Below are 104463 nucleotides of genomic sequence, written 5' to 3' on the forward strand. Positions count from 1 at the left end.
TGTTTTCAGTGAGCATAGCCGCAGTGTACGACTCATAAAATACCAACAGGTAAAGGTGGAGATTCGTATCCCTCCTGTCTGTGTAAACTTTCCTTTTTTAATGACGTGGGGCTGTGCTTTGCCTCAGACACGGGTGAATATTGGTGGGTTAAGTGATAACCCTTGGCTTCCTATGCTCGAACCAGATTAATAATAAAAATATATAATAGCAAAGAAAACTAAAGGACTGAGAGCTGGCCGGTCCCTTCCTCTCTCTGCCGGCACACCATTTGTCAGTAAAATTTCCTCTGATTGTTGCCATTCAGAATAATCATGTTGATGCCAGAACCTGCTGCTACAACTTCACAAACAGCCTGTCATGTAGGGTTCTCCTTTGTCCTCTGATTTTCTTATAAGAGATTAAGAGAGGCTCCATACAGACCATATTGTATACCTTTCAGCAGGAGTAGGAAACAGTCTTTCGTTATTCAACCCTGGCAGCCATTTGATAGGTGAATTCAGATCACATGCCAGTAACAGCATCCCTAAAGCAACCAACATCTCCCTTTAGAATCCCCCTCCTGTTTTAATTTACACCCCCCCCCCTTTTGTTTTGCTGAAACAATCCAGCAGAACCCCAAGACACCTTCTGTAAGTCCTGCCTGCACCCCCTATGACACATTCAGGTCATGGAGCACTGCGTACCCAAATCTCCAGACTCTATACATCTGCCGGAAAAGGGCTGCTGGTTCATGGACGTTCTCCAGAGGTGAAGGTGGCTGTTTTGGCAACCTAGATGATCCAGGTTAGACCTGGACAGAAGAGGGGAAAAATGGGCAGAAAAAACTGGAAATACTGTATCAAGCACTTCCAGTACAAGACAAGGACGATCCCATAATCTTATAACTGCAATGCCAGACCCCTGTGCCACTGGTGAAGGAGGTCAGTGTGTTGCTGGTTAATCATTGTGGGTCTGGAGATAATTTACAAATCAGGGTGCAGTATTGAAACACTGCAGGTGCAGATAAGCCATGGATAATGTACAGTGTTTGGCCCAGACTGCAAACCTGAATAAGGAATCAATACAACTGACTATCAACTGACGATCTGATATTATCACAATGTAAATGGGAATGAGGGACTATGCAGTCCACGGAGGGAGACAGCACGTGGGGATATGATTCTAAGTAATATTCCTAAAAATGGGAGATGATGTCTCTGAATAGAAATGATAATTTCGCCAGCACACTAAGAATGAGGCCACGTGAATCTGCCGCCCCAATCTTACCCTTATGCCCCCCCCCCCCCCCCTCAAGCCTTACATTCGCACGCGCAGACCAACGCGCTGATGTGGGTTTTTTGCGAATCTATTCAGCTTTCTATTATTGAGTCATCGGGCTCTTTGTCTACTACGCGAACCAGTCTACATCATCTTTTCATGAACAGCATGGGACAGTGAGGGGAAAAAAAACGAAAAAACTGAACAATCATGATCATGAACTGTAAAGTGAAAGAAAATATATGTCCCCCAAAACATCAAATCCTATTTTAATCGTGTTATTGTTAATAAATAGCATGCAAGCAATAAAACATATATTAACTCTACATTGATTTTCACGCCTTCTGGACTCTTTCGCGAAGTAATACCGTCTTAATGCATAGCCTGCCCACTGAAACCATTCATTAGCTGAAAATTGTGGTTAAGCCTACTACTGGGAGACATGGGAGCGCCTTTAATATGCTTCGGTCGGGTGGTAGGACATAAGTTTCAGGAGAGGAAGGGTGGTGGCGTGAGTGAAAGGCAGAGGCGGGGTAGCTCGGACAATTACATCACCCTCTTTTAAATAAATCTCGGTCCTCGCTGCGATTGGTGGACGAATGAAGAAATTGGAAGTTTTTTCTGTCTTTCTGTTCTTTCGGTTTCATGCCTGCGCCGCGCATCACGTCCCTGGGCGCCTCTCGCTGAAATAAGCCGAGTGTCCGGATGAAAGGGCGCAGAACGGCGCTGCGTCGCCTGCTTGAGCACCACCACCACTGCGGCGGTTTAACGCCAGAACCGGCCCGGGAAACTCGCCTCTTGGCAGCTTTACATTAAAATAGGGGGAAAGGGGGAGATCCTTTTCGTCCTTTATTGGGTTTTTTTTAATTTACGGCATCATCCTTCGCGAGGGAAGGAAAGCGGTTTCATCCGAGCTTCATTGTAACAGAAGCCAAGAGCACGTCGGTGCACTGACGGTAAGGCGATTTGGTCTAAATGCAACCCTGCATGTAACATTTAGCCGAAATGATTAGATCATCTTGCTTATTTGAGCAGCATGTGCGTTAGGTTGTTATCCAGGCAACAAGCTACAGGTCAGTATTTGATTCTGGGTACCTCTCGGTCAGTATTGCAACGTGGCTGATACATGCTGTCCACTTTGTCCTTCTGGATAAAGGAGCCGCGGGTTTCAGGCGTGTCGGATAGAAGCAGCTCTGTCACGCAGCTCCATCCTTACAGGGCTCCGTAGCGTCTTTCTCCAGGTACCAAACGAGGTAATGCGAGTCTACAGTGAGAAATAAGGATTAGGTTTAAGCTGAGCGATTGCATGTGTACCCTGTTCCTCCGTATCGCTGTAATTACTTAAAGTCCTGCGTGAATCACCGGTTAAGTATAGACGATTTTTCAAATTATATTCCAGACTACGACGAAATCCCATGCTATCTGACTTTGTTAGCCGATTAGTCGACCGGATGGTTTTTTGGAAATTTCGGTTATACATCTGGCGTGGTTTTGTGGGGTAGGTACAGGAATCAGACTAGTAACCCTGATCTTGAAGCCCTTTTATCAGTAACAGCATGGCCATGTCCTGACCGGGGAGCCGGATAATGGGGCGGTGGCTCCGTACTGTCCGAGGACACAGAGCTGGAAAATGCCTTTACCTGCTCGGAAGCTTTAGCCGTAACTCGCCAGCATCAATGGATGTTAAATAACGTGTTGCTTTCCTTTGCACGGCTGCTTTTGATCTTCATTGCTTTCGTGTGTTTTATCACGACTGCGACTCCCATTGTTCCCCGGAAAGGCCCTCGGCTGAATAGCGGACTCCATTCCCGGTTGGCTAGATGTATAATTTACTCGCCACAATTTAGCATTAAACCTCATTTTAAAATGCTATCATGACTTGTTTGGCTCGGATGTTTCAATTCATTTGAATTTTTTTAACAATACATCCGCAGCGATACTTATTTTACTTTTTTTATTTTTTTGCCAAACCCTTGAAGCTGTGTAGTAATGTGTGTTTTCAAGTGTAATATCGAGCTGGTTATTAAACTGTCCGTGGGAATCGCATTGAGTGATTTATCGCCTCATATTCTATGGCATGAAAGCGTCATGGTTTTCTGTGGAATATTTGGGGATTGATTGCATTGTACTATATATCTAGTTACCACAGTTCAGATACCTAATGTTTATATTGGTGCGGGGGGGGGGGTGCAGTAGCAAGTCCTTAATGCATGTAAAACCGAACGAGAGTCAATAAATCTATGGCAGTCATTTTCGTCTTGCGATGAGTCCTGCTTTTAGAATGAATGCGGTTTGGCTTATTACTGGACGACTGTTATTACTGGAATGGCCGGTTTTTTTTCCCAACGCAGCCGTTAATACCTGTAAGCTTTCCGGGGCAGGTGGAGTTAAGCAGCCCCGGGAGAGATCTGCGATCGTCAGGATCTTGCACCTCATGTCTCCAGATCGATAGATTACAATGTCGTACCTGGCAATCGACACATCTGTGTAAATTCTTGCACGGAGGCATAATGTTCATGCGCGGAGATCAGAAGCGCGGATGCGGGTGCGGCCGCTGGAAGCTGCCTTCGTCCGCCTGTGGTGCCTGGTGTAGCGCCGTGACGCCGCTGAGATCCACTTTACAGTCTGGCCACTGTGTGCCTCTGGCATTTTAAATCCCTAAGTCATCCTGTGAATCTCTTAGAAGGGAGTCTGACTTTGTTTTCGCACTTCGACTTCAGACGAGTCCCCATCGGGCACCATGGTCTGGATATTTATTTTCTGAGGGCTGCAGGGCTGGGAGTTCGTGGTGGGGGTTCTGAAGTCAATTATTTTGGTGGCGGCTGCTGTTGGAGTGGTCCCGATCTTCGTCTACGTCTGACCTGGTTGTTGGCCCTGCTCTTAGGGGCCAGTGGCTGCTGCCTCTTCGTCCAATAAGGACATAGAAGTGCTTGGAATTTCCTCCGCGCTCTCAGCAGCCTGCCCTGTTTGCAGGGGCCGCTGTAGACGCGGTGACCTCATCTTGCCTCTGTCGGCTGGCGCGTGTTTCCTCGGTGCTGCCGTGACTGCTGTGCTTCTCCATCTGGGTTAATGGTTCGAGTGCGATGATGTTGATCGGTACTGATGACTGCAGGCGGTGTCATACCTGCATCGCCTTATAGGAACCATGGATGGACATTTTTGCATTTCTGTGTGGACTCTTACCTGGAGGTTTTTCAAATCTATTGTCACTTGACTATTAGACAGCACTAACGTGCACTACAGTGTACCAGCCGTGCTTGGTAGCTTTTTGTTTTCGTTGTGTTTTCACTTGCTTTGAAGGTCCCTTTACCTCTCGTCTGCTTTCTAACCACCTTTAATTCTCTTCATGTACATACAGTGTATGTGCACACCCCTTTTAATTGGGGAAATTGGCTAATTAAACCGCACCCATTTCTGAGACGGGTGTATAGAACAGACATTTGCATGAGAATGTGTTGGTGGTTTTCCGAGTGGCTCCATCTTTCCCACAAGTTAGTTTGCCGCATTTCTGCCTTGCTACGGCTGTCCTGGTGAACTGCAGGTGACCTGATTTGTGAGGATCAGAACATCTGGGACTGGTTCAGTAGTGAATCACTGGTCCACACAAGCTCGCAGAATGGGACTTGATAACCCAACATCGATACCCAACCTGAACGGCAGCAGGCGCCAACAGGAATGTTCTAACTAATGGATAGCTTTTCTGGAAGAGTATTGGCTGTTATAGCGGCAATTGGCCAACTTCAGCACACCCGCTGCTGCAGAACGAGATGCCGGAGAAGCTGGTGCCCACGTAGTTTTTGGTGAAATAGTGCAGATTCCATCTTAACGATGTGTTCAGGGAAGGAGTTCTGGGCCTGATCAGTCTCTCTGAGCTTTTCTGCCTGACCTGTTGGCTCACTACCCAGGAAATTGATCTGCTTTGGGGGAAGTCGCAGTTCCTACTGATTTTTTGCCTTTTTATGTAAGAGCTGGGTGTGTGTTGCCTCCCAGATGATGTCAGCTGTCTCCTTCCACGCCCGGTATGGTTTCACCGGTCCCTCTCGCTTTGGAACTTCTGTATCCCAGCTGATAACTCTCCAAAATAACTGGTTGAACCTGTACCGCCCATAAGCTTTGCGCCTCTTCCTGGTGCCACCGGAGGCTCCTGGAATTTTGTGCCTCTTGGCTGTTTGTGTGCTTGTACCCTTGGTTTTCATTTCCAACAGTTGATCATGTCATGTGGCTGATTACAGTATCAGCTGCTGAAACTCTTTAGTGTCCCCAGGACACACATTAGCTGCAAAGACTTCTGTTTACTGAAGAAGTGCTAGGGTGTGGCCAAAGGCTCCGTTAGGTCCGTTGGGATTTTCTGGTGCCGCCTGTAATGCATAACGTTGAGTTTGGATTGCTTTGACCTTTGGCTAAAGATTGACGGCTAATCTAGAAAACTCGGTGTACTAGTATAGTATCAGAATTGAGGTTTGCGGACCAGCTGTTTGCCGGCAAAGGCCGTCTAGGTGCTCGAGAGCCCTGTCAGCAGAAACACTTAGAGGTGTCGTCAGTATTGAAGTTGACTTGTGATGGGGTCTCTTGTCTGCCTAGCTGTCCGCTAGAGTTAATCTCCTTTTCTTCTCCTGCTCTCCCCATGCCAGCAAGGTTTGTTCTCGTGTTGAGGGTACCGCAGGCAAACATCTGTTTGTGCTTTTGATTTGTGTTTTTGATGGTTACACAAGGTCTTGAAAAGGGTACCTCTGCTGAGTGAGGGACGAGAGCGGTCTCTTCGTGAATATATGTCTCCCATGCGAGAGTCAACGGTCATTTGCTTGGTGGGGGGGGGGGGTGTAGTGCATCGAGGCTTAGCTTTGAAAATTTCTCGCTGGCGTAGTTTTTGTAGTAGAAAACAATGTTGGGTCGCACAGGAACCGTCATCCTTTTGGATTGGTTAAGTTGTAATATTTATGGGTTTCCACGCGTTCGAGTTTTCCGAGGTCCCTGCTTGTTGCTGGGCGTCGGCGGCTGTGAGAGAATGTCGACCTTCTCACCCTGTCCCTCCTCCACTGTGTCCCGAGAGGAATCCGGTAGAGCGGGCCCACTCCGCATGCCGCTGTTTTTGTTATTTGTGCCGGAACGGGTGGTTTCCTGCATCGAGTGGAGGGTGTTGAGGCGAGATCACGATCTTAATGGCACCCCTGGGGTGGAGCCTTCCAGCTCGCTCGGTGAGATGCCAGTGCTTTCCTGCCTCTGCCTTTCAGCTGCAGGGTGCTGCGATTTTTGTTGAGGTGAAGATCCTCCTGCAGTTGTGTCCTGGGTGAGACTGGACCAAAGTGTCCTCATAAGTTCAGGGTGAAGGAAAGACGGTGGAAGGCAGTAGTATCCAGAGGACGTGACAGTTCTGTGCTATTTTGTGCATAAAGTAAACTGTCCTTGGTGCAGTTTCCCTGAGGAATTTTTCTAGTAGCACAACATCACTGGAAGATCGAGTCTCTGTGACTGAACTTGGTCCATTGAGAGTCTCAAATTGTGCTGAGATGATTGTGTCTGTCCTGCAGCTGAAAGCCTGGATAAGGCTTCAGTGAGAACTAGATTAGATAAGAACTTTGGGGGGGATACTGACTTAATGCCACAGAACCATGTGTTCTGCTAAAAAGCCACCGTTTCATGTTCAGCAACTTTTAAAGTTTTTAAAGGCGTTTGAGGAGCTCTGCAGTGACTCAAGGCGTTGGGAGAAGTTGATGTGAAGCAGAGAACTGTAGTCATGGACAAGCTTACCATGGAAACGATGCGAGACATCAGCCAGGCGCTTGGCGTCCCGCAGTGCTGTTTGTGTTTGGAGTTCCCATGCCATTTAGCTAATGGCTGCTTTCGGCCATGACTTCTGCGGGGCTTTGCTCCAGTTGTCCATACTGATGTCTGGATGTGACCCTTTCGACGTTTGTCTGTAGTCCTGAGAAAAGCTCTGCCTTTTATTCTGAGCAGGAGATTCAGGCTTCTGGTCTCTCGCTCTTTCTGTCTCGTTCCTGTCTCTCTCTCCCTTCATCCCTCCCTGTCTGTCTCTGTCCTGTCTCTCTCTCCTCTTTCTTTTCTCTTTCTTTTGCCCCCGTTTACAGCCTAGTCTGGGGTTGTGATGCAGCATGAAGCAAGCAGTACTACCTTGTATGGTCACATCTCCTTGCTTTGCCCACTACCCATCTCCCCCCCCCCCCCCAAACAGTTCATTCACCTCCTCCTCTCCCTCCTAACTCTCCCACAGCAGCAGCTGTGTCCCCCCCCCCCTTTGAGGGCCTTTTGAGCAAAACACTCTGCGATATGTGTTTTTTCTGACCCCGGAGACACTGACGGCAGGGGGGGGGGGGGGGACTGCATAGTCATAATGTTACTGGGCAGGGGGTATGAATCTGAGGCCCTGGGTATGTGGATACTAGTCTTTTACACACATTTTAGCCCTCTGGGGTTAGGCTTCCCTGAGGTATTAGGCTGGGTCTCTCTGCACTGTCTTTCTGCTTGCAGTGCTGCTATTCCAGCACTGTACCTGTGGCTGCAAAATGGCAGCAGCAACTGCACTGAAGGATGGGTGGTCAGCCAGTGACAGGTGCATGGTGAGATTACAGACGCCCTTTTGGTGAGCCGTGCCTCACTTAGTCGTGCTCCTCATTTTATTTATTTTCCTTTGGGGGGCGGGGCTTGTGTCCCTGGGTTGTCTGGGTGGGCTTTGCTTATTGTCTGCTGTGCCCAGTAACACAGGTGACAGTGATGAACCTCTCCCAGTTTGTAGCTTTGCAGTTGCCTTCCTGGCCCCTGCCTTTAAGGGGGGATTGCACGCTCGCTTGCTGCATGCAAACTGAGCCTGGCACTGGCCCACCCTCCCCCGCCCCCGTGTTCAGCCCCTTGAACAAACTCGTTTCCAGTAGATCACAGCACTGATAACCCCTGCATGACTCCGGGAGGCTGTGACCCATTTTCCTGTGACTGGAGATCAGCTTAGATGCCATCACTGGCTCTCCCATCTGATCTTGACGATTTTGGCAATTCCCAGACTGCCTGGGAAAGGGAGGGGCCGCGGTGTCAGTCTCCTGCCCGTCTGGACACCTTTCCGTCTGTCTGTAAACACTCATCAGCTGTGTGGTTTCCTGGACGGTGGGCGTCAGGTGTTCGTGGTGTGGCCGCCTGCCGAAGCAGTTTGGTGTGAGATCAGCTCTTGCCACTTCCTGAAGACCAGCTGGCAGTTTTAATGTTGACGGGCTTTTTGTTTGAATCGAGTGCTTGTGAGCCGTGGATCCTGGTGCCGTCATTGTCGTTGTTCAGAGCTGGTGCTCAGCTGGGCCTCAGCATCAGGCTTAGGAAGATGGTCGAATTCCTCTTTTTACTGAAAGAAGTTGTCTGGTTGAAATCTTGGTTTCCCTTTTATGGATTTGAGTTGACGGCCTGTTCTGATGGGACGTAATGAAGCGTCGCAAGAAGCAAAAGGGATTCAACTACAGAAATACCAAGATGTTCAAAACCGGCGCTGTTTACTGATTGTCCATGCAGAATTTGTGCTAATATCAGCTCTTCAGTCATTTTTAATTTTGCAAGAATTCCCCCCCCCCACACACACACTCATATCTTTGAAATTCTCTCACCCCCCCCCCCCCCCCGCTTCAGCACAGTGTGTACAACTTGTTGGGTTGTCAAGACCTCTGTGGTGGCTTCTGGGAACAAAGCTTCTATCAGAAGTAACAGAAATAATTCATGAGCGCGCTCAAACGGAATGGCATTTTTAGGCCAGCCTGAATGTTAGCGGCGCCTGGAATGCGGGTTATTTATTTCTGTACATTGTCGCAGTCTGCAGTTGGGGGGGGGACGTAAGCCGCTACCAGTCGGTGGCAGTTTGACAGGATGCCGCAGGAATGTGGCGGGTGTGTGGATCTCCCATGCCGTCGGGCATCCAACAGACGGAACCTGGAACTGGTCCACCCTCCCCCCACCCCCCCCAAAGGATTATTTCATATCTGAGTTCAAATGTAGAGCTGATTTGCCTGCTGCACAGATTTGAGATCCGTCTTTATCTGTGTGTAATTTCTCCCCCGTCTAACACGTGCGTGCGGGAAGACTGATTCTATAGCAGTGATTTGCATGGGAAGCGGTTGCCTGCACTTCCTGCCGGTTTGATGTTTTTAATTTTAGAATTTTCAGGGAACTATGAAATGTAATTAATTTGTCTACCTTTCGGCCTTTCACACGCGTCTGTCACCCTGCCCTGGGTGGGCCGCTTCCAGGTGCTGACGTGGGTGTGGACTTGTCCAGTGACGGGCGATGGAACCCTGAGAAAATGGGGGAATGGGCTGGGTCCCTTTGCTTTATGTAAAGGTGCCTGGAGCACTGAGAGAGGGGAGGTGGGGGCCTTGTTCCTTATTCGAGTCGGAAATGCAGCTCGCCTTTCAATTTGAAAGGGCTGTGGCTCTGGGGGTGGGGTTATCTTTTACTAGGCGTATACCAATTTAACCGGTTTGTCAAGCCCTCTGCAGCTGGTCCATTTGTACACAGAGTGTCTTTGTGAGGTTGACCCAACAGACAGAGCACCCCCCCCCCCCAGCGATTCTCAAATGTCCCAAAGTTCGGAAATCCCCTGGTCTCCATTTCCGGTGATGTCACCGTGAAGTCGACCTCCAGGCCAGTCAGGGCTGGTGGGTTGATGTGCCGGGATCTGTTTGCGGGGTCAGTGTGGCACTGTCCCACCACTGGATCAGGCCCCCGCCACTGGATCGGGCCCCATTCACCGTGTCCCCCTCCCTTGGCTGCCCTTGTTTGTTCAGCCCACAGAATGGCTCAGCTGCTTGGACCATCTGCATGAGTGACTGGGAACAGAACTTGGGGGGGGGGGGTATGGGAGCAGCTGGAGAAGCGCAGGAGTGAGACGGAGTCCGTGTAGAAAGCAGGAAGGGGGGGGTGAAAATGGAGTGCAGTGTGGGGGCAGGGTGGGGGTACAGAAGTGGTTCCGTTTTGGGTTCACAAGAAAAACCGGGAATAAGAATCGGGATTAAGCTTTTGTTGTTGCCAGTGGGGGGGGGGGGGGGGGGGCGGTCTTTGTCCCATATCCCTAAATGGAGGGAGGGCCGGGCCCGTCTGGGGGCTCTTTCAGCTGTATGCGTCACTGGGATGGAAACGCAGCCTGGGTGAGTCTGTTGGACCCGGACCCGCCTCCATCACAGCAGCATGGCTGCCTGCCTGTTGCTTGCCCCCCCCACCCCGACGAAACGGAAAGTAAACTAACGTGCCATCATCTTTCATAGTGATTTGTGCTTTTTATTTCAGTCGGGAAACTGGGGTTTGAGGCGCTGCTGAAATTTTCCTTAAGGTTTCCCTCGTCTGACAGAGAAGAGAATTATGTCCCAAACTGAGCCATGTGTTCCCACTTTGGCTGTCTGCTTTTATCCGAGCCCGTGACACGTGTGGCCCATTTGCATGCTTGTTTCTGCTCCACCGCAGTTTGTAATTAAGTTTGATCGTCCAGGCTGCCACCGACCACTTTGCCGCTCAGTTTACTGGCCTTTTGGACAGCAGAGATGAGGCGTGTCCTTTGTAGGCGCACACACACACACACACACACACACACACACACACTCCTCACATGTTTTCTGTCACGTGCTCCTTGAGTTTGGTTCCTTGTCCTTGAGAAACTTGATTCTTGTTCAGCTCAGCTTGTCACTTCCTGTTTTTCTTTCTGCTCCTGCTCTCATGACTGGTTTCTTGGCTTACAGTTGTAGGGAGAAACTATTTCTATAAAACATCGTTCACAGCTGACTTTTTCCAGACGATCTTCATGCATGAACTGCTATGTTTAATACGGAAAGTTTAAGAATAAATTTGTGCATTTGTGTCATTTCTTGCAGAAGTGAGTACAATACAGACCGGTCTACTTGAATCTGCTGCAAGCTGGGAATAAAATCGTTACGCTAACTGGGGAGATGAAACCGGATGGGGTTGACACGGCAGCTATGGAGCCTATGGAAGCAAGAGGAGCAGAGCCCCTGGTGGAGGGAACAGCCACAGAGGAGGATCCGCAGCAAGACCCTTTACAGTCGCACTCTGACGAAGCGGAGAAGCAGCAGCAACCCGAAATGCCAGCAGCGCCACCTGCTGTCCAGGAGGGGAACAGCAAGCCAGCGGACACCAAAACAAAGGCGAAGGGCCCAGCCAAAACGAAACCCGGCGCCGCTGCTCTGAAGAGCACAACAGCTGGGCCCGGTTCCCGACCCGGCACGGCGCAGAACCGCTCCGTCAACGGTGTCCAAAAACCCCTGTCAAACGGAGTGCAGAAAAAGGTCAATGCCGCCGGCCCTGAGAAGAAGCCCGGCACGACTGGCACCATGACCACCGCGGCGTCCAAAAGGCCGGCCACTACAGCCGCCGCCGGGTCAGCCAAGGTGCCCGCCAGGAGGTCTGGGGGAAGCAGTACCGGGGGGCCGGGCACCGCCGTCTCACCACAGCCCAACAAGAAGGGCCCTGCCGGGGGTCCAACCGATGGCGGCAAAGCAAAACCCAAAATGGCTGGTAAGTAACTGCCTTGTATTTCATCCATCCATCAGTCCTGTCAGCGTAACAGGCACCTAACTGCTGACCTTAGCTTGCTAGACTGTCGACATCAATAAAATATGTATTATGCTATTGAAAAATTTAAGTTCTGCCTGCCTATTACATGGGTTTGCTCAGGCATAGCCTCGGCCTGCCAAGTTTATTCTTTTTTGAGGAGTAGTGTGGCAGGTCTGGGTGGTTTTATTTAATCTGGCCCAAAAAATTCGTCTTGGTCATATAAGCATTTATGGATCGTTAATGTCTGGGTAGGTGATTAGCCGGGGTGGTCTGGAACAGGGCCGGATCCGCACGCCCCCGGTCGGCGTTTTGTCGCGCCAGCAGTCGCGTCACCGTGAGACGTTTTGAATCCGGTGGTTTTCCTTTGAGAGGCGCGGAGTATGTGGCTTCCTGTTTCGGAGGAGGCCGATTTTCTGCATTCGCGCACAAATGGCGCCCCCCCCTCTCCCACGCTTAGGATTTTGGCTTCAAGATGCATGAGGAGCTTTCTGGTGACCCAGCTACAACTTTTGGAGTGACTTCTTCACTTCTACATCCGACACCCACACAGTCTTCCTGTTCACACGGTAGAGCTCTCTTCCCAGGCTGTGTCACAGGACCCCTGCTTCAGCTCTGCAAAATCGCATGTCTTACTCTGGCTTTCTTACGGCGTCTATGCAGCCTGCTTCACATCTGAGCCCTTTTTTTTTTTTTTTTTTTTTTTTTTTTTTTACGTTGATGCGTTCGGACTCAAGCTGTTCCACTCTTTCCTGTCTGCCTGGAAGACGGATGAGGGCTTAATGACTGTTGTATATGCAAATGATGCTTGTAATTCTCACTATTTGAATTTGTATGGTTTTTGGGTCAGACCAGGTCAAAACGTGAGGGGTGTTCAGATGTGGAGAGAATGCAGACCTTTGGAATCAGATACCGTTTGTTGTTCTTTGTATTTCTTATGTCATTGATTTGATCTTTGTCAATATTTTATCAACTGTCATTTTTCTTTAAGGAACACTCACTGCAGTATGTATCCATTTAATTTTTTTTGTCTAATACCTTTCCTTCTTGCCCCTGTTCATCTCTCCTTCTCTCTCCTCCACTTCCACCCATCCTTCTTCCTCTCCCTCCTCCTCCAGCCTCCAAACCCGCTGCTGCCAAACCCGACAAGGCCGCCGTTTCCAAAGCAACCAGGTAAGGCAGCCAATCGTGTTCCAGCAGTCAAATAGATTATTTATTTACATTTTAATAATGCAAAGCAGCCTTATGCCATAATCTTTCCGCACGTGGTTGTCCAGTGAGGTGCTCTTGTTGTAGAGTGCAGTTCAGACCCTTTGTTCTGTGCTGCGCCACACGCCGCAGTTCGGATGCGATGCCTGAGGCATGCTGGGTAGAGCTGTATCTCTGGGGTTCCGTCGTCCCCACGCCTGTGCAGCACGTGGAATGCCGGCCCATGACCTGTTTCTTCATAGACAAACCAGCAGGACAAGCTCTGCAGGAATAGAATCTCCAGGTGTTGGGTGTGAGAAGTTAGTTTACTGCTGTACCAGCTTTCCAATCTCATTGGGGGAGGGGGGGGATTGCTGTTCCTGAGATTTAGTTTACAGTCTGTGTTGTGGTTTTGAGCCGCTCCCTCCCATTCAGGCAGCCCAGAGGAGCCCTGCTCTTCTCCCAGGAATCTTTGGGGGGGTGCCATCATGTTTTTGCTCTCCGCACCAGCTGTGGTTCCCCCATTGGATGAGTGTGCTGTGACCCGGCACTGTCTGCTTGTGGACCTTGCCTCCAGTTTGCGGCCAGCTCGCTCTCACCTACAGTGAGGAAGGGGGGGTGGGGAGGTGTAAAGAGAACTCTGAAGTATCTATCTATCCATCCGTTTTCTGAAACGGCTCATCCCAGTCAGGGCCATGACGGGGGGGGCTATGGGGGCGAGGCGGGGAGCAGCCCAAGATGGGGTGCAGAGCAGTCTATTATTACTCTGGCCCAAACGCTGTGGGTGAGGGCGTGGTTCGTGTTGTGCACATGCGCGTGTCCCTGCCCGCGTGCCCTGTAGAGGTCACTGTGTAGGCGACCGCAGGGAGTGGCCCAGATTTGGCAGTATGGCTTCAGTCCACCGCAGTGTCCTGGGTAGAGGGATGCAGCCAAAGTGCACCTGTATCCAGATGGAACAGCGGTGGGGGGGGCTGACACAGCATGTGAATGAGAGTTTGAGTCTTGCTGTGCCGGTGGGGGGGGGGTGGCGGCGTGTAGGAAGGTGTATGGAGGATGGAGAACTGTGTGTGTGTGTGTGTGTGTGTGTGTGTGTGTGTGTGTGTGTGTGTGTGTGTGTGTGTGTGTGTGTGTGTGTGTGTGTGTGTGTGTGTGTGTGTGTGTGTGTGTGTGTGTGTGTGTGTGTGTGTGTGTGTGTCCCACCCCCAGTTGGGTAATTCCCTTAATGCACACCTCCGTGTCGTTCTTTGGGGGAATAAGCAGCACTAATCACTAACGGGAGCTGACGTGTGACCCCCCCCCCCCCCCCCAAAATTCCGGCGAGACTGGGGTGTGGCTCCTGCATCCTCCCGCTTCTTTGTCTGTGGCTGACGCCCTCTTTCTGTCACGTCCCCCCCTCGTCACTGCAGGCGCGCTCTGCCGTAGTGGGCCGTGAGCCAGCCAGCCCCCCCATCCCCCATCTGTCACCTCCCCCCCCCCCCCCCCCCCCCCCCCCCTTTCCCAGACACCGCCCTGAGCAGCCAGGCCGTGCTTTGAATTGCCGCGGCTTCCCATCAAGACGAATCCACCTGATTTATGCCCCCGCGTTCTCCTGCTCGGAAGGCAGGCAAACGCTCACGTTTTTCACCTTTTTTATTTATCCGTCACCCGCCGCTCTGCCGTTCGTAGCGTTCGTGAACCCTGGTGACCCCGCCCCGCTTTGACAGCTCACTTTGTCCGCCTTGGTCTTAAACGATGCCGGTCGTGTCAAAGCCAGTTAGATCCTGTTCCAGTCTGTCTGGGTTATCATGGGAAGTCTGGTCTACATGCATGAAGGGGGAGACTAAGCCCTTTCTGGCCTGGAGGATGCCCCCGGCAGCACCTGCAGCCAGTCAGTGCTCCATGCCTGGCTCTCCCTGAAGGGAGGGGGGTCCTTATCGTTTGTGTGGCTCATACGTGTCCATCAAGCATCAAGGTACCAAAGCCTGAATTCATATGCCGGTCTGCATATCTGATGAGCTTCAGGTCAGTCTGGCTCATACAGATGTTGCACTCCTGGGGTTTCTGCCGCTGCCCTTAGTGAGGGTGGGTCACCGGAGATCGAAAACGGCCGCTTGGAGCCCTGGGTGGGATTCCCCAGTGGTGCCCACCCCCGGCAAGCTTTGCCGGCCAATTTGTCTCGGGCAGCACAATCTACACGCTCTTTGTACCGGCAGTGGGTGTTGGGGGTGAAGATTGCCAAGGGCGGGGGCAGTCACCTTTAGCCTAGTGGGATAACCAGCACTGAATTCACACTTGAGCAGTTTACACTGTATAGTGTTATTCGAATTGGGTCTGCTTGCTTTGAGAGACTTTTCTGAATGAAGGTTTTTCCCTATTAGGGTTGCAGTCAGGCACAGCTGTCAGTGGCTGTTTCCCCGCCGCTGCCCTCTGCTGCTCTAAGCGCCGTAATGAAGTGAGACTGAAAGGGGGAAATCTGAGCCGCGTCGCCGATCGTGTCGGGTGGAGGATCCCAGCCCCCACCCCCCCAGCGCGGTCTGGTTCCTTCATCACGCGCATGCCAGCATTCCTGTGTAGACATCGGATGAGTGTTTGTTTGTATCCCGCTGGGTGGTGTGGTGGGAGGGAGGGTTTGGAGCCTATCGCTGCAGGGCCTGGCTCCAGTAAAGATGCTACACATGTGACTGGGGGTGTGGACAGTGGGGGGGTTTGTCACATGGAAACCAGCAGGGCCGTCTCCCCCGTGCCATGGAAGGTGCCGGAGACACCTACAGGGGGTGCTGCTGAAACGAGCAGATGTGTCTGAATTACAGGGCGCCCCCCCCCCCCCCGTCTGAGAGAGAAATGGTATTTCTTTGCTGCTCAGATGGATCGATTGAGTTTTACTTGTTCTGCATGTCCTTTTATTCAACGGGGTCTCGTCTCAACCGTCATCCATTATTAAGTAGGGTGCCCCCCCCCCCCCCCCCCCCCCAATCCATGTCAGGGGGACAGTTTTTAGAGCCCCTCCCAGTATTGCAAACCAAATCTGAGGCTCCCATACTTTGGTAAATTAGTTCAGTACTTGTGGTTTTACTGGTTCGTTTCCTTGACCGAAAGACTCATTCAGCTGTTTCACGTTAAAATTAGTGACACGTGCGTGATTATAGGAGACTGACCAATCAGCACACAGCAAGAACTTCCACGGCAGTGAAATCCCGGACTTTTATATTGAAATGAGAGCTTGTAAACCCTGTCCTAGCTCAGTGTCCCCTCTGACTGTCACCCAATGGTACAGGCTGATATAAGATTATCTCATTTATATGCAATGGGTGATATGTCTGCCTCAGGCCTGATCCTGCAGCTAGTGCGGTGCTACCGAATGGGAAAGATCCCTCGCTCTCCCCAGAGAAATGCTGCAGTTGCTGGTCTGTAATTAGCACCCGTCTAAACTCTTAATTCCTAGCTAGTTTTAGGTTACTTCTTCCTCCAAGCCTCTTACTGTCACCGGCGTCTGTCAGGAGCAGGTGTAGGTGTCTCGTTACAGTGCCGTGTCATGACGTGATGGAGTGGTGCAGGAGGGAGAGACCCGGGGTCTCGCATGCTCAGTTACAGGAAGTCGCACCCGTGCCAGGAATGTTCCGCCATGACTGGCATACACGTTTTATGACCCCATTTATTTGGTGAAATATGAGATTTAATAGCCTGTACCTGCAGGATTGGCATCACTCTTTCGATCTTCACATAATTGAGCCATCTTTTCCGATTCACCACCGTCTGCCATTTAGGAGATTTACGAGAATCTGCTCTGGTTCTAATTGCTCCTGCTGCCCTGTGAGACTCCCCTCTGGTTCTACTCGCTCCCGCCGCCCTGTGACTCTCCCCTCCGGTTCTACTCGCTCCCTATGCCGTGTCCCATGACACCCCGTGCCCACTTGGCATTTGCTGCAACATAACAGGAAGGATAAACCTAAATAATACAAACATGTCCTGTAAAGTCACAGGTTTCCAAACAAATTGCATTTTAAAGTGAACCTTATCAAGACCACAGAGCATCTGGTGTCTGTGTCTGGAGAGAGCACATAAATCTGGTCTGTCTGGGGGTCCCCAAGGACCAGGTTAGGGGGGGGTGTCTGCAGTTGATCAGTACAGGAAGTCATGTTAAGATGATGAGGGACCCCCTCTGTTTGCCCCCCCCTCATATTTCTTCAAGTGCTGTGGCTTACTGCGATTACCATGTAGAGTCCGCACTCAGGCTAGCACTATCCTGCCTTTATGAAGCTCAGCAGGCCTCTGACAGGGAGCAGGGTGGCTGCTCTCCAAAATCCAAATGGAAACAACCGGCCATGGTGGAGCTTGGCTTCAGAGTCACATGGGGGCTCTTTTTAATTACTTTCATTGCAATTTTTGCTTTTATTGTAACTTTCGATTTGGAAGAACAAATGCAGTGTCAGCGGTAGATGTGGCGACCTAATTTCAGTTGTCCCCACCTCTCCCTTTTGTTTTCTCATTATTCTTCAAGCCCCCCCCCCCCCCCCCCCCACTTTGTGGCTGCAGTGACTAATTGGTGCCTTGTGTGAATGCCCTTCATTGAACCAGTTTCTTCGTTCCCGCTGTGATTGCCTCGTCGCGCTACACGCCCAGGGATTGATGACCCTCTAACTGGTGGATTTGAGTCAAGGAGATCCGAAGGAGTATTTTTCATAAGTGGTTCCGAAAGATCAAGCCTAGATAACCCTATACGTCATTGTAGGCTGTACATCCTGAATCTTTCTTTTTCATGGTTGAGATTTCACATACTTTCCCTGACTTTTGGTTTTTCTGACATTACTGCTTTTCTCTCCCCCACCCAGGCCTGCTGGTGGTCCTCGTCCTACTTCCACGACAACGGCGGGAAAGCCGGTCGTCAACTCCACCACCACCTCCCGACCTGCCACTTCACGACCTACGGCTCCACCTGCTGGCCGTAACACTGCAGTGCAACCCACTAAACCCACACCTTCTGCAAAGAAAGGTAGCGAAGGGAGAATCTGCTTTAGTGATTTATTTTTTTCTCCCTGCTGCTGGAGAAGAGAAATAAAAACATAATTGTAAGTGGTTGTATAAGAACCAAGGCTAATCACAGCTTATTTGGTCCACAAATACCTTCCTTAAACAGTATTACAAAAACTGCATTGGTACTAATGGGACGTTTTTACACTGCAGTGTTTGAATGTGTGATTCTTTTAGTCGTCAGCATTATAACGGTTTACATTTTCTCACTTGCAGATGTCAATAAACCGACTACAGTTCCAGTGAAAAAACCAGCTGCAGCCCCTACCCGCCCCCCCCCCAGCCAAGACTGCAAAATCCGACGCCCCCAAAACGAGCGCAGCTGCCAGGCCGGAGCCCGCTGCCAAGAGGGCGCTTTCTGCCAACAAGCCGGCAGATGCCAAAACTAGCCGGCCCAAACCGCAGGACGGCAAGCCCACGGCGACACGGGTTGGGACCCCCAGCCCCCGCAGCTCTGGTTCGAAGCCCGGCCTCGGCAAGACGGCCACCACCAGCCCCAAGAAACCGGAGGGCGGAGGTTCGCCGATGCCGGTGAGTAAGTCCTCCAAACCCAAGCGGCCGGCACCGCCCCTGTCTGCCAGTGGGGAGCCGCCAAAGGAAGAGGAGCCGCAGAAGCCTGCGGACGGCGCAAAGGGTGCCGCTGTCGCCGTTGCCGCATCCGTAGCAGCAGCCGCCGAGGCAACACCCACGGAGCCCCAACTCGCGGCAGAGCAAGAGCCGGTTTCAGTCGGCCCACGAGAGGAGCATCTCGAGCCTGAGCTGGATCTGCAGCCAACGTCTACGACGGAGGTTGAGCCAGTCGTGGAAACCCTAGCTCAAGAAGTACACCAGGCTCCCCCTAGTGTTGATGTGCTGTTACCGCCATCCTCACCTCCAGGTCCAACTGAAAGACGGTCTTCACTAGATGATCAAAGTCTGCTATCACCTAAGATTAGTGTGGCTCCTAAAAATTTGTCCCCGGAGATGGGGGAACAAGAAGACGGTGTAGAGAAGGTTTGTAAACCAGTAATGGAGGAGGATTTGTTGGTTCCTAAGAATGTACATGCAGAACTTGTTGATTTGGTGGTACAGCCTGAGCTCACCACTGTGGTACCAGCTGAGGGTTTCACAGCTGAAACGCTAGTCCTCCTGGCTCATGAGCCTGGGCAGCCGGTTGAAAAGGCAGATGAAGAGATCAATGAAGATAATGACTATGGTGGTGATGTTGAAGAGGAGGAGAAGGAGGTTAGTCAGCAGATATCGGTGTCTGAGATGAGTGGGACTCAGCCTACTGAGGACTCCCGGCCTGGTTCTGCAGGACTCACTGGGTCCATGTGGCGGGGTGGTGCCCTGGTGTCAGAGCTGGACTCTGAGGATGTTAGTTGCAGCCAACAGGGGGCATCAGAGCTGAGTGCACCAGGTGTGCTGGAAGGCACAGAGAGTCTGGATGACCTAGGCGAAGCCAGCCTCAAAGGTGCTGATGGTGAAGGAGCATCTGCGGGTTCTCCTGACCTCGAGATTGTGCCAGACATTCCGGCTAATGAGGAGGATGAAGATGAGGAAGACGAAGAGGACCGTGTGTGTGACATGGAGGTAGGCTCCGAGAGGGCGGAGGACCCTCGTAGGGCACGACAGGAGGGTGAGGATGAAGAAGAGGACGAAGATGTCGAGATGGCGAGCGAAGGTGTGACTGAGAGTGGACTGGAAAGCTATGGTAATGCAGATGAGGACGATTTTGCTGAGGATGATAGGCTAGACAACCTGAACCGTGCACAGCCCCCCCTCCTGTTCTCAACAGCCCCAGCTCCACATTGGGTCCAGGCCAACCCATTGGGTGAATCCTGTACACAGCCCCCACCGCTAGCTGCCTCTGCACTGCTTGTGAGCCCTTCCTCTGACCCCTGGCAAGCAGACCCAGATACACCCATTCAAACTCCTGCTGAACCTTGGATGGTGCTTGGTGCTCCAGTCATTCCCCAAGTTCAGGAGCCAGTCTTCCACCTCCAGGTTACTCCAGAGCCACGAAGTGATGTCCAGCTGCCTCCTGTGGCACCTGCCGTGGAGGAGAACCTGATGTCCGTGGAGCCCACAGGCCTGCCTGTACCTGCCCGGGGCATGTCCCAGTCGAGCACTCTCAGTGGGACGGAGCTGGCTGCCCAGAGCAGCAGCGACACCAGCACGCCCGAGGAGCTGCGTGAGTACAACAGTAGCTCTGGAGTGGAGTCTGACGACAAACTGAAGACTCCAGTGCCCCAGCAGCAGGCTGATGTCGAGCAGGACACGAGCATCCCCCTGGAAAGGGGTGAGGGAGAGGAGGAGGAGGCAGAGACCCTCCCAGCCGACGAGGTCCTTGGAGGTCCGGCAACCGCACCGACATCGGATCCCTCCTCTCCCTCGGCCTCAGGAGACGAGGCGAGCGACACTGAGGGAGAGATGCTGGTCCACGACCCCGGCACACTGGGTTCCCAGACCTTGCCAGCTACAGAAGAGCGTGAGGAGGCTGGGCAGCTGCCCTACGGGGAGGGCGAGGATGGTGGAGACACGCCCCAGTCTGCCAACTCTGTAGCATCCTATGGTTTCGACTGCACTACGTCCAACTCTAACGCCCACTCCACCCAGAGCCCCGGCATCTTCTCCCTGGAGAACGAGGACCCGCTGCTTGAAGAGACCAAGGACCCGACCATCAAAGAGCTCACTCTGGGGGCCGCTACGGCAGAGCCGCCCCTGGGGGCCCCCGTAGACCTCCTGCCTCTCAGCGCCCTCGGGGAGATTCAGTCCAACCCAGAGGAGCAAGAGTATATGCTGTGTGGAAAGCTGGTGGCAGAGCTGCCCGAGCAGAGTCCTGTAGGGGAGACTGCCCCCCCCAAGGCCGGCCTCCCCCTCACTCCCCAGGAGGCCAGGGAAGGCACCAACGGCCAGCCTGCATACTACTCCGCTATTTGTGAAAAGACTGATAGCGTTCTTGCAGGTAACGTATAGTCTCGCATTTGTGATTGCCCCCCCCCCCCCCCCCCCCTCGTGTTTGTTGTGGATTTTCACTCCAGTTGGAAAGCAGGGAGGGCAAATGAGAGAAAGTATAAAATAAAATATAAAAACACCTAGATAGTGCCACTTCCCTCTATATTGCATTATGATTATAATATTAATATATGGCTTAAACTCCTGTATGTGCAATAGCTACTATTTACCATAAAATTGTTTTTTTTTTTTTAATCCAATAAGCCTGAAGGTTTGACTGGTGGTTTGTTGTGAAGACAAAAGATGTGTACAATGAACTTGACCTTGTGTATTTGTCCTGCTCTTTTTACTGAACAAATGTTACTGAATTTATTTGCATTTTTTTTCTCCTCCCATTGAGTCAATCCCCCTCCCCCCCCCCCACCCCACCCCTAAATGCCCATTTTCCTGCACTTTACAGTCAGATCCCCTTTGTTACTTTTGAGTATTTACCATTTTAGCTTTAAATAAAGATTAGATATTTAACATTATTTATGCATTTCCCAGTCGGTCTTTTCACTGTGGGGTGCTGGATTGTTGTATTAATGTCTGGGGGTGGGATGGGGCTGGACTACCTTTGGTTTTTGGACCATCTTTCACTTTGTTCTAAGCTTAGGCCAGTATGTTTTTATTATGTGCATTTAATTCACACCGATTTTTAGTGCCAGTGAGACTCAGTTTCCGGCTCAACTATAAGAGCCTGTGTTTTACGTTCTTCCCAATTATACACACATTTTATCGCCTACATGCAGGTTCCTAGGGCGTAGTGGCCTTGTGAATGTATATATTAGTGGTTCTTTGAACACATGAAAATCTTTTCTGTCTTTCGTAATTTAATCAGCAACCTGCCCCCCCCAATCAAATTTTAATGTGTGTAAACTTTTTATTTTCAAAGAAATGGTCAAAATACAACTCTGCAAGTATGTTTGCAGAGGTCGGCATGCAACGTGACTGCGACCGTCCCTAATAAAAATGGACATACTGGAGTATTCTCTGGAATGGTGTGTTTAAAAAAAAAAAAAAAATGAATCCTTTGTTTCTCAGTCTTAAGCACATGCCAACCCTTTCTACATTTGACAAGACTTGCATCTCTCGCCTTGCACACACACATGCAGCACACCTCTCATTACTAATACCGAGGGACCTGTCCTTCAGCAAGCCTCCTTTTCTGGCCAGCGGGAAGTCGATCCTACAGATGTGAAGATGTAGAAGATCGAGGACGGAAATTCACAGCATTCATCTCCTACAAAGAATCCAACTGGATCCAGCTCTGTCTTCCCCTTTCTTGCTCTGCATTTTAGCTTTATGGGGGAAGAGTGTTGGATTGTTCCCTGGACCCCAGATTTCAGACCCTGTAGCTTCTCCGCCTGACTTCTGTCGTCTCTCCGCTGCCGATGGAGCCCTTTCTCCAGTGTAACCTATCCCCAGGTCACAGTCTTTACTGGCTCCTGTTCTGCGGCGCTGAATGGACTGTCAAGCTCCGGCAGGTGATTTCGAGGCGTGTGCAGACTGACAGGGAACACCACACTGTCCTCTCCCCTGCATTGCTGGAATCAGACTGACACCACGCATGCCTGACACGTCATTTCAGTCTTGTTGCTGGTTCAGCCATGAGGTTTATTTACTTTTTTTCTTGCATGGCAGAATTTATCCACCAGATGCTTTGAGTATTTGACCATTTACCTTAGCCTGCTGCTTTTGTTTTATAAATCTACCCCCCTTTTCCACTCTTCTGCTGCCTTGTTTATTTGTGAAGTGTTGCACTGTATTTATCTGCATGGTGAAAAGTTGCTCTTTTGCATGTATTCTCAATTAACGAGCCGGACTCGAACTTTAAAAAAAAAAAAAAAAAACTTTCCCCTACATGGTTCTTACTGGTTACTGCATATACAGGATGTGGCCGCTTTATAGCATACAACTTGGTCCAAATTAGTCATTTGGAAGGTTGAATAAATGCATTTGTAAGCACTGCTTAAACTAACTCTCTAGCCCATACCCTCTTTCCAACTTCCATTAAGTAAGGTTTTGGTCGTGTAAATACTTTAAATAATGCTTTTAGCAAAGTTAAGCTAGCCTGAGGTTGATATAACTTTACCGTAGAGAGAGTTGATACAGTTACCGGTTCCCTCCCACCTCCTCCAAAAGTGAAAGGTTTTAGGGCATTATTGTCCACATTTTCTTCGAAATCTGCAGGTAGGACAACGTTGTTGGGTGAATATAGCGATTTACTCTGCAACAGAGCGTCTGTTGATTCGTGACGTCAGATTTGCATCTTGATTCTGTAATGTAAAAATCCGTTCGTTCCACGTCAAAAGTGAAACAGAAAAAGGTACAAGGACCTCCGAACAGTTAAAATAATGACACTTCCCTTTGTTTTTCAGTAATTAGACGAACCTATAGTTAATTAATGTAGGCCTATAAATCGGAGTTTGACTTTCACGTGTATTGACTGAAAGTACAGTATAACCATTTTGCATCCGGAGTTACTCAGAAGTCCGTTTAATAGAGTAATTTCGCTGCAGTCATTGAGTCACTGCAAATGCGAACTGCAAGACGGTTGTCAGCAATCGAGAATGTAACCATACTTTAAAATAATTTAAGATCCGCCTCAATTACTCGTTGTACAATGGAAAACGTTTTCTTTCGAATAGCCTTAAAGTGTTCCGAGTACTAAAGACCGCTATAGCGGGGTGACTACCTACTGACTGCTATAGCGAGATAATGCTTGCGCCGAATATAAATATGATCGAATGTATTTCTATAGTCGAATATTAAGTACCTCCGTAATAATGGAAGTAATACGATTGTATTTATGCTGTATTTAAATATTTTAAAATGAAAGCCCGTGTCCAATATTAAGATTACCACGAATCAGTAAAAAGTTTCGCAGTAGATTCGCGATTCCTTTAACTGTTACTTTATTTAACCGCACTTAATGGCTGAAATGAATTATTGCATTTTGATTTTTGCAAATTACACATCATAGCAAGGTTCTAACCATGATGCCATTTTCCACATGCCCTGCTCTGTTGCATTTCTTGCCAGTGTCCGTGCATAATGTCTTGTAAGTCTATTCACTGCTTCTTGGTACTAAGCATTGAGTTGAATACAAACCTATTTTGTAGCTTTTATGAGATCTTATGAGAAAGTACACCACTCCAATGATTTTATGTTGTATTTAGCTCAAATTGGCCATAGATTTTTACCCCAATTGGCTATGGTGCCAATTAGTATCTATATTCACCTCATGCAATTGCTTTACAGCTACGTCTTGTCCCAACTCATATTCCCTTTTCTTGATATTTATTTTTTCTTCCATGCCACCCATAGCTCCACCCAGTCATCTCTCATTGTATCTTTAACGAGTCTCAAGTGATGTTGCCTCTCTCACAGGAGGCTGTGAGCTCCAGTCCAATCAGCAGCCACCGCCAACCCAATCACAGGCCAATCACGTGGGCTCTGTAGCATGGAAAACCTACAGTCAGCCTCCGTCAGCTCACCTGAGCCCGGCCCAGCAGCCCACCGACCTACAGTCCAGAACACCGCAGGCACAGCCCAATCTGCAGCTGCGCAGACTGGAGCAGCACCAGAAGCATCTGCAGCAAATCCAGGAGCGGCAGGAGCAGCAAAACCGTGACAGGCGCAAGCAGCTGGAGCTTGAGGCTGAGCTCAGGGAGCTGGAGGAGGAGGAGAATGAGGAGGAAGATGAGGAAAAGCTGTGGCGGGAGCAGCGGAGGAAGCTGGAGAAGCAGCGTCAGGACCTCCTTCAGCTCCAGTTCCAACACCAGCAGCAGGAGCTCAAGCACCGGCAGCAGATCCTACAGTGGCAGCAGGAGCTGGTGCAGCAGCAGCACAATACTCAGTCTGCGGTCCTGCAGTCCCCGACATCTGTTCTCTGCACCATCTATGAAGCCGGGGAGGCAAGTGATGAAGAAGAGGAGAAGGTGGGTGACGATATGGTAGAGGAGAAGAATTCAAAGCTGGAAGAACTGCTGACAGTTGAACACCAAGAGGGTGGGATGGAGGAGGGGGAAAAGGGCGAAGATTCCCAAGTCGATCAGGGTGATTCAAAGAGCCCTGAACTGGCCCCATTACAGAGGCCCACAAAGCTCTCTCCCCATGCTGACCAGGCCCAGTTAGACCTGGATTGGGACAAAAAGGTGGATATTGTCCAGCAGCTAATCAACCAGACCCTTCTTCTAGCGGGAGATGGATGCCCACCTCTGCTGCTCCTGCCTGGTGGGGGTGGGGGTACCCTGAGCCCCCTAGAGAGCAGCATGTGGCCCACTTTGCTGCCCCCTCTCACCCCCCCCTCTGCCACCGTCACCTCAGTCAGCAGCTTCTCCCCTGAGGACCAGGGAAGCTCTCCCCAGGGGGAATGGACAGTAGTGGAACTGGAAACCCACCACTGAGGAGGAAACACTCCCCTTGCCGGTGTTGGTGGGGGTGTCCTTCACAGCACTGTCACACTGCACTGTCACACACTCAGTACCAATAATTCCCCATGCTGTGATTAACCTGAAGCTCTTGCATAGAGATTTCATTCTATAATGGAACACACATTTGCCAGAAAGAGGTATGCACTGTCCTAACACTTTCATCCTGTCGATAAAAGTATTTGCCATTCCTTGTGTGCCAAAAGGCCATCGCCTGAATGAAAAGACCAGCATCTGCAGAGATGTGAAATAACACTGTCATAGGCCCCAACCATTACTGATGTATGATTCCAGGTTTATTGCCTCAGAAGGTTGGTCTCAGACTGATCAACATGCTTTCCAGTTAATGGTGTTGAATTCTCTTCTCTGCAGCTTTAGTATTGCCCTACCCCCCCCCCCCCCCCCCCCAAAAAAAAAAAATTCAGATTTGCGATCAATAATTCACACAATGCAGGTAATTTCTCAGGTAGTCTGTTGCCTGAACTATCCAACACTGTGACCTTTTCATTAATCTCAGTCTCAGTTACTCATTTATGACAAAAGCATAATCAGGTACGTTTCAGAAGCATAGTCTAGTTTTGTTAGATGTGCTGACGCAGTGCGTTGCCTTAGAGCAATGCCACTATCCCTGGCTGGCCTGAAAAAAACTGGCTCAAAAACATGCCCTATTGCCCGTATGTACAGAACAATGTAGCAGGGTAAGGCATGAAACAGGTTTATGGCCTGACACAGGAAATCACAACGTCTACGAAGGCATTCTGCAAATGTAGCAGTACTTAGCAAGTCAGTACCAGTGAAACTGATGGGGTAGATAAGGGGCATTTAGGAAGTTGACTTTCTGTTATGACTGTAACATGGTCGGGTGGGTTGATTGTCTGCCCCTGCATTCTAAAGCCATGACCTAATTTTTCGGTCTCTCTGTCTTTGTGTTGGGTTTCTGTGGTGACTCGTGATGTTATGACAAAAGAATGAGATGCTGAATGGGAGAGATAGGACCGCGCAGTGGGACATTCTGAATTGGAGAAAATGCACTGAAATCACTGATGCCACTGGCGTCTCCGTAGCATAACAGAGGAAGGCAGACGGACTGTTTACATAACTGCTGAGAGTTATGAGCATTGCAGTCCTGCTCTTTGCCCAGCATCACAGTCTCCCTCAATGTCTCTACTGACAAGCAATTTTGCGACATTTCCTCCAATCTGTCCTTTTTTTTATAATTTTTTTTTAGACAGGGCTGCCAAGCAGCACTGTGGTGTCACTGACCTCCCACAGAGACACTGTTCAATCACTGCCAGTCATTTTGAGACTGTCAGGCTCAAAGCTTTAATAAACACAGCCAACTGCCACAGGTTATAGAATTACGCATTAGACAGCATTGAGTCTCCTGACCCGAGATCAAGTTTTTCTTTCCTGGAATGTGCCCCTAGATTATCTTCTGATCTCGTGATTGAAACTCTACTGCACATCATTTTCTGTACAAATATAGCTATAGAGAATAACATATATATGGCACCATATCATTTAATCTTCTGGAGAAGTAAGGGAAAAGTCTTCCACACTATTTTGAATCGGGTCCATGCACGTTCTAATCAGTAGCGGCTAAAGCCCTTCCAGATGAACTCCATGTGTTGGCAAAACCATATACATATGTGTATCTATGCGCATATTTGTATTTATGTAATGCATGTAAATGGTGAATATTCAATTCAGAGTTCATATGCGTCTCGTGGCGATTCAGGTCACTGTCACTCCTCATATCGCGAGTTCTTTTGCTGTAATTAGCTGCAGTGGACTGCACGGTTTAGAGGCTATGACACTCATGCACTCACGCAGCATTGCAGCATGTCTGGTGGCCGCAGTCGTAGTTTTCTTAAAGAAACACGTAACTGAGCCGACTCAGTTCTTCTGCTGAAGAAATTTTTGGCCAGATTCCTTAACATCCGCGTTTTAATGGTACTTTATGTTTTTCACCTCAGATCCAAAGTGGTTCTAACATGTTGGCCTGTGCTGGATTTGTTTAATCAGTGCTGTAATACTAGAATTTATATTTTATACAGAGGGAACTCATAGATCCATTTTACTATGATGTTAGTTTTCACTTGATTTATTTTGAAGTATAGAAACTCTAAGAGCTGTGAAATAGATGATGCCAAGGTACTAATAAAGATATTTAATAGAGTATGAAATGCAAGCCATTAGTGTTAGAGACTTCTGAAATAGTGTTCGTAATGTCATAATGGTAGAGTAGTATTTTAATGTTGTCTGTGTAATTCAAAGCTCTGTGTGCACTGAATATGAACTGTTCGCTTTCTGTACGATGTTATATACGTCACATGACGTCCCTAATGTCTACCCCTTCCATTCTCTGCTGCGTTCTATGGATTATCCTTGGAGTAATGCCCCCCCCCCCACCCAAGTACATATCAATCTTACATATCACATAGAAAATGAGGTTTTAGTCAATATAATAGAGGTATTTTGTTTCCCGGATACTTAACAGGTTCTGCTTTTTCCTATAAAGTGCCCCCCTCCCGGGGATTCGTACCAACCTAACGGCAGTAAAATCACACATTGCAATGTTGTTTGTTTTTTTTCTCCCTAGAGTCTTATGCACTATAGTGGTGTGTGTTGGGTTGGAGATCCTGGCATGGAGATGCTGATGAGTGACTGGGTAAAACTCATACATACTACACTGAGGGCTCAGTAGGAGAAAGGCGTGGATAGCTGAACTGTTATGGCAGCTGTCCTTTTCTTTCCCGTATTTACTGCTGTATTCTGAAAGGAGATAACCTTTAGAGATTAGATACTGTGACACTGAGAGTTTTCCATTAGAAACTATGCTAATTTCATGGCAGCTGTTCGGTGAATGGTTACCCTGATTGGGTTCCTCATACATTTCTTTTTTTTCCAGTGAAAGAAGCTTATTTTTCTGTGTATTTTCCCAAATGATTCGTTTATCCTTTTACACAGCCTGAACGCTCATGCCGTATTCTGAAGAAATAAAATGGTTTTGGAAAGTGAGTCCTGTTAACTGGTTACTTTTACTAACCTGCATCTCAAGTTAACTTGACACAGCACGCCCAGACAATAAACCACGAAACTTGTGTAACATCATGAAACCTTTGCATTCAAAGCTCATTCGTCAACACAGCAAGACCGTTTTATTAAGAACTATGTTCCCTCATGTGGATACAAGAATGTTAACATACAGCTTTTCCCTCCTCTCAAAAACACTTGTTTTAATAAAAAAAAAATAGCAATGAACTACAAACAGTTTATATTTCTGCAACCTCTGAGTTACCAGCAAATCAGCTGTCGAGTAACAAACACAAAATTGCGAACGGCGCATTTTGTAACTGAACGAGCCCTTCAAAACATTACCTGAAAAAACATGGACTGCAACCAAATGCCTCACCAATGACCAGGAATGACAATCCTGTCCGGGTGAAACGTATCTTTGAGATGTGGCTCAGGCGTGGGCTGTGTGGCCCAAGGCTGCGGAACACTCTCCTGGACCCTCCATGGAAAATAGCGCCCCCAAGAGGTAGTCTGTGGCAGTGCAGGTTGAAGGCTCCTCTGTGCCCAGGTGGAGTAGCAGTTTGTATCGTCCCTGAGGTGTTGGACAGAGTAGCCTAAAGAGACACAAGTGGGGGGAATGGCCACTGTGGACACGTCCCAAATACCTCGACCACCGAGTCCTCTTTCAAGCCAGCAATCGCTTGCTCTAGTAAACGTCCAGAGAAAGACTGGAACCATCAGTATTTGCCTGACACAAACCCAACTGGCTAATACTGTGAGTCGTACGTATAACTGTATTTGCTTTAGCACAACAGTCTTGGGGGTCCTGACTGGCTCAGCCAATAACAGCACTCGTCCTGAGTGTGGGTTGTGGCTAAAGTCTGACCTCTGGCATTACCAACGGCAACAGGAGCTCAACTTACGAGAGAAGAGTCTTGAGTCCTCTGAGAGGTAAGTGGGGCCAATCAGCTGCTGGTTCTGCTAGTTGGCATATTTAGCATCACATACTAAAACTTCCATTATGCTAAATGTTTCAAGTGTGGGCTGGTATTACGAATAATCAGAGACGAACTAAAGGTTAAATTGAGGATTTCTTTTTTTTTTTATTGTACATCTGCTCCTGTGTTTGTACTGTATTGTGCTTTTGGATTTGGCTGAAATACTATTTAAACATGACAGCAGTAAATCCCATATCCTTTTCCCATGGAATGTGGAGTGAGCTGTTTCACCAGTGTGAGTTTGCCAGAGATATGCCCAGAGAATCTTTACCAGTCAAAAAGGTCTGCATTCACGGGATCGGGGTCCGTTTGCACCCACTGCCCGATAGACCACCTTCCAACAGAATGGCCAGCCTCTGGCTCCATCTCTTTCCCATCCCCCCTCTTGCTGTGCATCTCAGGCTGCATCGGAGCTACGTCCTCATAGCACAGAAAATAACTGCAGAAGAAGAAACAGTCGCACTTGTGGTTTAATACTGAACTCAGTCTTGCCCCTCTGTGACTCGCTCGATTTCTGCCCTGCACTTTACTCACAATTCAGTGTCCTCACTGTCCCCTTTCCCTATCCCTGTATATTCGCCCTGCTGGCCCTCTGCCTCTTTAGGCCACTCTCTTGGCCTCTCCACATTCCAGCGCATGCGTTTATAGAGGTTGCCCCCTGCCCTGGGCCTAACCCGGAAGAGAGCAGGGCGGCAGTAACGGAATATGGACACCGTGACTGTGTTCAGCTGACACTGGCCGACGTAGAAATGGGATACACTGAAGGGCCAAGGGAAGCAGAAAGAATCATATCACCGTTACGTCCAGAAAACTGTTGACTACTGTTACTAAGAGCAATGTGCCGTGCACACCAACAAATGCTGACATGTTGCAAATGGACCCATTGTGACAACAACACGGTATACCTGGATGGCTCAGTCTCCTCCACAGACAGGAAATTCACAGAGGCGTACATCAACACGAGCTGCTCGAGTCGAGTGCACAGCTGCTGAGAGAACTGCAACAGCTGCACTAATAAAAAGGGATTTTAAAAAAATGCAATGCAAAACGAACAGGCAGAAAATATGATGTGATCTCCGACCCTTTTCCTTTGGGTCTAATTTGCTCTATTTATTACCAAATTCTTTGACTCTGACCTGGGTGCGAATGTAGGGCGGAAGAGGTGCACGTTGTGGAAGGCAACTGCGAGCTGCGGACTCCAGGTAGGCGAACCAGGGCTGGCATGTGCGTAAGAATATGGGAACAGCCTGGGCAAGGCTCTCCTTCTGCAAACGGTCACATCTATCCATACATGGACAAGACAGAATGGTGAAGCAGAGCACTCGCTGTAGTATTATTCTATGTTGTGCAATTCTGAAGCACATGCAGTGTATGTCGAGTGTGTCACACTACACTGACCCGTTTCTCAGGTGAGCCTGTAATTTATCGGCCTTGTTTAGAAGGTACTGAAGTTGCTGCTCAATCGATCGAAGCTTCTCATCCATCACTGAGCTCTCAGGGTGAATGGGGACGGAGGACTCCTCGGTTTGTTCAGTGCAGTATCGCTGTGCACCGCCAGGGGGTGCCACTGCTTTTTCAAAAGCAGCAAACATCGTTTTTTTTTTTTTTTTTTTTTTTTTTTTAAAAAAAAGAACTTCAACGAACTTCTTGTTGGGGGAACAGTATTGTCTGAAGGTTAACCAATTTATCAAGCTTGCGGTTCGCCACGAAAGCAATGCTGAGAGAGACAGAGCAACAATAAACCATATTAAATTATATTTACAATTTGAATGAACATGTTCCCCTCTCAACTTACCGCTTATTACATCAAGAGGTGGGCGGTCCAGCTCTTCGGAAATGACTATGGATTGCTGGAACGGCAGCTTCAATGTTATCTCATCGGCCATAACGTCCACCCCGCTAGACTGAGTAATCATCTGTGTAATGGGCTTTGCGTGTGTTGAGACAATCTTACAAGAGGATCCAAGTCTGGTACACCTAATACTAAAAAATGAAGGTGATTCATTGTTATTTCGTATATTCACATTACAGAAACGGCCTAACTGACCCTGCTTTAAAGCGTTGACTCCGGTTTGAGAGATCACCACAGCTTGTATGTTGACGTTAACTCATTTAAAATATGTTTTCATTTCATCTCACCTAACTAATTCGACGTTACAGTTAGCAGACGATAAAGCAATATAAAATAAATACTAACAATACACTTCAGATTATCATACTAATGTGTTCTGACAATCCTTTTAGTTTAATATCAATAAAATTGCTCCTAATCACGAATATTTCAGATATGATGTAGAAACCAATACTGTACGAAGCCTCCACTTAGCCTAGCTTAATAAATATAAAATTCAGTTTCTCTAACGAGGGGGTTAACCGACCTAAGTAATTTTCATTTGACGTGAAGGTGGTCGATTTTGTCATAAATTAGTTGCTTGACGCAGAGATAATAAAATGACTATAATTAAATTAGCTATGCCGACTGCTAATAAAGCCCTTCGTGCTCCCGTTAAGGCCTGCAAAGAGCGGGTCACGTGACCCGTACGTTAAACAGGCCAAAGGGTAGAAAATGTCGTAGCCAACCTTGCTGCCACGCCAAGTCAAAGTAATAAAAGCAGAATGTAGATTTTTTTAAGCTGTACTATACAATGTTTGAAATGACTATTATAAAATATAAAGCAGTCATATTATTTTACACATATGCTGCAACACTTTTAGCTTCTTTGCGATAATCGTACACTTCCAGACATCTCGTCAGATTGCACAAGTGACATAACTAACCTGTTAATTGAATTGAATATGGCATGATTTTTAATGCTACGCTAATCCCTACGCTTAGGCATTTTTTCAATACATCTTTGACAGATTTTCAATGAAAGTATCCGAGTATTGAACATCGTGTTCATTCATAGGGGTAACCACACGGTTATTTGGAATAGATCAATGCTCTCTGAGAGGTGGCTTCTTGGCCAGAAAGAACGTTTCCTCGATTATTGGCAGCGCAGCGGTGTTTCAGCCGATGGGGGGGGGGGTGCCCTGTGGACACAAAGCTTATGATTTATAATTGCGGAAATTACTGTAATTATTTTAAGGACGTCGGTCACAGAATTTTATGGGATTTTAGAAAATTATCCATTTCCAGCGCTTTGTTAAATACCCTTCTTCTTTTCGTACTTCGTACGTTGTCTGTCCGAGTAGTACGTGTATATATGATCTGCGAGATAAAAATCCTTATTTAGCTTATATATTTGTATGTATATATTATATTTTGCTTACGTCAAGCCTTTTTATAAATACATTTTAAAGAAAATCACATAACACGTCATAGATACCGTTTTAATCCGTTACTATTTTAAACAATAGATGGAACTTCCAACTCTTTTTACATAGAAAGAGAACTTATTACAATTGATCTGGCACGTATTTATTTATTACAGTTTGCTTGTTTATGAATGATTTCGGCATATTGACTATAGAGATGTGTAATTAAAATTCATATCACATTAAACCCATATTTGTCTGATTTTATAATGACAGAAGTTCCTTAAAACGCGATGGTTTACATATCCAGTAATAAATGATCAAGTGGGATCCAAACATTTGGATTTCAGTGCGTATATTAGAAGATATGTCAAATAAATGACCCGTCAAAGTTGAAGTCTTTGTTGGCGGATTTCCTATCAACAGTTGCGCCTGACTCAACCGATACTCAGCGAATCCATGGATTTACCACTAGACAGGGACTTACATGCGGTCACGTGACTACACGGGCGCGCTCCAGGACTCTCGCTCTCCTCTCCGTCGCTCGAGCATCGGTCGCCGCTTTGAGCGAGAGCCTGACCTCGCGGACAAGACGATAGCAAGAAAGGAGGAGAGAAGCCGAAGCCGACGCGCGCTCTGGCCACTGAACCCAGCGATATTAAACAACGGGCGGGCTTTCCACCCCCGAAAAACCGCCGTCTGCTTTACCAGTCCCGCTGGACAGAGCCCACCGACCGCTACGGATAATGGCACATTGCGACTGGAAAGAGGCTTTTTGTGGCGTGTGATACATGGGAGACGCGATGCATTTATCCGGGATGCGTTACAATGAGAGGAGACGAAGGAGTTTGCCTTCTAGTGTTCTGGCTAGCTGAATTGTTCACGGGGTGGGTGTTAAACGCGCACCGCTTAATGTAGCTTTTGTGAGGGCTGCTATAAATTGGTTTTTGTTCGTAGCTTGTAAGCTAGCTGTAATATTCTACCCCCTCTAGTTAGCGATAGCGGCTAGCCACGCATTTAACACAGTCTCCACAGAAAGCAGCCCGGTCTCTGCCAGCTGACAGTTTAATACAAGTTTCGGCGTTTTAAAAGTCGGTTTTATTTTCATTTTTAACTTGCCTTTTTAACTGGGTATTTCTGGACACCGTGAAAGGCACAGTACAACAGAACCCCACCAGCTAGCTCTCAAGCTAGCCACAGCTGTCGGGATGATGGGTCGGGGCTGACCGGCGGCACAGTGCGATGCGGGCCACCTCAGCCCCACCGTTGACTCTGATAACTTCCCAAGCGGCTTGAATAAAACACATTGTTACCGGCAATCGCTAACTCTGCCGTAACCGTCGGTACCCAGGAAATTTATTCACTTTGTCCAGAACGGCGTAGACCGATGCTCAACACCTAGATACTGTCACTGCACGCATTGTCGGTATACATTATCCCCGGAGAGCCTTGTCTACAAAACAACATATGGCCAACGACTCGATGCAAGTAAGTCCGCCAAGTTTTATTTGAATTATTGTAATTTAAAGACCACGTGATTATGCCTCTGGTTACCGTTCGCCTTGTAGCACGATCGAAAATGTCATCATATAAATAAAAACAGCATGCCTTTGTGATCTCTTAGGGACCCTGTGCGTTGTATTAGGCGCGCCCGTGACTGGAGAGCTGGTCATGAAATGTCCACCTTTGTGGATGTTAAGCAGTCAGCCTTCACAAAACAGTCGTCTTGCTATACGGTTTTGCCCCTCGTTTTTTTTGAGGGGCGGTATTGTAAAGCCGGCATATACTGGTGAAGTGTTCTTCTTTGGATCAGTTGAACCCATGAATAAAGAGAAACATTTTCGTCTTTTGAAAATGCTCCATGTGTTCCTTTTCCCTTCACAGATTTACAGTTTGTTTTTAGTTCATTGCAACGACAGTTCTGTATTTGATTAAGACCAGACTGAAGTGTTTATAGTTTCAATTCTACAGTTCAGTTGTTGCAGCGGTAGGATAAACGTTATAAATCACATAAAGTTATATTGCTACTGCGAATTAATTTGTTCTTTTAATGAAAGGCTTATAATGACACTGATCAGATCATTTTCTGTATTATTTTAAAAATGTAAGCTATACTGCAGTGCGTATTTAATCTTTTGGCACTTGACTGTTAGATGTGTGTTGTTTCTTTTGGTCACAGTGATGCGCGTAGCGAACCTCAGGAGACTTTTCTCTTCGCTCCCAGCCAAATACGCAGTATGTTTGAGCACTTGCGGTACCCTTGCCATAGCTGGTGTTGGTGATTGTTATAATACTGGACATCACGTGGGCTCAGATGAGATCTGCAGGTTTTCACTTTGTGTGTTCGTAACACTGTGCTGTGGAACTATATTGTAAGTCGTGAAGGCACGTAATTTGCATGTTGGGTGTTAGGATTGGGGCTTAATTAAATGGGATTAGGTTGCACCATTAGGCAGATTCACTCTAGCATTCCGGAAACTGCAATATGGGTGATGTTAAAAATTAAACAGTGCTCATCCACCCGATAGTCACACATCTTCTTACTTGCACTATCCTGGGTGGCAGATCTTGTTTGCTAATATTGGTAATCCTGCAAAAACAACACTGATTGTGAGTTGTGAACAGTTTGTGAAGAAAAAGTAGGGTTTCTAAACTTGAGCTGAAGTATCTGCTTAGGAGATTGATTTTGTCTTCAGAATATGACTAGCTGGTCATTTTGTGCTTTACTTTGCTGAAATTAATTACGCCGCTTCTTTATTCTGCAAAAGAGGAAAACAAGTGACAATTTATTTGTTTGGAAACACTTTGCATATGTTATATGTAATATATTTACTATGTTTAAAATTGAATCACCAATCCATACATAACTCGCTATGAGGGAAGGACATGTAATTGAGAGCTCGTTCATAAACCGATCGTCTTGAATAAACAGTGGGCGGAAACTGTTGTAGATGACGAAATGTTCTGGGCTTGCAACCTTGGTGTTTTTTGTGTTAAATATCTTTCAGTAAAAGTTACTTATTACGCTTTATTGTGTTAATGCATTTTATTTCTTCATTGACTAATCTGAACTGCACATCAGATTTTTGCAGTAGTGCTTTGGTGACTTGCACTTAGTTCTCATACTGTGATGTTACTTTTTAAAAAGCAATCGGGTGAAAAAGTGGAACATAAAATATTTATTCCTTGAGTGTTAGCTTCACCTTACTGCACATTTTGCAGGGGTAATAAGTGAATAGTTTGACACTTTCACATGCTCTTCTGAACAGGACAAAATTCACTCTCACAGAAGTTGTATGCCTGGCCGAAAGGCTTCACTGGTCACACATTGAAAGATGGGAACTGATCCTAACATGTTGACATTTTAAAATGCTTCTGTGCAGCATCTGTTTGCCCTTTTAAGCCCGGGCAGTGTGTACAATGGCTGTGGGTGCAACAAGAAGCAGGCAGCGAGAGGCTAAGTCTCAGGGCGAGGTCAGTGACAGAAAAGGGAACCCTTGTGCTGTCAGACAGGTTATGGGAACAGAGGAGGCCATTATCTCTCTGGTTGGCTCCTCCATTCTTCAGCCTGCACTAGCTGCAAGTGGCTCCAAGGGACCCCTGGGAACCTCACCACAGGCTGTCCGCGGGTGTGCCTTGGTCAGGTTCTGCCAGTGGATCACAGAAGCTTCTTCTGAGCATGTCTTTGTTCTGCTTAGAGGGGAAAGGGGGGGGAGGGGGGGGGGGACAGGAATCAGAACTGCGTCATACATCCTTGAGTGGGTCAAAGGAAAATCAAGAAGGGGCTGCTGGGGGTTATGACATGGGGGGGGGGGCTCATCATAATAGTGTCTGCATTAGTTGTGTTAGCATTTCAACTCGCTAATCCCACTACTTCAGAAAACAGTAGCTGCTGTATGCCTTTGTACATGTCCAATATGCACATGTGCGGTGCTGCATGGTATTATGGCATTTGGAAATTAACCCTCTTGAGATCTGTAGAACTTCTACAACAAGTCTTGTACAAACACAAAATTGAGGAATGTCTAGAATGGTTTATATATTCTTACTACCTAAAAGATTGTGGGTCCACGTTATATTATACTTAATAATATTACATTAGCTTAATTATATTTTGCTTAGATTGTCCTTGGAATTTATTTTATGGTATTCATCTATATTCATCTATGAAATATACTTTTAAAATCTAAATTTACAGTAATGGGTAGGCTTGAGACTATGTTGTAATTCCAGGAAGAACTCTGTTGTCTGGATGAGTGAGGAGTCTAACATGAACAGCAGTAACTATCAACATTTTGAAATGATGCAGTTTAATACAGTGAAACTTTAATATTGTCACTTTGGGGGAAAAAAAGTAGTGTGAGAGTATTGAGCATAAATTTCAGTTATTTTAACGAAAGGTAGCCAATGTATCTGGGAATTTCTTTCCCTTATTTTCTCACTTTTAACCATCTTTAACCATATAAACATTTTATCAGCTTATATATACTCCATCCGTATATCTCTCTCTCCCCCCCACACACAAATTGCTACAGATTTCTGGAACCAGAACCTATTTATAATTTTTTATACTATCCCCCATGGAAAATCCTAGGTAAGCTCCAGCGCTGGGTTTTACTGGCTTGGGTTTACTCTGCACTTTACTGATCATGATCAAAGAAGCATTATGCCGATGACATGGTAGGCGTATTAGCACAATGGTGTCTATTGTTTAGTCTAGTTCAGGTTGAGTTATTTCCTCCTGCAGTTGACCATACAGGACCCGTATTTCTGTGACAGCAGGTGTAGTGGGTAGGAGTCACTACTCACTTTCATTTTCCTTTGGAAACGAGCTCTTGTGTTTTTGCCACAAAGTCCATTTCCTTCACTCCTGATCTGCCCTCAGGGCTAAGTTCCATCCTTCTGTTTTTATCATCTGTTCTACTGTCCACCCCACCTTCAGCCACCTTTCCCCCCCCCACTTGTCGTATTAGCAAGCTCCTTGCTACTTTCCCATTTTTCTTGTGCATTACAGTATTGCTGCCTTATATCTTGGCCCATCCTTACATCAGAGAGACTTAGCACAGCAAAAAGTCAGTGGCAGAGAAGCTGAAAGTAGAGTATCAGCTGCTCCCTGTCATTTCTCGAAAGTTCAACCTAAAACTTTCCCACAATAATAGCACATACACTCTTCCCACAGCTTTTCTTGATCTGGAAATGTCATCCTTATGTGTATTTTCAGGCCAGGAGATCCTTGTTAATGTGGTGTCTTTTGTATTGTAGAAATTTTGTATTTTGACTTTGCTGAATGTGCAGACTTATTTTTGGATTTGCGTTACAGTATGATTCACATAAAGTCTGTTGAAGAGGAACATTTTATTGTGATTAAAACTCTCCAGCCCAATTTAACCTGGCAAACAAACCATTAGTTAAATGTGTACAGCACTGAAATAAATAGCACAGTTATGGTAGTATAGTCTGTGAAGTAAAAGCATTTAGCTGAGCTCACCCAGTCGTCTGGTAAACTGAGTGGTTTGAGCACCAGCTTGTTCTCCGAAGATCCAACTCAGGGACCTACTGGCTGCTGTGTTCCAGCATTCTGTCTAGGTAAACCTTAATGTGGATCCTATCAGGAGAGACTCAAACCAGCCTTACAGCATTTTTGGCTCAGCCCAAACGTGCATAAGGTTTTCATATGAATATGTTCCTCAACCATGCGGTTGTGTTAGTTTAGTGTAGTATCCGGTTTTGTGGATAAGATTTCAAAAGAAATAATTGATCTTGCGCAAATATTTTAGTACTGGCTGAGCCGGTCTGTTTTGGTGTCCCCTGAGACAGAGTGGAAGACTGAAGGATAGATGGGAAATAGTAAGTTGTTAAGAACATCTGAATTTTGTTAACTTGGAGCATTTTTACCATAACAGTCATTAATATTAAGACCCTTTGTTTCAGAAGAGAGATCCGGTGAGATTCATTTATTTGGAGATGCTTAATAAAATTTGAATAATTGAATAACCTTAGGTAAAGTGAAGAATAAAATGATAGAACAGTCATTATAAATGTATGGCTGTATTGTAACAGAAAATCCAAAAGCCTTCAAACTCCAAAGTGTTCTCAGCTGAAATCCTCGTCACTCATATCACTTGGTGTTTTTCCACATTGTTCCCGGGCCTGTGCTGAATGCCTTGATGGTTCATTTACCAAGAATAAGCTTTAAAGCCCTTATTTCCGGTTTTAGCTGTGGCCAAGTATGAGTATGCTGGCAGAGAAAGAAATACGGTTGCTTCTGAGTGTGGATTAGCTGTAGGCTTTCACTGTAGGAGCTTCCAGCCCAGCTAAGATATAAAGACTGGCATGGCTTCAAATGGCTCATGATAATGCCACATGTCTGTCATTTAGTTGGATGATTTCTTTCACTTGTCGTCAAAAAAAATTGACAGTCTTGGCATCATCAGTGATTATAAGACACTGCAGAGTGTCTCATCAGAACCTCTGTGCTAAAAGTTAAGCTCCTAGCTAGCATGTTGTTTCATCCAGACTAGTGTGCTTGAAAAATGCTGTATATTCCAGCAAGGTTCTGGGTGGCAGTTTGGATTTTTGCGAAGGCAGTAGGCTTGTGTGATTTGATGATGTCTGTAATTAGCAGTAACAGGCTGGTAATGGTCAGTATCTGATAGTGACTGACTGGCAATTATCACTTTTGTTGGCTTAGGCTACACGCAAAGCAAGACAACGGAACCATATTATTCCCTTATTAATTTTCTTTAAGCCATTAGTTTTCAGACTCTGGTACTTGGGGTCCATTTTGATTGTAGGGGCAAGGGCTAGTTGTGATACTCACTACCATCCCTTTTCATAGTCCATGGCCCCTTATCCTAATATTATCCTAATATTTTTAAATTAACATCACCCAGACCTAAATGATAGTTTTGAAAATTGTCATTGAGTCAAGGAAAAACTGGTTCAACTAATATCCGTGCTGTAGACATCATGTATGATGACTAAGCATATCTGCATTTATCAGTGATATTATTCTTTACTCCAAGTGAAATTTTATGGGAAGATGGTGTGATACTGGCCGATGAAGAAGGACAGGGATCCAGATATGAGAGCTGCAGCGAGTTTTAATGAAAGCACTGAAGCGCTAGTTCTAAGGGGGAAAAGCAAAGAGAATGGTCGATGTCCGTAAACGTGGGTAAGAAGCCGGGGAATCCGTCCAACAGGAAAACACGGGACAAGAGCACACGGGGAAGCGGGAACAGGACTTGCCGGTCTCAGCAGGGTAGACGGGTCAGGTTCGGGAATGGGTTTGGCAAGAGGACGAGGAGAAGGTAGGGTAAACACACGGGGTAAACGGAACAGGTACGGAAAACCGGGTAGACAAGAGACAAGAGAATTCTTAGTAAGGCTCAAAGACATTGGCTCAATACTTCGCAGCGTCCTCCGGTCTGTCTGTGTCTTTTGACTGCTCGCCACTTAGGATCGCTGCGGCGCCTCTGGTGGACTCCGCCCGTGTGGGCGTGACAGATGGAAGCTATTTAAATATTTTATGCAATAAAATAAGGTGAAGCACAGTGTTTCCGTCTCCATGCATGTATCATTGCTGGGAAATGTACATCTGTTTTCATTAAGAGTAATCTTTCTTGAAAAGACTGTAGTACATAAATGAAATCATACTACATAGGTTCCCACACTCTAATGCCTGGTTGCAGTGGCTAGCCATTCCAGTCTACCAGCCAGATGTAAATTTAATTTCAGAGTAACTGTACCACACAAGAACAATATGGTCTCTTCCTTTGTTTTGAATGTGAATTTTCCTATTTTGGTTTCAGTAGTATAGGTATTAGGTTAAGAATGTTCTGTCTTCATCCTTATCTTCCTGGTTGGACTTTAATTTGAACTCCCTGTCTTGGTGAAGGTTCTGCTAAATTTAGCACCCCCGTTTCTTCATTTATCTTTGAAACCCGCTGCACCAATGTAGTACTGCAGTATCTTATATTCATTAGTTATTGAAATCTATTCAGGCTACTTCATTTTCATTGATGTGTCCATCTGTTTGGATTAATACGCCAAACTCACCTCCTTACATTAGATAGGTGTTTATCTCCTCTCAGCCTCTCTGTCATCATCATTTTCAGTCTGATTAAATCAGTTTGCAAGACCCCCCCCCCCCCCAAGCAGCAGCAGCCATGTGCATTTGGCTTTAATAAGTATAGGAGGTGATTGGCAGGTGGGCCACGCCTGTGTGTGTGTGTGTGTGTGTGTGTGTGTGTGTGTGTGTGTGTGTGTGTGGGTGTGGGGGGGGGGGGGGTACGGGTTCTGGAAAGTCATGACATTGAGTAGTACCACTTGTCCTTTTGTTCTACTGCTATGCATCATTAAGTTGCTCCACTTAGCACAAGCTTTGATTCAGTGTAACGACCAGTACTTGACACTTTTGAATAGATGAGCATTTTTACTGACACTTCCGGTTAACCACTTGAACTGTAACAAATGGGACCATACTGGGACTGTCAGCTGCAGCTTTTTTGGATCATTGTGTACTTTTGCCCCACAGGTTATGACTGGTTACACTTATGTCAGATGAAAACTAGCAGGTGGGTCATGTGGACAGCAGGTCCCACAGCCAGTTGAATTGATGTTTGTATGTCATGATCAGGGAGAATCATCGGGAACTGAATCAGCATCACATGCCAAGCGCAGTAGCATGTACCACAGTAGTATGTACCACTCTGTAGATGCGGACATGGTCCAAGTAGGTGAGTGAGCTGCATGTTTTTTTGCTTAACCAAACTTTGGCCCTTTTAGATTTTTTTATATATATAATATGTGGTTGTGCTGATTGGGCACTTAGTCATGGCAGAACCACAGCCTAGAAGACCAATAGCTTCTATGTCAGGCTCCCTGACTTGTAACTTGATTTGCCATCTTGCAGCGCAGAGTGTTATGCATTTGGTTGCGGCACATTATCCATCATTGCTAACAAGCATTCCACTGTATGTGCAGTGGGCAATGCCAGTAATATAAATACAATGCAATCCTAGGGACTTGCTTGCTCTTTCCCTCTGTCTCCAGGGAGGCTGGACCTTGGTATAATAAGAGCATTCATGTTGATTCGCTCTGCTCCAGCTGTAGTCAGATAGCAAATACATCCCATGACCCCCCCCCCCCACCGCCCCCAGGTTTCCACTCATATTATTCTGGAGTTTTAATATAGTTCTGCATTTTACTTATTTGGAACCATCTGCTCCTTTTCCTGATATACTACATACCTGATGTTATGGCATGTCTTAAGACTCCATGGCTGGTTGACGTTACAGTCTCAGAATGTTAACGGCTGGTGTGTTTGCACTATTGCTTCATTTGTTTGTGCCTGAGCAGCTCTGATCCAGTTTGTGTTTACACGGTGTAATTTGTGGTTTGTTTGTGTACGTCTTAAAAGGATGCATAAATGTGTATGTATGTAAGAATACAGGGCCTGGTGTCATTCAGTTTTGTTCAGCTTTGATTTTAATATGTTAGGTGTTGGTGTACGTCATGTAGCTGAGGGAGAACACATGCTAAAATCAGTTTTCAAACCCCCTCTTTCTCATTCTCAGAGTCACTGTCTTTGTCCCAGAACTCCCAGCCAAAATAAAGACCCCTGTTCCCCTCCCCCCCTCTGCTGTCTGCTAGGGACACTGGATCATGGTGTAGGGTTACTGGTCAGTAACGTGTCTGTGCTTCACATCTTGTGCTGGAAACAAGCGCTGTGACACTTAAAAACATGGTGGGAAAATGCTATATTCTGTTTCTGTCAGTGCTGGTTCTCATCTGACCTGAACTGGACTTGTCTGACCTCTCATTTTTTCCCCTTGTATTTATTCAAGTCATCCTACTATCTCTGCTCACAAAACCTCTAGCTTGTCACGTGCTGGCCGGGGCATGGCTGTCTGCTTCAGCTCTGCTCTTCTTCTCTCTGCTCCTTCTCCCCCCTCCCTTTATGATCCCATCCCTAGTTCCAAATCTGTACCTCTCAAATCCCAGGAAACCATCTGCAAAGAATAGAAAATGGAAAAATGAAAATGGGAGGCTTGTTGACAGGAAGGAAGATGGCATTAACAAGCATAGTTGCGGGGGGGGGTTGTAGAGTAGCAGTGAAGGTAGGGCTAAGTGAGCTGACCTTGTGACCTAATAGCATTAAAGTTATTCCCCAAACCCAGAGAATATTAGCATTGGGGAAAAAGGCACTTGACCTGGTTTGTTAAATATAAATGATTAAATGTACATTCCCTGTGCTATGCAAGCCCAGAGTGGATGGATATACTTTTACTGTACATTTGTGAAGTTCTTATTTCACCTCGGTTTTTCCCTCTGCTTGCTGGAAGTTGTTTTGATACAACAGTGGAAAGCGAGCCAGGCAGGAGTTGATGATGGATCATTAGGTGTGGTGCTGGTAACAGTGATTCAGAAGCAATGAGGGTGAATACTGATGCAAGGTTATCCTGGGGAAGCCTTACTCCCATTCTTCTCTGGCATAAGTAAAACAGCATGTTGCTTAGAGTTGTCTGCCACAAAGTGCCTGGCACTTGATGATGTCATCAAAGTGGAATTTTTGGAATTCCCTTAGGTACAGTTGGGGATGCCGCCCTTTGATAAGCTGGATGCAGTTGTGATTAGCTGGAGGCCTCTCTGTTTCCAGATACTGCTCCCTGAGACAAGTGAGTTGCATCTTGGTCCAAGGTTCCTCCTTCAACTCCTCGGGTTCCGAACTACAGGGGCTGTAACCCTCATTAGAAGCTATATTGCAAGCATAGCTTAACAACTCTCTGCTGCCTCATCCAAGCAGAAAGGCCCCAAAATGCTGTTGAACATCATACAAATCAGTGAATTTATCTGTTATACCTCAGCTTAGCATATTAGTGGCCTCTTCTGTTGACTGTAAACAAACAGGCTGCGCCAAGGCATGAGAAGGGGGAAGAGGCACTTGGCATTCACTGTTTGTCACCTCAACCCAGTGCCACAAATGCCTAAAGTCCAAATCCCAGACTGAATGGAGCTATGTGGAGAAAAGTTAGTGTGAGCAGAATGCACAGAAGCAATGTTTGGTCTTTCTAACTGCCTGTAGTTCTTTGTCCATTTCTTGTTGGTACCCAGTACTAGCATGACAGAAAAACCATAAAAATTTTCTACTGAATCTTGCATTTTTCTTTTTCAGTTTTAATTATTAAGGGGTTTTATGCCTTTGTATTAGGTTAAAATGGAAATCCTCAATACTGATGTCGTTATTCCAGTTTCTCAACTCCAGATTCATTCAAAGTAAAATTTGCATTAAAATTTTTGTGTTGGGTTTCAGTTGCTTTTTTGAGGTTCCCTATGTAAATTGATGGAGGCCTCACTCATACAATGGGTTCTGTAGATCACACTACATTATGCATCTGAACTAAGTCATTAGTGGACTTTGAAGGACAGTTTCATAGTGACAGAATAGGGTTGGTATTGTTCTGTTGCCAGTGATGGTTCAAGTTTCCCAAGGGTTCACGGTCACTGCATCAGTGCCTCAACCCCAGGGGTTGGTTAGATTTTGGTGGGTTGCCTTTCCTCCACTTGTCTACTATTGGTATTTAGCATTCCCAGTTCTCCTGCTGTGCTAGTCAAACTGCTGCGATGTGACACCTGTGGGAACAATACTCTACCCTACTGCTTGTTGTTTGCTCCACTAACATTGAATAAATGTATACATGTTTGTCAGCTGATTAATTTGTTCAGCCATTACCCTATAAGGGATGGCCTGTATAGAGGTTGGGTGACTATGTGTGATACAGGGTCAGTCTTGGCCCCAGTTTGTAACTTTACCTGCACAAGGAGTGTTCCCAGGAGGCCTGTGTGACCAGGGAACTGTTGCTATGTGGAGGAAGCCCAGCTGAGTGTAGTTACCCGAATAGTCGTTATGCTGTGGTGCATATCTTATCTTATATTATCTTATTATGACAGAGGGGACTGTTTTACTTACTATTATGTTATTACTTAATAATACTTGATAAGGTTTCTACCTTGTACACTGAACGGTACTGAATTTTTATAGGTGCACCGCAGCAGAATTGTGTTTTCTTGTTTTGTCCTGGACTTTGCCCTGGTATAGTATTTAGAACATTGTTTTGTTCTCTCTGATTTTGAGCTGCACGTGAGATTTGAGCTTATACTTCTGTATATAGCTCATGTTTCTGAAAAGCCTGCAATTCTAACCCCAGTTCTTTCCAAATGTAACTTTCAATCAAATTACAGTTTTACAGTTATGTGTCGAAACAACAGTGTATTCAGCATTTTCTGGAAGTATTAACATTGCATGAAAATGGGTTACTAATCAAATTACCCCTAACACTTTCATTAGCATGTTGTAAAAACCTTTATTGTTAATGTTGCCATAATTCTTTCTTGAGGCACCAAACTAACTATGTGCAGATTGTCATCGCCAGTTTTCTTTGTGTGTGCAGGCTGCTAAAAAGGACATCTCATTTTGTGGTATTTGTAATTTATTTTAGGTTTTATTTGCGGAAATCAAAATGATAAAATCAGACTCATAATTGTTAACTTGAGGTATAAGGAACTATTAACCCTGAGTTCCCTGTATTCTGTATTCAATCCTGTATTCAAACATTTGCAAATAATGTCCTTTAGTTCTGAACAGGAGAAAGATTCTGTGTAACACCTGCCTCCATTAAATATTCTGTCGTTTTTTTTGCTGCAGTGGTAGGATTTTCATATCCAGTCATTCAGCATCATTCTGTGTGGAAGCCATGCAAAATACACCATTGTGGTGTTGTACACAACCAGGGAATGTTCTCATGCAAATTACTAGTATGCAGAATGTACCAGTTGTATATAGTTGCCATTGATTTTTATTTATGTCAGTCTTTAGGTCAGATGGTGATTATGACAGCTTCATCACGGCAGGGTGGCTTTAAGCTGATCTGGGAACAGATGCATAAATATGTGGCAAGAAGTTTCCTCAAAGTAACTGAATTGGACACGGTATCTCTATTTATAGACGCAGCCACGTCAACACGACATTAAATCTTTATTAAGGGTTAGCATTCTAGGCTTGGGCCTCCTGGAGGAGAGGAGCATTCATTCGACACTGCTTTTGGTACTCTTTAGGTGTGTGAATAAAGGTGTCAGAATTGATGCATGTGTTCATTTGGTGGTTTGTCACTTGTTTGCCTTGGTGCTAGTATATACCAGCTGACTAGCTGTCAGTTAGTATCGCTATTGGCTCTTTGGTGGCCTTGTTCTCGTTGGATGATTACTTTTGGTTTTGGGTGGATACACACATGATTGTGTAAATATAGCATTTCCTTTAAAAACACCTTCTGCTTCTATAAGCTGACTCATGTTTAAATGTGCTGACGTGTCTCCCTGCAGGACAACCGTGGGCTTCAAAGTGCCCACATCATTCTGAGGACAGACATGTGGTTGTACATTTATTTGGTATACATGCGTACAGTTACGTATGGGAATGTTCTTGATGGTTTAGGAGCAGCACTTCTGGATTGTGCATCTGCAGCTTAAATATGCGGATGAGTCCAATGCCTTGACCACTGTGGCACGGGCTGTCTACAGCAAAGAGTGGCAGAGTACAATTGGGGTTTTGTGAAGGAATTAAGCAAAGCTTTTTTTGCTTTTGTTTTCATTTTCATTACTTATCTGTTCATGCATACATGAAAAAATATCCCCTCTTTGCCTGGGTTTCTTCTTTGCTAGAGTTCAGTCTTCTGAACTTTCAAAATGTAATGTGCATTTATGTTTGTGCACGTGGCTTGTGTGTTTCTGGCCTGTTTCCACTGCTTTGCACCAACCTTGTAGCTAAAGAATCATAAGCCCGGGAACCCACTGAGTGAAGCGAGATTGTCTCCTTGACGAGGAGGGCCCTCCCCCCAGTCTGACTGACACACAAAAGATCCACAGAAGGATTCAGCTGATAAAGCAAACGTGGGCGTTAAGTGACGGGCGGCTTTGCTGGAAATGGACTAATTGAGTCTCTGGTGGGGGGGGTGGTGTGTATGCTGCATAACTGGATCCCTCCCTAGAAATTAGCAGGACTGTGAAGGCTGTAATGCCTGTGACACAGATTTCCCCTGCGGAGTAGCAAAACTGGGACGTGATTGTACAGAGTTAGGAACTGGGATAGAGGGCAAAAGGTGATTGATACATTTTCAAATCCAGGAAGATGTTCGACTTTTTAACATTTTTATGAAATATGCTTTACCTTAAAGATATTGGTAGATGACCAGTAATAATGATTTTTAAGCTGTTTTTCTTGGTTTGGATAAAAGTTCATCAAGCAAGTAATACATTTTGAAATTAGAATAAGATGGTAATGAAGGCCTTTATAGCACAGCAGCAGCCCTTCAGCATCTCCTGCTTATTATACTCAAGGTTCTATCAGCCAAATTCCTCTCCTCTTTCCATCTGTGTTGCTTTGTTTGTACCTCATGCTACTCTCCTGCTCCATCTAGCTTAAAATACAGATAGTTGCTCCCCCATAATGTGTGCTGCCTATGACCTGTGTTTACACATGTACGCAACACAGTGGAGAGGAGGGCAGTGGTCCCTTAATATTAATGACGTTTCATGAATTCCCATTCTGGGTGGGGGGGCTGGGGGAGCGTTGAAGTTTGCCAGTGTGTTGCTGCTGAGACAGAGCCAACGACAGGAAGGAAGTTGCGCGACTGCAATTTCTCACTCACAAAAGCTGTGCCTGTCTCTCCCGCTGTTTATATCTGTGTCTGAGTTCGCCTCTCTGTCTTGCACACACTCTCTCTCTCACAGCTGCTGAAGTACAGGAAGTCGCGGGGTGTGGCCCAGTGCACTGTTCTGTTGCTCTGCTCTGGTTCCCCACACATCACAGGATTCGCGGGGATTTCTTTCCTGTCTTTTTTTTATTATTATTCCCTCCCTCTGGGCAGCAGGAAGGTCATTGTGGACTCCAGGAGCAGGAAATAAGGAGTTTTTTGGGGAGAGGAACACTTTGGCAACGGTCGAGTGCATCGACAAGGGAAAGGGGGGGGGGGGGCATTTGGGGGTGGGGAACCATGGCCAGCGAGGGATCGGTGTCAGAGGGTCCGGGTGAGCAGACCGAGGACAACAGTCACGCTGACCTAGAGGTAGTGGTAGGCCCCCAGGGGGATCGCCTGTGTCTGTCTGGACCACAGCTCCTTCATGTGCTTACCTTCTTCATCCTGCTCTACTTCCTCTGCAGAGAGTCCTTTCAGTTTGTTTGTCTTGTCACTAAAAATGTTTTGGGGGCCAGGGGGACTTCATATATATGTTTTTGTTAGTTCTCCAAGATCAGGGTGTTGTTTTCTCTCTTCCACTTGTTTCCCGTCATGTGACTGCTTCTCTCTTGCTTGCCTTGTTCTGTCTCTAGTTTTCTCATTAGACTATTTTGCCATTAATGGCGCACCCTTGCAGCCACCCAGCTCCTTCGGTAACATACTCATCTTGGCTGTGTGTGCATAGTGCTCATACCCATGTATGTTTAAAAGTATGAGTTTTTTTTTAAGTGTCAGATCTTTCTCTCCCCTAAAATGTTAATATGGATTTTATTTCATTAAAAAAAAAAGTTTTATACAAAGCAAGCACAAAAAAATCGAAACAATAGTACTAAGAAAGTCAACCCTTTTTATGCTGTTACTTCTGTGTTCTGGGCTGAAATGGAAAAAAGGGTAGAAAACAGCAGAAACTAGGCTGTATTTGACACTTCCGCCTGTCTGCTGTCCTTCCGTCTCTGGCTTGTCAGTATCATGTCTCCCTCTCACATGGTTTGAGCAATATTGCCTTTTTGTAGGTGCTCCATCTGCCTCATAAGTCAGACTGGCTGGGCTGGAGGGGGGTGTTCATACACCCAGAGCATTTACCCGTTTTGCCTGAGGACCTTCCCAACCGTGACGTGTATCACCAGGGTGCGACATGTCACCCTAGAGCAACTTGGGCTTTGCCTACAAATGTATCCTTAGGAAATCCCCACCTAAAATGGTATTACTAATGCAGCAGGCATGTTTTGTTCATGATCTGCTATTTGTTAAGTGACACGTGAATAACCTTCCATGTGGAATACAGCAGCCATGGGACTGCTGAGCATGACTGTCTCTCTGTGCACATTTAGCCAGGTCTCCACTGGCTTGCTGAGGGCTGTTTTACACAGAGACTCCCTCACCTCCTGTGCCCTACCGATCGCAACGCTCTGTTGACACAGTCCGTACAGGCCCCGCAACCACATTTCTGTTGTAGCTATGGTGACCGGCTCAGGTTGAGAGAGCATGGCGGTGCTTCAGACCGTACACATGACTGTCTTCAGCCGTAAATCGATCTCCATCTCACCTAAAGGTGGTGTAATGTTTCCTGATCCTCTTCCCATCAATTTTTCTAGGGCTTCAGAGATACTTCAGGTCTTATTTTGGTAGCTTCTGATTGGATAGTCGCTGTCCATTTGTTTTGACAGTTTCAAGTGACTGTGGCAGGTGTGGTCGCTGCCTGGGTCATCCCGTTGACTGTGCATTCAGTGGCTCACATGGGTGTGTGACTCGTCATTAACAAACCAGTCTGCCTTGGTGTGCCAGGTGCTGATTTTTTTATGTGGCCAGATAGGCTGAGTCGTTGTGGTATTTTGTGCCACATAAGTAACCAGTAATGCAGACTTTTACAGGAAGTGGATTTATAGGTAGGTAGTGTACTAGATGTCGTATCAGTTTTTCAAAGCTCGGCATCACAAAGTAAACTTTCTTGTTTTGATTCCTTTTATTTCTCCTGCCTGCGTGTATCGGATGAATTGCACAAGCGAGCAATTTGCTCTGTTCAAGTGCCTCCCTACCCATCTCCCAGCAACCTCCTCTTTCCTTATCATACGCCGAGTCTGTTCTCCTTTTCCTGTAACATGAGTCAACGTCTGTTCGCGCCAGTCTTTAAAAGCACGGAAACCCCCCCCCACCACCACCACCACCACCACCCCCCACGGTAATCCGTGTTGTGTCGCTCAGCAGGGCCATAAGGAAGGTGCTCCGCCCCCATAATCCCACCCCCCCACGAGTCGCCGCGTCATCAGAGTTACACAGGAAACAGGAAACCTCTGAGGCCCACGCTCTGGCGGACATCCTCAAACGGCACTGCCTCTGTTCTTCTGCCTGCTGTGTGGCTCCCCTTCTGTCTGTCTGATCCCCTTCTCTTGTCATCTCCCTTGACTACGTGGACGCTGCTCTGCCATCATCGGGGAGCCATGTGCTGGCACGGGGAGGGATGGCCCTCCCTGGAAGAGGTGACCTGTCCCTGGTTCATCTCGGCAGCTTTTATTTTCACCTGTGGTTCATATACGCCCGTACGCGGCACCCTTGTTGACGCTGCTGGCTCGGGAGTAGAGAACCTGCAGAGAGGTTGGCCTGCCTCTGTTCCCGATACCTCAGAGGAAGCCAACTGCCTCCCTTGCGTGTTTCTACTTGTTGATGTCATTGTCTAGTTCTGCCTTCGGGGCACGTCTCTCTTTTTTTCTTGCTTGGCTGTTATATCTGACTGCTCCATTTGAGCCCACGTATCTCCTTTCTCATCTCGTCTCTCATCCCCTGCCCCCCCCCCCCCCTTCCGTTAGAGTGACCCAGATGGGCTGTCAGTGCTGGAGCAGCTGGGTCTGGACCACAGCTCTGACTTATCGGACAGCAGCGTGCAGCAGAGGCTGGACAAGCAGCGGGAGCGCATCCGGCGTGAGATCCGCAAGGAGCTGAAGATCAAGGAGGGTGCTGAGAAGCTGCGGCGTGCCACCACCGACAAGCGCAGCGCCGTGCAGGTGGACAGCCAGCTGCGCACCTCCAACAAGCGCCTGGACACCCTGCACACCCAGCTGCAGGAGCTGGATGCTCACATCGTCGTCAAGCACCCCGATGATATCCGCGGTGAGGGGACGGGGACAATCGGGGTCAGGGCTGGAAAAATGCCTCTTCTGGCAGCAAGAGCTGCTGTAGATGTAGGAGAAGAATGTGACTGGAATTTCTTCTGCATATGTAGAGTTTAATACACAGCAGAATGTATTATTGCAGATCATTCTTGTTTCTATTAAGAAATGTTAATGACTTTAAATATAAGTTCTAATATTAAACCATATTGCAAATTCTAAAGCTACCACTGGTTTTTCCACTGCCACCAGATGAAGCCCCACAATCCCCTGGGGCTGTCAGCCAGCCGTCAGCCAACCAAGAACGAATTGCAGCCCTGCAGCGTCAGCTCAACATCGAGCTCAAAGTCAAGCAGGGAGCCGAGAACATGATCCCCATCTATGCCAGTGGCTCCACCAAGGTACCAGTCACCCATTTTCCATTAAATATCTACCTGAATATATGATGCTGTGTTTCTGCCAGCTGGCCCAACCTTACATGCTTTCACCCCTCCTGCCACACTTAAACATTAACCCACGCCGGATTTTCCCCCCTCTCAGGACAAGAAGTTGCTGCAGACGGCTCAGCAAATGCTGCAGGACAGTAAAACAAAGATCGACATCATTCGCATGCAGATCCGCAAGGCCATTCAGGCCACAGAGCAGCAGACAGAGGACGTGCAAGGTAAGCCTCTCTGACTGGCCCATACGGCTGTTTCTTTGTTGCCTGAATAACCTCTTTATAGTGGTTTAACCACAGTCTCTCTTTCTCAGTGTTCTACAACATAACCATGCTGTCTGTCTCTCTCCGCTCGGGTTCCTGGTTTCCTCTCAACATGCAGTTTCTCTTTTCCTCTCCGACCTCGCTGCTTCCTCTGCATCAGTGTTTTCCAGCCTGGTCCTCAGGTTTTTGCAAAAATGTGCAATCTGGCAGGGAGCTGGGAGGGAGCAAAAACATGGACTGTCTGGGGGTCTCTGAGGACCGGGTTGGGAAACGCTGCTTTACATCACCAAGTTTGACCCCTGCCGTGCTTGAACTGCTGGTGCAATCTGACCAGCATTCAGGCACGCCTGCACAGCTCTGAATCACAGTGACGGCAGCTTGCACCTCATTCCTCTTGTGCAGCCGGTTATGAACTACCTTATGCAGACAGAAGTACAGCACCTGTTAGTATCTTTCCATGGCAATGGGGGCTTCTCTTGCCACCTCTGGTTGGACATTCAGCAGAGTGTGTAGATTTATTTATCTGATGTTGGAGGTGGCCAGTCAGTCAATGGCGCTGAAAATGGCAGAGCACAGCGGCTCGGGCACAAGGCCTTTGGAGACGTGGCTTAAGCAGGTGTAAGGAAGGAATCGGAGGAACGAAAATGAACAAAATGAAATTGGACTGTGGGAGTCAAAGCAGTAAAAAGATTAAGGGAATGTAAGGCTGTAATGTCAGAGTCTTTGAACGATGCACTTGGTCAGTATTTTCTGCTAGACACCGATTGTTGTTACTATTTTAATATTATTGCTCATAAGAGTAAAGGCAATTACAGAGTGGTCAGTAATGGGCTTCTCTAGCTTGTGTGCCGGTTTGATTCCACCAGGTTTTAAATTTCTGGAAAAACATTTTCCTAGAATTGTCTTTTTGGGTTTTCCCCCCTTGTCTGTCTGAGGCCTTGTCTCGAGGGTCATCCCACGCCCTTTCCCGTGTTCTCCCTCCCTAACGCTCTGTAGCCTTATTAGGAGATAAGTCGGCAACTTTGCGTAAAGCACACATCTTTATGGTTCATAAATGTTATGCTCTGAGTTAGTCTGACTCTTACCTTAAGCTCCTTGTTCATCCCCCACCATTCTGTAGTGTGGGTGCTGAGTTTTTAAAATGTGTGCGTTAGCCCTTTGAAAAGTAGTATGTAATGTAATTATAGACCTCCTCTACACTGTGTTCCCCCCATCTGATATAAGGTAAATACAGGCCTTGGGTTCCGACTTCCCTTCTTTTAGGCAGGAGTGCAACAACTTGCGGGTCTCATTGAATTATAGCTCACTGTGTTTTTTTTCTTATTGTAGTAACATGCTGTTTAAATCCTGCAGCGATGTATCTGCCCATTTTTTCCCTGCCTTTTGTTTCAGGTTTTTAGTTTAGACTTTGTTGTCTTTTTTTCTAAATAGACCCAATTCAGAATTCTTCTGCAGTGCTGTACCCACGAGCTGGCAAAAAAATGAGCATACCCACATTGCAGTAACGCGTGGTGCTCAGTCACCTGTTCCATCTTTCACACGCCCTTGTGCCACAGGGAAGCCCGACCTGTGCGGCGTAGAGCTGCGTATAGAGGAGCTGCGACACCATTACCGCGTGGAACATGCTGTGGCGGAGGGGGCCAAAAACGTTCAGCGCCTACTGGGTGCCTCCAAGATTCAGGACAAAAAAGCCATATTGGAGGTCAGGGGTCACCCGCTAACACGCTGCAGACGTCCTTTCAGCAGCTTGCCTTGCAGACCACTAAGATCATGTGCACAGCACTGCCATTTAATTAGGTGACTGCGTAAGCTGTTTAAGTGGACAAGGTGAATGGTTTTTGTGAAACCAGCAACATGGTAGCATAATATTCAGCCACCAATAGCAGACAGCAGGGAGTAGTAATGTGAACTTTTTGCACAACTATTAGATCGTGTTTGTTTGGAAGGGGTATGTTCTTCATTTATGACCTGTAATTTTAGAAATCATATAATTAGTGCAGTAAAGGCAGAACATAGATCATGTGAATGTTACTTAAGCTTGTGGTGGGGCAACAGGTGGAGATTTAAAATGACAAACCTCAGCACCCCCCTCCCATTCCCCGTCGGTGCTGCAGGCTCAGTCCCGCCTGAGTGAATCATCCCAGCGGCTGGACCTTCTGCGAGACTCCCTGGACCGGCGACTAGCAGAGCTGCCTGAGGATCACCCCAAGGCCTGCCTCATCAAGGAGGAGCTGGTGTTGGCCTCTTCCCCTGCCTTTAGCTCCCGCCACGGCGCCCCCTATGTGCACAACCAGTACAGCACTCTCAGCAAGCCCTCCCCACTGACAGGTAGCTCAGTTACCACCTGCCCCATCATCTAAGGTCAGCCGATACGGTACAGTGGTCTTCATTGATTCAGCTGAAGCTTTGAGGTTTGTTTGGCATGAAAACTCATGAAAAGGGTGTTGGATTGTGACTCTTTGCTATTTTTAGGAGATTGTGTTACAGTGTTGTTCTACTGGAATGTTGTTAGATTAACAATCCATATCTGCCACAGTCAGTTTAACTATGAGGGCCGCACCATTCTGCATGGGCAGACAAGGTTTCAGCTACAGCCTTCATCATATCTCAACAATTAAACCCTGTAATGTAAGAAATCCAAAAACTTATGGAGGATAATGCATTGTGGTTGCCTCAAGGGACAAACTGGCTGGTCAGGAGGAGCACATGAAGCCATGTAGTTTAACGCTTGGTCAGATATGACTTGCTAACATGGCTTAAGATTTAAATGAAAGAGCTAAGCAGCTACTTCTATGGTTGCCTGATAACAGTAATGAGACCCATTTAATCTCCTGTCAGATTCTTTTGACAAGGGTTTACCACTTTCTGACTTGCCGTGTTTACCCATGTATGTGATCATCCTTTCGGTTGATGAGATCAGACCTGTTGTGGTGTCTTTCTCACGAGACCTTCAGTCCAGCCACTGCCTTTGTATTCCTTCTTTGGAGAATCTGCCTGTCAGCTTTGCGAAGAGCATCTCAGGTTTCGAGATTCCCCTGAAAAATCGGGTCCATATATCGGTTTGTGTTACAGCTGCATCCCTTGATCTCCCAATGACATGCCAGCTGAGCTGACAGCAGTTCCATTTGGAACCAGTTAATATCCACTTTTTTTATCCTGGAATTTTAACTAGAGAAACAATATATAGCCATTAGGTTCAGCAGTGCAGTGTACGTTCTGATTCAGTGCCGAATCCCCCACACTCGCTATGTTCTGCGAAGGCAGCTGCACAGTAAAAACTGCCTTTGGGCAGTTATCATTTTAGATATCGTAATCTGTCCGTCTCTGCATGGCGTGCTTGGGCGCCAGCAAGCCTGTCACAGCCAAGGAACTCGATGGGGATGGTGCTTATGTTGTTAAGGCAACGTTATCCATGTCTTGCTAAAATGTCTGCTTAAGGACATTAAAATGCGTGCTTATTGACACTCTGCATCTTGTTCATGTTGAACAGAACGTGCAACTTTATGTCATTTGCTAGAAGCAAGTCATAGCCGGAATACTTAAGAGCAATTATTGTCAGTTCCACAGTGTACAAATAGGAGGCTGCTATTTAGTATGAAAATGAAGCAGTCCTTCACCACCCTGCTGTGCGTCTCTCAGGGACATTACAGGTACAGCTACAGGGTTGCGTGGGGCTGCTTGAGGTGGTGCCCGGGAGGAGCCGCGGGACGCCAGTCGTGTTGCCTTGCTACAGTCCTGGGGAAGGCCGCTCCTTTATGCGTGGCAGCAAGGGTCTCTATGGCCGCAGTGGCAGCGTTAGCGGCAAGGCGCCCAGCAAGACAGACGATCTGTCCTGTGAGTGTGACTCCCTGTATGTTTCTAATGTACATTTGTGTGTAAAGTGTTCAGAATCAGATGGCTGACAAACGGAGCAGTATGCATTGTGTTTGGGAGGTTCGTGTGAGTGTAAATAAAGATGAGTGTGTGTTATGTAAATATTGTCTAGTTGTATGTTTACACAAGTACCCAGGCTTCACTGTGAAGCATAGCAGAAGGGTGTGCGTATGTGTTAGTGTGTGCTGTGTGTATGGTATAAGCTGTGCATGTACTGTGTATATGTAAAACATCTCTGTGGTGGAGGGATGTATGTGTGATGTGTGTATGTATTTCGTAGCGGAGGTGAGCGCAGTGCTGAAGCTGGAGAACGCCGTGGTGGGTCAGACTGCCTGGAAGACCGTAGGGGAGCAGGCCTGGAACCAGACCTTCACTCTGGAGTTAGAGAGGGTGAGACCTTCTGGAGTGGTCCTGTGGGACAGCAGAGGGCCCCCAGCTGAGTGTACTTTCACGTCACCCGCAGCCCACGTCTGATGTATAAGAGCCTGGGGTGACGGGATGATATTGCAGGAAGAGAAATGCCAACGTACACTTGATGGGGTCCTAAACACAAGCCACGTACCCTGCTCCCTGGTCCGTTCAGGTTGGGGAGCATACACTGGTACAGTGCATTGTCGCGCCCACTACACGACGAAACGCCTTGAACTCTCAGATGGAGATTCCACAGGCCAACATGCAATCCAATACCACCCTCCGGGAAATCTCATCTCTCTTTCGCAGCCAAGTGTTACGGTGGCGTCCCCTTGGCTTGATTCAGCCGCTTGGGTCCTCAGCAATGAGGATCCTGAGAGTAGAATCACCATCAGGGAAACGCGTCGCATGACCGTAGTGCTGTAACTGACACTCCCTCATAGTGCAGGTAATGTGCCTCATTTCCGACACCCTGAGCAGCTACTTATTCAATACAAAGTCTAATTAGCGGTACTCAAGGATTCTCCGAAGAGAGATCGTGCCAAAAGAGTCCAGTTTTCATCTCAGGTCACTGGATAGCGTCAATGTTTCTCAGCCATATGGCAAAACATGGATCACCAGGTCTTTAAGACGTCGACCGTCGTCCTCTTACAGCGATATCAGGATCGCCATACACCCCTTTTCAGCAACCATTTACCCAGACTTCTCGCTCAGTCTCTCGAGAGCCCCAATCAGAGCCTCAATTGACTCCGTGAATATTAGTGTAATTGGCCAAGTCAAGATTGGTAAATCTTTCCTCACCAACAGATGCCCCAGAGCCACTGGACCCCACGACCCTGCCCAACACTCATGCATGCACTGAATAGAGAAGGACAAGTGTTATCCCCCTGTAGTTGCCTCAATCTAGGCGATCCTTCTCGCAGATACGGTCAAAATGTCCAGTATTTGGTCCAGTATGAGTCAGTGGGTTTGATGCCTGTCTCCCAAATGGAAGCAAACCACCAGCCAGGACAAGTTTACCCCAGATACCACCGATTTATTGTGGCATTTCCTACCCCCAGCTGATTCACCACAGCTAGTTAAATTCGCCACAGTAACAGCTACTCTCCGGGTATGGCAGCCATCAGAGCGACCGGAATAGTAATAGGTATACCAGCCTACAAAGATCTGGCCATTCCCCAGACTGCATACCTCAGAGTGCTGCCACTGAAAAGCAGACTTTTTTCAAAGCTCCCCCGACAGCAGGGGAAGGCGGTCATCATGCCAGAAAGACGAAGACGCGCTTAACTGGATGGGCCCCCTCAGATTAGGACCCTTAGGAGTGATGTTGTGCAGTGGGTGATGCCTTGGCACCGCACCAGCTCTGATCCCCCAGCAGACCTGACCCCATTGGCTCTCCAGTGATTTTGACTCCTCCGGGGATGAGGCTTCCAAAGACTTTCCCCCCATGCCCTTCATGATGCATGCAGCCTTCCTGTGGGCGGCTGCAGCAGAGTTACTCTCCGCTGAGAGCAGAAAAAGAGTCCTGTGTGCAGTTTCGCCGGTCCGCCACCAACCCCCCCCCCACATTTGTCCCTGCATGTTGGAGGGCTGCTCGTATATAAAGCACTCGCTGCGTAATGCTGGCTGTCACTTGCTGGAGACAGCAGCAGGCGCCTAGCAGATGCCTGATGCCGCTGTGTGTGTGTGTGTCGCTGTGCCGTAACCCGAGTAATGTGACGCCTGCTGTGTCCTACAGTCTAGGGATATGGAGATCGCCGTGTACTGGAAGGACTACCGCTCCCTGTGCGCCCTCAAGTACCTGAAGCTGGAGGACTTCCTGGACAACCAGAAGCACCAGGTCCAACTGGACCTGGAGCCGCAGGGGCTGCTGCTGGCGGAGGTAGAGGGAGACACACATACATAATGAATGATATGGAACATGCACTAACCTGCGAATATGTAATCATTTATATTTTATGCTTCTTATTCTGCAGAAGCTCTGCTGGTTTTTCCTTGGTGTGTATTTAACATTTCGCTGTGTCATTGCAAACTTCTGTACACATGAATAGTTCTGCGATCAATGGTCATCTCCCTACTAGCACAAAACAATGAGCAGCACATGCTAAACTCGGTGCCAGATCAATAATAAAATAAAACTCAGCATAAACATTAGATTCAGATTAACATAAAAAAACAGCTTATGCTGCTAATGTCAATCACTTTATTGATTTAAAAGTAGGGAAAGCGGGTTATGGGATTTGGGAGAAACACTAAGATGTTCTTGTACCCGTGCACGTAATGCCGTTTAGCGACACGCTCCGCGGCAGTGCCTCTAATCTGTGGTGATAACAGTAATAGTTTCATTTATGTACCACTTTTATGTCATGCTGCATACAAAGTGCTTTAAAGAAGGAATGAAAAACAGGGTGCATAAAAACACAAATGATGGAAAAAAAACACAATAAAATAGCAAAAAAACAGAACAGCACAAATGCCACAACCAGATTTTGTTGAGAAAATGCAGTGAAGTTAGTCTAACTGAAAGCAGAAGCTGAATGCATCCCCCGTGTGCATTCATGTTTTTCTGATGAACTGAGAGAAAATTCTGCAGCCTGGTGCAATGGTGAGTAAAGGCTGATTTACCCACAGGTTACTGCTGGAACTAAGCGTTCTGGATGGAACTTATCTAAAAAGCAAATCACTGGGAGGAAGCTGGCCCATGAAGAAAGCTGAAAGTTTTCATAAGGATTTTAAATTTAGTCCTAAAAAATAAAATTAACTGTTGGAGAATTTTGAGGGCTGGTGAAATCGCTGTAGCTGGTTCATGTCAGTATCCTAGCGGCAGGGCTCTGAACTCACTGTGCTCTCAGGTGGGCCTGACAACAGCATAGCAGCACTTTCAGTGTTTGGTGTTAGCTTGACAGTGGGGAGAGTATCGCAGATCTTGGCAGAATTCCGTAAATGGAAATAGACTATCCTTAAAGTTGGATTATTCTACAAAGTGACGCCCACAGTTTTATCCGGGTCTTTTAGCTTCACTACCCGTTATAAGAACTTTTGTCTCATCTTAGAGCTGTAGAAAGATCTGAGACGCCCATGCAGTGATGTCATTGATCCAAACAGCTGATAGACTTCTGAGCATCTGCCCCTAGAGACGTGTAGCTGTATCATCTGCATACTGATGTCACTGACGTATTTGTGAATTGTGCAAAAAGGTTAAACAACAGCAGCCCATAGGTGGAGTATACAGAATCAGCCATACAGAACTGCGGCACTGTTAAACAAATGCGTTAAACACATGTTTATTGAATGGGTAAATTATTTTTTTCAGAACTTGTTCTATGTTGTAATGGCTTCTTTACAGATTTAAGGGAAAAAAATGTCTGTGTGTCTGTATATATGAAATGTCTGCTGGCCAGTTGTAAAGGATGACTATCAGGCAATAAGTTCACCGCTGATCTGGCTGTAGCACTTGCGCACACACACCAGGCGTCGCCCGCGGAGGTGGAGGACGGTGCCCGCATGTGATGTGTGTGTGACATGTTTTCCAGGTCACCTTCTTCAACCCCATCATAGATCGTGTCCCTCGCCTCCAAAGACAGAAGAAGATCTTCTCCAAGCAGCAAGGTGAGACCTGAGAGCTTCTCGATCAGAGCTATTCTCCGGTGACCCGAGATCAGAGGGCCATGAGACGCGTGTCTCTCCAATGCAGGCAGGGTCAGTGCCAGTCGAGCTGCTAACCCAGTCAGGGTTACTACACTAAATATCACAGCAGCACCTTCAAAACTGCACAGAGGCGGCCGTCCTGTTCAGGCTGCTCCATAAACGCCCACGGTGGAGCACAGCCAATCCGCGATAAAGGGCCTTTCAGTCTGTCGACAATGGCTATTCCAGTCTGTCTTTGACCTGAGAACCTTAGCTCCATCTGGTGGCCACGGTAATGCTTTACTTGGAAGCTTTTGAGTTAGGCTAGTGCAGGCTGTGCTTCACTGTGTGTACCGTGTGTGTCGTACAGGCAAGACCATCCTGCACAGTCGACCGGTGAATGTGGACATCAGCACCTGGGTGCGGCTGCTGAAGAACGCCATTCCCACAATGAACAACACCGGCACCTACAGCCCCAACGCACACTCTCACAGCACTGGGTACAGGCCATTTACTCAGTGTAGCCTGCTGGTGTGAATGTGTATGAATCCCCTTGAATGTAAAACCATCCAGAGACTGCATGTTCACTTGCAGTGTGCCGCCCAGCAAATACAAATCCTGACAGACAGTAATAATCACACACTGGTAACAATAGTGATGATGGATACCATCTGTGTGTCTCAGGGAGATATCCATGGACAAGCTGAATCTGGAGGGTGACTCGCCACAGAAGCCCGACATAAAGAAGGACATAGACACCCACACCCCGGTGAGAGGCAGATGGGGAGGAATGGGGGTGGGTTGGTAGGGGGGTGATGAGATGAAGTGGAGCCTTGAGACCCATGAACCACAGATTCTTGCAGTTGATCGTTTGAATAGTGTCAGCCAGAAGTAAGAAGGAACGCAGCCGTCACGTGACTGACCACAATGACTGTGTGACCCTGCCGAGGCTCCCGAAGCTGTAATCTGAGCTATCTGAGGGGAGGATTAGTCTCACGGAGGAACTGGGGTGCAGAACTTGAGCCACAGAGACTGATGGGATTGCATTAAAGAGGGTGAGGCAAAGAGAATGTGAAGTGAGTAAGGCAACCCTAATTAGCTCCAGTTCCGCGTTGGTTAGAAGGTAGTGTGGTTACCAGGTATGTGGCCAAAAGCTTAGAATGATCCGCAAAGGGGGGAGGGGTATTTATTTTTTCCATAGAGTGAGCGAAATGGGGGGTGGGGGGGGGGGGCTGGCAGATGGTGTGGTCAGTGTGGCTCCAGGATTACAGGATTAATTATTGTGAAAATGCATTACCAGGAACCTGAAAGATATGTGGGGGGGGCAGCATGGGGGAGCAGAATAATAAAAAATGTGCCTCTATGTACATGTGAGTCTGTATGTCTGACTGTGACTCTTCAAGGTCGATTCATTGGCACACATTTAACAAGCTATCCCATCTGCCTGTACCCCTCCCAGGAGCGGCTGCCTGTGATCGAGCCCTTCAGCCCCCCAGACCTGACCCCTCAACGCCCCCAAAGAACCCCCTCCCAGAGCTCCCAGCAGAGGTACAGGCACGTGGGCGCACACATGCTCTCACACCGTGGGATTCACAGGTGCTGCAGGCGGTACGATAGTGAGCCTATGTGCCTCCGTCAGCCTCACAAATCACAACAGAAGATGGGAGGACTTCAAAGGCAGCACATTGTAATAAATCAATCATAGGTTGATTGGAGGCAGTTTTCTCCCTCTGATCTACGCCACGTCAAATTTGGTTTTCTTCCCAGAGTTTTTTTTTTTTTATTTAGCCTGAATAATTTATGAATTAAAAATGATTATTACTAATGCGATGAGAGTACGAACACAAGGTTAATACAGACAGGTGCTTCATGACCGCTATACAATGTGGGCTTAGAGATCTACCGTTTGGTCCAGAGCATTTTTAAAATATTTATGCTGTAGGGCAAGTTTTAGTTTCTGAGGTCTGTCACTGTTTGTGTAATGTGGACTTCGGGGTTTTTGTTCTCCCTCAAGTGTTTTTTTTTTCCCCTCTTTGTGGCGTGCTGCCATGGATCGACAGAAACGAGACGTTAAACAGCTCACTGTCCCTTTGCAAAGCCGAGTGATGTTTGACAAATGTACTAAATGCAGGGTGCAATTCATAGCACCGGCGGTAATGCTGCAGAATCATAACATGAATTGCATTAGCATAAGGACCTGGATGAACGCATGGGGAAAATATAGGAATTGTAAGCTTCCCAAGCTTGGCCATGGATGGATGGATGGTAAGCTTCCCAAGCACCTGTGCTTATTTTGATGGCATGTTGGAAGCCCTGATCAGGACCTCTGGACAAATGATTGCTTAGGTTTGCTTCCCAGCACACACTTTAAAACCATTTAATCCAGAAAGCACCGTCCATCCATTCTCACTAACTGCTTGTCCAGTTTGGGTCTCGGTGACCTGGAGGCAATTCCAGGAAGCACAGGACATGAGGCAGGTCATACCTTGGATGCAACAACAGTCCTTTCCAGAAGGATCACCGTGTGATATAAAAAAGAAGCATATTCTCCCCAGGGCTGTAATTACAGCAGTCTTGGGTGGTAGTTGTGTCCCTTGATAAACCAGTTACAAGGCTATAGATGAGAAACAGTCAGACATTTCTGCAGATAGCAGTACAGTGTGCAGTGTTGGCTTGACTAATGATGAACCTCTTTCTCTTTCTTTAGTAAACAGAAGAGTGATCCCCTTTCCCTTCAGAACTTCCGGCTGGTCGCAGTGCTGGGCAGGGGACACTTCGGAAAGGCAAGTGCCCTCACTTCACCCCTCCTCCTGCTGTCACCCCCCCACTCCACACTCCACACAGCCTTATATACCCTCCCACCCATCCATGTGTTCTTCAGGTGCTGCTGTCTGAGTACAAAGAGACAGGTACCTTGTACGCCATCAAGGCCTTGAAGAAGGGAGACATTGTGGCCCGGGACGAGGTGGAGAGGTATGACCTATCACCATGGAAACCAGTGGGTGGGGGGTGCATTATTGCTATGTGACATCATAGGATGCGTGAGTGAAACTGGGTGTTTGTACACACACTTATCTACTGGCATTTGGTCACTTGTCTCAATCCCTTTACTCCTCTCCCTCTTTCTTCTGTCTGCCCCCCTGCCTTTGTCCCCCTCCCTCCTCAGTCTCATGTGTGAGAAGCGGATCTTTGAGACGGTCAACAGTTCCAGGCACCCCTTCCTGGTCAATCTGTTTGCGTGCTTCCAGACGCCGGAGCATGTGTGCTTCGTCATGGAGTACACGGCCGGGGGCGACCTAATGATGCACATCCACGCCGACGTCTTCAGCGAGCCCCGTGCCATGTGCGTGATTCTGCACCTGTAAGCGTCTCTGTCTCCATCAGGGAGCCTGCCCTGACCATACGCATCTCTCTTCATCTCTAGGTTCTATGCTGCCTGTGTAGTTCTCGGCTTGCAGTTTCTCCACGACCACAAGATCGTTTATCGGTGAGCTCTGACCCTGCCGCACTGTCCTCTCATCTCCTTCCTCATGCTCTCAGTCCCCCACATTAATTGCTGTCTCCCACAGGGACCTTAAGTTGGACAATTTGCTGTTGGACATGGAAGGATATGTAAAGATTGCAGACTTCGGCCTCTGTAAAGAGGGTGCGTAGGTTTCTACCTCACAGAGAAACAGGCGTGTGGCAGAGTCAGTTAGTGATCTCGGTTATCCTACCGCCTTCAGGGATGGGATATGGCGATAGGACCAGCACCTTCTGTGGCACACCGGAATTCCTGGCACCAGAGGTGTTGACGGACACATCATACACCAGAGCTGTGGACTGGTGGGGACTGGGCGTGCTGGTGTACGAAATGCTGGTTGGTGAGGTGAGACTGTGTTTTTTTTTTTTTTTTTTCTTTTTTCCATGCAGTAAGTGTGATTATGAGCAAGCGTGTCTGGCATATAGTGCCTCTTCACACCGCTTCCCTGTCCATGCGTCTGTGCGTCTGTTCTGCTGGCAGTCCCCTTTCCCAGGTGACGATGAGGAGGAGGTGTTCGACAGCATCGTGAATGATGAAGTCCGCTATCCCCGGTCAGCATCGTGAATGATGAAGTCCGCTATCCCCGGTTTCTCTCCACAGAGGCCATTAGCCTGATGAGACGGGTACGTGGTGTGATTGCATGCCTCTCTTTGACGCAGTAAATCGAAACTACTCCTTTCTTAGGTGATCACACCTTGACACACCACAGCACACAGCGCACAAGTGCATCCTCTGCATTTAACCTATATGTGACGTCGTGACATAGCAGGGGGCAGCTAATTCAGCGCTGGGGGAGCAGTGCTTGGGGGCGGTACCTTGCTCAGGGTACCTCAGTGGTGCCTTGCTGGTTGGGGATTCAAACCAGCAATGTTTCAATTACAAGCGTGCTTCCCTAATCATTAGGCCACCTCTGCCCACTGTCTGACCAACAGCACAGCCACTTTCTGCTGTTGAACGGTCCACTGACCTTCTGATTTATCACGTGAGGTGTTCATGAGACTATATTGTTCAGGCATATTCAGTGGCTTGGGGTCCATCAGGAAATGGTTGTGAGATTGTAACATCATGGTATCATCGTGTTGAGCAAACCTGTTTGCCAGTCTGCACTGTCAGGAATGTAGCCCTGTCCTGATGGGGTCCATTACTGGCCAGAATGTCATTTAACTGTAGCTGAAGAAGCCTCTAAAAATGAGGGGGGGGGGCTTCTAGGACAGGATGTCAGTGGCAGCCGTATATAGTTGGATTAAAATTTTTCCATAAAAGGTTGTGTGTGTGATCAGTGCCAGCATCCTTCAGTGCAGCTGTCAGAAATAAAGTAGGATTGAGCAAATACTCTGTTATCGACACCTCCGTCCTCTGTGCCTGTGGCAGGCTGCAGGACAGGGCCATGACACAGCATATACAAGTGATATTTTGGTGTTTTCTTTGGAAATTTGTTTGGGGAACAAATTGTTGTTCATGACAGCATCCTTAGAGGTTATTTTTCCTGTTTAAACATACTAGGTTACGTGCTTCCACCACCTTTATGAAATGAAGGAAGATTGTTCCTGGAAGTTTTTACAGTCACCCCCAGAGGCTTTTAGCTACCAAAAAATAGCTAGAGATATTCTCAGTATTTCCAGGGGGCTTTTGTGATGTCACAGTGAGATAATGTGTGTCTTGAGTTGAACTTAATTAGTTTTTAGTTATGGAAGTAGACAATTATATACATAGAATAATGTGGCCAGTCCAATGTCTGTGCATCACAGCAGCATGGGTATCTACAGAATCTTATTTTGTTATCTAAAACCTGTGACCACTGGTTACCTTCTCAATAGTCACTCCTGTAGGTGTAAGCGTAGCAGTTTTTAACCAGGGAAGCGCACAGACCAGAACAAACAGGTCCACCCTGCACAGTGGCTTATGGGTTCCTGCTTCAGCTCCTCCCTCCCCTGGCCAGACCCCCTCCTCTGACCTGTCCTCGCTCTCTTACCCACCACAGCTGTTAAGAAGGAACCCGGACAGACGCCTCGGCTCCAGTGAGAAGGACGCTGAAGATGTCAAGAAGCAGCCGTTCTTCAAGGTGAGACACCCGGGTCTTGCCGCCCTCATCACCAGCTTGGCCCTCCATCTAGCTGTCCCTCTAATTTCCTCTCCCAAACCCTCTTTGGCTACCTGCAGCCAATCCACATGTTTGTTACATTCCATCAGCAGCACACCTGATTCAGGTGCCTGACAGCCCACCAAGCCCTTTAATCATGCAGAGATCTGAGGGACACTGCACTGCAGTATGTCAAGCCCAGTGATTAACAAGCTCCAGCCTCTCCATTACGCGCTCTGCTTTTTGGCTTCCATTTGTTGTTCTCCCTCTCTAGGCTCCTTACTTAGGTCAGCTTCGTGCTGTATAGTCATGTGTTTTGCCATGCCTGCCTCTGTATTATATGGTGTTGCCATCAGGTATACGGGTAAATACTGCACTGTAACTGCATACTGAGCATGCAGCCGTCTGCTGGCCTGCACGCACTGCAGCTGTGTCTTCGGCTCTCACGAGATCATGTGACTCCGGTTCTTCGCCCCCAGGGCCTGGATTGGGAGGCCCTGCTGCAGAGGAAGTTGCCGCCGCCCTTCGTACCATCCATCAGGGACAGGGAGGATGTCAGTAACTTCGATGATGAGTTCACTCTTGAGCTGCCGACTCTCACCCCACCTCGGGAGCCCCGCCTTCTGTCCCGCAAGGACCAGGACAACTTCCGTGACTTTGACTATGTCTCTGATCTCTGCTGAGGCCTAAAACGGAGGAGGGGGGAGGGAGGCGGTACACCAATCCGTACATCTGTTACTGGGACACAGGGATGGTCAGGAGTTCTATTTTTCCCTCGACTGAGAGAACAAAGCATGGTGGGGGGGGGGGGGGGGGATCTGTCACTTGTCCTGTTTTCCACACTGTGACATGGGGGGTGTTATGAATGAATGTCTTTATCTAGGGTAGGTGAGAGGAAGAGGGAATTGGTGAAGATTTTATGTTCGTCTTGCCAGTCTGTCCCATACTGTGACTAAGTCTGTCTGTTACACAGAGTGGTGACCATTCTACGGTTGAGGAGGTAGCATTTTCTGAAGGAGGGTACAGCTGACGGGGGGGGGCTTGCTCCAAGACACCACCCAGAATTTTTGTTGTTTTTTTTTTAAATACAATTTACAGTTGCTCTCAGTCTGGTCTTCTCCCCCCTTTCTGCCCTCTGTAACATGTAGCTTCCCCTCTGGACTCTTCTCCAGCCTCGTTAACAGCACGCCAGGTCCACTTTGCCCCCATGCCTGTGTAGTAAGACCCAAAGCCCTGTAGCCCCGCTGTGTAGTGCCTCAGGGGGGAGTGTCCACAGAGGGAAGGACAGACCTCTGTTTATACTGTGACACACAGAAATGTCAGGGGGGGGGGGGGGGGGGTGGGTGTGCATACCGACTGAAGCCTTAAATTTCCTGAGGGTCCTGAAGAATGTTTTCGATTGGGGCGGAGGGGTGGATCTCCTCATCCAGAGCAGTGGTTCTAAAACCTGCCAACCCAGAGGCACAGCCAGTTTTAATGTGAAGCGTGCTGGTCCACACAGCAGCCCGTTAGCCCTTGCGCAGCAGCAGAGGTAAAGCTGCCTTGCACAGAACGACACAGATGACCCCTGTGACACGTTTTAACCTTTTCATATAGCTGAGGACTCTAGTTGTTGCTGTAGCCCGTGTGGCACTTTGCTGCTCGCAGATGCAGCCTTCATTCAAAGAGGATTTGGGAACCACTGAACCCTCCACTCCCGACCACACTGGGAGACTAGTGCTTTCATGAAGGACGCTTTTTATATTTTTAACTGTTCATGTGGTTTTACATTAATGGACTGTAACAACAATTATGATGAACATTAGACTGATGATGCTGTAAAGGTTCATGCTGGTCGAATTATACAAAAACAAATTGGAACTAAGAGCAATGGACTGAATTTTTTTAGTTTACTTTCTCCTTTACGCTCTAACTGGTGATGATGCGTCCAGGTTTTGCCGAAAAGTGCTAAATCAACCTAAGTCACCTGCACACACAGGAAGATGAAACACACTGCCCGGTCCAAAGACACATTTGCTTGGTGCAGATAAACACAGAGAAACTTAATGCATAAACACCACAGGGCTCAAGATGGGTCACACCACCAGGTGCAAAGAGCCCCAGCGTGCACAGTTAAGCAGTAATAGATGGAATACCCCTTTCATTTCTGGCTGGGATTTGGTGTGGGGCCGCACGGTGGTGCAGTGTTTAACACTGTGACCTCACACCTCTGGGACCCGGGTTCAAGTCTCCGCCTGGGTTATGTGTGCGGAGTTTGCATGTTCTCCCCATGTCATTGTGGGGTTTCCTCCGGGTACTCCGGTTTCCCCCCACAGTCCAAAAACATGCTGAGGCTAATTGAAGTTGCTAAATTGCCCGTAGGTGTGCGTGTGTGAGTGAATGGTGTGTGAGTGCACCCTGTGATGGGCTGGCCCCCCATCCTGGGTTGTTCCCTGCCTCGTGCCCATTGCTTCCGGGATAGGCTCCGGAACCCCCACGACCCAGAAGGATAAGCGGTTTGGAAAATGGATGGAGTTTGGTGTATACCTCCCTGACGGCCAGCCCTGCTTGACGTGTAATTATACAAATCGCAGAGCAGAGAAAGAAGCTTCTATTTATGAACAAAAGAAAGTCCGGAATTGAGGTACCAAGCTGTGGTGACTGTCCAGTTCACTAAACCCACATTTTTCACCCTCCCCTGCACACTTGCTCTTGCACTGCCTTAGTTTACAAAAAAAAGAAAATTCATTGTAAACATGCAGGGGCAATCTGCAGGCTAAACTAAGAACACAGAGTGAGTTGAGTGCTCTATCGCGGTTGCCAACTCGTGCACGCTTTCTGACTCACGCAAGAAATCTTGCAGCAAATCTATATTATTCCATTATAAACCTAAAATTAGCTACATCAAAAGCATTGGCGTAGTTTGCAAACCCTACAGACTATTTACAAGGTAATAAAACTTACATACATGTAAATGTGTGTGCATAAATGTGTGTCAAATTGAAAATCTCACGCCGGCCAGCTGACCAAAGTTCACAACCCTGCTTTATATAGAATATAATATATAATATAGCTGTATGTTCAGGTAATTACTTAAATTAATTCAGTAAGATTGCAGTTACTGAACTGTACCATTTCAGACAAGTTCCTGCTGGTCGGTCTATGGAAGTGGAAGCATTTTTGAAGCAATACAATAAAGTGCTCAACAAATTAGGAGCATGGGGGATGAGACGGGAGATGTGACATCACAGTCCTCACGCTGACGTGAACCAGCAGCTAGTTTGCGCTTCAACAGTATATGGTCGAGTTGGGGAACCGGACGAAACTCGCACAATACAAGGGAAAACAAAAACGTGGCACGCGACAGACTGCGACCACAGACATGCAGTACTTACTAAATGAAACAATGCTTTCAGTTAGCTAATTGTTTCTGTATAACTGCTGAACGCTGTTTCTAATGCTTAGTGACTAAACCTAGGTAGTAAACACTAGTAAACCATAATCAAAAGGTGGGCCTACGCCCACCGATCTCATGTCCTGGGATACATGAGGGCAGCATGAACGGAGAGGAGGTTGCACAATGAAAAACCTACTTCTTCCAAAAAAATACTAAACCAGGACGCTTGAAAACAAGCGCTGTCACTGCGTTCAAAAGTTTGCACTCTGTGTGTGTGTGTGTGTGTGTGTGATTATATATATATATATATATATATATATATATATATATATATATATGTTTCTTTAATTGATCTTATATATATAAATTTGCTTAGTATGTGAGAATGACCGAGATGTACCGACGTTATTTCAATGTCCTAGTTTTGTCTCTATTAAAGGGATCACTTAAAAGTGCGCATTTTGATCCAGAACTGGGTTGAGAACAGGGCCAAGAAAGGGCAATGTTCCCACTATTTTTTCAACTTTAATTAAAGGGATTGCGAAATTAAGTAAATCCACCCGACAGAAATCGACTACAACGATGCACAATTACTTCACCTGCTCCATCCAGAAGACCTACTTGGAATTCTACCGTTTTATATACATTTTTACCGTTGAATGAGTTTTTTTGTCATAAGGGTTACGGTAACCTTTGTAAAAACTGAATATTGTATATGGCACCAATAATATTATTGACGTTAACATTTAAAAAAATAAAATTATACCTGTTTAACTTTCTGTATTCCTAGCTACTTGCATACATTTGATAATAACCAATTAATAAGGAGATTTTAGTGGTACTTAAAACTTTTTCATTAAAAATGCATCTAAATACAACAAAACATTATTATTTTTATTATTCCATAAATAAGGAATCAATCATTTCGTTAATTAATGTTTCTATACCCTTACATACAGAACAGCATTACCGTCACACTACATCATATGACCTGCTGGCAGGGGCTTTCCAGCTCGCGGTTGTTTCTATGGTACTACAGCGAAGCTCTGGTCCTCCAACATCCCGACATGCCTCAGCCAATGCAACGCTCCCGTCGTCCGCTAGCGACGCTAGACGCAGTAGGTGCAGTACTCCATGGTCCGTAGTTTTTCAAGATGTCGTCGCTGGAACAGAGACTCTCCCGGATCGAGGAGAAACTAAAACAGGAGAATAAGGAGGCTCGCCGACGTATCGACCTTAACATCGACATGAGTCCTCAGCGTTCGCGTCCAAGGCCAAGTAAGTGTCCGGCACAGAGGAATGAAGCGACTCCCCGAGGAAAATCGCGGACAGCCGAGGAAAGGACTTGCCGAGAGGGAGGGGAGGGAAGGAGACGGAGGGGGAGTGTAATTGAGACATCGTTGGCCAGCCAGCTACATATAAACAAACCTGAGCTCGGCTCTTTTATCGGCAGCCTTGTCCTCAAAAGCATCGCGGATGTTACTGAGCGCACACGAAGGGCCGCTTGGGGGGCGCTTTGCTGTGACTCGCCCGTTACATTGCGCTGTTCTGCTTAGGAAGGGCTCTGCTGTCGGGTTAGTTAGCCAGCATTAGCAGGCCCCATCTGTCCGTCGGTCAGTCAGCGGGGCGGTTTGTAGCTCATCGGGTCTTCGTTTGCCATAAGGCGCAATATGCAGCCCGGTTATATATGGACCCGGCTGTGATCCCAATGCCTTGTGTCTCTTCCCCGACCGTGTGTGTTGTCCTGTTGGTAAGCAAGCAGCGGGGTGTTTGACAGGGGACATGTTTAGGCAGGGACGGCTTGGCTGGTGACTCCGGCCCGGGGTGATTCCCTGTATCTGTGATCATGGGCTCCGAGGCTTGTTCGCCTGCGGGCCCTGTTCTGTCATGTACCAAGTGCCCGGTTTTTGGGTTGCCCGCTGCTGGACCTTGCGGATTAATTGTCCAACTTTGTTCGTCTTCTGCGTAAAGGAAATACCGGGCAAAATCTGACGTCTTACGGTCGCTTTCAGTGTAATGTGTGAAGAGAGCGGAGCAACTAGACAACATGATCATGACTGTAACCATGATGACCATAGCATTTCTCCTATATGATGCCCTTTTTCCTAATGCATGAAAATCTTGTATAATATTTTATAATTATAGTAATGTATGACTTTTCATAGTCTATATATCGTTCATGGAATTGAACATCGTGTCTCTGAGCTTGGTGCATAAGTTGTCCCCGTATGTGTACCTGTGATGAAGTACTTTGCTTGGCTGTGTGCCGAATGGATGTTGAACTCTCCCTTGTTGCGAGATGCCACTTGCCATTTGACTGCTTTGTGATACATTTGTCAGAGACTACTGGATTATTGTCCCATTTTTGGTTTTAGTTGTGTTAAGGTGATTGTCTTCTTGAGTATGATAGTGTTTGTATAATGGTTTTATGTTTTGGTTTAATTCTACCATTCAGTCTACTGGTAGAGGTATTCTTCTGAAATTCTCCCTGTATAAATGACTTGCAGTATAACTATGAATAAATGGTACTTTTTTTTTGGGGGGGGGGGGGGGAATAGTGCATTTTATATTGTAAATGAGTGTATAGGAATTTGACAATCCCATTTCACATAGCACACATTTCGCCGTAGTATATGTTTTATGAATATGTTGAAGGAAAATCATAAGATAAGACTGAAAGCATTCAATCAATTCTTCCGTAATGAATCTCTTCTAGTCCCTAGTAAATGTACATCACTGGCTAAATGTCAAATCCATCCATCTTCTAACAACTAATCTTGCACTTATCTGGCTCATGGCTGTCAAAATTCATGGTTTCTTTAAAAACAAGCTGCAGTTTAAGACTGTAGAAATTCATCCAGGTTTTATCCTTTTTAAGTAATCTTCAGTTTTTGCTTTGTGTTTTTTTCTGAATGTTTTGAATCGGTCTCTCTGAGGTACTTAGAAGGCAGTTTGTGGGAACCTGGTGGCTGAAATGAGTCACGATAAAACCTCCATCCACATTAAATTGATACATATTTCAAGTACTTTTAATGTCACATGCTGACCTTTGAGCTGCTGAGCCAGTGTGACATCAGGTGTGAGAAAATCCTGCAAGATGGACAGTACACATGTCAGCCAGGCGGTCGGACCGCAGACGGCCTTTATATCGCATGGTGCTGTCGTGGTGGGAAGACTGCAGTATGTCGTATTCATGACAACTGTCATTTCTGTATATGCTGAGGAATACTGTATTTAATGTATGTGCATGTGTGTTTTATATAAGCTAGTTTATTAGATTGATTCGAAGGCAGCGTTCAGTAATGGAGAAACCAACTCTGGTCTCATTGAGATAAGCATGGGTTTAAAGACAGAATTCAGAAAACTGGGTTGGAATCAGTTGTATATGTTCAAGGATGTGGAATGCTGTTACAAAAGCTGTTTTTATTACATATGCCAGCCCTGCACTGATCTGGTGAAAGCAGTTATCGCGGGCATTAGCCTGGCAGCCAACACGGTATTGCCTTGTCGCTTGGCCTGTCGTGAACATTGCTGGCAGATTCGGAAGATTTTATGCAGGGAGTGTACAGAAGGTAGCAAGTTTGGCCGTGCGCAGTGTAGCCCGTGTGCGCAAGTGTGCATGGCAGGTGTCGCGCACAGTGATGTACGTGCATACAGCTGTGATGTGTGTGCGTGCGCTCACGCCAGGCACTCTCCGCCATGTACAGTATAGTAATGTGCGTGTGTGTTTTTTCTCCCCCGTGTCCAGTCATCGTGATCCAGCTCAGTCCCGCTCCAGCCCCTTCTCAGCGTGCAGGTATCATTCCAACCATCCTACCCCCCCCCCTCCCCCCTGCCATTGCGCCCTCTTTGCCTGTCACACTCTCTCTCTCTCTCACACACTCCCTCTCTCCTCCTCTCTCTCATCTAAAGTATGAAATGTACTGGTGAACTTCCAAAGGCGCGGTTGAATTATCTGCTTACCCACATTGTCTCTCCTACCCTGACCAGCCTGTGTAGTGGCAGAGCACTGCAATTTGTTTGCTTAATTCTGTCCATCTATATATAAAAAAAATGAACTTTACTTTTCAAAAGTCTGATTTATGCCTAGTAGTGCAGTTAAAAGTCAATATATATATATAGCAAGTTCAATTGCATATATATATTTATATATATATTTATTACTTATTTCACTTAAAATCAATATATACTCTTTGAATAAAGTTTTTTTTTCTGTGATACACTGAACACACCGCCCTGTGTGTGTCATCTCATTCTTGGCATAGTCTTCGATTATTTCCCTCATTTCTCTCTCTCTCCGTTCCTCCTCTGCCCCCCCCCCCCCCCCCCCCCCCCCCGTATGGGTGCCAGTGGCAGGGCAGCGTGTTGGCGTGCTCACGTGTGTGAGTGTGTGTGGAGGGTCGCGTGAGATTATTAACCCTGAACTGCTGTACTGAGACTCTGTGCATGGAGCTTACTGCACGCCCCACCCACTCGGGCTCACCGGGCCGCCCCGGGAACACCGTTCAACTCGGCCGCTCTCCCACGCGCTCTGGGCCCTTTCAGGTTCCCGTTTCCGCACGTCCGGGTGCCTTTGCTGACCCTCAGCCCCCCCCCCCCCCCCCCTCCACCCTTGGGGATCGGTGGGTCATTGGCTGGGACTGTGTATAGCCTTCTCACACGGATCCGCTCTGCCTGTCCACCTGCTGTGCTTCTGCCTTTCTGTCTGTCTTGTGTGTCTAGGCGTAAAGACGTTGCTGTGACTAACTTACTAATGGACTCTATGGCCAGCGGGTCTGCTACAGGAGGAAAGGCCAGGCCTGACTGACCTGGGACTCTTCCCTGCGTGTTCACCACTATTCACCAGTGTTTTTTTTTTTTGTTTCTAGGCAGGTGTCATTACAACAAAATGCTGGTTATCGGAGAAGCTGTCAGGCTCTGTATATAGGTGTTGCCTGGCACCGGGCATCATGCCTGTATCAAGCCCTTTATTCTCTCTCTAGCTGCATTGCTGAGGGCATCATGCCTGTATCAAGCCCTTTATTCTCTCTCTAGCTGCATTGCTGAGGGCATCATGCCTGTATCAAGCCCTTTATTCTCTCTCTAGCTGCATTGCTGAGGGCATCATGCCTGTATCAAGCCCTTTATTCTCTCTCTAGCTGCATTGCTGAGGGCATCACGCCTGTATCAAGCCCTTTATTCTCTCTCTAGCTGCATTGCTGAGGGCATCATGCCTGTATCAAGCCCTTTATTCTCTCTCTAGCTCCATTGCTGAGGGCATCATGCCTGTATCAAGCCCTTTATTCTTTCTCTAGCTGCATTGCTGAGGGCATCATGCCTGTATCAAGCCCTTTATTCTCTCTCTAGCTCCATTGCTGAGGGCATCATGCCTGTATCAAGCCCTTTATTCTCTCTCTAGCTGCATTGCTGAGGGCATCACGCCTGTATTAACCCCTTTATTCTCTCTCTAGCTGCATTGCTGAAGTAGATGTCGCAGTTTGTCCTGCCTGTAGGCAAGGGGGCGCTGAAGACCACAGCCCCACTGTCACATGCAGCAAGACAGGGAGAGTAGCCAAAGTTTGAATTTGTCAGTCTCAAAAAATTTGCAAGACACTGGAGCTCGGGACTAGGTTTGCGTCCTGTGAGGGAGGTTTATACTGGAAGGTGCCATGTTATGATCTGAAGGAGGGCAGCTATTCTTGCTATGTGTCTGAATGCGGTCTCCCTAGTGCATGCTGGGACAAGCTAACACTAACTCTGAAGCTGGTTTGGCACGTTTTGTTTTGGTTACTTATTTAAACTGACTAAAATGGTTGATTTGCCTGTGCTGTCATGGTGTGTGTGTTTGTTTGTGTGCGCAACGCCACTAAATTGGTTTACTGTGAAAAGGTGGGGTCAGTCCACTGTGCGGGGGGGGGGGAACTCGATCAGCTCACCCCTCCGGGCGCCACTTGGCATGCTCCTTTTGGGGGCGGGGTTTCCTGTCTGATTTCTGCTCCACTCAGTTAGGCAGTGCCTCAGTGCTCAAAGCTTGATTTGTCATTGGGACTGCCAGTCAAGACTCCTATTTGCTACCTAAGTTATGGATGATATGGAGCTCAAAAAGAATTTCTATAGTATTAATATATTGTTGTAAGTAAAAAATGGCATAAAAGCTATGTAACAATAACATAAAACATAAAATTATTAAAAAGTGATGCGAACCCTGTAAAATACTCCCCCAGCTCAAACACAGATTGTCTCTTTGACTTTCAGTTTTGTGTTGCTAATAATGTTGCTCAGTCCATTATAATAAAATATTTTTAAAAACGCTGATTTGACACTTTTATTTAAATAGATCGCGACAGAACCTTAATCTTCTCAACTAGTGCTTATGTTAAACTAGGTTATTATGCAAATCACCATTAATAGACAGTATATATTTAAAGTGTCATTAAGTTTTTGATTTGACAGTGATGCCACATGTGGTCTGAAAATCTGAGATGAGTGCAACGCTGAATAAAAGACCTAAATTTAACAGATCTTTCATTCTATAATCTGCTGCCTGGAAATACTTTGAAAAGCTTGTTCACACCAGTTGGGCTGGGTGTCGGCTTGTTTAATCAAGGAGTCATTATCAAAGGATGATCATACTGTTAAGGGTTCAACCCCTCTCCCCCTCTGATTTTTTTTTCCCCCTGACCTCTGTGTCTTTTACCTCTCTTTTTCCTCTTTCCCATTCTTCATCTTGTTCCTTGTTCCTCGTTCCTCACACTCAGCTCTACAGCTCCCCCTTGCAAACGACGGAGGGAGCCGCTCGTCATCATCGGAGAACTCACCCCCAGCACCATGCGTACCCCAGCCGGCCTCGTCACATGCTGACCCTGCCGACCCCGCCTTACAGCCTACAAAAGAGCCTGGAGAAGTATGACGCTAACATGCTAAATGCTAGCTACATTTCAGCACAAAATGACCACCTGTACCGCGTAGTCTGCTGCCCCTGCTGGCATGGTGTTGCATCGCGGCAACTTCGCCCACACACAGTTGGAATGATTCGACCTGCTGGATGATTCATGTGCAATATGGTCCTCTGATATATATATATTTTTTAAATACTTAAATTTGCATTTAAAATTAGTCATAAATGAATAAAGTCAGATTACGCTCCTTTTAAAGTGACGAGAGTTTTATCTACCCCCCCGCCAGTGCTGAGATCGACCAGAAGCTCCAAGAGATCATGAAGCAGACAGGGTACCTGAAGATAGATGGGCAGGTGAACCAGCAGGGGGACCGTTTTGTGTGGTATATCCTTCTACTCGCGTGATCGCGTTGCACTGAAGGCACACTGTGTCATGCCCCCTAGCGGTACCCGGCGGAGGTGAGCGACCTGATCAACGAGGGTGAGATCGGCAGTGGCACCTGTGGTCAGGTCTTCAAAGTGCGCTTTAAGAAGACGGGTCATGTGATCGCTGTGAAGGTGAGGGGGGACCCGCAGGGGCTGGAGGACGTGGAGGTGGAGGGACTCGCACATCACTATTTCTCTTGTTTATCCTTGGCTGTAAGTCTGTCGCATTTGTTTGTGCTCTGTTCGAGCCCTTAATTACATAGTTGTGATTAAGCGTTCAGCTGAGCAAAGTCCTTAATTATAGACCTCGTAGCAGTTCAATTTTCATGTTAGCTATTTAGTTATTTGCGCAAAGTTAAAGGGCTGCAGGCAGAGATCGGCAGTTTTCTTGTCCCAGTGATCCATCCAATCAGGGCACCACCAGCTGTGTCCCAGTGGGGTGCCCAGTGCACTGCAGAGACACAGCTGTCCAGTAATTGCGCCCTTATTCTCCAGATGGTGACACACATTCTTTGGGGGGGAGAAATGCCCAAACCATGGTCCTTAAGTAGTAGTAGTTTTTTGGAACAACATTAGCTATTTAGATTTTGTTCCTTTTCTTCTTACTGATATCATTTTATAGATAATTTCTTTTTCATTGTAGTTTAAAGATGTAGCTTTGTGATTTTTTTTTTTTGTGAGTCTTAGGAAGCATGAAAGGGCCCAGTTGCTTTAGGCCGACCGTGGGGCTTGAGAGGTCAGCTCAGGTGGTCGTGACGTCCCTCCCAGTGACTATAATAACAGCAGTCTGTTCGCTCTCGTCTGTGTCTCCACAGCAAATGCGAAGGACGGGCAACAAGGACGAGAACAAGAGGATCCTGATGGATCTGGACGTCGTCCTGAAGAGTCATGACTGTCCATACATCATCCAGTGCTACGGCGCCATAGTGACCAATGTGAGAAGCAGAGATTGTCTAACATCTCATTGTATGGGGACGAGAATGACCGGACCCACAGCCCTAGTCCAGACACACAATCACAAAGACACACGCAGACGCATCCGTGCCGTTTTCTTAGTTGTGGGCTGTGACATCAGGCGCCTTCCTTAAAAACCAAAGCGTCCTGGGGTGCCAGGCGTGTGCCAGTCACCCTTGGCAATAGGTTCTGATTTTCCCTTCCGCAGACTGACGTGTTCATCGCCATGGAGCTGATGGGCACGTGTGCCGAGAAGCTGAAGAAAAGGATCCAGGGTCCAATTCCTGAGCGCATTCTGGGCAAGATGACTGTTGCAGTGAGTCCCTCTCCCTTTGTTACCTCCAAGGGTCTATAAGAAGCACACGCTGGTTCCTCGCTTGATAGCTCATGGCACCTGGCATCTCGCTGCCCCTCAGATTGTGAAGGCGCTGCTGTACCTCAAGGAGAAGCATGGCGTGATCCACAGAGACGTCAAGCCATCCAACATCCTGCTAGACGCTAAGGGTCAGATCAAGCTGTGCGATTTCGGCATCAGTGGTCGCCTGGTGGACTCCAAGGCCAAGACCCGCAGCGCTGGCTGCGCTGCCTACATGGCTGTGAGTCCTTGCTCAGCATGGGGGGTGGCGCCCCCTAGTGGCCTTTCTGCTATTGGCTGCTGGGCTTTCCCAACACTGGGGTCTTGTTAACTCTGTTCTGTTCACAGCCTGAGAGAATAGACCCTCCTGACCCCAGTAAGCCCGACTATGACATCAGGGCGGATGTCTGGAGCCTGGGGATCTCTTTGGTAAATGCCACCTATCATCGGTCTGTCTGACCCCCCCCCCCCCACTTCTGCACTGCACCCATTCTAGTCCTTGCTATTTGTTTACTTTCTCCCATGGGATCAATAATATCAGCATTAATCTTATTTCACAGCCTACTTTTTCAGTACTGGGTAGTGATGGCCAAATAGTGCTTAATGAACCAGTTGCTGTATTTTCAGACACCACTAGATGGTGCTCTATTGAAAAAGGCTCAATTCATAACCAAAAGCTAAAATAAGAGCTGACCCCTCTGTGCCCCCCTCCACCCCCCTGCAGGTGGAGCTGGCCACGGGGCAGTTCCCCTACAAGAACTGTAAGACGGACTTCGAGGTGCTGACCAAAGTGCTGCAGGAGGACCCTCCGCTGCTCCCGCTCAGCATGGGCTTTTCCCTCGACTTCCAGTCCTTCGTCAAAGACTGGTAAGGCCGGCCAGGGCCGTTCCCGCTCCACCCCAGGGTCTGCCCCGGCGACTCCGCCCTCAGTGTGAGAAGCACCCGCGTGTGACTCTACCTCTCAGTGTGACGTCATGACAGTGGGGGATGTTGGCCTCAGAGCTTCAGCATTTCTGGGGGGCCAGATGTAAATTTAAACTGTTCTTGGTAGCTGTATGAATGAGGGGGGGATGGGAGTGGTCACAATCTGCAGTCTGGAAAATAGTTTAATACCCAGTGCTTAATGATAAGTACTTGGGTACATTAAAATCTATGCAGAGGTACAAACAGGCTGCAGCCATTGTGGTTGAGGCCTTAATGTTCTGCCTATGTGACTCTGAGTCAGTCACATTTAGAAGGATTTGCATCATTTTGATTTTATTTCCTCTCCCTCGGTAGCCTCACGAAGGATCACAGAAAAAGGCCAAAATATCACAAGCTGCTTGTAAGTAATCTGCTTTTGCTCAATACCCCCCCAACCTCCAAAATCCCCTCAAAAGGCCAGTACACGTTGGTACACACTCGTTAATGACCCGCCCCCCCCTCCCCCGGCAGGAGCACAGCTTCATCCGACGCTACGAGGTCCAGGAAGTGGACGTGGCAGGCTGGTTCCAGGGGGTGATGGAGCGCACCGAGTCGCCACGCAGCAGCCAGTGTTACAGCCCGCATCAGCTGCAGTCCCTCTTCAGCAGGTAGCTGGAGAAGCCAGGCGGGGGAGCAGGCGAGCAAACAAGCTGGAGGACTGGAGGACCGAGGCCCAGAGGGGGAGGGGTGGGGAAGGAGGGGTGAGGGGGCGTTCCTGGTGTCTCCCGAATGACAGACAGACAAGCAGATGCTGGTCTCCAGTCAGTGCTGGAACAGATGGGCAGACAGGTGAAACTCTAGAATGCTAGCGGCTTCCTGATTGGCTGGTGAAGCTCTCGAATGCTAGGGGCTTCCTGATTGGCTGACACAGCTCTCGCTCAGTGGTGCTCACCTGCCAGTGTAGCCTAACCCTAACACACACACAGACACAGTCAGTAATGCCCGGTTTGACCTGGTTTTATTATAGCCCCATCTCATTCTGTAAAAAGTCGGACGCACTGTAAGGGGCTGGAGCCGCACTGCAGTGACTCCGTGCCTCAGATGGGTGACTGCGGAGAAAAAGCCACCTGTATACTGTCCAGAAGGCACATTCGCTCGGTCGCTCCTGCAGGATCGTGGCACACCGTAGCTATAGGTAGAGCTCAGCTATTGTAAACACAGCATGCATGGCTATGGAGGGGGGGGGCTTGTAGGACACACAATATGCGGGCAGTCTGCTGAAGCTAGTGCAGTGTTGGACTAAGTAGCTCTGTAGGTCAGATTTCAGTGTATTGTTCTGGGGGGGAAGAATTTTGTGCCCCTGGCGTGACCCAAGTCAGATCGTGGGTAACGTTAACTCATCACTAAAGGCTTTAACCTGACTCAGGCTAGTCTTTTAGCCTTCATCGTGCTATCCAAGGAACTAAAGGGACTCTGCTTGGTTTTGGAAGGTGTGGAGTCGTTTGGGGAGCTGCTCGGTGGACGGGTAGGGGGGTGGGGGGTGTACATGAAGAGAGGGGGCAGCGTAGGACCCGCGGCCGCTCCCTCACGAGAGACAAGGACACGGGATGTGGTGAGAAGAGCGTAGCCTCCTGCAGGGGTGTTGGAGGGCGACGCGAAGTGGTGCGAATGCAGTGCCTAACCATCCTGTGGCAAAGAAATGTGGGAAAGGTGAAGAAGGAGAGCCAGCTTACGTGGGACATTCCCCCGGTCTCCTCGTCCTGGTCACGGCGTCAACAGAGTCAAAGAGCGGCAACACTACACATCACGTCCGCCTACGTTCGGTCAGGCCATGACACGAGCTAAGGCAAAGCCGCCTTTGATATCTGTTGCGCCAAACCGCCAGTGCGGAGGTGGGAAAACCCCAGAAGGAGAAGGGCATGGGGGAGGGGGGGGGGGGGGGTTCTTAAAGAGGATCTAGTAAGTCGTTCAGATGGAGACCTTCAGATGGTAGAAGATGGGAGTGAGGACCGTTACCGTGGGCATAGTGAGCTTGGAGGATGAAGCAGCAGGGGGTGTGATGCCAAGGAGGACAATAGGAAGTGAGATGATGATAGCAAGGAAGTGCAGGAGGAGGTGGGCTGAGATCCAGCAAGGGTCGATGGGTTTGGGGAGGAGCTAGGTGGTGGGACGTAGGGCCAGAATGGAGGCGTGTCCTGAGACGTCTGCGCTGGGAGACCTCAGACTCGGCCTGTTTTTATGGTGTTTTACTGAATTGGCTGATAGAGTGGAGCAGAATACACTGCTGCCATTATTATTGTTGATGTTGTCGTTCTTATTATTTATCTTGTCAACGCTGCTACTATTGATTTAGACGCTGCTGTCTTGGTCTCGTCCCCAAAGGATGATTTTAATTTATTATTATTTTTTAAAGCCAAATAAGTGACGTAATGCAAAGTGAACACAAAGACCAAATATGGACGAATACACTTGATACTGGCAATGATGACTCAAAGGGTCAGATTAAAGGGGGGGGGGATGCAGGGGGCGTGAGGCCTAGCTGATCTCTATACCCATGATTACTGTAAGATTATGTTCAACTTAATGCTTAAACACTGCAGTTTTGGTAAGCCTGCCTGCCTGTTGACTGTAACGAAATTGAACAGGGTGGCTCCTGCAGTTTGCTTTTATTAGCTCTGGGGGGGTGGGCCAGAGATCTATTGGAAAGCTTTAAATCACAAGCCACGTTCATAACTGGACTCTTGTCTCCTGACGTAGGTGCAGCAGTGATTAATGGGTAACAAGCTGTGCTCAGAGCTCACTTTTAATTTAAGCCCACATACATTTTCGCCATGCAGCGGTTGACATCTGTGAATTGGCTCACATCAGCCGCACATCTTTAACTGTCAAACAGCGCCCTCTTGTGTCAGACTGCTAAATGGCATTTAGCGCAAGTGCTGCTAACCATTTTATGCCTCGCATAAATTTAGCTATGAACCGGAAACTTGCCGCTTTCTCATTTACTGCAGTCTTCACTACAGCATTTTGGCGGAACGGAGCGGCAATTATAGCAGCAACGTGACTCTCGCGCAAAGTGGCCTTCTGCAGCTGGAAGCCAGGCTCGCTGCGGTGCTCAAACTTACTGGCCAGCCGAGGCTTCTGCTCGCCGCCATGGCGCAACCTGCACCCGGTCTCCTCTGGGTTTATTGCCCGTGAATGACCAGGAAGCTGGAACGGTGCGTGACAGTCAGCCAGTCTTTTTGCCTGCCCGCCTGTCTGTCTGTCCGTCTGCCTGTCTGTCTGTTACCTTCTGTCTGAATGGGCCTCCGGAAATAGTACTCTAGATGCGGGAGAACATGGTGACGTGCACACCAAAGGTGTCGACAAAAACAGATACAAAAAAAATCGTTATAATTACAGTGATTATGTATATGGATGTATAATCTATAGCTAGTGATGAGGGAGGGGCTGTGTAAGCGAGAGCAGCTGTGTTGAGGACGCTGCGAGATGCCGGAGTCCGTCGCGCTGACGGGGCTGAGCCTTGCCGACCCGAAACATGCAGAACCCCGCAGACAGATTCTGTTCATCTTTCAAAGAGCATTAGTCAGGCGGAGACTTTCTGCACTTTAGCCAATAGGATTGTGATGCTTGTCCCCGGCTGTCGCCAGCGGCTCCGCGCGGCCGTGCTCATGTCCGGCCTCTCGCCGCGCGCCTCCTCTCACTGCTTGCACTCTGGGCGACTCGCACACGCGTGTACACACGCTCCAGGTCGATCCTCATTTAAAACAAAGCTGCTTTGTCTTCTGCCGAGAAAAAAAGGTATTTTGTGGGTATTTTCATTCATTCGCAGATGGAGTCATACCTGACAAATACGAGTGTTTGTGTGTGTGTGTGTGCGCGCGCGCGCGTGTGTGTCTGCTGTCCTCAATGCCTGATCCCCGTGTGTTGCTGCACACGTGTGTCTTTTATGCGTGTCCGGGGGGGGGGGTGTCGTGCACATTGATGGATTCGTGTGAACACGGGGCAGAGAGCACGCCCCCTCCAGCTGCACCAGTCTCCCCATGCCCCGTTTGGAGTCCTGCAGCCCAGGGCTCGTGCTGTCCCCCCGCCCCCCACCCCCGACAAACACACACACACACACACACACCTGACACCGAGCTGATTTTCACGACCCCATCTGTAAGTAAACCAAATATCATTTTCACTATGCAGTTACTCAAATTGGTCAGCTTGCTTTATGGAAGCCTCTTGTATATATTCATGCACAGTGAAACTGGAGTTAGTCACAACAGTATTTAAATTTATTATTATTATTGTTTTATTTTCCCCTCTTATTGCCCCCCCCCCAATATGGTTGATATCTTGCCTTCAACTAGTCCACAGACTGTGGCTGGGGGGGGAGAGGCATTGTGTTTTGGATGAGCTGACAAATATTTAAGGATTGTACTGGGGGGGGGGGGGTTGAGGGCAGTAGACTGGGTTAGTTTTGGGTAGCTAGTCCAATGCTGTAAGTATATCAATTGCATGTTATTGTCACTGATGAAACTGCCATTGATTTTTAGAATATGATTGGGGGGGGGGGGGCACACAAAACTCTATTTATAATTTTTACGTATTATATATTCTTTTTTTTTTTTTGAAAAGTTGAAATGTGGTAAACGACACACTTATCTCTGTATGTTGCTGAGGTTTTAATCTATTTGCAATATAAAGTTTAATTTTTACTGTAAGTTGGTGGCATAGTCGTTTTATTATTATTATTATTATTTGTACCTTCTGCCCCCCCGTTTTTTCTATATTTTTTTATTTTTTCCCTTCACTGCATTTGGCGATACGATGACTTGTGTCCTCTGTTGTTGCAGCAGTTAATCCTCCCAACATCCCACTCAAACCTTTAATTTATATTCAGGGCAAAGTTTACGCCAAAACGCCGCTCGTACAGGTCGTCCGTTTGGGGAGCGTCGAGTGGAAGGTGTGTTTTCCTCCTTGGAGTATTTTCTCTCTCTCTCTCGGCTCCCGTTTGTTTTTCCTTGCGGCTCGTCTCCGTTACTATCGTCGCCATTTCTGCTTTTGCTCTCCCCACTGTTTGTTGTTTGTTTGTTTGTTTGTTTGTTGTTTGTTTGTTTGTTGTTTTGGGCTCCCGGGAGCTGTTCACCTAATCGCGCCCCTTTGTGAGCAGCCCACCCCCTCCCCGCTCCCCACGTACTAAACAGATCTGTCTCGTGATTGTTGTTGGCATTGTCACACAGAAAAAAGAATCTTTCCATTCCTCACACGCGACATGCCGACACGCGGCGCCCTGGTTGGACGCGCTCAGACGGTGGCTTGGTCACTGCCGCCTCTACACTTTCCCCTGGCCTGTTGGGTCCGGTTTCATCCCGTTCTTTTTCCAAACCAGTCATTTCTAGTCTAGTCAGCCTTCAAGGTTTTCTTTTTTTTTAAAAAAAAAAAAAAAAAACCTCCTCTTCCTGCCGGCCGCACATGCGGTGTCAGCTGAGAGTGTGCGTGTCTCACAGATTTGCTTGCGTGTTACACGCTATCTCAGTCGCAAGGCATGTTTTGCTCATCCGTCTGTCTCTCTCAGTCTCACTTAGTTCCTATTTAGGACCCAGCTGTGCCCGTCACATAATCTCCTCTAGTAATTATACGTTGAGGGAATCACATCGCTCCATCACTGGAAAACATGCAGTGTCGGGGGGGGGGGTTGTTTATTTTCAGCCTCTAAACGCCTTGAAGGGGATGTTGCCCCCGTCCACGCAAACTAAACTCTGCACAATGCCAATAACAGCAAAAGCCACAACATCTCGTCAAGCCACTAACATACACAAAGGTCCAGGTGAAACCCTTTCCCGTATCTTTAAGGGAGCTCATTGGCTAAGCTGGGTATTTGTTCTGGATATAAAAGTTAAAATGGTGATGTCACTAATGTCGGGTGGGCTGCATTAAAAGCGTTTGATCGCATGAATTATGTTTAACTTGTTACAGAACGATGGGTAAAATTTCGTTTTTAACATCTACATGTAAGGATCTTATTTGCCTTGATGTTTTCTTTTTGCTCTTATTTGCCCTGGTACATTTCAGAGTAAATGCCATTATATTGTGAATACCTCAGGTTTTTTGGAAATAAAAGAATCAAAAACACTTAAAAACTAAAAAATAAAATTAAAAACTTCTAAAACAGACTCTGTGGTGGTGTTTTTAGCTCCCTAGCTGTCGGCCGCACTCTCTGGATCTATGTTCTAATCAGTCTTAGTCGGTCACATTTTTATGATGTGTTTGCAGTTGCACTTTCCTCTAACTGGATTCTCTCCTGAGTGATTTTTGCATGTCCAGCTTTGTTTCTGATGGCTGGCTGGTATTCAGCAGAGGTGGAAAGTTCAGGTCCAGAAAGGCAAAATTCAGGCCAAGGTTGTGTTCAACCAGCCAGTTGAGTTACTCTGACTCAGAATCATGGGTCTGGATTTTAACTTTCTGCACCTGAAATTTTCACCTCTGGTATTCAGTTGTGTTTCTTATAGCCCCCCCCGGCACCAGTTTCTAGTCAGCCATCAACTCTTGCACTTAGCTGGCTTCTTGGACACCTGCATGCTCGTGATACATCATCCACCTCACTGGTACATGACTTCGGACCACAAGTATATCAGCAGTGCTAGATGCTCTCCTACGTCGCCTTGCTCTGGTTCGTTCAGGCAGTTATATTATGAAGTGTGAGGTACCTGAGACAGCAGTACTGACTGCTGGTAAGGAAAACCTCTTCATCTGCAAGACCGACATGCAACGCAACACGCCACAGTGCTATATAGAGTATTACTTCCCTCCATATTGCTTTTATCTGTTTCTTTTAAGGTTCACTGCTTGCAGAGATGCTATTCTGCCTGCCTGACCACAGGTCATAGTGCGTTCGTCCAGCGCAAGGTCACGCAAAGTCATGGAGCCAATCCAAGGAAGAACGGCACAGGCAGGCGTTGCCCGGAATGTGCTGGCAGTTTGTAAGTTTGTATGCGTGTGTTGCTTGATTGCATGTTTCCCTGCCTTGTGTCCCCTCCTGCCCGGGAATATCTACAGGACTTTCTACTTCGTAAGCAGTACAGCCCAGCACCACCCAAGCTTCTCTGTCCTGTCGGAGATTCTGCACCACCCTGAAAAGTGCTCCGTTTTCCATGGAGTGTGTGGAGCGTTTGCAGCCATTATGTGTGAAGCCCTGATTGACATGGATCTCTCAGTGCACTGCTGTTGAAAGCCGGTTATCTGTAATAATCAGAGGCAGGTTGAATGTGTAGTGCGATGCAGTGTTTTTCCTTTATAACGCAGCTTGCGTTCACTCTCGTACTTCCTTTCGTAGGCTGAAACTTCCTTTTGTCTTGTTGCTGTGGTGTTCGTAGCGTTCGGTTTCACTTTGCTCTTCATTCTGATTAGATGCCGCTGCAGAATGATTTCTGCAGTGGGTACATTTATCCATCTTCAGGACCTGGGTCTGCCAGCAAGGTGACACTGACAGAACCGCTTGCGTCTGGATCAGGCTCAGTCGCCTCGATCTCTCTCTGCCATTCATTCCCCAGTCCCACATTTAATTTCTCTTATTCTATAAAATACTATTGAATTAAATTGAATCTGCTGGCCTTAGAAGGGAGAATGAAGTGATAGGATATTGTGGTGTCTGAGAGCAGAAGGAGTCTTATCCCAACATAACGCTGCTTCCCTGGCACATTTGTTTAAAGGCAGTTTGAGTCTAACAAACCAAACAGGCAAATGGGGGACTTTCCTGAAGCCGTTCTGGTTTTCTGAGGAGCGGCTGTAATTTAACCAAGTAACTGCTGCAGCTCGAATGCATTCTGCTGATCCATGATGATGGGTATTTTTAACCTTTTCGCACCGAGTTAAGCTGTGTGAACAGTGGGGCTCACTGCCCGATGCATACAAGTTAATGACAGGAAGCAAGCTTTGCGATTCATTCGTCTCACCACCAAAGTGGAAATCCTGCAGCGATGTATACAGTAAGAACTAACCAGTGCTGTTCCTTTGAAATGCCGATAGCATTTTATGATACCCAGAAGCTCAGAAAAAAAGTAAAGTAAGCGCCGCGGGAGAGATTCCAGAAATGACGGCCGCCTGGGGGGTGGGGTGGAATGGGGGGGGGCATTCTGGTGCACAGTCCTCGCTGAAACAGTGTCGTCATGTACAGAGGGCTTTCTGTTCAGCCTGTGTGTGGGCCGTATCGCCATAACAGAATGGCAAAGGTCGTGGCCCTTTAGGCGCAGAGGCAGTGCGTGACTGGCGATGGGAAATTAAAATTTGTGAATGTACACAGTCAGAGTCATGATGTGTGGGCCGAGCAATGGAGGTGAGTGGTTTGTTTAATGCCACAGGTTGACGTGTTAGGCGCGCTGCGCGTGCATGTGTGCGTGTAGCTTTTTCCCTCAGCTCTCCGCGAATACGCCGTTGTGTCCGCAGTGCAGTTCCTGGTGTTGCCGCAGGTCCACCTTGCGCTGGAAGCCCCGGTGGCAGCTGGGACAGGGGAAGGGACGGTATCCGTCGTGCTTGCGGCTGTGCGTGATGAGGTTCGAGCTCTGGCTGAAGGCCTTGCCGCACACCTGGCAGACGTGGGGCTTCTCGCCTGCGGGGCAATCAGAGATGGACGACGGGCTTTAAGTGATCCTTCTGAAAGATGATGGCCCTTGGAGTGCCCCTTCCCTGTCAATCACTGATTCAAAACAAACGATTGGCTAATGATAAGCCTTGCCCCTCTGTATGAATTTTGGGCCCCTCTTATGCCCGCCACCTTAAAAATCCTAGATATGTCCCTGGATATACTGTCCTTAAGTTGACATCAATGAGCTGAGGACAAATGCTCCAGTATCAAGCTGTTCTGATGCAAGTATGATTCCAAAGTCAGCTCCCTGTGCTTGGATATCAGGGAATGTGAATATTACCAGTTCACCAATAGACGGCCCAGATTCTACAACACATATGGTATCAAAAATACAGAAATGCCCTAAGACCCTTAAGCACCCCTTGTGGACGCCAGTGCGCACTGACCTGTGTGGATGAAGGTGTGCTTCTTCATGTCAGACTTCTGGTGGAAGCGCTTGCTGCAGTACTGGCAGGGGTAGGGCCGCGTGTTCGAGTGGATGAGTAGGTGTGTGGACAGAGTGGGACGAGCGCTTGAACACCTTGCCGCACACCTTGCAGGTGAAATTCCTCTCCTGGAACAGAACCAACCTGTGTGCTAAAGAGGTTCTGTTCTGCTGAGCGGTGCTGACACCGCGAACCGTCACCTAAAGGCTGTGCGGTATCAGCGACGGTTCAAGTTGCTTTGATTAGAAGAGACAAGTGTAATGCTGAACAATATACAATTTTAAAAATGAAATCTACTAATAAAATCCATCCATTTTCCAAACTGCTTATCCTACTGGGTCGCGGGGGGGTCCGGAGCCTATCCCGGAAGCAATGGGCACGAGGCAGGGAACAACCCAGGATGGGGGGCCAGCCCATCGCAGGGCACACTCACACACCATTCGCACACACATGCACACCTACAGGCAATTTAGCAGCTCCAATTAGCCTCAGCATGTTTTTGGACTGTGGGGGGAAACCGGAGTATCCGGAGGAAACCCAGGTGGAGACTCGAACCCGGGTCCCAGAGGTGTGAGGCAACAGTGCTAACCACTGCACCACCATGCCGCCCCCACTAATAAAATGAATGTCTATATATCCCTTGAATTATCCATAAACAAATCAGGGATCAAGGAAACAGGGACCAAACTCACCTTTACTCTGCCATTTACTCCTGTGTCCGGCCTGAAGTTATATGGCGGGGCGCGCTCGTTGCTGTAAGCAGCCAATGGGACAGTCAGCCTCGTGTCACGTGACCAGATCATATGAGTAGTGTCCAAACTCGAGGCAGAGGGAAACATCTGCAGGGCAGTCAGATCAGCACGTAGACATTCAGACGAGACAGGACTGGCTGGTGAAGCAGGCCACAGCTCCCCCTGCTGGTTGGCTGTGCCCTGGGAGGTCGTAATGGCATCCGAATGCAGAATGACCTTACCTTGCTACACGCGAGACACCTGCATACAGAGCAATGGTGGTTACCAAGCTCTCCTTGATCCGGCGCCCCCTGCTGGTGGTTCAGGATGGTATTCAGCAGTTTCTCAAAATGTAACTCTTTCTGCGGAACCCCAGAACACAGTGGGGCCCACGGCAATGATGGAGAGGGCAACAAAGTCGGCACTGCTATGTGGTCTGAGTGCTCTGTGAGAGTGCAGAGTAGGAGTTTAGAATAAGTACTTTGATGCAGGGAGGAGTGTGGTATGTGCGTGTGTTTCTGTACCTGAGGACCAAGCAGGGTGTTGGTGGCCGTCCGTCACAGAGCCTGGAAGCTGGAGGGTGTGACGAGGGCATGGGGAGGGGGTGTCTCGACACTGAGGCTCCACAGCAAGTGACGTGGCATTCGGGGGGGGAGGCCCCGGCGACGGTGGCTCCGCCGAGAGTCTACAGGGCTGCTCAGTTCGGTGAGTGGAGATGGTCGACCTGGGACTCTCATCTAGAGGTCGCAGAGAGTGCGATCCTGCCCTCTTACTCTTGACCAGGAATGAGCGAGGCATGGCAGGAGGGAGGGGGCTGGGTTTGAGGTCAGCTACAAAGACAGAGAGACGGGGGACTTGTGAAAAAGGTCAGCTACAAAGACAGAGAGACGGGGGACTTGTGAAAAAGGACATTGAGTATCATGAGGCTTGGAACCCCTGTGTGCACTTATCGCTGTATATAGTACTCTGCATACACCGATCCCTGTATTCAGTACTCCTGCACGCTTATTTGTATATACCATACATCACCTATTGGCATTTAATAGCACATAACCATAACTTGGTGTTGTTTTGGTGTAGCTTAATTGAGGTGCTTATTGGTGTTTTATGTGATATTCTTAGTTAATTTAATGCCTCTTATTGTATCATTTGTTATCTTAATAATCTACTAACTGGAGTTATGCTGTTCAGCACTTTGATTAAACATATCGCATTTAACCGAAAATGTGCTGCAGGAATAAACCTAACTTTTCTTTTGACATTCAATGATCCCTGTTCACTCATTCGTATACGCTATCCACCAGTCTCGTGTTTATGGTACGCCATATACCCTTACTACCACATAGCGTATGTTGCGTATACCAGTCGCTCTATACCACACACTCATCACTATATGCTGATTATTGTATAGCGTCTTTAATCTCCGTATGAGTCAACTTTGATGTAGATGTCGATTGAATTTCGGTTATGGTTTGACACGTTAAAATTTAATGCCTATTCATATTTCCGGTACTGAAATTAAAATACATTTTAAAATGTCAAAAATTAAACATGGAATTATCACGAAATGATCTAACATTGAAATAATAAAACATGATTAATTTGACTTAGATGAATAGATTTTTATCAGGTGCTTTCAGGGGACATGACATCAGTGGCATTCGGTTGATATTAGATCAGTATCGTGTCATCGTGTCAAACGGGCTTCACTTCAGAGATGAAAGCAAAATGCCAGCAGACACGGGCGCAGCTCTCAGAAACCATGGCGTGTGAGAGACGCACCTTGAAATGAAAACGCTAAAACCAAGTCAAAAAGGAAAACAGCAGTGATTCTCTAAAAAACCTCAAACACCTACTACCTCTATGGGGGAAACGGCGCGTTTAACAAGCGGGGCTGAACAATCGTGTGTATAGTATACTTAGTATATATATAGTATATAGTATATAGTATATAGTAGCTATATATATATATATATATTATATAGAGGCCAAGTGTATGTATGTATGTTTGTTTATATATTATATATATGTATGTAAATAGGCCTATTTTTTTAATACAGTGAAACTTTTTAGATGGCTGTTTACCGTTCTCATCACGTAATGTAAATCGGTCTGTCACCCTCGTGCCGGACTACTCTAGGCACCGTGTTTCAAACTGAAAACAAAAACAACTTAGTCACCACCAGGACCGTGAAATCGCAATTAAAATTGTTCCTAATTTCTACCAGGAATAACCAACACCCATGAATGAGGACACAAACCCCGCCCCCCACACCCCCCCGCCCCCCCTCCCCGCCCCCCCCACGCTGCACATTCGAAAGAGCTCAGGAGATCATGAGGTTATAGAAAAGCCACGAAGGGCTGGAGAACATGGAGCAGCTGCAACGCCTCGATATGACCGGACACCCAGGCAGGCGAGACCGTCAGGGGTCGAAGCGTAACAGCACCGGTTATGATTCCACAGCATCATGCATGCTATGCTGGGTGACCAAGTAACTTTCCAGCTAAGAGACAGAAAAATCTCCGCCATACGTCTTCCCTGAGTTAGGCGGTCGCAATGACTGCAACCGAAGCTGACTGTTGGGAACTGTAGCCAGAATCAGACTAAGGTCTGACCCCGGGGAAAAGTTTGATTCTATTTCAAGACGAAAGATAAACACAACAATTATAAGCATAATAATAAACAAAATGACAGATTCTTATGCTGAAATTACAGATTATGATCAAACACAAAAAAACTGAATTCTGTCACACCATTCTGTTAAACCTTAAACATATATGAATCTTTAAATTTAACAATTTTAAAACATAATATTTAGATTCAGTCGGTCACTGTGATCCTGGACTAGTTCGGTGTTTTAAAAGCGGATCATGTATAATTTTTGTTAAGTTTTGAGGTAAACGTTAATGTACAAATTTCATGTCACCTAACTGTTCTCAACTCAAGATCTTTAGCTGACACGTTTTTTAGATAACTGTGATTTTTAAACACACGCAACATGCAAATAAATTTAGTATAATTAGTTTCAGGGACGGATAGAAAATTAGACTGCAGTAGGATACAACAACAGGCCACAAATACAATCGGAAAGCAGGTCAGTAAAACCTTTTTCGCAAAACGGCCGGTTTTTAGGCCTATTGCAATGTTGCACCTTCTGTTGATGGATTCGGTGCATTTTATTAACAGCCGAACAGAAGCCGTAAGTCACAAATACTCATTCCATGAAGATCATTTCATTTGTTTTCATGTAGTTTTATTTAAAGATTCGTTGCTCGGGAGAGGATTGACAATAATTAAATCGGTAAGTGAATGTTATAATTAAATGAAAATAATTAACGAGCAAAGGGAGCTATTGTGAAGATCAGGGGCCAAGTTAAATTTACCTGGGGCTCCACTCATTTATTTATTTTAGAACAAACAGAGATGGGACCTAACAACGGCGATGATAGCTGCATAGCCTTGTCTGCTGGTTAAGTGTATACTGCACTTAGGAAAAAGCCCTGAGCTCTAGTGGTCCCCTTCCTCAACCATGCACAGCTGTCTCCATGGCAGTTTAACTCCACAGTGCACCTGCGTCTAACCCCCCGCAGCTGAGGTTTGAGTGCCCAACTGCAGAAACAGCAGCGGGTGGAATGCGACTCCAAATCCTTTGCCTCAGATTGCAGTGAAGCATATACTTGCTTTACCCCCCCCAAGGCAAAACGAAAAAAAAAAAAACAAAACAAAAACAAATTTTTAACAAAAACATGCTTTTTTTTTTTTTTTCCCCTCCGTGTTCCGCGCAGACGAACAGCTGCGATCAACATACCGGGCGTAAAAACATGCAGACATGCCACCTGCAGACACCACTCGAGGCCCATCAGCCGCAAGTTACTTGCTTCACAACCGTTTATATGCAGCTTGCATTAACTGGGCTGCAGCCACAAATCGCCGCAGCTCAGTTGCAGTAAACGGCTTTAAAATGCAACAGGAGCCGCTACTCTGCTCGGATACACCAACATATTCACTTCAGAATTTAAGGAGCCGCACTGGCCAAAGTCCGGCCGTATTAGTGATGAGAAACTTTATTTCTAAAAGAAATAAAATAGTTTCCTGCATAACGCGTGTGTATATTTTTTAACTATATAGGATTTTTAAAACTCATTTGCATTATTCAAATTAAAATTGCAATTAATAAAAAATAATCCTTATAGTTACAATGATAGTTTAATGTAGGCCTATATTTTAATGTATTATCACTGAAGCAACAACTAAATGATGCCTTGTAGGGACGTTTCATACTGAAGGCTTACAGAAGCATCATTGTATATTTCTCTAGGGGATGTAAAAGGACAAATGGCACATGGTTCATGGAGCACTGCATCTCCAACTGCAACATGTGTTTCAAAATTTGTGCAGTGAATTCAGTCTGCTACCAACAGATTTCCCACTTGAAAGAGTCCCTGTCCAACGAGGAGGTATTCTAGGGTGACAAACGAAAGAACTTCTGATTTTTACGACACTTATCGGCTTGATCGCTTGCTTAGGCTGCAAAATCTAAACAAATACGAATGGAACAAGACAGAACAACGGCTGGAAGTTGAACACAGCAGTTTGAATAGATATTCTGCAGGTCTTTTTGGAGGTGGGAATGAACACGTTAACGATATTATCCACTTACAGGGCCAAACCCATCGAGAGGAACAAGGACGTTTTTCAAAGTGAGAAGAATCCTGATACTCACCAGAATTATCAGATTATTACTGATATTAAAACCAAATTATGTGAAGTTGCTGTGTTGAGAAAGGAGGATGAGTATGGAGCTGAAAAATAAATCCACTCTCAGCTGTTAATCACCATTATCCTCTTGACAGTCAATAAAAACAACTTCTTCTGCACAGAGCAAAAGTCTTTTAAAAAAGTCACTATCTCTTTCCCTCTCCTCTTCTCCTCCGTTCCACCAAGGGCAGTTTGGCTTGAGAGCAGCGTGGAAACGACCAACGGTGGTAAATCACAGAGGGGTGGCGAGCCGGCCCAGGGTGCGGGAGCGAGCGGCACTGAGACGGGGAGGTGCGCGGTGCGTACCTTTGAGTCACTCAGCAGAGGACGACCGCAGACAGCTTCCTCCCTTGCTAACAGGCAGCCCGGGGCTCGATTAGGGCGCCTCCTGTGCACCGCGGCCGTTGGTGAGGCACACGAAGCAGGTCAGAACAAAAAAAAAAAAGAAAAATGAAACTTTACACCGTGACGTGGGTGACAGCAGGAAGAAAAGGAGAAAGTCCCACCCCAAATGTCTAAGAGATTCAGACAGCAGCTGTCTGATTGTTAAACAACTTTTCTGTCTGTCTTTCCGCAGAGGGTAACGGTGATGCATTCGCTTAGTGGACGGCAGCATTTCAGCTGACGTCCTCTTACGAGATGGCATCTCGCATTGACTGATGAGGGAAAAAGCACTTAAGTTATGTACATCAACTTGTTGTTCTCCTGACAGGTCACACGGGCTGCTGAGTCCTTCTCACTCGAAAGCCAAAGTGAGTCTGAGGCTTCACAGCTTCATACCTGTCAAACGGCATCGACCGCGTACCGAAAATGGCCCCGACCAGCGTGGAGGAGAGCAGGGGAGCCGAGGAGACGCATGGACGGGGGCGGGGACTTCGCCACAACCACACGCTTTGAGGAACCCAGTGCCCGACCTGCAAGCTGCAGACTTGCAGCTCAGGACTCGCGTCATCCATCACGGCCTGGAGAAACGACTGTAAGGTGACTGCGCGTGAAAGTGCCGGAGGAATGACAATGCCGAGAGCTCGTTCTGGGAAAAAAATGTACATTAAAATAACCATCACAGCGAGTAAAATAATGAAAGAAGGTCAGACCGCTGTCTCTCAAAAGTTGGACAGATTTGAAATTATGCGACTGAATAGGATAGAGCAAAAAATAAATAAATAAAAAAAGTGAACGAGAAAGGGAGACATTACTGGTAATTGAGGTGTAACTGGGAAGGCTGGCCTGAGTCAGCAGTCAGTGACTGGTCTGTAGAGAAACACACACACACACACCAGGGCCTCGTGATGCATGAGTGTTCAATATGCATGCAAGTCAGAAAAATCCCAGGCCAAAATCTCCTTTCTGCGAATGTACAGTGTAAATATTTATTTTTTTTACCATTCACTGAACACTGAATCCATTAACATTTTCAACATCATCATCATCTTCATCAACAATATCACCATTATAGCAGTCATCCTTAGAGTGGGTTTGGAACATCACATGGTTAGACCGTAGGACAGGGTGACGGTGGTGTTGGGGGGGGGGGGGGGGGGGGGGTACGGTTGTTAATGGAAGGGGAACAACGGAACAGGGATCTGGGAGCAGCATCTCTGTAGGAGAAATCCTCACCTTCATGTCTGACAAAACAATTTTCTGTTTAATGAAAGACAGCAAATATACGAATGGAACACCGCTGCCCTTCAGGCATACCCATGACGATGCCAACTAGAGGCTGAAATATCACGCCAAAATCTAGTCATCGTTACCGTTACTTCAGTCCTAATAATGACAGTGCCAACTGCCATAACTTCACAGCAACACGATGATTTTATGGTATACAGTCTGTCCGCAAACTAAACCCACCATGCTAAGTTAATTGAAGGCTAGTCGTCGTCCTTTCCAGAGCATCTCCAGTGCTATTAATGTGATTTTCATGGAACCATGGGATGGAGAGTCTGAGAATGTCAGCCTAGAAGACCTGCGTGAGCCTTCAGCAGCGGCCGACGGGCATTTGGCTGTTATAACTAGGGTAGGTGGTTTGACACCACTGTCTGTTTCAGGGTCAAACACTAACTTTAAACAGTCACTTTCCCTACCTGGTGTAGGAGGAAAGTCAACCTACTTTCAAAAGTCATGGAAAGCAGATGCGTTACGAAAAGAAAAAACAAAAAATCTTAAGATTACTATATATATTCTATATATTTGTTTTCCTGTGGCTGGCCTGGATACCATCACAAGTTCATTTGCATCAGTTCTTGTGAGTCACTGGCTGTTCAAGGAAATCTCTCAGGGCGGCGGGGGGGGGCAGAGTTCCACTTCAAGAACACGAACTTCTCCATCAACCACGAGATGATGGAATCAACATCACGACCGCGAGGTAACCTTCTCAAAAATCATCCGAGGGCCCCATTGTGACGGAGAGTTAAACTGCGAACTAAAACACTTACCAGTCTACCATCTGTAACGTAGCACTTGGTCCAGGGTGTCTCTGTATACAGCAAAACCAACTCTTTGATGTTAATGTCACAAAAAACATTTAGAATTCCTTCCTAAAGGTTTACACTGGTTACCCCAGACCCCAGAACGGTGTAAACCAGTTACCAGACAGTTTTCACTCGTTGGAGGTCAGGAACATGCAGAAGTGAAGCGGAACGACCAGGCCAGATTGGCGGCTAAAACGAACCAACAAGTTCTGCCAAATCATCAGAATTATAATAGTAATAGTGTGAGGTCCCATAACACTGCATGAAAGCCTCCGCAGCCCCGTAACACGTCCCCTCGATGGGCGTTTATACTTTAACAAATGAAAAAATATGTGCTTCATCATACAGTGCATATTTTAACATCATATCTGTATCCATGGATAGTACACGATCTATGTATATTTGAGGGCTATATTACCAATAAAGATTCTCCAGTAAGGCCCGTCTCCAAATCCAGGCACCAGTGTTTCGCCGGGCCTCATGTGAACAACCATAGCAGCTCTCCTGGCCCTTATCCTGCTCACACTAACATTATTTTAATCACGGTTAATACTCTGGGCCATTAAAACCTCCGGCAACACATCACTTCCACAGACACTCAGACACAAACCTAGCAGGACGTCGGCTTTCCTTGGAGGCAGCCCTATTAGGCCTCGGTGTTGGGGCAGCAAACCAGCGAGAGGCATCGTCAGGCTGTTATACAGAACTGAAGTCAAAACGGAGACGACACTCTGAGCGCCGCGCCGAAGCAGGCAGAGGCTGACCCAGCAGGAGGCGCTGTGAGCGCCGCGCCAAACCACGCAGAGGCTGACCCAGCAGGAGGCGCTGTGAGCGCCGCGCCAAACCACGCAGAGGCTGAACCAGCAGGAGGCGCTGTGAGCGCCGCGCGAGGTAAAGGGTTTGAAATGAAAGCTGCAGTAACTGTAGATTTTCTTTACTGCCATGGTTCCAGAAAGGGACTCGCGCCCCTGAAAGCGCTGCCTCACGGCCCCCCTCCCGTCCTGACAGCCGCTGGACAGTCCGGAGAGGCTCGGGACTGCCGGAATGTTCACAGTATGGTTGGCCAACTGACAGGGAGAGCATGTGTGTCTGTGGGGGGGGGGGGGGGGGGGGTACATCGTAATTTAAACGCAACACAATAAATAACAGAAGGATAGGTAGCAGCCCGGCGTTTTCCATCCCGCGTCGCCTCTGTGGCCTGGCCAGCCCCGGGGTGGCGATTGGCACAGAAGAGCAAGACGACGAAAAAAAAAAAAAAAATGGCTTCCGTCACCATTAACTATTTATGTATATTTTGTGTCGATTTATAAAAAAATAAAAAAATATCAAAATAAATACGCATAACTTATAACATTAAAAAACAAGATTTGGCAACGTTGAGCTCCTTGAAGTTCTGACGCCTTCCGACTTTACAGGTAAGAAATTATGATGAATCGGCCTCCCTTTGTCCGCAAGGTATAGACACACAGACACACATAAACAGTCATATATTATTAATCTTTCGTCTCTATCGCCTAAATGAACCCTATAGTAGTAAAAGTGACCATGCTTCACCTCCTGCTCTTCCTTAGCCCACCCCTTTCCTCCTCTATTCTCCAGGGAAGCCCCACCTCCTCAGCGATGCTCAATTGTCACTGGCTGTAGTGTGTATATGTTGGGCGAGTCGAGCCGGTAGAGGGCGGAGCTTTGTGAGGGGGTGACGGAGCACACGTTTGAGGACAGATCGAGGAGCAGCCATCCAAAAGGCAAAGGGGGGAGGGCACGGGCACCACAGGAAGTGAGAGCACGCAGCCACGACCCCCGCGGCAAGGTTAAAGTGGATCAGGCTGGGGATACACAGTGAGAACGTCACCGTTTTAAACATCCACACGGTGGCTAATACTTAGCAGTCGACATAGAATCGGAGAGAAGTCTGCCGTCCCAGCTGACTTATCTGAAGGTGTTCAGTACCATCGGAGCAGAGGGTCCAGGAGAGTCACTTGGATCCCCTGGACAGAATCCTGTGCATCTCTTATTGGGGCGGCAGGTTTGCAAAAGGGAGTTTTAGTTCTCAGTGACCTTGTTCGTAATACTCGCAGCTCCCAGAGGGTCAAAGGGTTTGGCACAGCTCGTTATGGGGGGTAGGGGTGTGTGTGTGTGGGGTGGGGGGAGGGGAGGTAGAACATGACCCTGTAGCGCCCCCTCAGTGATCCAGGGGCTCCGGACATGCCATGTCGACCTCGCCGGTCCTCTCCTCGCCCTCGCTGTCGGTGCCTCCTTCGCTGTCCAGCCGGGGCGAGGGATGGCAAGGCGCGGAGGAGAGGGTCGCATACAGCGTCTTGGCCGGCAAGAGCTCCTCCTCCCAGCTCAGAAAGTCACCCTCCACTGAGGCGGGGCTTGCTAGAGACAGGTCCTGCAGGCATCCTCCTCCCAGGCTCTGGAATCGGTGGGGCTGGCCACGCAACTGCCTGACCTGAGGTTAAAAGAAAAATATAATGAATGTAGTTTTAGTGGTGGTGGGGAGGGGCCATCCATCCATCCATCCACCTCTAACTGCTTATCTTGGTCAAGGCTGCAGAGGGCCTGCAGTCTACATAAAACATGTATAAGTAAAAGAGTTTATGTGTTCAGAAAAGATTAGAACACATCTACAGTCTATTGAAAGGGCTCCAAATCAGGTTTAAAAAAATTAAAATGGCGCTCACACACATCCGTCTCTGCAGTACTACAGGCTAATTTTACAGCCCCAGCTCCATGACCTATTTCCACACAGACGGCGCCGTGGTCGGACCCCTCAGCAAAGCAGAAACGGAGAAGGTGGGGGGGCAGGTCGGCGGTTGTGTGTATGTGTGTGTCAGTGTGTGTTAGTGTGTGTGTGTGTGTGTGTGTGTATGGGAAAGCATGATGGAGCCGTCAGGCCGGATCAGTCTATGGGGAAAACGTGATGGACAGATAAACTGCAGCACAAAAATCAGAGACGCTGTGGTTGTGGTTTCTGCTCGCCGACTGCAATTCAGATTTTGTCTGTACGAGTCTGAGGGGCTTTTCTGGCACGATGCAGTGAAGAAGAAAAAAAGAAAAAACACGCCCCGTTCCAGTTAGTCTGGGTGAGCGGAGGGCAGGGGCCACCAGTGCAAGCGGCTGTCTCTCCAGGCACATGTGGACCTGGGCCCTGCCCCGTTCAGCCTGCTCCCTGCCCCGTTCAGCCTGCTCCCTGCCCCGTTCAGCCTGCTCCCTGCCCCGTTCAGCCTGCTCCCTGCCTTCGCGTGACAGCGCCTCCCCTCAGTTTCCCCCCGGTACGTCAGCTGCGGATTCCACCGTGACTCAGGCCGTAAATCTCAGACTGCTTGGGAGGTCAGGTCACCGATTTTTCCCTTCAGCACCAAATCGGGGGGGGGGGGGGGGGGTGAGGGGTGGGAGAAAAAGGGGGGGAGGGCACACCTGTGGTTAACCAGAGGAACACTCACTATGACTGAGATCCACTGTGCTCACGCCCACACTTTCCTGGTTCTGCTGCCCCGACTGTCAACTGAATATTACCGCATGCAAGCGAAAAACAAACATCTTCAAATGCAAAATCAAATACAATAAATCACTACAGCACCAGGCTTTGGGGGAGTTAAAATTAACATTAAACTTCTATGTCAGCCACGCTGTTTTGTGAACATAGAGACTTCCTCCAAAGCTGAAACCGCTTATCCCCAGTTCAACCGGAGATAAAAGTCATAGGAGACCCCAGGACATCACGTCATGAGGGTCGAGGCGATACACGCCTCCTCTGCTGTGACTGATGCGCTTTTTGTGCGGACTGTCAGCAAATTCCTTGGCGTTAAGGACACCAGCAACAACGTCTTAATCTGTGCACCCAAACAGAGGAGATGGTCACCATAACAAGGAGTCTTTCGAATGACGAGGTGAATCAAAATGAAAACACTCAAATCGTAACAATTTCAGATTTCAGTACTTTAAAATAACCTAAACAAGACGGCGAGAGAGAGAGAGAGAGAGAGAGAGAGACTGAATCAAGTGACAAAGTCACGCTCTGCTTCTCTTGGGATGAGTAATCAGTAACCTGAGCCATCAGTACCTTCATCATAGTGGGCACAGATTTTCTCAGTGGTGTGCGTTTGCGTGCGAGACCTTCCAATATATTAAAATAGCCTCTCGCGCACGCACACACACGCACACACACACACACACACACGACCACATCTTACATGTGTATAAAGGTTTCGGCTTTTCGGCATGATTGGGGGGAGGGGTGCTCGATTACAAGAATGATCTTTCCACTGAAGCGATTCTGGGACGTCAAAGCCTCACATGACACCCTCATGGTGTTCTCCGTTTGCGTGAGAGCGATGGATGACAGAAACAGCTCACACAGTGCAGGAGGCTCGCCATGCAGTGTGAAGGGGGGGGGTACCAGTCTGCACACTGGGCTACATGCAAAGGTCAAAGGGCACCCGTGTCCCGGCATGGTTCTGACCTCGTTTTTCAGCTCGGCGACCTGCTCCCGCAGCTGTGTGATGTACTGGCTGGAGTCCGTGTGGTTCAGCTGACCCTGAATCCGGCCCTCCTCCTTCTGCGGCAGGCAGAGAGGGCAACACCCAGTCAGCTTCCTGGTAAGACCCTAATGGACACTATACCGGCAAACCTCACACACACACACACACAGTCGTGTACTCATATCTTTTTGGGGACCGCTCATTCATTTCTATGGGAATAATGCTAATGCTAACCTTAACCCCTACGCAGCCCTAACCATAACCAGAAGTAACCAAGCAAAATACGAGTTTTTCCGTTTTTAGTTTTTTCATTGCAGTCAAGGATTTTTTTTTATAAAATAAGAGTTTTCCCATATGAGGTACAGGAAACTGGTCCCCACAAGCTAAGGTATACCTGGATCACACACACACACACACACACACACACACACACTATGGCAGAAGTCCTCGATGCTTAGCCTTTAAGACAACACGTCTCTACACAGATGCTAACCCTTCACAATAATACTCCACCAGGGATGCTTAATTTCTATGATAATATAATATTCTTCCACCATATATACAGTGTCTCTATAATGGGTCATTCCATTGTAACCCAACATTATGTATGTAACCCAATGGGCACGAGGCAGGGAACAACCCAGGATGGGGGCCCATCGCAGGGCACATTCACACACCAGTCACTCACACACGCACACCTACGGGCAATTCAGTAACTCCAATTAGCCTCAGCATGTCTTTGGACTGTGGCAGGAAACCGGAGTGGCATACAAATTATTCATATGAAATTTGGCATGCGAGTTAAACAACATGCTTTTTTGTTTCTTTTTAATAAATGTTTCGTTTGGGATATATCCCCATTTTATACCAAGGTTAGCAAATAATTCAGTGTTTTCTTTTGAGCTGTGACTTATTTACCATTACAGTTCAGCATTTTCCTACTACACGGCTCAGCAACAGCTCGCTGGGATGCACACACAGACCTGCTTCTTAATGATATGCCCAAACTGCATTTTCTGGGTTATGAAAAATCCTCTGAAAAGTCTAAAATACTTTGCACACTTTAGACAGAACATTAGGGACAGACGCACTTTAGGTTATTTCTGTGAAAAATGAAGATGAAGAGAGAGAGAAGTTCAGAGCCCTCACACTCTTTAGAAATATTTTTAGTGTGGAAGCAAGTGAACAGTCCTTTCCTGAAAATTAAGTGAAAAAAAATGTTACCCATGGCCCCACCTGCCTTTTGTGAGACTTCAAAATAGCATTTTTTTTTATTTGGGGTACCTGACTCATGAAGGAGACCGAGTAACAGGTCAGTGTTTTAAATACACAGATGTCCTTTATCATGAAAAGCTTCTTCTTCCTAAGAAACTATACCTGAGGCATGCAGCTATGACAGTAAAAAAATGATCCCATGCTGTTGCCCTGGCGTCCTTTGTTCACATACCTGGATCTCCAGTTCAGCGATCCTTAAACGTAGCTCAGCCATGGCGGCCATACTGTCCACCTCACGCAGGCGCACGGCCATCACCTCCTCCTTGCTCTGTTGAATGCAGCCCGACGGAGCACAGAATAAGAAACCAAAACAGCCAAAATTTTAAGGATTTACCACACCCGTAGCCACACAACTGGGCAGAGATTTCACCTTGCAGTCAGATACAGCCTGCTTCCTCTTCACCTCACTGAGTTGGCCCTGGAGGCCCTTATTCTGTGCAGTGAGGTACTGCACTTTCTCCTGCAGGGCGGCGCTCTCCTGCTCCTGCCGACTCACCAGCTTGCTGTGGATCTGGTTCTGAAAAGCACATAGTGGCAAACACTTTTTTTTTTTAAAAGCAAAGATGATATGGGAAAGAGGCTCAACGGGTAACACTTAATTACAGGTTCTACTCCCCCCTCCCCTCCCCCCCCCCCCCGTGTAGAATGTTGAGTCTGTTTTTTCTCTCTGGATTTGCATACGTTTCCTCTGGATACTCAAGGTTGCTCTCACAGCTTAAATGAATTGACCTGTGGGTATCCTGTGATGGACTGGCACGCTGTCCTGAAATCACCCCTGCCTTATACCCATAAGAGGAGGAAAGTTCAAGTTCAGAAAGTATAAATCCAGACCATGATTTTGTTTCAACCAACTAATTGAGTATAAAGAGTCAGTCACAGGGGGCGGCATGGTGGTGCAGTGGTTAGCACTGTTGCCTCACACCTCTGGGACCCAGGTTCGAGTCTCCGCCTGTATGGAGTTTGCATGTTCTCCCCATGTCGTCGTGGGGTTTCCTCCGGGTTCTCCGATTTCCCCCCACAGTCCAAAAATATGCTGAGGCTGATCGGAGTTACTAAATTGCCCATAGGTGTGCATGTGTGAGTGAATGGTGTGTGAGTGTGCCCTGCGATGGGCTGGCCCCCCGTCCTGGGTTGTTCCCTGCCTCGTGCCCATTGCCTCCGGGATAGGCTCCGGACCGCCCGCGACCCAGTAGGATAAGCGGTTTGGAAAATGGATGGATGGATGGAGTCAGTCACATAGTACTCCAGATGGTCGGTTGAATCAAAATCTTGGTCTGGATTTGTACTTTCTGAACCTGATCTTTCCACCTCTGATGCCCATGTGCTGCGATTAGATCCAAAACCGGCCCGCAACCCTGTACTGGATTAGTGGTGGATGAATGCATGCCAGCCTCATTGCCCTTGAACCCAAGTTCCTTCCATCACTGGACAAAGGTTACCATGCTGACAGGGTAAAGCACATTATTGTACACCTCAGGGAATTGTGGATATAGACTGAGTTTCATTTTGACGCAGCATGCTGTACCGCTACTAGCTGCACTAACACCTCCACAGCTGCAGGTGGCGCCCTTTCCTCCATCAGCACCCAGCATGGTAGCCGAGTCACCGCTCACCTGACTCTCCAGCTCCAGGACCTTCAGTCTGGCTTCCCGCAGCTCTGCCAAGGCCTGGGCCTCGCGCAGGCGTGCCGCCATCAGCTTGTCCTGCAGCTCGTTCATAGCGTTCTTCTTGGGGGACTCCTTCCAGTGGCCACCCCCGCTCCCACTGCTCCGTAACACCTGGACGGTTTCAACAGAAAACGGTCAGAAAAAACAAAACACAAAAAAAAAAAACCTACAGAGAATATTAGCTCAAGTCGTCAACAGGATCTTAATTAACAGTTGGTTCGATGAAAGCTGTCCAGGTCTCTCAGCGTCTAGATTGTATCATCAATTTATACATTTTTCTACATTCCCACATTGACTAATTATTTCCCGTGCCTTAAAATTTTCATGCTCGTGACTCATTTTCTAATCATCCCCTTTGTGGCCTCAGTTGTACTGTCGATGAAAAGATCAGTTAAATTACAGTATTATGCACAAGCCTGAGGCAGTCAAAAGAAATGTTTAAAGCTATTTATCTGGGTGGTAAGTACACTTGTGCTCAGAGCAAAAACACAGTTTAGCATTAGAGCATGTGCAGATTAAGAGTAACACAATTAAAAACTATTCACTGCTTCATTGATTTTCACAAGACCCCCTACCCCTGCAGCAGAGAGAGATGACAGCATGAAAACCACCCAGGCAAACGACTGAGCACCCAGCTCAAACTGCTTTCTTAATGTGGTCAGCAATGTGATTTGTCAAATGGGAGAAGCACAGGAAAGCTGAGGTGTATGAGACAGAGGAGATGCTGTCCTCCACGGCCTGGTCTGGGGGGTCCCCACCGTGACCAGCACCCCCAGTAACTGCCCTCGCCTTCTCAGTTCCCCGGTTAAGGCCGTCAAGCCCTTCGCTTCTGCATCTCATCAGCTCCCCCCCCCTGCACCGGCCAGCGCTGGTTCAGCTCGGTCACTGTCTCCTGCATCTCCCTGAAGCAGCGCAGAGTCTCCAGTTCCCTCAGCTTCACCAGCTTCAGCTCCTCCTGCAGCTGCGCTACGTTACTCTCGTCCGGCAGGGAGCTGTTCCTCTGGAATGCGACGCACAGCCACAGCAGTCAGCGATGCATGCTCGCATTGTTTTGCTTTCATACAGCACAAAAAAAAAAACAGTAAATGTGATGACAACAAGCAGTACTAGTAACATGAAAAGCACGGCATGTGCAAGAGGGTTAAAGTTGTTATATATTTGGAAGAAAGTGGCTCAGCAGGCTTGGCTACTGCGCCCATAACAGGAAGGTTGTCGAATCCCACGGTCAGCAGAATGATTTTACCACTGGGCACTTGTGCAAAGACCTTAACGCCGAGGGACTGTCTGACCCAGCTCTCTGAATCGTATGGGGCTTTGGATAAATTGATCTCCTAAATAAATAAATTGGAAAGTATCTAAGAAGACCTAAAAAGCACCAACATCACTGATAATGCACAGGACCAAACGTATAAGAATTAGGGATGGCAAAATTCACCAATTCGCATCAGTCTACCAGCACAGAAGTTCTCATTTTACTGGATTTAATTTGGGATAAACTCGTCGTTTCTAATAACTTTGCATCAGCCATAACCAAAAATTGAGAATGACACAAATATTCATTTTTACAAAGTCTTGATGGTTTCATTTAGATGCAATGGCAATTTGATATGTTCTCCAGAATGTTATGAAGAGTGATCAGATGGATGAATTGCAAAGTCCCTCTTTGCCATGAAAATGAACTTGAAATGAAAAATCCACTTCCACTGCATTTCAGTCCTGCCACAAAAGGACCTGCTGACATTATTTCAGTGATTCTCTTGTTAACACAGGTGACAGTGTTGATGAGGACAAGGCTGGAGATCACTCTGTCGTGCTGATTGAGTTAGAATAGCAGACTGAATGCTTTAAAAGGAGGGTGGTGCTAGACATCATTGTTCTTTCTCTGTTAACAATGGTTACCTGCAAGGAAACACATGCAGTCATCATTGCTTTGCACAAAAAGGGCTTCATCGGCAAGGATATTGCTGCTACTAAGACTGCATCTAAATCAAACATTTATCATCAAGATCTTGAAGGAGAGAGGATTGTTGTGAAGAAGGCTGCAGGGCGCCCAAGAAAGTCCAGCAAGCACCATTTCCAAAGGTTGATTCAGCTGCAGGATCGGGGCACCACCAGTGCAGAGCTGGCTCAGGAATGGCAGCAGGCAGGTGTGAGTGTATCTGCACACACAGTGAGGCAAAGAGTTTTGGAGGATGGCCTGGTGTCAAGAAGGGCAGCAAAGAAGCCACTTTTATCTCCAAGAAAAATATCAGTGGCAGACTAATATTCTGCAGGGATTGGACTGCTGAGGACTGGGGGTAAAGTCATTTTCTCTGATGAATCACCTTTCTGATT

At 47.4% G+C, this 104463-nt stretch overlaps 7 protein-coding genes across 28 annotated transcripts in view; 4 read left to right on the forward strand and 3 right to left on the reverse strand.

Annotated features, from left to right (window-relative positions):
- The first annotated feature begins 2074 nt into the window (after positions 1-2074).
- LOC125743089 (translation initiation factor IF-2-like) lies at positions 2075-18387 on the forward strand. Its single transcript, XM_049015751.1, has 5 exons — positions 2075-2214; positions 11107-11767; positions 12922-12976; positions 17800-17960; positions 18215-18387. The coding sequence occupies exons 2-5, from the start codon at positions 11182-11184 to the stop codon at positions 18385-18387; spliced, it is 975 nt and encodes a 324-aa protein (XP_048871708.1). The 5' UTR covers positions 2075-2214; positions 11107-11181.
- On the forward strand, positions 18374-25601 carry si:ch211-214c7.4 (cell surface glycoprotein 1). The gene is made up of 2 exons (XM_049015738.1): positions 18374-20945; positions 24368-25601. Exons 1-2 carry the CDS (start codon positions 18524-18526, stop codon positions 25384-25386), a joined length of 3441 nt encoding a protein of 1146 aa, XP_048871695.1. The 5' UTR covers positions 18374-18523; the 3' UTR covers positions 25387-25601.
- Positions 24137-33263, reverse strand: c5h19orf67 (chromosome 5 C19orf67 homolog). 5 transcript variants are annotated; one of them, XR_007398277.1, is made up of 9 exons: positions 31805-31967; positions 31222-31409; positions 30825-30996; positions 30563-30707; positions 30332-30432; positions 29961-30185; positions 29698-29865; positions 28792-29042; positions 24137-24878 (listed from the first exon to the last, which is right to left on the reverse strand). XR_007398277.1 is itself a non-coding variant. In XM_049015748.1 (8 exons), exons 2-8 carry the CDS (start codon positions 31340-31342, stop codon positions 28880-28882), a joined length of 1095 nt encoding a protein of 364 aa, XP_048871705.1. In that variant the 5' UTR covers positions 31343-31409; positions 33172-33263; the 3' UTR covers positions 28548-28879. The 5 variants fall into 5 exon arrangements, 4 of the variants coding, with proteins under 4 accessions (XP_048871705.1, XP_048871704.1, XP_048871707.1 ...); XM_049015748.1 differs by lacking the exons at positions 24137-24878; positions 31805-31967 and adding an exon at positions 33172-33263 and having other exon boundaries at positions 28548-29042; XM_049015747.1 differs by lacking the exons at positions 24137-24878; positions 31805-31967 and adding an exon at positions 33068-33154 and having other exon boundaries at positions 28548-29042.
- Positions 33191-66657, forward strand: pkn1a (protein kinase N1a). Of its 5 annotated transcripts, none has more exons than XM_049015742.1 (23): positions 33191-34172; positions 50281-50581; positions 50833-50981; positions 51121-51244; positions 52840-52985; positions 53398-53611; positions 54923-55117; positions 55437-55546; positions 57306-57449; positions 59101-59176; positions 59565-59694; positions 59879-59963; positions 60654-60742; positions 61902-61977; positions 62076-62167; positions 62361-62537; positions 62619-62681; positions 62764-62840; positions 62920-63062; positions 63198-63235; positions 63271-63340; positions 64699-64779; positions 65277-66657. In XM_049015742.1, exons 1-23 carry the CDS (start codon positions 34152-34154, stop codon positions 65478-65480), a joined length of 2805 nt encoding a protein of 934 aa, XP_048871699.1. In that variant the 5' UTR covers positions 33191-34151; the 3' UTR covers positions 65481-66657. The 5 variants fall into 5 exon arrangements, with proteins under 5 accessions (XP_048871699.1, XP_048871700.1, XP_048871696.1 ...); XM_049015743.1 differs by lacking the exon at positions 33191-34172 and adding an exon at positions 47337-47812 and having other exon boundaries at positions 63198-63258; positions 63291-63340; XM_049015739.1 differs by lacking the exon at positions 33191-34172 and adding an exon at positions 47339-47809.
- A 2615-nt stretch (positions 66658-69272) lies between these two features.
- map2k7 (mitogen-activated protein kinase kinase 7) lies at positions 69273-82397 on the forward strand. Its single transcript, XM_049013665.1, is given in 13 exon segments — positions 69273-69451; positions 71922-71969; positions 74911-74969; positions 74971-75056; positions 75338-75404; positions 75495-75608; positions 76292-76411; positions 76639-76746; positions 76847-77026; positions 77134-77214; positions 77510-77652; positions 78064-78109; positions 78220-82397. Coding segments are annotated over 13 exon segments (1317 nt in total). The 5' UTR covers positions 69273-69327; the 3' UTR covers positions 78361-82397.
- A 2925-nt stretch (positions 82398-85322) lies between these two features.
- LOC125742061 (zinc finger protein Gfi-1b-like) lies at positions 85323-88271 on the reverse strand. The gene is given in 6 exon segments (XM_049013681.1): positions 85323-86281; positions 86704-86818; positions 86820-86870; positions 87435-87581; positions 87716-87918; positions 87998-88271. Coding segments are annotated over 6 exon segments (987 nt in total). The 3' UTR covers positions 85323-86084.
- Positions 88272-95799: 7528 nt separating this feature from the next.
- evi5l (ecotropic viral integration site 5 like) overlaps positions 95800-104463 on the reverse strand; it is a 44416-nt gene continuing 35752 nt past the window's right edge. For 5 of the 14 annotated variants that reach the window (XM_049013675.1, XM_049013674.1, XM_049013678.1 and 2 more), the window contains 4 exons: positions 100833-100979; positions 100635-100730; positions 99169-99264; positions 95800-97155 (listed from right to left, as the gene is read on the reverse strand). In XM_049013675.1, the coding sequence (XP_048869632.1) occupies positions 96886-97155; positions 99169-99264; positions 100635-100730; positions 100833-100979 (609 nt within the window). In that variant the 3' untranslated portion in view covers positions 95800-96885. Of the gene's footprint in view, positions 97156-99168; positions 99265-100634; positions 100731-100832; positions 100980-102075; positions 102241-102988; positions 103130-104463 lie in introns of all 14 variants that reach the window. The other 9 variants (XM_049013680.1, XM_049013671.1, XM_049013679.1 and 6 more) reach the window with 7 other exon arrangements.

This window comes from Brienomyrus brachyistius, chromosome 5 (genome assembly GCF_023856365.1).
Source record: "Brienomyrus brachyistius isolate T26 chromosome 5, BBRACH_0.4, whole genome shotgun sequence".
Classification (NCBI taxonomy): domain Eukaryota; kingdom Metazoa; phylum Chordata; class Actinopteri; order Osteoglossiformes; family Mormyridae; genus Brienomyrus; species Brienomyrus brachyistius.

Coding starts and splice junctions, on each gene's coding strand:
- LOC125743089 (XM_049015751.1), top strand. CDS start 11,182: ATGAAACCGGATGGGGTTGACACGGCAGCTATGGAGCCTATGGAAGCA. Junction 11,768..12,921: donor AGCAAAACCCAAAATGGCTG/GTAAGTAACTGC, acceptor CTCCTCCTCCAG/CCTCCAAACCCGCTGCTGCC. Junction 17,961..18,214: donor CACACCTTCTGCAAAGAAAG/GTAGCGAAGGGA, acceptor TCTCACTTGCAG/ATGTCAATAAACCGACTACA.
- c5h19orf67 (XM_049015748.1), bottom strand. CDS start 31,342: ATGATTACTCAGTCTAGCGGGGTGGACGTTATGGCCGATGAGATAACA. Junction 29,866..29,960: donor GACAGTGAGGACACTGAATT/GTGAGTAAAGTG, acceptor CTTCTTCTGCAG/TTATTTTCTGTGCTATGAGG. Junction 29,043..29,697: donor AATGCAGACCTTTTTGACTG/GTAAAGATTCTC, acceptor GTGTCTCTTTAG/GCTACTCTGTCCAACACCTC.
- pkn1a (XM_049015743.1), top strand. CDS start 47,735: ATGGCCAGCGAGGGATCGGTGTCAGAGGGTCCGGGTGAGCAGACCGAG. Junction 50,582..50,832: donor GCACCCCGATGATATCCGCG/GTGAGGGGACGG, acceptor CACTGCCACCAG/ATGAAGCCCCACAATCCCCT. Junction 63,063..63,197: donor ACGAAATGCTGGTTGGTGAG/GTGAGACTGTGT, acceptor TTCTGCTGGCAG/TCCCCTTTCCCAGGTGACGA.
- si:ch211-214c7.4 (XM_049015738.1), top strand. CDS start 18,524: ATGCCGGTGAGTAAGTCCTCCAAACCCAAGCGGCCGGCACCGCCCCTG. Junction 20,946..24,367: donor GACTGATAGCGTTCTTGCAG/GTAACGTATAGT, acceptor CCTCTCTCACAG/GAGGCTGTGAGCTCCAGTCC.